Source organism: Lotus japonicus, chromosome 1 (assembly GCF_012489685.1).
Source record: "Lotus japonicus ecotype B-129 chromosome 1, LjGifu_v1.2".
Taxonomy (NCBI): Eukaryota; Viridiplantae; Streptophyta; class Magnoliopsida; order Fabales; family Fabaceae; genus Lotus; species Lotus japonicus.
The window spans coordinates 112,479,742-112,617,672 of NC_080041.1; the positions used below are offsets into that span (position 1 = coordinate 112,479,742).

Here is a 137,931-nt window from a genome sequence, read left to right on the forward strand (position 1 = left end):
TACCATAAGGCATATCTCCTCTCGTAATAGTTGGAACAATTTGTGCCTGCACTGATGTAGATACAGGCATTTCTGCCATTGCAGAGACTGCCACATTCTGGGTTGGCATAGTGATGCCAGGTCCCATCCCAGTAGACACTTCTTCATTGTTATTACCACTACTCCCCCCGGGGCTACCCTGATTGCCCACGTTAGACCCTTGGGGGGAAGTTCTTCCTCGATTGCTTGTCATACTTATAGTCTTACCACTTCTCAGGTGCATATAAATCACAATCAAGGCAAGTAGCAAATACCAAATAGCACGCAATAAACTTAAACACACAAAACGCTTCTGTAAAACTTAGTTTTCACAAAAATGGTCCCACTGGGCGTGCCAATTTGTTTACACGGATGTTTGGTAAACAAATATCCTCTTAGTTCGACTAAAGGAAGTTTAGATTTCAGGGTCCTTTTGAGAAAACGCTTTGCCAAAGTGTTGTGTGTGAATGAATGTGTTTTCGACAACAACGAGCAACTCAGGTGAAACTAGATTTCATTGAACACGAGTCAATTACAAAACAATCAAATAAACTAAAATAACATGAAAACTACATGAACTGCAGATTTCGACAAACGAACTACACAAAAGAACTGGAAATCAACAAGCTGAAATGCAGGGAAACTAAAGTGTTGGTTCTGCAACATACTCCTCCATCATCACGTTTTGCTCCTTGAGTCTCATTGATGCGGACATTAGAGCTTTCTGTTGAATTTTTCAGAGTTTGAGTTGGGAACCCTGTTTCTGAATCGGATTCTCCTATTTATAGAATTTCATGCTCTGCGTGTCCTTGACGGTTTTCTCCTCAGTGGATGGGTTAGTGGGTCTGGTTTCTCCCATGATCTGATGCTTGCTCCGGAAGTTCTGCGCATGGTGGTGGAGATCGTGTGCTTCAACTGCTCCAACCGTTTCCTGGCCACGTTTTCGACCATCGTGGGGAGAATTTGACTTGGTCAATGTGGCACATGTTACATGTGTCTGTGTTTAGCAGTAATTGTTGTTGTCGAGTTTTGCTGCCCCATTAACTTAGTGCATTTCCCTTTTCCTTCCTTTTAGTCAGAATTCGACTACTCTGAGTATTTTGGGCTGAATGCGTTTTTTCTTTCTTGGGCCAAAATATTGGGCCAACAATTTCTCTCATTATTTTGTTATGGGGTGTTTGTTACATGTGCTTATCTAAATGATATTGAAAAGGTTTGGTTGAATGACCTTAGTTCTAGGTAGACAAACAATATTAAAGATAAGTTGAATTTTTAATTCACCATCTTAAATATTATTGGTCCACTTAGAATTATGGTGATTTAACACAACTATAGTCATTTAAACAACTTCGAGATACATAAGTATCTCAAGACATTATTGGGAATGTGAGGTATAACCTCATCTCACTCTTATTCAACTATGCTATTTTTCTTCTTAGGTCTCGGTGGTGTGACATCCTGCATCGACGACCTAGCTATGGAAATTCCTTTTTCTTTATCTTCTCAACCTCTCGTACTCTGTTTCCACCTCTCAATTTCCAGTTGTATTTCTCTTCTTGACTTCCATCTCCATTTGTGGTGGATGAGATAGTGAGTTTGTTGGAGGAAGAATTTTGAGATCTGGAGGAGCAAGTGGAGGGGTGGTGATCCGTGGGGGAGGAAGGAGAAGATCTGGTGTGGTAGTGGAGGTCGTGGTTAAGGGCATAGAGGTTGAGGGGAGAAAATGGTGAAGAAGAATGATTACAATTGTATAATTATAAAAAGGGATATAAGTGAATAAACAAAAGTACATCTCAAGGTCATTCTTAGCATATTGTGATGATTGTGGTCTTATAAATTTTTTTTAATTTATATTTTATTTATCCCACAAAGTCATTATCTTATATCTACACATCACTCTCTTTCGCTTCTTTTACACTCAATAGATGACAAAAAATAAAGTTTGGTTTTTATCCTCTACTAATTCTCTCATTTTGTGTGGTGGTTGGACTTTCAATGTTTCATGGCCATGTCACATTGGTTGGATTGTTAATGTCGGTTGGATTTTCAATGTCTCCTTGAGCAGTCACAGGGGTTGGATTTTCTCCTTGAGCAATCTAGTGGCAGGGCAAGTGACATAGTTTAACCTGCCCCACTTTCACCCAAGACCTATAGGTAAATTACCCTAAAATCCCTTACTCGACCTGTCCAAATAGGGTTTGTTATCTCTAGTGTAAACGCCATAAAACATATCCAAAAAACTTGCAAAGGTTTTTACTGCCTCGGATATGATGATCAACTTGTTGTCGCCCCTTTGACAATGACGAGCTCGTTTGTTGTGGCAAGGATGCTGACGATCCTTCTCCCCTATTTTTTTCTATGTATATACCTATCTTTTCACTGAACTTGACATGAAACTTCCATTTTTATATACCTATCTTTTTGTTTGAACAAGTATTCTTTCTCATGCTTCTCCAGGTACAAACAAGTATTGTTCCACGTGCCTTTCCTGACACACCTAAGTATTCTTTTTCCATGCTTCTTTAGGCTCTTACAAGTATTCTTTTATCATGCCTCTTCAGACACTAAGAATTACAATTTCACACACACACACACACACACACACACAAACACACACACACACACAAACACGCACGCACGCACGCACGCACGCACACATACTCACTCACTCACTCTTAATAGATGCTTTCAAATTTAACAAGGAAAGATTAATCTCTAGCTAGTTGTATAGGATAAAGCTGATAAAATCAAAGTGTTGTCAATCCTTAATCTCTATGACTTGATCAGTTGGAAGGGTAGACATTGAGCCTTGATTCTCTTTCTTTTCTCATCTTGCTCTTCCTCTTTTGGTCTTTAGATATGTAATCTTGCATGAGTAGAATCTGTGAGTAGGTTGGAGTAGATGTTAGAGAGTAGAATGATACGTTCTGACCATAAGTACTATGATAGCACTTGTTCTGAGTTGTGTTATATGGATGAAGACTTATTAAAGCAGAGATATACTTTCAGCTTTTCTTCATTGTCCAGGATAAGTGCGAGTTATACTTTGTTACTGTAAAGTCTACATGAGTTCTCCCTCTAGAGAACATATGATTTAATATATTTTAATGATGAAAAAAAATAGAGAGAAGACCAAAACAATGAAGGCCATAACAAGACAGAGAAGACAAGGCAAAGCAAAGAAGACAAGAACAAAGCATTAAGGATAACAGTAAAAATGGCAAAGCTTCATGACAAAGAGAAGATCAACATGAAGAACATGAATGTAACATCCTGACTTGACGACTGGCCTCACAGTAACATCACAAGTATTTCCAACACGTTTTGCCTTCACCCACATGCTTCCTAGGAAAACTTCTCAGGAGGTCATCCATCCCAATATTATTGCAAGGCAAGCACACTTAACCTTGGAATTTTTATGAGTTGGGCTCCCGAAAAGAAGATGCATCTTGTTGTCATGAGTAGTACCAATCAAATATTTTATGCCCTCCTCCACTGGATAGTCTCATACGTATCCAGTCTCGGAATACCTCTTGTTCGAGTGCGAGATCGGTTCATTAATGTGTCCTTCCGCCTAGAAGCCTGCGGAGAGTCGCTCCTTGTCTGTGTCTTCCTGCACCGGTGACCACTCTACCGCTTCGTCGACCCCGTGTGTCACATTCGCTTCGTCAGCCCCGAGTGTCACCCACCAGCTTCCGCTTGGTTCTTCCTCGAACCACACCATACTAGGACAAGTTGGCTCTAGTATCATTTGTAACATCCCAATTTGACGACTAGCCTCACAGTAACAACACGAGTCTTTCTAACACGTTTTTGTCCTCACCCATCCTAATATTTCTCCAAGTCTAGCACACTTAACCTTGGAGTTTTTTTTAGTTGGGCTCCTGAAAAGAAGATGCATCTTGTTTTTATGAGTAGTACCAATCAAATCTTTTATGCATTCCTCAATTGTATAGTCTCATACATATACAGTCTTGGAATACCTCTTGTTCAGATGCGAGATCGGTTCATTCATGTGTACCTCCCGCTAAAAGTCTGCTAAGAGTCGCTCCTTGTCCGTGTCTCACTGCACTGATGATCACTCTCTACCCTCGTCAACCCCGGGTGTCACATGCTGGAAAATTAAATTTATCCAATAAAAATCATCACATCAGCCACATAATATTTCTCGTCGTTATGACGCGAATAGTAATTCAAACATAAATATTCGATTAAATAGCGTGTTGAGCTAAAATTACAAAAATTAAATAAATAAACCATTTATTTAATTCGGAGTCTCACACAAACCGTCGCGAATAGCAATGAAATGAAGTATACACTTTAGGCAGTTGAAAATGTTGCTATATATCTGCAGTGGTTAATCTAGCGATTAACCAATACCACTGCAGAACGACGCCCCAACGCTTGTAACTGTGACACTATATCAATTGGCGGTTTTAACCGCCGCAAATTGCTCTAAAAACCGCCGCAAAATGATGACTTTTTGTAGTGTCTTATTACAGCTACACATATAAGCCTAATTACATCCTTTACTAATTACAAGTTACAGCAATTTAAAGAAGTTGACTCTAATATGGAAAGAAATCAAATCTGATATCAGATTTAATATGCATGTAATTACAAGCTAATAGCATTTCTGCAAAAATATATATTTTCCAAATATTTGTTGTTATTGATTTCTATTTTGTTTCATTTTCATGACCTTACATGAAGATGAAACTCGTCACCAATAATTACCTAGTTTTTCAGGTTATCGTAAATTCTACAAATTTCAGAAATGAATCAAGAAAGATTAAGCCAATTGTAAATTTTATTTGACATCGTAACTTTTTCACATACAATGAGATGCAATCATTCATTCATTATTATTTGCTATAGGGTGCTTCACTTCCGTTACTTTCGGCTGAACGTTTCCCTGGTAAAAAATCATGATCGTCACAGAGGCCGTGAATAGGTGGCATTTCATTTGGACAAAAACAAATCTCCCTACAGCACATGCAACCTTTTCTACAATCTTCGTCAGTTAGGCAGTGGAAAGTTACAACAATTGCATCTGATTTCTTGCACATATCTGCAGGCACAAATAGTATATATATGAAAATAATAAGCATCATATCTATATAAGAGACATTAATTACTTTAACTAATATATTTAATACGAATTAAAATTAAAACATGACTTATAACCTGAAGAAATCACGACCAAAACTAATAAGGAAATTTTGACAATAGAATTCATTGTGCTATCCATCTCAAGTTCATGTCCATAGAAAAACTTCTAGACGTATAAATTTATACATTAAAAAATTTAGGCTTTGCGTTACCTAAAACAAATGTTTCAACTAGCTTTTTATTTTTCAATAATTATGAAACCATTTATTCATTGTGTTTCAGTTTTATTTGAAATTTTTAATGATTTGTCTCGTTCAAATGTTACCCAAGAATGTATGTTACGTAAATTCCTCTACAAAAACTTATGACCATACACACAAAAATACTATTTAAGTTATTGTTACAAAAGTTTGATTTTTCATTAACCTTTGTTTTTAAAGTTTGACATGATTTTTTTTCTACCATTAGTTTTATATATAGTTTTGACATTTATTTGTTTAAAACTACATTGTTATTCATGTTTTTTTTTTATCTTGGGTTTTAATTATCCCTTTAAATTCAACTCCACTATGTTGTACTCCGAATGTTCTTTATTGTAGGTGACTTTTATTTAATTCTCTACCATTAAGAAAAATAGTTAGTAGCAATAAAAAAGTTAAAAGTGTTATAACTTTCCTAAAATTATTTAAAAACTTAAAAAATCATTAAGATTTTCTCTCTAGTTAATTATGTTCTTAATTTATAATAAACTAGTATTTTTTACCCGTGCGATGCACGGGGGATATTCATTTTTGTTTGTCGTTTGTAATTTTTAAAAACTTGTGTTAATTTTATTTTGTTTATTCAAATAATTATAAAAGTCACTATCAAGTGTGAGTAAGTCTATCAAGTGTGAGTAAGTTTGACAAACTATTATTTTGTTGGATTAGATGAGTATCTTACTGGTTTAGTAGGCATATTAACCTCTGATTTGAGTATTTCTCATTAATGAAAGCTCAAACTTTCTGTCAAAAAAAAGTCTAACATAGAAATAAAATGACAATTTTGAGTTGTTTATAAGTAGATGATTCATACACCTAACGTTTTGAGGTTTTAGGTGAAAGATGAGGTGTTCAACACACTTGTGTTTGTTGTTTACCCCAATGTGATGATGTGATGATCCCTCATAGTTCTAAACATATTTTTCGCCCTAACACCACCATGATATTAATGTTGGCAACTCAAACAGTATTGTGTCCCAATGAGAGTATTTGAAATCAACGAAAAAACATATGAATATTAAGTTGAGTAATATCTCATTTACGATCTGAATATTTGAATGAATTTTATTGTCAAAATGAACCTCATAAATGTAGTAGAAATTAATTTTAAAGAAGAAGAAGAAGAAATTTGGTCATTTATAAGATATGAGGCAAATAAAGTAGGATATAAGTTACAAACCTTAATTGACGATAAAGCAAATAAGTAGGATATAAGTTACAAAGATAACTCTTTAATTAGATATTTATGACTCCATAATCATGATATTGTTTTGATCATAATAATTAAATTGGGGTGATTTACAATATAAAACCATCTTATTTTTCATGTTTTTTATGTCTTTCATACAATAATTAATCCACTTAACGTTTGAAAATGTGAAGAGTTTTAAAAAAGAAAATGTGAAGTGATTAACATTTAAGGAGGTTTAGAGATCGATCCCGAGAAGGTGTAATTTATCTTTCCTATGTACCAAAAAGAAAGGAAAGAATCCGAATAAAAAAGATTGGTGGACATAAAAACAATATAATCCACTATTGGACACCTACATTTGTGATGGTTTTAGAACACTAAAAAGTGTATAGTGAAACGCATACGAATCAATGGACCAACAAATCTATGAAATCATATAAGAAAACCGGTAAAAAAAAGTATGGACAAAGAGGTATGTATACCTATAATTTAAGTTGTACATAAGATTGAAGGTTTAAAAGAACTGAAAAATAATGAAGGTTTAAAAAACTGAAGAATATTGAAGGTCTCTTCAAAGATTCTTAGGACCCCTATGTGAATGCATTGATTTTTAGCTTAGTGAATAGATTAGGGAATGCAAAAGGACAATGAGATTCCTATGAAACGAACGGTCATGATTGAATATGGAAGAATAATTTGCATTTTTACCAAAATAATTATAGTCAAATTTTCAATGTAGTATAAAAATTGTTAAATTATTATTTTACCCTCAAGGTTGCGAAAACTTCTTCTTTATTATATCTACAGAATGACCAAAATTCATTAAAAAATTAATTTAGATCTAATATTAGTTAACGGGTAAAAAATTATTTAATTTGTTAATGTATCAAAACTATTTTGTAGATAAGTTTTTGACCCGTGTCTTTTTGTGTATAGCATGAAATTTTTTAAAATTTATATTATTTTGTTATGATTATTAAAATAGAGTTTCTAAATTAACAAAATAAAATTAATTTTACTTAAGTATAAGAAAATAAAAATTTGATTTTTTTTTAGTTTTGCGATAAATGCGTTTGACTTTTTTAAAAAGCGTAATATTTATATTTCTTTGTGGTTGTTTTCTAAATATTAAATGATTTAATTTAGTTTTTACATAAATATTTACAATTTTTTTTTGTTTTGCGATGTCCTAACAAAACTTAACAACATTCATGAGTTTTAAAATGGAAAAATCAAATGAACACTACATGCTATCCAAAAATCATCAAATTTAAATTTATCATAAAGGTAGAAGAATTAAAAAAAAATAAGAATAAAGAATACTTGGAACTATTCTCAGAAACTGAACCCTTGTCTCTTGTTGTTTTTCCTTCCAAAATTTCAGTGGGGTGCAGAGGAAAGAAGTCCAACGCTTCTTGGTTACTACATTGAATGTTATGATATGAGATCCTCTATTGCAGCCATCATATACCATTTGGCCATTATAGAGACTTGACATGGGTACAACCTTCCCAACATGACTCCTACAACCTACAGGTAGAAGCACCACCGTGTCTGAGGTATACAATATGGGTCATAGAGGGCTGGGGGATAACCTTTCATGAAATTCTATGTTTTTTTAACAGGATGAACAAACAAACCAAAAGAACTCATTATGATTTTATGTGGGGGCATAAATAAAAGAAATGATAAATGAAAAGAAGAACACATGTACCACAACAAACAACATCCATTCAAGGGCTATAGCAAAATATCTAAAGAAAATACTTCATCCGTTCCAAAATGTAAGTTGTTTTAGAATTTGTACTATATTCTAAAATATAAGTTGTTTTGCAAAACCAATGCACTTTTTTTCTATTTCTTCCTTATATACCCTCATTTAATATTATATTTCTTAACTACCACCTTCAATTTTCACCTATCACAACTCTCACTATCCACTTAACCAATAATAACATTTCTCTCTCCTTAATATAACACAACTTTAAATAGGGGTATTTTAATAAAAAAATTATCAATTAATGAACTCTTAAACAATATGCACAACCTAAAACAACCTATATTTTGGAACGGATGGAGTAAGTAGAAGTTGTTGTCATTAAAAAGATCAACCTTATAATTTTTCAATTGAGCAAAGAGAAGTGTCTGCTTTCATTAACACCAATCTTCCTTAGGTTTTGAAATAGAACTTGGAAGATTGGAATGGTCAAAATAACTAACTTAAAAAAAAAGATTTCATTCTGATATAGAATGATTGTATCAATCCAAAATAGTTAGAATAGACACATTCAAAACATGATATTCATAACTGGAACCTATGAGCTAACAGATAAAAACAAAAACTAATGAGGTGATATTTGTTTTAACAAAAAATAATTAAAAGTGTATCTTTCATCATCATCATCATCCTTTTTTGGCACATATTTGCTTGGTTTATAAAACTTAAAAAATACTATATCATGAAATTCTAAATGAGGTAAATTTTTATAGCAACATAATGAGTTATGTTTTTTATTATTATTATTATTAATATTAATATTAATATTATTATTATTATTACTATTATTATTATTATTATTTTTATAAGGGGAGTTTATTAAAAATATGCTATAATTTAATTTTCATGTTGGTGTAAAGTCAAGACACTTGAAGAATCAATATCCTTCCGAGATCTAAAAGATGCATGGAATGTCCCCTGCCCCTTTTTAAACAATGCAATTGAGTTTCATCTTCGCTCATATCATTTTGAGTTAGACCACCTATTGAATTTTTGGATTAAAATAGTGTGGTATGGTTTTAGTCAAATGTTATATTATTTTTTTATTAATAAATATCTAGTAGCAATAATAATAAACATAAATTAAATTAAATGACATATACTTACTTCTTATATCATTGACACGGTTTCTACGAACTTGTGAATTTCGGCTTCGTGCCGAGGCCTTTACACGGGAGATACATATTGTTGTGCTTTGATTTGCTGCATTGTTTTGTTCAAATATTTCCATTTAAAAGAATTTTTAGGGAATATATAAAAGCAATTTAGATAATCAAGCACCGACACAAAATAACTGAATTTTTTTTTGTTTTTTTTTTGTTTTGGAAACATACCATTTGAAATGTTAGGTTGTTGAATGCTTGCAGAAGTTCCTTCATCGTTGACATGGTTTCTCTGAACTGGTGAATTTCTGCTTCGTGCCAAACCCTTTACATGGGAGATTCACAATGTGTTTTGTTATGGTATACAAATATTTACATTGAAAAGATTTTTTTAGAGAATATATAAAAGCAATTTAATTAACAAAACACCGGCACAACATAAATCAAATAAAAGTTGTTTTAGGATTAGAAGTGTTAGATTGTTGAAACCTCGCATAAGTTCCTTAGCTCATTTTATGTTAGAATTAGACATTATATGAAAATGGTGGATTCATGAATGTTAAACTTGTAGAAAAAATTGGATAAAAAAAAAGAAATAATTAAAAAATTGATATGTACGAAACTTACTTGTGTCGTTGGTCGAAGATCCATGATTTGATGAATTATACTTGCGATCTTCATCTTTCAGCCTCATTTAGAGGGCGATAAACAAAGCGAAAGGGTGAGAAATCGTTTCAAAGGTAAAGATGTTTGAGTGAGAAATTGTGTGTTGAGATGAAGATTTTTTTGTTATTTATATAGTAAGCAAATGGGAATGGAGTTATAGAAGTGGAATAGTTTTTTCTCTTGGTTTTAATTATTTATTTTTGTGTCATGATTAGATACTTTGATGTAGGATTTTAAACCAATATTGAAGGTTACAAATTTTTAAACTTCTTCTAAATTAATCTCTTAATTTATATGTAACTTCTAAATTGCATTAATATTTTTATAAAAAAATTTGTGCTTATAAAAATATGTAGCCTATATGCACATTTAAGTCATTTTTTATTTATTTTCTATGCAATAATAGAAAGCATATGAGAATATGATTGTAGAATATGAATGGTTGTTGTAACATCATTAGGTAATTTAAAGTGGGATGTTAAAGGTTTATTTTTTTTAACTTCTTATAAATTAATTTCTTAAATGTATGTAACTCCTAAATTGCCTTAATTTTTTTAACTTCTCATAATTCACTATTAGGCACTTTTTTTGGCAAATCATTATTAGGCACTTTGATAAATCAAATGCTTGTGAATCAACGGTTGAGATTCAATCCAAGAGAAATAAATTATCTTTTTACTAAAATACCCATGCCAAACTTTCACAGTTTTTAAAATTAATTATTGAATGACTGGTTTGCCCCAAGGTTGCACAAACTCTCCCTTTACATAGTTTATAGATTTATTTCTTGAGGTTCACAACTTTACATAATCACAAAATCTCTTTCTTATTAAATGTTAGGATAAATTTAGAAAAAATATTTAATACTCCCTCCGTTCCTATATATAAGTCACAAATAACTAATTCTCTTAGATTAAGAAAAGTAGTTACTAGTAATAAATTTGTAAAAAAAATGATTTACTTTCCTAGATTACCCTTATTTACTTTCCTATGATTTTCTCTCTCCAAGTTAATACTTCTAAAGTTTATCATCTCTTTCATATTAAATATGAGGGTGAACTTGGAAAAAATTATTTAATGCTTCCTAGATATTAGAAAGTGACTTATATTTTGTAACAAAAAATTTTCAAAAAATGTGACTTATAATAGGGAACGGAGGGAGTACTTCATAAATATTAGAATGTGACTTATATTTAGTAAAATAAATAAAAAAGTAACTTATAGGAAATAAAGGGAGTAATATATGGAGTCTATTCTCTTCAATGTGGAACTTGTCGAGGTCGAGGAGGTGGTGCACGTGTGGTTGTTGGAAGCATAGGGGGCGACAATAATGGTGTAGGGTGTCGTGGAGGAAGGAGGAGCCAAGGTGGTGATGGTTATCTGTTAAGTTCAAACGCATCATAACGTTTTTAAAATCTTATTTTGATTATAACAATTTTACAAAAGTCTCATTGAAAATTGAACTCACTATAGCATTTGAATTTCAGGAGAAACTCAAGTAATGTTATATGCTTCAACGTTCTATCATCTCATAAAAGTAAAGCTTCAGAAGTTACAAAACAGTTTGGGAAGCAAACTGACTCTCACTCAAGATTCAAGTCTCTGATCGTCCAATGCCACATCATCAGTCAGATTTATTGAAGACAAATTTTGAGCGCCAAAGTTAAAGTTTGATTGTAACCAGTTGCCCAACGTTCAAATCAAAAGGCAACCAATTGACTTATATTCAAATCAGATCACGTGAAGACTAGTTTACTTCAGCTAAAGGCACGCTGACCAACAAGGGAAAAGTACAAGCCGTCAACATCATATTTTCCAATTGTCTCATGTCTGAAAATTAAGTAGCCCAAGTCTATCACCACCTACTAGCTGACAAACATCATCTTTACGGGTAAAGGATAGACTTACTTCTGAGCTCGCATTAAATGGAGCTACCAACCAAAGTCATTTGAATCAACGGTTTGATCTCATTTCACGACGGCTAGAGCAACGGTTGGATTTTGTCTCACAACGGCTACAACACTAGCAAGCGAGTATATAAGGCACTCTTGAAGATTGAAGACAAACAGAATTAATTCTGAAAGAACAAGAACTCAAGCATTTATTCCGATCTTCTCAAAAGCATTCAAAGCTCAAGCATAAAGTTTCTAAGAGTCAAACACAAGCCTTTACTTCTGCAAGTGAAAGAGAGAACCTCGTACCTTAAAATAGTCAAATATTTTTATTCTCTTCTCACTTAGTTTCAGAACTCTTAAGTGATTCAAAGTCAGATCTAAACCCAACCACTTAGAGTTCCAGTACCATAAATTCTCTACCACTACTCTTGAATGAAGAGAAATTTCGTAGAGTGATTTAATCTTTGTAAGATTATTGGAGAAGTCCTGATTAATACTCGTAGGAGGAGTCCTGTAGAATACTTGGAGAAGTTCGTGATAATACTTGTGGGAGAAGTCTTGTTGAATACTTGTATTGGAGAAGTCTTGATACTTGCTAGTGAAAATCTTGGTGGTGGCCAAGTACTGGACGTAGCCCAATCATTTAGGGTGAATCAGTATAAATCTCTGTGTGCTGATCGTTCTGCTTTACTTACTTATTTCCACTGCACTAAACAGTTTACGAAAAGTCATACTTAACGTTTTCTTAAAAGAACTTATATTCTTTTCATAAAGCAAAGTTTTAAAACGTAAATTTCAAGTACACAATTCAAACCCACCTTTCTTGTGTTACTTATTTGCATCTCAGTTATCAACGCTCGTCGACAGAGGAGGGGGGCCTGTGGTGATGGAGGCTTCCACTGCCATGGGAGGAGTCGAGGAGGAGCTCGTGGTGGTGGTGTGGTCCTCGTGGAAAGAAGATGGTAGAGGAAACATGGTGGAGGTGGCTCTTGATTGAAGGACAAAAAGCAAATGGGGATGATGATAAGGAATTGTGGGTGTGGTTGTTGTTGTTGTTGCTGAGAGAGAATGAGAGTGAGAGCGAAAGAGAGAGAAAAGAGAAGATGTGTGTGGTTGTAAAGAGAAAACAATAGTGAAGGAGAGTGATGAGTGACAGAGCGTGAATGGGATGGGATAAGGAGAGCGAGGTGTGTAGTGGAGGTGAGAGTGTTGAGATAAGGAGGAGGGAGAGTGCACTTAGGTGTCCAGTTCTCATTGGTTGAGGGAGAATCTCCTCAATTCTCTTTGCCTGGAAATCTTGGAGGGATAAGGAGAAGATCATCATAGGTCATCACAGAGGGAGGTCATCTCTTCATGAAAGAGAGAGATTACAAGTTGGTGTGTGTTAACTTAGAAAAATAAAATCCTAAAATAATATAAAATAATAAAATATAAACACTCAATTAATTAATATAAGGCAATTACTCCATAGATCTTTCCCGTCATAGTGGTACGAATAATATTTCAAACACAAATACAAGATAAAATAGCACGCGTTGCTATAAATTATGGAAAATAAGTAAATAAAACTATTTATTTGATTCAAGGTCTTACATAATGAGTTAATACCTTCACACATGGGGGTAGTTCTTATTCTTGCAAAAAAAATTGTTCCTCAGATATGCACTAGCCCACATAGACTTCATCTCATAAAAAAATTTCATCCACTTATCTTCAGAAAGATTATATTTTTCAATAACCTTTGGCCAAAAAGATTCAAACCTTTCCTCATAGAAGTTACCATATACCAAAACTGAAAAGTCATCCAAGAATTCAGGAATCTTAATTTTTTCCAAAGCATTTTGTTGTATATACCAACCACACAGCCTGTGTCTAGAGTTAGGAAACACACACTCCTAATAGCTTCACTCATGGAAACATCCCCATCGGTCACAAATGCTTAAGGATGTTTATCAAACATGCATTCAACAAAGGTTTCCAAAACTCACTTATATGTTTTTATCGTTTCATTTTTCAACCAATGCACAACATAAAATTGTAGTTTGTCCATAATGGTTATATCCACAAAAAAGAACGAGAGGTTTGTTATACCTGTTTTTCTTACAGATGCTATCAAAGCCAACCACATCACTAAACACATGGTAATCAACCCTACTAACTCCATCACACCAAAATAAGTGTTCAAGATATCCTTCACTATTTTTTTTATACTTGTAGAAAAAAAGAGGATCACCCTCAAACTTAGCGTGCAGATATGATAATGCAGCAACGACATCCTCGTTTTGAACCCTAGCCCTCTTCTTCTCAACATAATTGTATACATCATATTTCATAAATGGAGTACTATCATGACCATTTTTTCCACCCCTATCAAGTTCATTTATATTGGAAGTCCTAAAGCCATGAAACATGAAGCCATCAATTTGTGCCTTGTCAGCCTCACTCATTTGTTGATATGCAGATACCAAACGAACTTTATCAGGAGGTTCCAAGTTATGTTTGTGAGACTCCTCAAAACAAACAAATTTCCACAAACCACAATTGCTCACTAAACGCACATGAAATCTAGTTGGACATGATACTCTTGTAATGGGTTTTGCCTCTCTAACCCGATCAATCTGCATATTTATTACGCCTATTTCCATGTTTACTACACACTAATTCACGACAGATAATGCTCTTATTACTATTATGACGAATATCATCCTTCCTGGAAACAAACCCCATATACAGAGCATATTTTTCATAAAACATAACAGCTTCTTCCATAGTTTTAAAATACATCCCTATAATATCATCAGCTGTTAATTGTCATTGATTTCATAAACTCCCTAGCTTCCTCATTTTCATTACTATCTACATTTTCCCCCCCACTGTTGTTATCTGATAACTCATTAACAAACCCATTTTCACCTTCATTGTTGTTATCATGCACTCCATTATCAAACCCATCCTCATCTAAAGTAATACAGTCTTCCTGCCTCATACTACCCATTACCTAAAAGATCACACACTAACAAATTAATTTAAGGATAACAAGTACATAAACAATTGAAACTCAAATACGAAAAATCACAAACCAAACTGTAGCAGCAAATAGGAAAAATAACACTTACACAATAAGTGACGAATTCAAATGGCTTCCGAGATTAGTTAATTGCACGAACAAGAAATGGAATTTTGGTTATAAACCGAACTGCTCAAAGGTCGAAGGCAATGAATGAACCCAGACCACACCGAAAATGGTTCAGACTGGCTTCCAAATCACCTACACCTCAACTTCCACAAGCCACAACAATCGAAGACGAACATAAAAGGGGATTTTTGTCGTTATCCTAACTGCAATTAATTAGAATGAAACCATCACCATAATAAACCTAATATTGAAACATCAGTTAAGAAGAAAGGACACTGAAGGGGATTTTGGTCATAAAGAATCGTAATCAAATGACAAAAGAATTCTCAATTCTCCCTCCAAAATCACTAATTACCCTAACTCAAAGGCTCACCATTGTTTCCTTTAAGGTATATTTAAATTCATCCCTAAATTTTACATCCTTTTTAACTGGTCCCTCCAAAAATACATTTAGTTTTTTCTGATCCCTCAGAGTTTAATTTAAAACCATTGACAACAAAATAATAAACGAGACACATGTCGTATTACCATTAGTCGGTGGCTGAACGGTCACACTCGAAAAACCGGGGTTGTGGTAAAAAACGCCTAAGAGCATCTACATCCATCATACTCACTAAAATATCTACACTTCATTTTTTACAATTCCCCATAAGCCACATCATCTATAACATTTTACTAACTTTTTACTTCAACCCAACAACTCTTAAAAGTTTCTATAGTGGATCTCACCATTAACTTCACATTTATATATTTTATTATTTATATCCATTTTAATTAATTATATTTGCAACTTAAATATGATGGAGGTAGATGCTCTTAATGGTAAGTGCTTGTAATAAATACAAGCTCACTTTTCAAGTCTAGTGTGGAGTATCTATTCCCACATACTCATCTTTGCCATGTTGGAATTGAATATGTACTCCAATGGTAATAGATACTCATATGAGTATGTATTAACATTAGATACTATTATTGGAGATGCTCTAATATAATATGGCACATTGTTGATTTTTGATCCTTTCACTTTGTTTTTCGCATTTTTTTTTTCTATTCAAATTTGACAGTGTCAATCAAATAAACAAATTTATAATGTCATACTATATATACAACAATATTAAATGTACTAAGGGTCTCTATGTTGTAAGCGATTCAATATGAATGAGAACACTCATTCACCACAGTTGAACCCACGACACACTGAAAGAACAACTACAAGAATGAAGCAAAATAAGATGCCAAAAACTATTAGCTTCATCTTCATGTTCTGAAACCACATCTTTCTCCTTAGTTGGTCTCCCTGCCCCCTAAAAACTTGTGCCTGCAAAGCAATTGAGATTAATACCATATTACCAATTACAGCCCAAATAGATTTTTTTTGTGAGAGAATGCTATTGAAAGTTGTAATTATTGGTAGTAAAAGACGAAAATTTGAAGCAATGATAAATCCGTTTAGATAAAATTTATTGAAAAAGACTTCAGCTACCATTTAATTCCTCATTGGTAAAATTTGGGTACAACTTAAACCTAGCAGGCAAACAATCTTAATGATCTTAGCGCACTGCGCACGGGCACATCATGTAACACATATATAATGTTCAGAAGTTCAGAACATGAAATTGCTAAATCAATTTTGTATGCAGGTTCCCATAAACTTGTTTATTAAGTTTATGTGATAACAATTAAAAGCACCTGATCGTGAAGGTCCTCAGTTTTATCCACCAAAACATCAATCTTCACCTGACGATTAAGAACCTGCATACAAAATAAAGTACAATTGTTGGCCACATATAATCAATCGAGATGAAATTTACAAGAAGTCTATAATCAATTAGATGATGAATCAACAATGGTGCTATACCTGATCAATATTTGCCATCATAACTTGCTGGACTTCGGAAACCTCAGCTTTTACTGTCGCAAGTTTGCAAACCTCTTCTGGATGTTCCACACAATATTGCATATGCTCCTTCAACTTGGGTCTACACCATACAAAACAAAAAGTTCATATTACTGCAATTGAAAACAGAGAAGCGCATTTGCGTGACTTAGTTTGGTAAACATAAATACGTACCCGAATTCTTTGTTTAGGCCTTTAGGTGCTGCTGTTGCAGCTTTGCCTCCATCATATCTCTTTGTAAAATCTTCCTTGATGCGTTCAAGAAAGGCCATTGCAATCTGGCGACCAGTAGACTCCACTGCCACAACACAATAAGCTAAAAATAAAAGATTATGTGAGTACAATGTAATTATTGTACACATTCAGAAAATATAAATAAAAGCAAATTTTTTAACAGAGGTTTAAATTGGTGGGCTGCGAGAGATCCATAAAACTTTCGGAGATCATCACATTGGGCTAAAGTGAAAATTACAAGTGGACTGGACACATCTTTACCCAAAATAGAGAAAATCACAAGTGGACTAGACACATCTTTTACCAAAAACATTACGGCATTTTGTGTATGAGTAATCTTATAAAGAGCTCACCCCCTAATCACAAAATGTAAGACTTCTTACTTGCATTGCCGCCTATGAACCATTGCCAAAAGGACTTCTTACACAAGGAGCCTTTACATGATCACACTAACTATCGACTCTAATACAACATTGTACCACGAAAGATGCATAAAACTCTGGGGGTTTATCACATTGGGTTAAATAGCAAACTACAAGTAGAATGAAGATAACATCTTTAACCCAAAACCTTAAGACATTGGGTGTAAGTCATCTCACTTATAAAGCGTTCATCACTCCCCTAATCATGTAATGTGAGACTTCTTACTCACACTTGAATTCCCACATAAACATATGTCACTAACCATAATCTGTAAAAATCACTTTCAGTTGATCATTGCACGATAAGTGAACGATTGAGTTATTTACCCAAGGCATAAATTACTGTTTCGATTCTTACTGTATTATAAAAAAACCGATTTGAGATCATTTATCTAGGAAAAGGAAAGGCAACATCTATCGCAAACCTTAAACTCGTGATTGAACTAGATCTAAATAAAGGAGGCCATGAAGAATGTTTTTCTCACAACACTAAGAAGTTCCCTGCCGTCTACTCGATTTCTATTGAGAAAGGCAGATTTCGTCTGCCACTCTGTCGAGCTAACTAGAGCAGATGAGCATCTCTTTTAAGATAGGATTGAACAAGTGATTAAACATCTGGTGGGGGAATCAACCCACTTTTTCAGATGATTTGTGAATGGATAGCCAATAGCCAATGCAGTTACCAATTCAACCGAATGAAAGAGAGAGAGAGGCTCATGCTTTCCTTAGTTTGGATTTCGAGAGCTTGGTCTGTTTACCTTGAAAGCTATACATTGGCAGGTTATGAAATACATTCAAATGGATGAATGTGAACGAGATTGATATCCCGATGTAATTCCCTTTTTTGATGTGATGCTTCTTATTTAGAGTTATTCAGAGATTAAGTTCTCCTTCGTATTTCTGATTCTTTGAACTTGGCTTCTTACTATTGAAAAGAGGCCAGACGAAGTCCTTCACTCCCACTCCTTATCCAGAACTATAGAAAGAAAGCGATTAATAGACAAAAGAACAATTGATTTGATTGGACATATCATATTATAGCGGGTTGGATCGATCAAGATCGACCAATTGTGGCAGTTGACAAATTAACGTTAGCAGAAGTAGGATAGATCTATAATTACATATTGAGATAGAAAGAAAAGAAGGTCGGTTATAAGCAAGAGAGAATAAGGAGAAGTTGGATGGAATGGAGGCTCGTTGGTCTTGGTTTCGATTCCAGATATCGAGATTCATTCGAATTAGCTTTTTTTAAACTAAAAAGAAAGTGAGGTGAGCGAGATGAGGAGGGAAGAGATTCGGGCTAGCCAAGTACCATCCATTTAGCTATTGAGCGATGTGATCATCCGCCCATTTTTTATTCTTCACCCCGCTTCCGGTAGTAAGAACACTAAGAACCGTCATATACACTTTTTTTACTTATCTCTCTTCTTATATCACATCACAAATATTTACACCAAAATGAGTGGTTCACCAAAAACACAGTGTGTAGGGGTGTTATTATAGTTTTGTAGCACACCAATCACATAACTTTACATAATCAAATTTATAAACCATATGTAAATTATAAATTAAAAAGAAAGGCTAAAGTAAGTTGATGAACAGAGGAGATAGGAAAATTACTGAATCCATTGTGGACGAGGTAGTTGAAGGTGTGGCCGTCGGTGTTGTATGTGAACTTGGTATTGGATGATGGAAGCTTCTGCAAGAACTGTAACGCCACGTCCCCGAAGTTTCCGACGAAGTCGGTGTGCTCTGCCAGGATCACAGTCCCACGCGCCACGAAGCTGTATATCAGCGATTGTTCCCCCATGTGGAGCAAGCAAGCAACACAGATTTCGGTGGGAGAGTGAGAAGAAAGGAAACAGAGACAGAGAGAGGGAAAAAATGAGAGAGTTTGCAGAGAAGGGATTGATAGTTGAGCAAAAAGTTTTCAGATGAGGGAGGGAACGAAGCAAAAACGTGTTTGATTTTGACATGCTTATCGATTTGCTTCGTGTGGGACTTCAAACTTGGAAAAATCTTGCAAGTGACGAGGTCAGAGCAGACGGGTAAGAAGAAGAGTCGTCATACCACTTCTAGAATGAGAGCTAGGATACATAAGGGTGGGGAAAGGAAAGTCAGGGTTCGAATCCTGGAAGGGAACTTTGAAGGGAATTTTTAACTTACTAACAACTAACCACTGACATTTGCCTATAAAAAAAAACTTCTAGAATGAGAAATGTTACTATATGAATAGGGTCTCCATACTTGGACACAATTTAAATAGAATCCAGATCCAAAAATTTAATGTTATGAGGCAATATATATATATATATAAATTCGTATAAAATTTTTTAATACACACAATTAAAAGTGAGTGCATTTTTCACCAAAGAGGATACAAGTGAGGACACTTTTTTACCAAAAAATCATTAAGTAAGGGCATTTAATAATATGAAATACAAGTGAGAGCCTTTGACAATGTGGAACACAAGTGGTGATATTTTGTACCAAAAGAGCCATAAAAACTACATACTTTTACTATTCAATTTTTTTTCTAATGATTGTTTTCAAAATCAAGTGAGGGCACATGCCCTCATGGTGTTGTACTTAGATCCGTCATTGGGATCCATATAATTTTGTTGTTAGAAATAATAATATAAAGTCGTTCATATAATAATTATTTTTCTAATTGTCATTCCTAAGCATGTTTCTAGGTGACTTAAGACATTTTTTTCTCTTTTCTTTTCACCCAAGCTCTCGGTTTTGGCTTCCAAATCAGTTTTTCTTTTTCCAAACCTCTTAAGTTACAAACTCATTTTCATACTCACTTAAGGCTATTCATGGGCTGCGCCTAGCGTGTGTCAGTTTCAAACTGACCCACGGTGGTTCAGTTTTACTATTCCTATGAAAAGACAAAAATAACCTTCATTCTTCAATTTTTTCCTTGTTTATCCTCCGCTCAAATTCTTTCTTCTTCATCTTTTACCACCGACAGCACCAAGCCTCGCCGCTGCAGCACCACCGTAGCCTCGCCGCTCCACCCAGTTCTTTCTCCTTCAACGAGTTTGAGCTTTTCTTCACCTTAGATTTGAGCTTTTCCCACGGTGGCAGTGGTGAGTTTCTTCATCATGACAATTCTTAAAAAATTGAAGGTATTAAGTATTAACAACGATTTTGCACCCATTTGTTTTTTGAAGAAGACAAAATTATGATTTTGGTTGCAAAAGCAAAGTCCAAGCGAGTGATTGACAGTATCAATAAACACCTACATTTTTGGATCTGGGTTTTTGCTGGGGGAGATTTTCGATCGAGCTTGAATTGTTTTGCGTTTTTTGATATGGGTATTTGGTAGAGTGGCTTTGGGTGTAGATGAAGGGTTAGCATGTTGCTGGATTTCCAGATCTGGGTTTTTGGGTGGAAGCTGTGTGTTATCGGACTTGGTTTTTTATGGGGGTGGTTTCTGGTGAGGAATGGCTTTGGGTGGAAGCTGATGTGTCTTTGGATCTGGTCGATGGTGAGGTGGGTGGCGCAACGTCCCGATCTCGAGTCATGGTGACGGTGGTGCCATCGCCCTTTCTCCTCTCTCACACCCTCTATTAATAGGGTTTTTCTTTTTCCTCAAGTCATGGTGACGGTGGTGCCATCGCCCTTTCTCCTCTCTCACACCCTCTATTAATAGGGTTTTTCTTTTTCCTCAATATTTCTGCAGAAATTAACAGATTTGAGTGCCACCGTCAAAGAAGTCCTCTACGGAAGAACCTTGGTGAAGAAATGGACAGATCTGAGTGCCAAGCTTCAACATACACATATCTGGATTTTTGGAAACACATGAATGCTTGGGGACTCAGATCTGGAAACTTTTGTGGTTAAGGATTTGTGAAGGAGTAGTTCTGGCCCTGCGCTGGTGGTGGCTGAACGAAGGTGGGGGAGAGGGGTGGAGGTGAGCTGTTGAGGATGGTAGTGGCTGGTGGCGGTGCTGGTAGGCTGAGGGAGATTGGCGGTGGCAACATAGTGGTTCAGAGACGGTAGTGGGTTGAAGGAAGCATTGGAAGAGACAATGGTCTTTTAGTAAATTTATATATATTTAATTAATGAATTATTATTATTATGAGCTTATCTGGACCGTTCAAATAAAAACATTAAATTCAATGGTGAAAAGTTGAACTGATCTAGCGTGTGACCCATGCTGGGCAAAACCCTATTCATGCAACTTAACTTAGTATTTTCTTCAATTACTTAAAAAGTAAAAAACATGCAACACTTAGCAATTTTCTAATCCAACTTAAACCCAATCTTCCCGAATTGAAAACCTAAGTGTCATGCATCATTTATAAGCTTAAAAAAAAGATTTTTACCCCCAAAACTTAGAGTAACCTCTCTATCATAGCATGTTCTCATGCACCCAAATTTTTTCTTCCAAAACATTTAATTCTAGGCATTTTCATGGCATTTCTATGACTAATCCATTAACCAAACTTCCATACATGTTGTAACTTGAATTACGAAAATTCTCAAGTTCAAAATTATGCATCAATATTAGTGTTTTTAGAAAGCTAAAGGCATGTACATTCCACTTTCACGAGGTTTAAAGCATAGGGACTAAAATTTGACAAAACCCTAAAACTCAGGGCCCGTTTGGTGCGACGTATAGTATAAGGCCTGATAGTATAAGACCTGATAGTATTAGGCCTGATAGTATAAGCCCCGATAACTTTCTTATACTATCCAGCGTTTGGTCATACTCTGTATAATTTACCATATCGTTTAAATTAATGCAATTTTATGTTTAATGAAGTATTGAATAATGATATATAATAAAAATCAAATATGGAGGTGATTATAACGGTGGTGGCGGTGGTGATGGAAGTGGTGGTAGGTTGGTGGTGGTGGTGGCAATGGTGGTAGGTTGGTGTTGGTGGCGGTGGTGGTGACATTGGAGATAGGTTGGTGGTGATGGTGGCAGCGATGGTGGTTGTGGTGGTGGCGATGATAGGGTGGTGGTGGTGGTGGTAAGGCGGTGGCGGCTACGGTGGAGGGAGATGAAAGATTTTTTACCACTCTACGTTTGAATCTCTCAAGACTCAATTGTAGTATAGTAAAGGGTTTTATCGTATCCACAGGGAGGTGTAATACTTATGCCGTTCAAAAGCTAACAAACTCAAATAATGGTTTACAAAGAGATTGATTGTTTGTTTAAGAACATAAAAACATAAATCAAGAAGATAAAAAGAGTTGGATTCACCAAGGTAGATAGTTTTGCTAGGATTAGAGTTTCGTTGTTCGACCTCTATGTATTCTATTGATTCACATACAAATATCGTTATATGCAATTGATTCCTCCCACCATTTCTTATCTTACTACCCAGTTCCCCGGTGTTGAAGATTATCAACTCCCTATATTAACCTTCAATCCCTTGACGATTAACAATGGTGAGTAGCATTAAACATGGATGTTTGAATAGACTAATGATCTAACCCTATCCCTAGACCTTAGAATCATTAGATGATTTTACCTAATTCAGATTTAAATAGTTAGTTCCCACCGTCCTATTAAATCTAAATTCATGTTTTAGGTGATCAATCCAAAACAAGCATGAAGCACAAGGTAAAAATCATTGAATCATGGAAAAGAAACATATGATTAACTCTAGTTCGGACTCAAGAACGTGCGAGTTCCCTACACAAGTTTGAATCAATCAAAATACCCAAGGGGATCAAACCTCAGATATAGCATGAAGGAAAAGAGAAAACCATTGATTCTTTAACATAGAAACATGAAATTTGCATGAAAGGAAGTCAAGTAGATTACATGAGCATCAAAACAACTAGTTCTAATCCCAACAAATGAGAAATTAGCTATCCATTTCCATGGATAGCTTTACAATCATAAAAGAGAAGAAGAAAGATGAAAAACCAAATCCGTGACGGTTCCCCGACGATGGAATCGGCTCCAAAGCCTTCTCTCTAGCCTCCTAGACCTCCCTTGATGATCTCCTTTGAGTTCTCTATGTTTGGGTCTGGTTATGATCAAGTTTTTGGTCCCAGTGGTGACGGTAGGGCGGCGACGGCGGTGATCGGGTGGTGGCAGCAACACCGCTGGCGGTGGTGGTGCCAATGGTGGTGTAAGTTGGCAGCAATGGAGGGTGGTGGTGATGGTGACTTATATGTCACAACCTTATCATGCCTTATCCATCACTAACATGATGGATTAAATAATACGTCATTTTAACGTATAAGGGGACTTTGATGGATAAGTTTATACAATACAATGTCATCACCAAACAATGGATAAACTCATAATGTATTGTATAAGCTTATACTATCATGCCTAATACGGCGTGCCAAACGAGCCCTCAAAGTTTGTGGTTTTTTAAAATTGATTCCGTACAACTTAAATTAAAGCTCATATATATAGTTAATGTGAAAGCCTTTAGCCTAAATCATGGCACAACACTAAAACCCCAACAAGGTTTCCTAAAAATGTGTATTTTTCCATTTTCATGCATTAATCAACAAGACAACAAAAGTTTATGGCTCAAAAGCTTAAATAACCTCAAGCCCATCAACTCAAAGCTTGGGGGGACAACTAACCTCTATAAAAACAAAGAAATTCAAGGAAAAGAGATGGAGAAGGATGGTAGTGGTGGTTTTGAAGTCCCAACAAGCATCCAAGACAAGGTTCTCCACTCAAGCTCCAAGAATCACCAAAAAGGCTTCAATAATCCAAGAAGAACAAGATGAACACAAGATCTCACTTCTCTCTTCTTTCTCTCCCAAAGCTACTGTTGTGTGTGTGGGTGGGTGGGTTTTTTCTAATAGTTAAATGATTCTTTAAATGATATTTTATCTTGATTTTTAAATAAAAAACCCCTTAACAAAGTTTTAATTCATATCACTCACTATAAACTCATGAAACTTGGCTTGGTGGTAGCCCACATGGCCCACCTTGCGTCACTGATACCAGCTTGTTTTCGATCCCAAAAATTTTCCCTTTCAGAAATTTTTTCTTTTTGGAAAATGATTCATTGAGGAAAAAGAATCATTTTGGAAAAAATGAAATTTTGAAACGGAGTCCCAAGTATTTTTATTCGTGGCCCGGAAGTTGACTACAAAACCTCTACAGAGGTTGAGAAAAACTTCCTCGGACTAAGGAACTAAATGTTATCAATATTACTGTCAAAAGTTCCAAAATCACACAGACATTCACAAACAAACAATGAGAAGTTCTTATTCCTTTTCTAATTAGAAATCAGAGCTCATTAGGTGTTTTTAACGGCGATGAATCACCCTTTGAATATCCCGAATTGTAACTAGTCCGAGGGTACAATTTAGGATTGACTCTCTCTCTATCTATCTATATATATATATATATATATATATATATATTTATGTGCAAACTTTATACAAGCATTCTTACGCTGACGGAAGACCTAAGGCGCAAATTGGAATTTAATTAATTAATCCCTCAAAATTCTAAGCCTTACACCTAACACTCGGATCACTTTTTGAAAGATCTTCTTAGAGGCAAGTACAACAACGGGAAAAAACATTTAATGGTAGACAAATGAACGTTGTACTCTGCATAGGTATGGACGATCAAGCTTCGAGGTTCATCAACGTTCAAAAGCATTCACTTGAAGCTATATAAAAGGAAGACTACACAACTAGAAAGGTCAAGAACTTCATCTATCTTCTAAGCATCAAAGCCAAAAACTCAAGCAAGTTCTTCACACAGGTTCAGAGCACTTAAGCGTCAAAAACACTCTTGAGCCTATAAGAGTCAAATTCATACACTTATACAAGAAATACCTGAGCTCAAATCTCTCTACATTAATGTTATGATAAACTAGTTTTAATATTATTTTAATTTTAATTTAATGTTTTTAAGAATATGAATATTATTAAATGAATTTATAAGATTAACTTAAATTGCTTTTGTTTAAAGTCAATATCATTTCTGAATGGTTTAAATTTTTTCAACAACAAAAGAATTTATTGATAAGAAATCTTGAGTAAAAACATGCTCAAGAAAATCAAAATCAAACAAGATTGAAAATCAACTTGCTTATAAAAATTAAGTACTAGCCCACCCAAAACCCTTCTTAAACCCTCCAAGACACAAATGAAAACAAGACCCGTAAGAAGAAGCCCAAAAGAAATCCAATCTGATTTAATATTAAAATATATTATTTCAATTTTTTCTGTTAAGTTATTATTGATGATTATTACTATGATAAGAGTATTTTTCAATATAATGTTTTTCTCTTCCGCTGTACCGAAAAAATATAATGTTTTAATAATGATATATTTATATATAGAACATTTCTGAATTAATTTAATTTTTTAACTTGAATGATAATTAATTCTCTCATTAATAATTCCCCATGTAAGTTATACACTTTTACTAGTTGTCTTTTTTTTATTCAACCTTTTCTTTCTTTTCATTTTGTTTAAATGTTTTCTATTTCTTTGTATCATATTTTATTTGTAAAACACAAGAATGTTATTTAGTATTGAATTTTTCTTTGACCAATACTTCAAATATTTTATGTATTCAACGCTTAATTCTAAGTAATGTATTTTTATTATTGTTATATATTACGTATTTCTAATTCTTTCCATTATTTTATTTTCCTATATATATATATATATATATATGTTAGTATGGTGTGTTATCCCTCTATATTGCAAGAAAGAAAATATAAGGTGAAATCTCTTAAAATGAATTTTCGCATCCAACGATCTCTTCTTTTAGTGGTTTTCTCCATTGCTTTGGCTTTGGTTTCGTTCTCAGGTAAGATCGCTAAATTGTTAATTTTATCTCTTAATTTTCAGTTTCAATATACAATTTACTAACTTGGAGAGGAAATTGACTCAATTTATAATATTTGTGTTGATAGTCTATCGATTGAAAAGAATAAAAATAAGAGCTGTATTATTATATAGGCTTAAAAGCATTTTTGGCCCTTGATGTTTTAAGTTTGTGTAAATTATGCCCCTACTCTATTTTTGTCGACGTTTCTACCCCTCATGTTTTCAAACAGTGCACCGTCTACCCCTCTGTCAGTCAGGCTTTCTCATGAGAGGTTCCTGAGTGGATTTGAGAGATGAAGATGAGTATATGAAGTTGATGATGATTAAGGAAATGATATAAATTAAATTTGTTTGATGTATATATTAATTATGTATGTAAGTGAACTGATTAAATGCATGTTTTGCTACTTACGGGTCTTGATTTTGAATCTCCCTTGGCTATTTTTTAAAATTTCACTTGTAATTATCACGTGGCAGGTCCAAAAAATATATAAAAAAAAGTTACATCAGCTCATTTCGTTAGTTTTTTAAAGTCTGACTGACGGAGGGGTAGACAGTGCACTGTTCGAAAACATGAGGGGTAGAAACATCGACAAAAATAGAATAATGACAGAATTTGCACAAGCTTGAAACATCAGGGGCCAAAAGTGATTTTTAGCCTATTATATAAGTATGACTTACAATTTTTTTTTACAAACCTCTATTTTTAAAAATTCTAATGGTTTATCTCTATTAGCTCCCTATATCAATAATAATTTTATTCCTGCTGAAGTCACATTGTTCATAAAATTTTAAATTTGTTGTGGTTGTAGGACAAACAAATGGAATTCATCTTCCGCCATTACACTGCACACCGGGATGTTATAATCCACAGGCATGCAATGCAAAATGTTTGAGTACTGGCTTTCCGAAAGGGGGCTTTTGTCAAGGATTTAACCCTCCAGGGTCATGTTGTTGTATAACGAGCTGAGTTATGTTGTGCTCTTTAATGCATGACGATAAATAAAATACGTTTTAAACTTTTTAAGAGCCAAAAATAATTTTTGTAGAAGTAATTGATTACAAATGCACTAATTATAAAATCATATAGTTCAATCTCATACTCCCCTATTAAAACCATATAGAAAAGTTGAAATACATGTCAGTGACTCATAAAGCGTGCTAATTAAAATTGTGCCACACGTATTAATTAATTAAAGGCAAATTCTCTGGTACAGGAAACTTTTGATTGGTATTTTACATGAATGGCATGTAACAATCACATAGTTACACCTGCAAATACTCTTTTGTTTGGTAATTAAGGTTGTAAACTTATTGTATAACATAAAAAAAAAGTTGTAAACTTATTGTAACTAATAATTATAAATCAACCTTATGAAATTATTAAAGTTTCCATTTTAGTCCCCTTTTGAGGTGAAAAGGTTTGAGTCTGACGCTTCGATTGAGAATCAATGAACATCAAATTAGGGTTCTAGTTAAAAGGGAAAAGAAGGGGGAGCACTCGACAGTACGAAACAAGGGATTGAAACGTGAAACGCCGAGATAAAATTGATTGAGACGTAAAAAAATCCACCGCCACATTTGGTGGAGGCTATAACGTCTTATAAATTAATAATAAGTCCCACCTTATTCAGACCCAACCATGGACAATAACGATCCCAGAAAATGGTGGCAAAGGATTTTGTTCATATGAATTTTGGTATTCGAATTCTGCAATGTCTTTTATTCTCACTAATATTCATATTGTCACAGCCCTACAATTTGTTACTACCTGCTGCTCCAAATTTTGATTTCTATTTGTGTTTCCAAATTCTGCTATACAACGGGATCATTGAGAAAGAAGAGAAGTTCATTTGTGAGGTTGGAAGTTTATTTTTCTCACCATAGAGATATTCAGAAACGAAACAGAGGGATTGTTGTATTCTGTTTTTTTGGGTGAAAGATTTTGGATTTGAGTGGGGTTTTTAGTTGAAGGGATTTTTGGATTTTGAGTTTATGGTTTTCTTTTGGGTGAGATTGATAGAAGAAGATTGAGAAAATGGAAATGAGGTGAGATTGAGTGTGTTGGGTTTTGATATATAATGATTTGTTTGGAGAAGAAAAACATGAAAAACATGGAGATGAAAAAAAATGAAGAACACAAATAAAGTGGGATCATTACTGAGTTAACTAAATAAAAGTGGGGTCATTAAGCAAATACTTAATTAATAAGTATAAATTAGAAAATAGTGTTATGTCATCACTAATTTATCCATGTCATCTTAGGGCCCGTTTGGTGGCTAGGATAGGATATGATATGATAGGAAAACAGGATATCAACAAGATATGATAAGAGTAGGATAGATTGTTATCCTATCAAGCGTTTGGTGTGCGCCAGATAGGATATACCCATATCCTATACTGTGTTTGAGGTGTACTGGATAACAATAGGATATGATAAATATTATACTCAAATGACATAATTACCCTTTAATGTAAATTAAATGTATATTTTTCCAAAATTATATTTTTCTCAGTATTTAAAATTAATATCTAAAATTAAATCTATAAAAATAGTTTTTGATTAGTTGTATGATATAAATAATTTTTTTATTTTTTAATTATTTTCATAAAGGGCACTTTTGTTTTATTTTTTTTGAAAACAAAAGATATGTTTGATTAAATAGTAGCATAGGCAAAAAAACTCTCTCAAGTGACTAACAAAGATTATAACCAACATACAAAAACAAGAGCCACAAATATTATAAACTAGTCCTAATGAAATTTCTCACTAATAATAAAGACTAAAATAGATAAGTTCAAACAATAATTTGAGACAACATTATTAGCACCCCAATGCACATCCAAAAATCATGGGTATTAAAAAAGGATACCACAAATAGTGAAAATATAATAGATAAGTTGAATCATGTGCTTCTTATAAATAACATAAACATCATAAACATCCTCCATCAAAATAAAGTAACATAGCATAAACATCGTCCAACAAAATGGTGTACTATCCAAATGAAGTAGATGAGCAATGTCATCTCCACCCTATAAATAGCATAACAAAGCCAAATAACATAAACATCCAACAAAATGGTGAACTATCCGAATGTAGTAGAGAAGCCAACATAAACAAAGCAAAATAACATAAACATCGTCCAACAATATGTCATTCTCCAAAGCAATTACTCAAAGCAATTATATCAATGACTTCACAAACTTGAGACGATCATCTCCATGACAAGCCCAAAACATGTGCACACGATGAAGCATATACATTATTTTATCTCCAGCTGCATAACGCTCTTGATCTGTTAAACCCATTTTCAGCAGCTCATCCATGACGCCCCTGGAATCATCAAACATGTCTTTATACTCTTTGAGGCTATTACTAGCCTCAGCCAATCTTTCAGCACTTAATTCAAGCCATTTCCCAAGAGTATTTCCTAATTCAGATATACTGTTAGCAATCAGATTTGCTTTTCTGTTTTTTTTCCTTGATTGACTTTCCATAAGGTCATCTTTTCTGCATTGTGATTTATTAACAGATGATGTCGGGGTCATCTCCACTCTAACATCATCATGATCAGCTTGTTCTTCCTCTTCTTTATCTAATTCCTCAACAACATCTGCAGGTGAATAAGCTAATTTTCCAGTAGCACGGTCTTTTCCAAAGGCATAAGCAAGCTTTTCAAGGAGTGCAATCCATGCATTCCTATAATCTTTTGCATTCGGATGACTCTAAAACAACACAAAATGAAAATCATTTAATTTATCACAAATATATTGTCAAAGAAAATAATTCATTAGTGAGGAAAAGTTATAAACACTAACCTTTATATACTCATTCCACACATCTTCACTATCCACCTTAATCATCTTCTTTTCATCATCCCAACCAAATCCACTTTGATTCAGCATATCATAAACAACATTATAAACTCCCTTGAGCCTCTTCATTGCAGATTCAATATGTGGTTTCACCTTAATACCAAATCCAGGAAACTTCTTCTATAATTTAACCTCAGCCGCTTTCAAAGGATTTCCTTTGAATTGTCCATTTTCATATTTTTGACCTTGGTTAACAACTTCAATCAATATATCTAATAATGCTTCATCCTCATCATTAGACCATTGTCTACGATCTCTCTTTCTCTTGTTGTTTTGCTAGATGCTGCTTTTAGAGTCCATTCCTATGAGATACTCAAACTTTTATTCAACATATTTCAAAAAAATAATTAAGACTTAATGCATGAGTATGTCATAGGGCAGCAAAAAAAAAATCCATAATGTAGTGCAATAAATACAAACAAACAAACAGATGTCATAGTACATTATCAAAGTACACAAACCAAATACATAACCAAATTTCCAAAAAAATAACAGACAAAAGTACACCATAAACCAGCAAAGTAACTCAAATTCCAAAATTTATGACAAAAAATACATGTCATAATTCATATTTCTAGTAGCAACTCATTCATTCCACATTTGTGTAGCTAAATTTTCTCTCCAGTGTATTTATTTTACTGATACACATCACTAGTGTATGGTACGCTCATTTGTATTTGAGGGTACCAGAGCAAAGACTCAAAATGAGTTGAAGAAATATTCATCTCTATGGTTCAAAAATATTCACATAAGACTGTTCTTGTACTTTGAGGGGTAAAGACTCTTTTTTAACTTGAACAAATAAAATTCTCGGCGATCGTCCGGTAGAGGTTCTAGGATTCTAGTCACAATTGTGAGTTGAGTTTCTACTCGGAGACTTGAATAATTATTGAATTAATTTTTTGTAATCAATGAAGATTTGCGCACTTGACTATTAATCTATTATAACCTAAAGACCAACACTTTACTCATATGATAATCCAATATTTTATTTCAGTGCTTGACAATCAATCGACCAACTCCCTTTACTTTACTTGCTTTCATCTCTATAATCAGTAATTCACTTGAGCCTTGGAGAGAACGATCATGGAGTTACACCTCGCAATGCACTAATTAGTTTTATTGCAAGATTACTTGGACACACACCCGCGACAATGCATTTTTCAAATTGACGCCCGAAGTTCAGGTTGGGGCTTGAATCAAGGGTACTCTAGTCATTTCATCATTTTTGTGTTTTGAATCTGGATCATTGGATACTTTAATTAATATTATCTCCAACGGTTCTGATTAAAGTGAGTCATGGTTCACTTTTACACTATCGCAGAGTAGAAATTACCCAGTTTGGTAGGAGCCCTAATTCCATTCTTCCGTTAGTTAGCAAGAGCATCACAGTCACACAGTGACCTGGAAGAAAGCAATCAGGTACGCACAAATCCAATCCAATCCTCATCTCATCTCATCTCATCACATTACATCAATCTCTGTTCTTGCTTTCCCCGCCAAACCTTCAATTTCATCGCTCCCTTCATCTTCGCATTTGGGTTTTCTTCGATTTTCCACCTCTGCTCTGGTACGCACCACTGTTTCTTCTTCAAATCTGCATTTCTGCTTTTGTTCATTTTGGTGACAAAATTCTTACAATACTGATGTGATGTGTAATTCTTTACTTCAAATAATGACATTTATGTTCAAATTGTTTAATTTTCCAATTTCTTTCAATTTTTTCAAATATAAAAGATTAAGCTATCAAAATAACTGAGTCTTCAGTACTCAGAGTCTAGGAATTTGTCTCACATTTGGAGGGTCTACCTAAAAACAATGTTAAGAGAATAACTTGTGAGTGTATTATGAGGGATTCTTTCAATGCAGTTTGATGGTTGATGATTGTAGTTGTTGTCGCGGTCGCAGGTGATCAAAGACAGACTTGGGAGTAGCACAATGTGTTGAACGTGGAGCAACAAGTTTTATCAATGGCAGAATGCGTGGCCTCCCCTTTCGGCATTAAGCTGAATATACAGAGAAATCCTGTTAGAGAGAGAGGCTTCTCGCGTCATTCTGCAAATTTCAGCACAGTTGGAAGGTTTGTTCCTTCTGAATACGAAAGTTTTTCCTTTTTTTTCTACATTTAATTTATTTATTTTGCATTTGTATCTCTTTCCCCTTGTATGCAGTGACGGATACAGATTTTTTTTGTCGTGGGGGGAAAATATACGTATGAATTTGTGGCACTGAAAACATAATATATTACCATCATTTTTAAATATTTATTATAGTTGTATTCTACAAGTTTCGGAACATATTTACACGGTAAAACATCACGAAGGAAGAAGCAACTTCTCTTAACAATTTCACCTTAATAAAATAAGCTTGCCCCCATAATAGTCTAATAACACTACTATTCATATCATTACAAACAAAAGAATTAGCTTGCCCCCACAATAGTGTATGTGAGTCTGTCATTGGAGTTTGACTGTGTGGAGCTGTGGGGGCATTTTCAATCTGTAGGAGCAACATAATAGGAAATAGCTTACTAATATAAGATCATTGGTTAAGTATATGATTTTTTGTTAATTTTTCGTGGGGGCAAGTGCCCCCAAACCCAATAACGTGTATCCGTCCTTGCTTGTATGATTGAGCCAGTGCGAGACAAGCTTTAAATCTTCTTTTTCCTCCCTCCAGCGCTCTAAGGAGACACGCGAAAGGGAATTGTGGAGAATGAACATATAGTAATACATACAGAATAGTAAAAACTGCTGGAATATATAACTATTAAACCTTTTGTGAATTATCCTTGTTCTTGCCAAAATAAATATACCTAAATTTTGCATAACTATGTTAAATGGAGTGGACTAAGTCTTGTGTTTAGAACATACAGTTTAGTTCTTTATTCTAGAAAAGTCAGAGAAATTGGAAATTCAATTTTTTTTAGGTTATGGAAATTTTCATTTTTAATCATTTCATTAAACAATGTAAGTTAATAATTAAAAAATATATAGGGAGAAATCTGCAAAGTATTTAATCGTAAGAGAAGGAAACTCAACAAACTGCACTGCTTGGTGGCGGTTGAACTTGAAACTACTGTGTGTCATGTTTCTTAGCTTTGCAAAAGTACCCCCATTATTTTTTATTGGTAAATATTGACTAGCAGTTGTTTAGGCATTTAAAAGTGAACTTAAAAAATTGAAATCTCCTTTAGTAATATGTGAAAGCAAAAGACAGTCAAGTGAGTTCTCAGAATTGGAGTATTATATATCTCCTTTAGTAATATATAAATAGAATAAATAGAATTAGAGTATTTTCAGTGTCCAGAGAAACCAAGATTTCATTGCCTTGCATGGTTTAGGCCATCACTAAGATTCTAAAATTCCAATCAACATTGATGGTTCTTGTTGTTCACCTTGTTTTATTCATACATTTCCTGTTTTCATACAATTAACAGTGGTCTTATGAATTTGGTAGTCTGACCTTTCAATATTTACTTCTTATTGCAGAAAGTATTCCAGAAATGGATGTCAATTTCTTCACTTCTCTTCATGGAAAACATGTGAGCTCAGTGTATTTAGGGCCATAGATTTGAAAATTACTCCTTGTATGCGGACAATCCCTTTGAAGTGCACTGGCTTAGGGGCTTTGGTTGACTTCAATGGCGCGGCATCCTCTGGTTTGGTGCCGGTTGTTGATCAGGTTCTTTTGATGGGCAGTATATTTCTCACTTATATGGCTGGAGTAATCCCTGTTGAGAAATCTTATACCAATTATCAAAAGATCGATTCTGATAAAAATGTGTTTCCTGAGAGCTCAGACAATTCTGGTAGGTAAGGGTAAGCATGTCAAGATATCTTGGTTGAATTATTTTTATATTTTTACATAGAAGGATTTTTTTTTCCGGTTTTTGGTAATGGAATGATAGTTTATTTCTCTAATTACTTGAGAAATTCTTTCTTTTGCAGTTCAGATAAGCAAAATTATAACTTTGAGTCAAAGTATGTATTAGATGGAGTGAGGGGAAAACTTTTGAATTCTCTTAATGCTTTAGAGCATGAGGCTTATTCAGGAGATATCATCCTGAAATCTGGAAAGCGACCCTTGAGTTTAAATGCTGTTGCAGAGGGTCCGAAGTTAAGGTTACTTTGGACTGCTTTTCAGCAAGTTGAGGAAGAGGCAGGGATTATACTTATTTTCTCTTTTTATGATTGTAATATGCATATATTATATTAATTTAGTATATTCTGGTATTTTGACAAGTTGGAATGCGTATTGGATCTGTTCTAATAAATGCTTGAAATATGGTTATTTTTTACGAAATATATGTCAGATACCATTCCTTGAGCAAGTGTTAAACACTGTGATCAAGTATGAAGTGAGAGATATAGTTTTTCTTTACAAAGTTTATTAAAAAGAAATTTTAACGAATGCTGCTTATCTATTTTTTGATATCCCTGCAGCTGATTTACTACATTATTTACTTCTAGTAGATAGATGGATCAGCAATTTTGAGTAACAAGACTTTGTAATTTAAATGTTTTCTTGAAATTAAAAACAGTCCCAGTTTTGATTCGCCTATACTTTTAGAACAAAAAAAAAGAAATCCATGCCAATGTGGTTAAGTAGGTGTAAGCTATGTTAAAATTATATTACAACTGTTATCAATTATTTTAGTCTTTTTTATCCAGGTTAATAATATCTCAAGCATTTCCAGATCTGTTGGTATGGATGATCTGTCCAGAATGTTTTCTGATGTCATTCAAAGATCTTGTCATTCTATCTGTGCTACATGGCTGGAAAAGGAATGTTTCCTTCTAAAAGGAAAAACTGACAAGGTATTTTGCAGAAAACACTAAATGTATGCCCTTACTGGTACTGCTAGTACATCTGAAAAAATGATTGATCTAGGTTGCATGTTTTTGGGGAGAACAAAATTTCTAAAAAGCAGGGCATGGGTAATTATGTAGAAATATGAAACCCTAAACAATTACTTGTCATTCTATCTGTGCTACATGACTGGAAAAGGAATGTTTCCTTTAAAAAGGCAAAACTGGCAAGTGACAAGGTATTTCTAGAAAGTACATGTATCACTCAATACTTGTCAAACAACCACTTATCCCAAAAGCTTAAGCTGTTGGGTAAGGGTCACTTTAATGGTTTTACATTATATTCTAACATGCCCCCTCACGCAAGAGCCCTTTGGGCTTGAAGCGTGGATAAATGCACAGGCCCACCTACCATGTGCTTAATTAAATTCCACTTTTTTAATTAGAAAGTGAGGGGAGCAAGGATCGAACTCTAGACCTTTTGGCCATAGAGGCTTTGATACCATGTCAAACAACCACTTATCCCAAAAGCTTAAGCTGTTGGGTAAGGGTCACTTTAATGGTTTTATATTATATTCTAACAATACTCAATGCATGCCCTTACTGGTACTACTAGTACATTTGTAAAAACTTATGGATCTAGGTTGCATGGTTTTGGGTATATTGAAATTTGAAAGCCTGAACAAATACCTGTCCTTAATTTATAATGTATGTGCCATTTTCATAATATTTTAATTTCAGGTTTTAAAAATATTCCATTAGTATATATCAACTAAGCAGATTTAGTTCCTCAAAATGGAGGACTGTCCTTCAGAGGAAAAATGTAGAGTTAGAATATTTATTGGAAAATCAATGGATATGATTGCAATAGCATACATGCACATGTACAACAAATATCAAGTTGTTCAAACTCACTTTTCTAATCAAAAGTCATCTCAAGTACAATTCTTACTTGTGCCAACTATTATATGACAATCATTTAGGAGTACTCCTTCAGAGATACTGATTTGACTTCTTTGACATATTATTAGGATCTTACTACTATGATACTTCAAAAAGTGAAAGGTGATAGCACAATTGTACAGAACATTACAAAATCGGGCAAGAAAGATCTGTACTCGGAGTTACTTTGGTATCTTACTTTTGGTTTGCTCAGGTAAAATCAGCATAGTTTTCTGTTACTTTTTTCTTTACTCATTTGATCTTTCTTTCACTCTTTTTTGGTTTGTTCTGGGTTCCATTTTTTATGTAATTTCATTCCATGCAATGAGCATAGGTGTTCCAAATGATTTGAGCAGACAACCTTGATCTTGGTATTTAGTTTGCTCTTCATAATCTTTACATTCTACTCAACATTTAGTTGCTAATGTATCTGGTCAACGGCTTAATACTTCTCAACTAAGTGACATGAATGCTACTTTGGGTGAGTTGTCAATAGGCACTAAAGCTGTAGGTCAATTTTCTTACTAGCAAACCTGTTCTGTTGTCATAAGGGAATTTTTCTGTTGTTTCTTCCCGTATTGAAACATATAAAAAAAAGATTTTAGTTTCATGTGCTCTTTGTTTGATTGTAGCATATTTTTTAAATCCATGACTATATCATACTTTTCTTTTAATCCATCATAACTTTTGAAATTCATATTTTATGTAATCAATTGATTTAGGACACTCACCAGTCATCCATCATCTTCAGGGAGGATTGCTATTATGATTCCTGTGTATTTGCTTTGCATGGGATTTCCATATTGGAAGATTTAATAATAGCTCTAGCGGATGGTGTTGCAAGCCTATATCTGGAGTTTATATCAGTTGATAGCGATGTGTCAAGTAAAACAAATGGCTTGGACGTGTCATTCTGTGCTTTGTCCACCAGAGAACTTCAAAAATTGCGAAATGAGGTACTGCAATTGTGTAATTTTTAAATTTCAGCCTGTTTATCTTGTTTCTGTTGTTTACTCTCATTGGTCATTTCCCCTCTCTTCAAACTGCGAATAAGAGTGCTACAAATTCCTTATCGTGTAAAGATTCTTCTGTAGTTCCTCAAAGTGTTGTTTTTTTTTCTCAATAAAATGTAATTCCTTATCTTTTTTTTTTCCCACATATTATGGTAAGGAGCTAAAACATAAATTTTTTCTCAAAGTCAACTGTACTGTAATTTTTTCCGTTATGATTCTATTCATCACATTTGTTCCCATAGGAGTAGGAGCTAGTATATAACTATATATTGGTATGGGGAGAGGGCAGGTGATTGACTGTTTGGACATGCTCATTCTAAATGGTCAACTGTAAATAAACAGTTTTTTTCGGTCTACCTTACCAAGTAAAATGATTCATCTTGGAATCACTAATTTGTAGCATGGATTTAGGGTTAAATATGATTTTAATCCCTGTGAAATAGGGCCAAACCAGTATTGTTCACAGCAAATTTTTTTTATTGGTTTTGTTCCTTTAGTTTTTTTTATGTGAAATAGTCTCTCATGACGTCATAATTATGAGTTGGACATTTTTTGGGCCAGTCCTCCACCCTACATGTACATTTCATTAGTCCTTGTCAGTTTAAAGGTATCCTGTCAGCAACCCGCGTGGACATGTCTTCCTTCTCTTTCCCTTCTTCCTCTTCCCCAAACCCAAACAACCACGAGCCACCAATCACAGCTTCTATGAAGGTTACTGTAACAAACTAAACACTTAGCATCGAAGCACAAGCAGGAATCTCAATTATCTCATATTATGGGGCTCATGTCCCATCTATGATTGTCTATCGGACTATCGCTATACATATCCTTGTCACAGTGCCCACCTTCTGTGTCATTAACCCGTCTTCAGAGTTCTCTCCTTTTTGAATGCTACATCACTCCAACCTGCATTTTGATTGTCTCACACGTACCACATTGGCATATTACATCATTGTTCAAATTTTCTTGCTATAGCTCGGAGTGAAATGCTAACAAATACCAATGTTTCCCATGAGACCCCCCTCCGCAGAAGATTCAAGTTCAACTAGTCCCATAACCTGTCTCTGATAAGTTGCTGCAGAAGTTCTATGATGAGCATTCGACTTCGATTATGAGCAAAGTGGGTAGTTGTCTTCACCAGTTCCTCGCTTAGTGTTATTGTGCTCACCAGGAAGGATATTAACTGATGAAGAAATGCTTGAAAGACATAGAAGCAGAACTACACGAATCATGGATGAGGCATACCCACAACTAGAAGCTGCGAGTGGCGGTTCATGGTGATGTTAGGGTTTGGGGATTGGGGAAAACAAAGAGGAAGAAGGGTTGAGAAGGAAGACAAGTCCACGTACACTGATTACTGGATATCCTCAAACTGATTAGGATTAAAGAAATATGCACGTAGGGCTGATGACTGGGCCAAAAACAGCCCAACTCATAATTATGATGTCATGTCTATTTCATTTTTTTTCTGAAAGGACCAAACCCAATGAATTTTTTTTGCAAGGACCAATGCTGATCTGACCCTATTTTACAGGGACTAAAAACATATTTAACCACTGGGTTTATTATGGATAATGTATGTACTAATGTAGATCATGCATATTAAATTAAGCAACCTGTTTGCCGAACAAAAAAAAAATTATGCAACATGTTTTTTTCAAGTTCCTTTAGACATCAAACGTCTGTTTTGTGTGCATTATATTAACAAGTTAATATGACAACACATGATGTATGTTGATTAGCCTGGTCTGTTGTGCTCCATTTATTAATTTTAAACTCTTTCAGGGCCATACTGTTTGTTATTTTAGTGTGCCTTTGCTCATATTTGCTGCATCCACAAAATATTATCAATATTTGGTTCCTTTTACCACTGTCACTTGTGCTGTTTCTCATCAGAATGTTATTATTGGTCCTAATATCTTTGTTGGTCCTAATCTGTGTTCAACTCACATAGATTACTCCCACATTGTTGGGTGATAAGTCTTCTCCTTCATATAAATCTCCAATTGTCAAGGTTTATGAGAGGAAGAGGAATAAGAAAGCTGACTAGGACAGCTTCTGCTAGCTGTCAGTTACTAGTTAACTGGCATAACTAACTTCAGTTAGTTATGACAGCTGTAGTTAGTTACTTAGTAGTATAAATACACTTGTAATTGTTAGTTGGTTCAGTTTTTGGGAAGTTAGGAATAACTTTGGGTTCTGGTTAGTGGTAACCAGTTTTGGTCAGTGGTGACCAAGTTCCATTTCTTCTCTAGCTTCTTGCATACGTTTGGGTTTTTCCCCAATTCTCTGTAATCCTCTGTTTCTACAATAAATCTATGAACTAGAATCACAATTGATTCTAGGGTTTTCAGTTGATTGTGCAATTCCCAGATTTGAATTTGGTACCAGTTTTATCATTGGGTTAGGGCTTTAAAAGAACCTGTATATAGGAACTCAATGCTAGGTAAAGTGAGTGTATTTTAGGTTCCTTTCTGGCACCCTGGGAAAGGAGAGTTGAATGGACTGTTTCATGCTTTGTGAGACTTACCTTTTTCAGATCTTTTATTTTTTATATTTTTTATTATACTATTAATTTTAATTTTGGATGAAAGTTTACCAAGACTGTTATACTTTTTATCAGGTGGCTTTGAACCAGTGGTTGCACCACTACATGGATACAGTTGTATCAATGTATGAGGATCGCTTTGACCTTTGTATACTTGATAGCCAACCCATCGAACTGGAAAATAGTCAGACTGAAAAACAAAGTTGGTGGAAAAGGCTTACCCAGCAAAATTCAAAAACTATGTCGCCTGAATTGCACTGTATTGTTATAAGCCTTTTCTCAATGCCCATCAAACGGACCAAGGAATTAAGAGCCCTCACAGGATGGTATGTTTTCTCTGTATGGTATCTATCTAGGCTTAATTACCCTGCATTTTATGTTATGATCATTAAGTGACTGCTGGTTCAATTTTTTCAATTGAGTTCCATAAGGCCTGATAGTACACCCAGTAGAAAATAGGATTCAGTTATACAAATTTACAGTAATTAAAGAAATTTCTTGATGTCCCAGAGCTCAATCACTCTTATAGAGATTATCTTGGTCTCTATAACTACCAAAAACAGCCTGTAACTGTCTTCTAACACGCACCAATTTAAAATGACAATATGTAACTTCCATAAACTGCCACTCCGCATAGCTGTAATTAAAACTAAATCCTAAAGGGAAATTATTCGAACTATGTCCTATGTATCCAAGAATAGACTTTCTGGATGATGGATATTTTCTGTGGGCCTGCGTTTGAAACTTATCACCCCCTTCCTCTGGAACACTTGCCTTGCAGGTGAGGGTAGTGGTATGGATGTCTCCTTACTGGTCCAGTCCTAGAGTGCACTAAATTCCTGTTTGTTGAAGCCCTTCCTACTCTTTGTAAACCCCCCAAGAAAAAGGCTCTAACAACTCAGTCAACTCTCTGTTTTGATCTTAGTTATGTGACTGGATGTGCCTCATTTGACTGAACCTCAGTTCATAAAAAATTCAAATTTTCCTTGTAGGACATCCCACAATGCTGTTAAAAGCTGCAGGTTCTGCCTTTTAATTCCTTTGTTTTCCAAATTGTTTCTGCGCCCTCACTTGCCCTTGTAAATGGATTTCTCGAGTACCCTGGTGAAATATCACTGACATTTCCTTCCAATCAACTAACATTTTTTTACCAATGTCTCTAACCCTGGAACTTTTAAAATCACACCCACTGCTTCCAGTTCCAGCACATATGCATCCATCATAACATCCATACTGCCTAATTTCATCAACAATCTCACGAGCTTTCCTTTTTTCTCAACTCATGGCCTTCTCCTATCAACTTGAAACACCACTATCGATCACCAACCTCAAATTTTTGATCAGAATATTGGTGTAAGGGATGAAAATTTTCTCCAAACTTCAACTTCTCCCATGTCAACCCATCTTGTTTCCCTCAATAAATTAATCCAATAGATAGTAGAACCCTCCATATGCTTAGCTTGGCTAAATTAATCTTTACTTCTTCGCTAATGATTAGTACGTAGAATATAAGTTTCTGCTCTTGATCCTCCCAATAGCGGTTATCTCCGTTGAAGGATGGTAGATTCACCTTTTCAACTGCCCTACGGTACTGGTCCATGTCCTGACTGCTTGAATCTAACCCATTCGCTTCCTCTCTATGTGAACTTCCTTGCTTATCTTCTGCATGCTTGCCCATTTATTTTCTCATCTCAAATAAAATCTTCTCAGAATTTGCTCCATCCACCCTATATGCTCTTCCATTTTCGCCAAGTTTTTTTAATCACAACGACCCTCAATTCTGGTTTCCACCCCTTCTAGTTTCTCTTCCGAATCATCCACTTACTCTTTGCTGTTTACAATATTTTCCTCCTTTCGATCTGACAGGTTGGACCAGAATAAGATTAAATCACACCAAATTACAGAAATTACAGCAATCTCTTGCTGTCATAGTTTAGTACAGAGATTATCTGCCCATAAAATTTCCACACACAATCCATTATTGTCTCCGAACACTACCACACCAATGAAAATGAAAATGAAAACCTATAAACTGCCATATAGCAGTTTTTAAAACTTTATCTATATGTTTCCTACAATAAGCTTTCCAGATAATGGGTCTTTGTTGTGAGCCTGGGTCTGAAGCATTATTAACACAACTTTTTTTTTTCATTTTGATTAGCAAAGAGCCAAAGAGTAGCACAAGGGGTGCTCAACCCATATACAAAGCACATAGCTTATTTGATTTGAAAAAATAGTTTTCATCTGTTGATTTCAGTTTTAACTACAAAAATACCATCTTGTTTTCATAGTATTTTAAATAAAAGTGAGATAGAAAATGTTTTTTCATACCTGAGACTTATTTTTCCATTATATATAAGGTATTCCTTATTGCCAATTGAAATTTGATATGTTATGTTAAACTTGGCAAATATTGGTTTCCACCGCAACTGTTGGGTCTGAATTAGACTTCTAAATGCGTTTAATAATACTAACTTACAGATTTTAGCTTCTGTCAGCTGGAATTGCGAGTTTCTGAGTTAAAATAGTGAAAAGTCATCAGCATATTGAACACAAGCACTTTAGTGTCAAATTTGAATGGCAGTTGATTGTAGGAACTGCATCAAATGCAGTTGATTAATTCAGGGTCTATACTTTAGAAAGTTAAGGACTAAAATGAGTATAGCCCGAAGGTATAGTTTGGAATGCATGATTGGATTAACTTATACTGTATTTAACACAGCTTGAAAATCAAAATCTTAGCGAAAAGAGCTTTTTGACAAATATAAAAATCTTCCCTTCAAGAAACATGCAACCCACACATGCTCAGAGACTAAAAACTTGCCTGAGCGTTTCATATATGTTTCTTTCAAACATGACTTCTAATAGCTAACAAAGTTTCATTCTATCAGACAGTAACCTTATAGAAAACTCCCCGAAATTCACTTTTACGCTTAGGAATTCTGCTGCTGGAAACTCAGCAAAATGCCTTTATACTTCGAATTAAATAAACAGTGAATTACATCTTTGATCACTTTAGAACCAGTCTCACTAGAGATTCCTTTCCTATTAATCTAATCGTTGTTAATTTATGTATTGCAGGAGGTATTACTTCAGCCTTTTCCTTGAGTTGTCTGACATCACCATGCCCCTTATTAGAGCAGTTGTTGATAAAGCGAGCGAAGCTATCTCATTCTTTTTAGTTAGCTTAATTGGCAGGTCTTTAGGACTCATTTATACAGGGATTAGGCAGTCCCTCAAGTGGAAGTGAGATAGATGGTACAGTTTTATGAGGTGCAGTTGTTTTTTTCATACTTTCATTTCCTTTTCTTCATAATATGGTGCCATCTATGAAAAAATTATGGATTAGATTCAATCAAATTGGTAATATAGCATTGTTTTCCTTTGGTCATGTGAGCCTTCTGTGGTTTGTAAATTTGAAAGCTCATTCATCTTGAGATCGATCAAGCCAATTCTAGTATTGGTGTTTCTTTATTTGAACAGCACAATGATAGAATAGAGAGAATCTGAGCCGCATCTTCATTTCATTCTAAACTAAAATAAGACTGCGAAGAGGAATACTAGTAATATATTTGAGAAATCAGACTCTGGACTATACTTTGTTCTAATTTCATGTGAGTTCCACCATCCAGGGAGTGAGACCAGCTTGATTTTTTAGCTTTCACTTGAATTTCACTCAATAATTGAATATCTAATGAATATGTTCTTATTTATACAAAATAGAAGTCATTTAAATGCATGCCGTGCATTTACAATATTAAGCTTTATAAGAATTTCCTATATTTTATGCTTATAATGTTTTATATGAATATTTTTGTGAAATGTGTGAAATTAATTATAAATTTTATTAAGTGTAAATTTTAGGCTTTTGCGAGAAATTGTAATTTAGTCCTTAAAGTTTGGAAAATTGCAATTTAACTCCTATAAACTATATACCCTTTTCTTTAATCAGATTTCACATAAGATATCTTGCGTAGATTCGACGCGTATCTCTGTGATCTGAGATGTGTGATTGTCAAATCGTTGCTTGGCCATTTAAAACAACAGCTTAAGATTTTGCTTATCTAGCTTTTGCCATAATTACGCCACAAAAAATTCAATAAACCCCACGGTACAGATTATGTATTAGAAAACGACACAAGTCAAAAGGTACAGCTTTACAAAAAGGAAATATTGAATGCCAACCAAACACGCTTTTTTTCTTTCTTCTTTAAATTTTAAATGTGAAAAGAAGCCCACTAATTTAAATTGCATATTGAAATATATTGATACTCACTTTTTCTTTCATTCCATTTTCATTTTTTTTTCTTGTCATCTTTTTTTTCTCTCAAGTCTCTTACAACTCTCTTCTATTCCTATATATTTGCATGAGTGAATTGAGTGTAAACTCACTATTTTCCATATATAATATCTGGCTATCTGCCATGCCATGTGTGTTCTTACTATTCCTTGTCTTGCAAGGACTACAACACTATAGATGACATGACTACATCAGGTTGGTCAAAATGGTTAATTGTCTGATTGCACTCTGAAGAAATTAGGGGATTAATATAAATTATAAAAAACTTGAGGCAATTTTATAACGGGCTTTGATTACTTCAATTTCATCTTTAATTTCTCTTCCATCTTTTTCACTCATTTTTTCACTTATTTTTTCATTTTTTGAAAGACCTAAATTAAATTGTATTGATGAGAAGTACCAGGAGTACTAAACTTTCTATCATATCTCTCATTTCTTCTTTTCTCTCCCTTGATGTTGGTGAGAATGAGGTATGAAGATAAATTTATTGTTTTACAATAAACTATATTAAATTTAATTTATGTACGAATCATATTTTTATTTGTCGTAAAAGGTAACATACAATATTATACTTTTTAAATTATCTTATAGAAGAAGTTGTTTTAATTGTGAACCGATTTTTTATAATTAATTTAAAAACAAAACCACAAAACTAATGTTCAAAGACAAGAAAAACAAGAGAGTGTGTGGTAAATCAATTTGTGTACATTATAACCGTATCAATATTTAGGTAGACATTTTTTCTCTCAATCTCTTTTTTTCATGTGACATTATTCATATATAATACATCTATTATTTTTCTCACTTTTCTTCATATGTTTAGGTGTTTATTAAAAAAGTAGTACACGACATTATTGTATGTTAAAGTGTATGATTGGAATAGAAGGTGATTGATCGATAGGAAATGATACAGCTATAATTATCAAATCATGGGTTCACTCGTAAACTTTGGTTGGTTTCAGCTTTCTTGATAAACGTGTTTGATAAGACAAAAGAAAAGTCCAAGCAAGATCAAATAATTTAGCTCAAGCAAAACAAAAGGTACCAAGTCCTCTCACTATATTTGTGTCACGGATCTGACACCATTACTTGGCTTGCTGTGTGTTTGCCTCAGATTCCGTTCTTATCTGCACCTTCCCTTCCTCCTCCTCTTAGATCTTGAGACCAATTGAACGCAGTGAAAGACATGCAAACCTAACACACATGACACAACTGCTTCTTTGTTTCTTCTTTCGGATCCTTCTTTCAATTCTAATATTGTGTTTTGAAAAGTCTAGCATGTTCTCAATTCTAATAATAGTGATTTCTAGCATGAGTTTCTTGGTAAAACACTAAAACCAAAATACTTAATTTGCTTAACAAAGAAATTAGTTACCTTTCATATCATCTAAATCACTAGTCACAAATTTTTTTTGAAAGCAAAAGAGCTTCAAGAAGAGCAGATACAAGCAAGGAAGGCAAACACCAAAAGTTCAAGCCAACCTTGCAAAAATCCCCAAGATACAACTAGCAAAAAACCCTCACGAGCCAAACCTCCATAAACACCCCACCACACAAAGAAGACCAATCCACAAATCCCATTAAATATTGTTCATTAAACTTCATATACGGAATTAATTCCCAAGGTGGACTCATTAAATCCTAATTTTGCTCCATGAAAGATAGGACTTAATTAGTTTAATACAGGATGAAAATCCAAACGGTGTACATAAGCAATATTTTCTTAATTTTTGTGGTTGTTCATCGTGATTTTGTCTTTATCATAGTTTTTCATCATATATTAAAATGAAGATTACTTAGACATAATTCAAACGGTGCAAACATCATATCCCGCTGACTACTAACAATACAAACATCCTCAAACACTTAATTTTTCTCTATCTCTAACTTTTTCTCGTATTCATTCTATATCACTTTTCCTTATATCCCTCTTCTCTTCATTTTCTCACTCTTGGGGCCTCTTAGATGTATGTACTGTGAATATTGTCCAATAAAGAAGATGCAGGACTAAAGAAAAGAGAAAAATCAAATTGTCCAGAAATTAAGGGAAAGAGAAGGACAGGATCTAAAGTAAAAATGAAAAATAAAGAATATATATCTTAAACAACTCAATCCAATAATTTTAACTCTCTTTGTTCTGTGATACAAACATGACAAAAAAACAAGAAAGTAGAAAAAGATAGCACATAAAAGTAGATGGATTTAAATGCTTATACCACCAACACCATTTCATCACACCATCTATAAGAAAGAAATAGGTACATACATACATCGGGAAAAATAGTGTCTCTTCCTATACATTTCCAGCCAAAATGAAAAAGAGAGAAATTTAGTTTGCTAATGATGATGACGAGATCGAACATGTCTAACAAACCTCTCATAGGACAAACAATAATATTAATGGTGATGAACTAAAATAAGAACTATGAAGATGACCATTACACAGTAATTAACCATATACCGTTACACCTCCCTTTCATCTTCAATTAGCTATATAGCTAGCTATATATATGGTATGCCTCTTGAGTAGTTTCTTACTTACCGGTTTGAAATAGGGTTTGGACCACTTGGAACTTCATGAGCATCAGCACCAAATTCTCTTCCAGCATCATCCTTAGATGAACTTTGGGAGTTCTTTGTCTTCTGAGGGTGCAAGTTTGTGGTAGAAGTGGTTGATTCCGATGATTTGGCTGAAGCCATAGCGGTAGAAGGGTTTGGTTGGTAAGATAAATTGATGAGGAGGAGGAGAATGAAGAAAAGTGTGAGGAAGTGCAAGAAAGTAGGCGATTTTGAGAAAGTTTCTGAGATTGGTGATGATGATGTTTTAGGTTGTGCCATGCAAGTAGAAAGAAGAAACCACCCCCCAAGAGACCACAAGGGTTCAATATCCATCAACCAGAAGCACCAAGGCTAAGAAGGGAGACGAGGAAGAGCAATAGAAAAAATCAGAGAGAGAGAAAGAGAGAGAAAGAAAATCAGATTGGTTTAGAGAGAGAGGAAGAGGAAAGAAAGAAAGAAAGAAAGGAAAAGAAGCTTCAGCAAAAGTGATTTGATTGGAGGTATTGAAATTTGAGGAGCATTTGTGCGAGAACCAAGAACAACTTAATATGGAAGTTCTATATGAAAGGTGTTGGCCATAGATGACGGAATTTACCAAAATGACCTGCCATGTATTATATACTGAGGCCAGCCCTAATTTTTGTTAAAGGAAGGGTAACCTTGATTTGTGAGAAAATTGGGATTTCCCTAATAAGATCAAGTATTTTCTGAATTATTCTTTTTTTTTTACATCAAAAAGATAAATTGCATCCGCTAGAAATTGATCATTGGACCTCCCCCTACCCAATTCATATGTCCCGAGCTCCTATCAAATATATTAAATATTAATTTCTTCGGTTTATGATTAATTAAATAATTTTTATGTGGACCAAAATAAGGTATTGTTTGAGTGGAAGAGACTCGTATCTTTTAAGTACGTAGTCATGCATTTGGTCTTTAGATTCATATATGTATGAAAAAACAATGTTGAAATAAGTCTTTATTTTGATGTCTGACAGGATAGTAGCCTCCAATAAATTGGATGGGAGTTGTTTCGTCATTGGAAATAACATGAGGTCAGAAATATTGACGAAGGTCGAGCCTCACGTCTCAACATGACTAGCCGGAGATTCACTTCTTGATTCTAATGAACGTTACATGTCATACCTTCATGAAGATGATTCTTTTGGTGAGAATTCACCACCTCTTCTTCGGTGAATAGTTGAGAGTTCTAGAAGTATGTGTGTGCTGATAGTGGGAAGAAAATGACTGGGCCAAAGGTCGGGGCGTGCCTTGTCTTGACAATTTCAAATTATCTAGAGCGTTAGTGCAACCGCAACATACCGAACTAGCTGTTGGACCAGTCATTGCAACATACCAATTAGTTGGATCAGGCCTTCACTCCATATGATCGTGGCTTCTGGTAGCCCTAATATGGTAATTGTTGGTAACTTTTCGACAATGCCAAAGTGGTTTGTGCCGAAGAACTTACTTTTCAATATGCTTCCTTAGGTTGAAAATTCCTAAGTGTTTCTACAAAGCCACTAGTCAATGCTAGCCATACTTTGAGTATCAGCAATGGCTGTTTCAGCGGTAACGCTTAATGACTTCGTGAAACCTGTTCAAAAAGCACCGAATTGACGTTGTTAGATACCTCTTTTTCTTTTCTTTGCACCGAATTGCTTCTTGGCTTAGATTCTTTATACTAGTGTAAACATTTTTGGCACCAACACATAGCTTAATTTAACTCACTTCCATATGTTGGCGCTGAGGCTATTTCGCCTGTCGTATCCTTGCAAATTATGTCCTTTCGAGGCAGTTTGTGGAACAGTTTGTACTTTGTAATCAGTTTTATGTGGATTTATTATGTGCAGAGTGTTTCATGCAAACTCGATACAAATTGAACATACAAATTGGAGGAGATGGAGCCCTTGAACACTCAGAACATCGATCATGGGGTAAGAATGGTCAAAGATGATTACCAATTTTCATTCCGGGAGGAGGTTGCAATTATGTGCGAATTCAAAGCTGCTAATTTTGGGAAGAATAGTGGTCACGTGAGGGTAAAAGATATTATAATCACAACAGTTAACTCTTAAGAAAATGAAGGGATGAGATTAGGAGTAACTTTAGAGAGTTACCCTTAGAGTAAATGGAGCTCTCCTCTAAATATATGAAATAATAATTTTAGGTGGGGTTAAACCAACTTGATTTTAGTCATGTCTAGAGTAGAAAATTCAACTTTTATTTTTATTTTTTCAGCTTGATTTCGTAAAATCAGTAAAGTTAAATTTTGTATACCTATCCTAACATCAAATTATACTCCACCTAGATTATCTACACCTTTCGGAGATAAATTAGATTATGGCCAAAGTTAAACTCTTACTTTTTTTAATTTAGAATCTGCATGTGGCCCCGTGCTTACATTCAAACTCAGGAATCCTGAACTTGTTTAATTAATTATTTTAGGGTTAATTATGTGAAATATAGCAAATCATCGGTATTAGTTTGTAAATTAATTTTTCATTGAAATGAATCCCTTTACTTGTGGGCATGTAAGGTTTTGGTCTCTTGAGCCATTTTACTGATTATGTGGTATGGGGACATGTAAGTCCACATGACTAAAAGCGTATATATCGCCATATTGTCAGTCAAATGGCTTGAAGGACCAAAATGAGTTAAAGAAAAATAAGTTAAGAGATGTATTTCATCGAAAATGGCCACATCACTAAAAGCGTATATATCGTCACATTGTCAGTCAAATGGTTTGAAGGACCAAAATGGGTTTAAAAAAAAACAAGTAAAGAGATGTATTTCATCGAAAAATTTAATTTAAAAATTAATACCAATAATTCACATAGTTAATGGAAAAAAAAATTAACCATAGTAAGCTCCTCTGCAAATTAAAATATTAATGAACAATTTTATGAGGGGCCATCAAGTAAAATGAAAATGAATTATCGCATAAAGAATCTGGAAAGGTAAAGCTAGGCATTGGCACAGGATGAAAAGAAGGAGCAGGTGATAAAAGGATGTGTACTGGCTTTTTTTTGGCCGCTTGCTCAAGAAATCTTTCTTTGACTTGGAGACGCTAAGAAAAGGAAAATATTGATTCTATTCCTCCATGAATGCTTCTACCCAAGGTTTCAAATTAAAACCCTCTTTTTTGGCGCGTGAGAGTCACAAGATTTGCCATATACTAGTACTCCCTCCGTTCCCTATTATAAGTCACATTTTTTGAAAAAAATTTGTTATAAAATATAAGTCACTTTCTAATATCTAGGAAGCATTAAATAATTTTTTCCATGTTCACCCTCATATTTAATATGAAAGAGATGATAAACTTTAGAAGTATTAACTTGGAGAGAGAAAATCATATGAAAGTAAATAAGGGTAATCTAGGAAAGTAAATCATTTTTTTTACAAATTTATTACTAGTAACTACTTTTCTTATTCTAAGAGAATTAGTTATTTGTGACTTATATATAGGAACGGAGGGAGTATTATATTAGAGCTTTGTAAGTGCAAGTTCTTTAACAATCGTCAAAGAATTCAGACATGGTTTTGGGTTTCAGCTCCAATTGGTTTTCAATATCAAAGAATTGGGAATTCTTTATATTTTATGAAAAAGTTTAAATAGAGATACTTGCAACACTAATCATAAGATTCATAACATTCTCTTAACAACCCGGACTCTTTTTATTATTGGTTAAAATTAATATAAATCTCACTAAATTCAAAGTGAGACCCATGTAATTTTATAGACCTACATTGATTTCAAACAATTAAAAAAATGTTAAAAATAGAGTGTCAAAATAAATATTGATAGCACTCATCATATTTAAAAGCAAAGAATCTTTTGCACACATTAGACACAGAAAAGATGGTTTGAAAACATTCAATATAATTAGAAAAAATAATTTATCTATAATAGATAAAAAAATCCGGTTCATAAATTAAAGAGCATTTTTGTAAATTAATCTTAATATTAATTTATGAAACATCTTCTAAATAATATGTATTAAATATTATCTTTTATAACACATAAAAATATGGTTAATGTAGGCCTTTGGCCCTCCAAATTATAAAAAAGAAAATTATGGTTAATGGGTAGATTAATTTTTAACATGATGTAATATTATAGAGTATTCACATGAATGAATTGTAAGTTGCTTTATGATATTCGAAAGAAATATATTCTTCCAAAATCAAAACATATATCACCCATGTTCTTTTTGTTTCTTTTTCACGTGTAAAGGAAGGATAAGAAATAAATATTCCTTTATGTTGGCTTGTTTTTCAAAAGATAGAAGAAATTTCTTCTATTAGGCGATCAACATCGTATCATACGGGCAAACTGTATCAAAAAAGAGGTCATATTCCATAAATTAGTATGCATTTGAGAGCCAAAGAAAATATATTGTTCTTACAAAAGTCATAAGGTTTTATCCTCCTATATAGAGTTAGGATACAATCATACACATAAGTTCTCGAAAAAATCCTAGCTACCAGAAGAAAACTATTACAACCTTGTATTTTTAGGAGCTTATCTTAATTTCTTTGGAAGGTTCTTTCTCTTGGATACAAGTGTCCTGGTTTGGGACTCGGGGTGTTGTGTTGTGATCTTAACTTTTGCAATGCTCGTGCTTTGATACGTTGGAGACGAGGTTGTTTGAATCTTTTTTATTGGGTTGTTTTGTTTTTCTGGTTTATCCGGGGAGGTTAGGATCTTTTAATTAGAGCTTTTTCAATTGTTATAGTGAGTTGCTTTTGCTTCTTTTAGTTTTATCATTTTTTTTTTGTGGGGCTTGTGGGTGTGATATGCTCTGAGGTGTAGTTTTCAAGTTTGTTGTTACTTCTTTCGGTTGTTTTGAGTCTTAAATTGTTGGGGGTGACTTGTGTTTTGGGTGTTTTCTGCTTGGCCTTTTGTTTCCGAGGATTGTTAAATCTAGTGAGAATGGTTGTTTCTCATGATATTATCTATTTTTGAAAAAAAAATATTTGCTTTAAAAAATGACCGCGCAACAACATTATTGTAAAGGGATTTGACCCATATTTTAGGCCTACAAGTTAGCGACGGTGTGGCTGATGCTAACCTTGAATGGTTTCTTAGCTCAATCGTCCTTATAATCTCACCTGAAATCCTCACACTCACATCTGCGTCGCCGTCTTTACTTCTTCCTCTGTCTCCCCTACACCGAGCATCCACGGCCCCGCACGATGGTTCACCCTGCTCCCCCACCTCTTCCCTCCATGTCATTCCACCACCACCTTGGCCTTGCCGCTGCCACAGCTCGTGCCATCCCAACGTCAAGCCCATCCCCCACGCCTCCAGCGTCTATACAGTCCCATCATCATCGGTGTATGCATGTTGCCCTCCTTTCTTGCCTCATTCCTATACGCCCCATCTCGTGTATAAAGCATAGGGGGTGAGAACTAAGCAAGGGAGGAAGAAAAATTGTTTTTTCAACTTGTTTAAGTGTCCTAAGTTGATGGAGACTTGTGAAAAATTAGCTTGCTTGAGTTGTATAAGTGTTTTTGAAGTCTTGAGGCTTTTAGAAATGAAAATGAATCTTTATATGACTTATGGTAAAAAAGTGTTTTTAGAAAATTGATTAAGTTGTTTTCCAATGTGTTTTAATTCTTGTACATGATGGAAGCCTTAGGAGCATACCTATACCCTAGCTTAGTGATGAAAGTTTTAGGTCGATATATGAAGGAATTAAGTTAAGGTATGTGCTTGTGAAGGAACCGAGGGTGAGCACGTGCTAGAGTCCAGTATTAATTGAACGCGGGAAGGAAAGCGGCAAAGGTGAGGCCACTTTGATGCATTCTAGTTGATAAATTGCAATGTGTTGTATGTGGGTTTAGGTTCTTTAGATAATCGACTACTAGTTGTGATGATGTCTGAAATATATGATGATATATTGGCTTGTTGCATTGTGATGATGTTGTATGCTTTTGATTGTTGTGTTAATGTACTTTTTCTTATAATTGTTGTGTTAATTGTACTTTTACTGCGATACGGACTGCCTATTAACTGTATATTGATTGTGAAAGCATAGGGTTTTGTGAGTATCAGCTAGAGGAGATTCTAACGATGCTTTGCAACTACCATTATTTTGAAAAGAGAGGAATTCTCAAAAGGAGTTACAAAGGGGTGGGGACTTTATTTAACTTACCAAGGTTTTCGAAAAAGAATAAACTTGTTCATGATTTCCTTATAAACTTGATCTAATGGAAATAATGAAAGTGTATACATTTTTGGTAAATTAAAAGGGAGTTTACTAGCAACACAAGAATTTTAAAGAATGAAAAAGAGATTTCTAGAGGGGACTTCATTCAATTTTTTTTGAGAATAGAAATTTCATAGGGGATCTTTTATTTGAAGATTTTTTATGAAAGAAAGACGAGACTCGATAACTCGGTCTCTTGGAGCGGAGTAAGCTATCGTGGTATAAAGTTCGGTCACTTAGGGGAGAGTGCAACCGTTGGTATTGTGGCAGTTAGACCCAGATTGGTGTTCCATTGTGACCATTTTTCTTAGCAAGATACGCAAACACTGGAGATGATATTCTCGTTTGTTTGGCTAACCATGATTCATATCATGCATGCATAAATTTTGTCAGGATGGTGGAGCATTCATGCTTGTTTTTTGAGCACGATGTAGTGGTCATGCCTTCATATGTTGATAATTGAGCGGTTATCAATTAACTGGCATTCACTAGTTAGAGGTTGACATTGGAGTGGGTTTCATACTAACTGAGTGTTGTCCTGCCTACCCTGTATGGAGTTGGCGTTTATATCCAGATGATTTGAGGAGTATTAGAGGCTCATGGGCATATAGACTAACCTTTGTATTGACGATTGATTTAGGCTTTGGGTTGTTCTTGGTTGCTTTGCTGGTTTTGGTTGGTGCTTTGAGCGGGTTGGGTTGTTGCTGGCTTGACTATTTTTTGATCCCTTTTGAGGAGGGTTGTAAATCCTTGACATTTCCTCATCAATCAATTTATATTTTGCTTTCGAAAAAAAAAATTACGCGATATGTGCTATGAGAATTGATCTGCTTGAGATAAATTTGATGATGATGTGAGTGTTATGTTTTATTGAACCTGTGTTTCGTAGACTGGATTGTTTGTGATAATCCATGTATTGATCTTTTCATCTTTTCTATACATCATGTGATATATTTTTTTTTTCTAGAAGTTGACCCCGCATGTGTGTTTGTTTGTTGCTTGGGGCGTCCCCGACAGAAGAACAACAATAGCGCGCCAAGTATGTGAGAGTGTAAATTTGAAAGAAGTGAAGAAGAAAAGAAAGTAAAACCCTAAATAAGAAGCAAAGATCCGTTAAACAAATTGATTTTTAAGTAAAAAGAAAAAATGTGTTCGTCTAGCGGGCTAACCTGCCTTGTCCTACCATAACTCATTTAAAAAGTGAGTTTTTTTTTTTTTTGGTCAATAAAAAAAAAAAAAAGTGAGTTTGAAAATCGAGTTCCAAGTAAGTATTTGGGCTGAACTTCCCGTCTCACCCCTGCAAAAAAGACCAGTCAAATGAACGGACCTAACGGTCCAAACCCATATTACCACTCTTAGTAGGCATGCATTATTTGCCACATCATGCGTGCACCAACCAAAACAATAATAATAAAGACATGATTTGCATTATTTAAAAGATTTACTAAAATGTCAACCTATCATATATATACACGTGATTGATGATATGTGGTAAACCATCTCTTATTCTTGGGCTATGTCAGAAAATAATTTGTTGTGAGAGATTAATTCACATAACATAATTTTAGAGTCTTAATAAATTATTCTTATATCTATCAACTATCAAGATATCTTAAAAAACAAAAAGAAATGGCTTACTTGGTTTGATTTTTTATCAAATGCAAAATAAATGGCTGTTACTCTTTTCCTTTATATTTTGGGATTGGGTACCCTTTTAACATAATTGCTTTGCTGATAAAAAGAAAATGCAAAATATTTCATTCATACCTTCATAGTTCATTCCACTACACACGTAGCATGAGTAGAAAATAGAAAAATAAAAATTATAAATAATAAGTGATATGATAATAAAAAAAAGGAAAAAAGTGTGTAAAAGATGGAGGAGAATATAAGTAGAGATTAATGGATATGCACTGTCAGTGTAAAGAAGTTTTACACTAACATCCAATCACATTATGCCACATAAGACTAAGTAGTTACAAATCTTTTTAATTTTAATTAGTAAATTAATAAATTGCTGATGTGGCGGAAATCAATTGGGTGCATGTGTAAAACAAGTTTACACTGTCAGTGCATCTCCTATTTTCTCATATAAGTATTAATATATTAAAAATATAAAATTCAATGCAGAAAATTCAGTCACTACGAGGACAAAAAAGTGGCCGACAAGACAAAAAAAAATCTTTAAAAGGTACGATAGTTTTATTCCAGGTAATGGTTACAGTGAGGAAAAAAATAAGGAAAGTAGTTGAAATGTGAACCACCTGATAAATTATAAATACATCCTAAATTTAGTCGTAGTCTCGTAGATGATAAAATATAATTTTTTATTTCTTCGCCGTAACTCAGTAGATTCATCTCAGTTATTAAACGACACAAGCACGAGGAGATGAGAATCGTAGATTAACACTTTCTTGTTATGGAAGAGATAGTGAAGAGAGATAGAGGGGATATATGACATTTATAATTATCTGGTGAGTACTGGAAGAAGGGAGGTAGAGGAGAGCCAAGTGTGGATCGATCCTAACACTTTTTGCGGTATTTTCAAATTTGAGAGAAATGGAATGCTGATATTTTTTAATTAAAACTCGTTAAATAGTAGATGAAAGTTGACGGAAAACTAAAACTGCAACAATTAGTAAATGTAAGAGATGTTATAGGCTAATAAATTTCACGAGGAACCAGAATTGTCAAATCATGATAATTGGGGGACCAAAAATGCTATTAAGCCTAAAATTAATTATGTAAGTAGTGAAGAGCAACAGCTGAGCCCACCTCCCTCTCCTCCTGCGGTCCTGCCTTTGACGAAGGACATAATGATCTAATTACTTTTTTAGTTCAAAAAACCATGCATAATTAAAGTATTACAAACAAAACCTTTACTTGAAAAGCTTTTTCAGTTTAAAAAATTCAAAAAACTAATTAATTATAACAAGTCACTGAAGAAAATTCTTCCTCTCAATTTGCAGCATTATTGGCCTAAAATCAAGCCACCTCACTCCTCTGAAATTATTTTCTTCTTTAGCTTGAAAAGCAAGCACCATGTGCAGCTTTTGTAAGCTTCATTCCAAATTGATTTGTGTTTAAAGTCAAGAGAGTGGACCGAGACACACTTTATATTAGTTGCAGATTGCTCACCTCACTCACCTTAAAGAGGGGACACAGCCCCTACTTATATTAGATGTGAATGCAGTTTTGCCTACCAAGTCGTGCATGGATGCTTATTTGTGTCATATACAAAAAGAAAAGTCACCATATTGACGCAATCATTCATCTTACTTATCAACAATCTTTTCTGGTTTGGTTTTATATAGCAATTTGTTAATTAGGAGCTTTCGGCGATATGATGAAGTAATTATTGGAGGCTATTAATTCATTTTCAACAACATGTGGGCAATTATATATGGGAAATACATCAGAATGAAAAATCAATGTCACAAAGGATTTTCATATCTTTTTTTGGTTACATTTGAAAGTAAAGGGTTTTCATGTCTACATGACATAACAACTACCGAAACACAACAAAAATATCCTTGGTTTTTTGTATTTGTAGAAAGTTTGAAGAAGTGTATCAATGTCAAAGAAAACTCCGCAACAATTAATAAAGCTGATCCAGCACAGCTCACTAAACATACATGGCTCGGCCCATAAAGCAACAAACAGCAGGCCCAGCAAAAAACATGAGAAACAAGCCTCAAGTTTCAAGAGTTAGAGTCTACCTTATCTTCTCCTACGAAGAGTCAAACAAGTTTGGAAAGTAACTAGTTACTTTGTTCATGTTAGGCCGGAAGCTAGGTACGACGAGAGTGTTTGGTTGTAGTTGTGGGTGTGATCTACTACAAAAATCTTAAGGTAAATGACTAAATGAAGTTTTAACACATAGGGGTTGTCTAAATGACCCATGATGATATTTGGGTTAAATAATCCATGATCTAGGTGGACCAATCACATTCAAAATAATTAGTTGAAATTTTTATATTTTATTAATTAATTAATTTAGGGTTTAATATGTTTTTGGTCCCTAACTTATGCACATAAATATAAAATGGTACCTGAAAAAAAAATATAAAGATTTTAGTCTTCAAAATTTTATTTTTGATCTAAAATGGTTCCATGTGAATTTTTTTACATCTATTTCAGTCCCTTAAATATTTCTTCCATCAAATTAAGTCTTCTTCTCCCCTCATAATTATTTCAAAACCCAAAAATTCATATCTCCATCTCAACTCAGAAAGTCATCTCATAAACCCTTCAATCTTCTTCATCTTCCAAACCCATAAATTTCCTTCATCTTCTTCCTCTGCCTTCTTTGTCTCCCTCCCAAAACCACCATGACAAAATTACGGGTCCAGAAGATGACTGTGATCGAGTGCGGCTTCTAAAAATAAATCAAATGAGAACCAAACCTGTCCGATATATAAAAAAACTTTTCATGTGACTTCCATCAAACCATGTCTCTGCCACTTACTGGAACTCGTAAACCACTAGCATAGCTATCATATCCCTACCACTTTACATGATGATACTCCCTCAATAGTCTTTTCGTTTTTATTGTTTTCAATGCAATCAAAAGTGAAGTAATTCTACAATGAAATTTTTTCAAAGGAATATATGTGGTTGGTTTATTTGGATCATCACAAACACTCAAAAAAATCCTATATTGTGTTCAACTATCCTAATTCTTAAGAGACAAACTATACAAAATTCATAATACAAATCATATTTAGCTAGGGTGACTATCAATATCTGTTGCCCAGAGAAACAAAATACAAATCTTCCAATCAAGACTTCACGGAATCATTCTCCAAAGACCACCAAAGGCACTGCTAATCTTCAATATATTATCACTGTGCCAATTGACATCACACAATTCAGCGATGTCTTCGAAGACAAAGGTTGGTGGTGGTGTTGGGTGAGGGGGAGGGAGGTGTTTTTTTTAATCAGCAAATTATATATATAAATAAAACAATGGGGAATACTACCAATCATATGTACAGAAGAACAAAAACAGACCAGGAGACGCACAGAAGCAGGGGAAAACAACACCCTGCAACTGACGAAACCAGATCAACCAAACACCCAAACCACCCAATACAACTCAAGAAATCAGTTCTGGGCAAGACCTGCTAAAGACCTATAAAAACCCAACCCCACTATCGAGAGGGAGAGAAAAAACACACCCATCCAGACCAGGGGAGGGAGGTGTGTTCGGTGGTGGTGGTTCTGGGTGGGGGTTTGGGTGGTGACGGTGGTTTTGGTGGGAGAGGAAGGAGGAGGAGGAAGATGAAGGAAATTTCTGGGTTTTGAAGATGAAGAAGTTGGAAGGGTTTTGGAGATGAAGATATGGATATCTAGGTTTTGAAATAATTATGAGGGAAGAAGGATGTAACTTGATGGAGGAAATTTTATGGGACCGAAATAGATGTAAAAAAATTCACATGGAACCACTTTAGATCAAAAATAAAATTTCAAAGGACTAAAATCTTTATATTTTTTTCAGGTACTAGTTTATATTTGTGTATAAGTTAGGGACAAAAACATATTTAACCCTAAATAAATTTATTAATAAAATATAAAAATTTGAACCAATTATCTTGAATGTGATTGGTCCGCCTAAATTATGGGTTATTTAACCCAAATATTACCATGGGTCATTTAGACAACCCCTTTAACATATTGTCACTTATAAACTATTATTTACTTCTTTATTCCACTTATGTGGAACTTCTTTTAACGCTCCTCTCAACTACCAACTAGACTCATCTTGCTGGACTTACTCAGCATGAGCTTGTAATCAAATAGTACCCGAGAGAGTAGCAAGATATTGGGCCTGTTAAAATTAATATTTAATGAGTGAGAGTAGAAAAATACAATAGACTACAAATAGATGAAGAGATAAGTGATAAATGTGACGTATTTGGAAGAAAGAGATAGAGAGAAAAAAAAAAGGGTGTTCAGAGGTGTCTGTACTATTTGGGTGTACACCAATAATTACTCATTTCGATTTTCACTAAGTCATGCTCATGAAATTGGATTGGTAAATGAAGATCGATTATTTGCACTGGAAATCACCCTTTTAAATAAATAGAAGGTAGCAGATGCTTACAATAAGCATGTCAAGAGTAAGGTATTTGGCCAAGAAGGCCTGGTTTGGGAAACCATTTTTTTCGATTGGGGGTTGATGACCCTATTTTAGTAGTGTTTTTAGGGTCATTTCTTTGCTTATTTTGAGTCTTTTTGTGGAGTCTCATGTAGTGTTTCATGCATTCTCATGCATTTTTATCTTTCTTTGTGTCTTTGCTTTGTTTTAGTAATTTTGTGGTTTTATAGGGACTTTTCTTGCATTATAAGTAACTTTAGGACTTGCATGTGTTCCCTTTGATAATTGAGGCCCCTCTTTGCTAACAAAGCTCTTTGAGCTTCTGGATTTTCCTTGCCTTGTGCTTCAAGTTTTCAGATCAATAACTGAAGGAGAAGGAAGGTCAAGAGGCTTGGGATTAATGGAAGACTTGATGGAGCTTGAAGAGAAGTTAAGAAAGAAGTCAAAAAGCCTTTTCCAGCGAGTACGAGCGCCTAGGCGCTTGGAATGGGCGCCTAGGCGCCAGGCATAATATATGGGGCATCTGGGGAGAGCGCCTAGGCGCTTATAACGAGCGCCTAGGCACCAATTGCCTTCCAGAGGCATGTTTTTTGCATGGAATTGGCGCTCAGGCGCTCTGAATTGGCGCCTGAGCGCCCAGACTCGTTTGTTTTGCCTATAAATTGGTTTTTAGGCATTTCTCTTGGAACCTTTTGTCATTTTATCATATTTTCATAAGTTAGAAGAGAGGGTTTGAGTTCTGGAGCTTGAGGAGCTTTCCCTAAGCCCTATGTTTCAGGTTTCATCTTTATCTTCTTGTATGGATTCTATAGCCATGCTTGGCTAAAACCCCTTTTGCTTTGGGTTCTTTGTAAGACTTTGAATGTTTTAGCTATCAATCCTTTTCTATTCATGATGTTCTGAGTAAACCCTTGAATCTCACTTCTATGCTTTATCTTTCAAGCTTGAATGCATGCTAGCTTCTTACTTTTCTATAATCATAACGATAGTTTGTTATAGAATTGGGACTTGTTGTGAGATTACTCCTTCTATACTTGCTACTAGGAATAGAGGAAGGGTTGGGGTTTGTTGGCCTGATTTGTATGCTTAGTGCTTCTAGCAAATGTTTAGGTTATCAAGGAATTGAACCTATCTTTTGATTAGGAAGGGTTTTCTTTGCGAGGCATCGAAAGATAACTAACTAGGCTAGAACATCAAGGAGAGACTCGGGATTAATTGAATAGGAAGGTTTGCTAAAACTGAAATAGTTGAACAAGAACCCAAGGCAATCTCATCTCTGAATTTCAATCGCTTTTTTACTTGATCACTTGTCTTTTTACAAACTCAAGAAACAACCAATCATTAAAACTGAATTTTATTTGCTTTCCAACCTTGAACTTGATTCTTAAACTGAATTGCCACACCAATTCCCTGTGGTTCGATAAATTAAAACCCGGAGGTATTCGTACACTTGCGAATTGACCAACAAGTTTTTGGCGCCGTTTCCGGGGAATTGTTTGTGGTTTTTGGTTTAAGTTTTTGGTTTGTGGTTTTATTTTCTGTTTTGAACTTTGCCTAGAATCGGTGCTACTAACCTTTCTCTATTTGAGTGCCACAAATTTCAGGTCATGGGTGGCTTTATGACAGAGGAGGAGATGCAAGCCCACATAGAGGCACGAATCCAAGAGGGGATCACCCTCCGGTTACGTGCACAAGGAGTTATGAATGCCAACCGGTCTCTTCGGGAACTCACTTCGGCTCCTATGAGTTATGACTATCCCGGGAGCATTGTCTTTCCCAAAGGAGTGGGAAACTTTGAGTTGAGACCGGCATTCATCAACTTGGTGAGCCAAAACCAATATGGTGGAGGTGCTATGGAAGATCCTCATTCTCACATGGAGAGGTTCATCCGGAATTGCAACACTTACCGGGTCAACAATGTTCCATCCGATGCAATCCGGTTGAGCTTGTTTCCATTCTCTTTGAAGGATGTAGCTGAGGAATGGCTGAATTCACAACCTCAAGGGAGTATCACTACTTGGGAGGACTTTGCAGAAAAGTTCACAACAAGGTTCTTCCCAAGAGCCCTTTTGAGGAAATTGAAAAAGGACATCATGAATTTTGTGCAATCCGCTGAAGAAAATCTCTATGAAGCTTGGGAGCGCTTCAAGAAGCTCTTGAGGAAATGCCCTCAACATAATCTCACCCAAGCTGAATTGGTTGCAACATTCTATGATGGTCTAGAATACTCTTGGAGGTTTGGCCTAGACACAACTTCAAGTGGAGAGTTCGATGCTCTTCCCCCACAAGCGGGGTATGACTTAATAGAAAAGATGGCAGCGAGAGCCATGAACTCTGAAAATGATCGCCAAACCCGAAGGAGAATGTTTGAATTTGAAGCTTATGACAAGCTCTTGGCCTCCAACAAGCAAATCTCTGAAAAAGTGGCGGAGATTCAAAATCACATAAAAGTGACCAAGCTGGTCGGTGCTAGTGTAGCCAAAGTGGAGTGTGTAACTCGTGGAGGGCCTAATGTTAGTAATTCTTGTACCATGACTAATCAAGGTTTCCAAGGTCAAAGCTCTGGACTATTTCAACAAGTCCAAGAGAAAGTTGATGTAAAGGATGGTGGCAAGAAGAGCTTAGAGGAGCTATTGGAGAGCTTCATCAACCGCATGGAGAGCAACTATAAAATCCAAGATGCGGCTATCAAGAACTTGGAAAGTCAATTTGGCCAGCTAGCCAAGCAAATGGTCAAGATACCTCAAGGTAAGTTTTCTCCTAATGCTTTAATTTTGTCTAAACATGAAAATGCTGATGTTGTTACCACTAGGAGTGGGAGAGTGTTACATGAGTCTAAAAAACAAGTTGAGGGAGAGAAAAATGACAAAGTGGAGGAAAAAGATGAAGGTGTTATAAAGAAGAGGGTGAGTGAACCTGTGAAAGCTAGAGTTTTGAGCACTCCTTCTCCTGAACTTAGCAAGATTCCATTCCCCAAGGCTTTGGCTAATAAAAATCTGGATAAACAGTTTTCTAAGTTTTTGGAGGTTTTTAAGAAACTCCACATCAATATACCTTTTTCTGAAGCCTTGGAGCAAATGCCAATCTATGCTAAGTTCATGAGGGATATCCTAAGTAAAAAGAGGAAGTTGAGTGAGGTTGATGAGACGGTCATGTTGACTGAGGAGTGTAGTGCAATCTTGCAAAGGAAGATACCTAGGAAGAGGAGAGATCCCGGAAGCTTTACTATTCCGGTGGAGATTGAGGGGTTGTCGAAAGTGGATGCATTGTGTGACTTAGGAGCGAGCATCAACTTGATGCCGCTTAGCATGTTTAGGAGGTTGAACTTAGGTGAGGTTACCCCAACTATGCTCTCCTTACAAATGGCGGACCGATCCCTAAAGACACCTTATGGGATCATTGAGGATGTTATGGTGAAGGTGGATAAGTATGTGTTCCCCGTTGATTTTGTGGTGCTGGACATGGAGGAAGATGCAAAGATTCCTCTTATTCTAGGCCGACCCTTTTTAGCCACTGCTAGGGCTAAGATTGATGTTGATAAGGGTCAGCTCATTCTCCGAGTTGGTAAGGACAAGGTAAGATTTTCAGTTTTCAATCCTAATTTGCAAGCTAACCTTAATGATGGTTTTGTTTGTGATATGATTCAAAGCTTGTCCAGGTCTTCAAAGGAGACCCCAAGGTAAGTGAAAAAGATGTTGAGCTTAGCCAAGCTCTCATCAAGCTTGTTAGTAAAAACAAGTATGGGGGGTCTAAAGATGAGAGTTTCAAAGACCACATGACCCGATTCATTGAAGCTAGTCACCTTGGAAAGATGGAAGGTGTGACTAGTGATGAGCTCAAGGTTAAGCTCTTCCCTCACTCCTTGAAGGGGGGAGCAAGGATTTGGTACGATGGTTTAGATGATACCCTCTCTTGGGAGGAATTGTTCCAAAGTTTTTGTGCGAGGTTTCTACCTTGCACATGTGGAAGGAAGCTTGATGGTAAGGAATTTCCTTCCTAACCCCAAAGGAAGGAGAGTCCACCTAGGACTATAACTTAGGGCTTCTTGGGAGACAACCCAAGTCATGTTTTATTTCGCTTGTTTGTTTGTTGCATTTTGCAGGGAATGAGAGCCTGAATTTTGGAGAAGGAGCTATGCTTGAGCCTCCGTGGTAATTGGTAAATGAGGTCAACTCTTTCCCGTAGTGTAGTTCATGCATGTTTAGCATATTTTTCCTTTGTAGTTTTTTATCTTCTTTTTGGCATGCATTGTTTTGTTAGAGTCATTTTGGGTCTTTACTACCCTATACTCACATGCTTTTGCCCGAATTTGTGTTCTCTAACTTGTGCTGGTTTTTGGAAAATGTTTTCATGAATACTTGTGTCTTTTGGGGATGAGTGATTGCATGCTTTGGGGAAGAGAGGAGGAGACTTCGGTCTTCCGATTGTTTCTTGAGAATGGAGTTGATGTGAGTCCATTAAGGGTCCATTCTTGACCCTTCACTATAAAATTTCCCTGGAGGATCCTGACTCACTTGCACTTCTTGGTTCTGTGTTGATTTCACTCATAGCATGCTTGTGATACTTGCCTTATTCTTGAGACTTTTAGGTTTTGTTTGAGCTTCAGAGTCTGTTAACTTGTACATTTGTCCCTAGTTGTCCCACTTGAGCCTTATTGAAGATTTTCTTTGTTAGCCACATGGATGGGATGAAGGATAGGTTGGAACTTGGGAAGTGTTGGTCCTTGCAATGTTATGGAGCTGAAATAATATTGGAATTGTCTCTTGCCCAAAGTAAAAGAAAAAAAAAGAGAAAAAAAACTCCTAATCAAAGTTGGAGTGCAAAAAAAAAAAAAGAAAAAAAAACTTGAAAAATGGGTCAAGAGACATGTGCTAATGATGTTTGACGTTGAAGCTCCTTGTTTACTAGTTGGACCACACTCAATGTGCTTTGAAGCCTTAGCTTTCCTTAGGAACCAACCACCTTGTACTTTACCAAGCCAACATTACAACCCTTTTTGAAGTCTCTTTGAATTTATGCATGCTTGATCTCTGCTGCTCTTGAGTGAATGATATTCAGAACCTAAGAACTTGCTTGTGTGCTCAGTGCACTAAATATATATCTCATCCTAGGATTTTAGATCTATATGCTTCTCATGGATGGACTCTTCAATCTTCTTTGTTTTCGGAAGCATGAAGTAGGTTGTTGGATCTTTCTCTTGAAACCAGCTGTAGTTTCTCTTTCCCCCGGTTTTGTGTTAAGTATTCCTTGTTGAGCACTTGTTTTGGGAGCATTTCTTGCGCTTGAGGGCAAGCGAGTGTTATTTACGCTCGAGGGCGAGCTGCCGTTGAGTATAGTGGTGTGATGACCCTATTTTAGTAGTGTTTTTAGGGTCATTTCTTTGCTTATTTTGAGTCTTTTTGTGGAGTCTCATGTAGTGTTTCATGCATTCTCATGCATTTTTATCTTTCTTTGTGTCTTTGCTTTGTTTTAGTAATTTTGTGGTTTTATAGGGACTTTTCTTGCATTATAAGTAACTTTAGGACTTGCATGTGTTCCCTTTGATAATTGAGGCCCCTCTTTGCTAACAAAGCTCTTTGAGCTTCTGGATTTTCCTTGCCTTGTGCTTCAAGTTTTCAGATCAATAACTGAAGGAGAAGGAAGGTCAAGAGGCTTGGGATTAATGGAAGACTTGATGGAACTTGAAGAGAAGTTAAGAAAGAAGTCAAAAAGTCTTTTCCAGCGAGTACGAGCGCCTAGGCGCTTGGAATGGGCGCCTAGGCGCCAGGCATAATATATGGGGCATCTGGGGAGAGCGCCTAGGCGCTTATAACGAGCGCCTAGGCACCAATAGCCTTCCAGAGGCATGTTTTTTGCATGGAATTGGCGCTCAGGCGCTCTGAATTGGCGCCTGAGCGCCCAGACTCGTTTGTTTTGCCTATAAATTGGTTTTTAGGCATTTCTCTTGGAACCTTTTGTCATTTTATCATATTTTCATAAGTTAGAAGAGAGGGTTTGAGTTCTGGAGCTTGAGGAGCTTTCCCTAAGCCCTATGTTTCAGGTTTCATCTTTATCTTCTTGTATGGATTCTATAGCCATGCTTGGCTAAAACCCCTTTTGCTTTGGGTTCTTTGTAAGACTTTGAATGTTTTAGCTATCAATCCTTTTCTATTCATGATGTTCTGAGTAAACCCTTGAATCTCACTTCTATGCTTTATCTTTCAAGCTTGAATGCATGCTAGCTTCTTACTTTTCTATAATCATAACGACAGTTTGTTATAGAATTGGGACTTGTTGTGAGATTACTCCTTCTATACTTGCTACTAGGAATAGAGGAAGGGTTGGGGTTTGTTGGCCTGATTTGTATGCTTAGTGCTTCTAGCAAATGTTTAGGTTATCAAGGAATTGAACCTATCTTTTGATTAGGAAGGGTTTTCTTTGCGAGGCATCGAAAGATAACTAACTAGGCTAGAACATCAAGGAGAGACTCAGGATTAATTGAATAGGAAGGTTTGCTAAAACTGAAATAGTTGAACAAGAACCCAAGGCAATCTCATCTCTGAATTTCAATCGCTTTTTTACTTGATCACTTGTCTTTTTACAAACTCAAGAAACAACCAATCATTAAAACTGAATTTTATTTGCTTTCCAACCTTAAACTTGATTCTTAAACTGAATTGCCACATCAATTCCTTGTGGTTCGATAAATTAAAACCCGGAGGTATTCGTACACTTGCGAATTGACCAACAGGGGTAAAGACCTTAAGTATGGCATCGGCCACAAAATCATAGTCTGATCCTTCTAGTCCAAGATGTCATTGCTTATAGTGTGGATCGTCCAGAAGCTTCATCGTCTTTCACCTACAATGATCCAAGAATGTCTTCATTTAATCTATACACCTATGCGAAAGGATTCCATCATCAGGAGAAGTACAACTATGAAGATTGAACTAAGCAAAAGATAGGTGGATCGTCCACTGAAGAAACTGAAGCAAAGGACTAAAATGTGTTTACATGTGACCTACCCAACCTGACAAGAGTACAATTTTCAGAATAAAAAGTGCAAAGCTATCGATTCTTGAGAAAGCTATGAAGCATGTATATATGCCAAAAGGAGAAAAGTATTATTTAGCACTTAGCTTCAACTGTCAAGAAGCTCGCTAAGGTCAACACAAGTCTGAACACTCACGGTCGAAAAAAGTAACAAAGTACAAGTCACAACTTTCATGGGCGATGAAGACAAACTGAAAGTATATCTCTGCATTACTAAGTCTTCATCCATGTGACACAAATTCGAACAACTGCTATCACAGTACTTGTGGTAAGGACATCTCTTTTCTACTCTCTAAAGTAACATCGACTAAAATCCACTCAGTGAGTCACACACCTTGCAACAGTCATATGTTCAAGACTGAGTATAAATAAAATGAGTAAAAGAAAGTGAAAACTGGCGAAAAAGGTTGTTGAGAGTGTGATAGAGAGGAAAATAGAGAAAAGAATGAAAGAAGAGAAAATGAGATAGAAAGTGTAAACGCAATAGAGCAAAAAGAAAAGAGAAAGTGGGATAGAAAAAGAGAAGATGATTTGAAAAATAAATTGAGATTATAAGAACATGTGAAAGATCATATCTGAAGCAGAATGAAGAAAAGAAGATGAAGATAAAGAAGTGAAAGAAACCTCGTGAACAAATCGAGGGGGAGCATACTCAATGGATCATGAAGTGCATCATCCACATGAGTTCACACATGCTGAAATAGAGCATCCACATATGAAGCATGTAGCAAGAGAATGTGGCTCTTTGAAGTAGAGGTTCTATTAACGCAAGCTCATGTATTTGAAGACCTCTAGTGTAAGAGTAACAGTGAAGAAAAAGACAAGCAAGGTTGAACTGAATTCGACACATCATCTATGCCAATGCTTAGAAAAGCAAGAGTGAATAGAAAATAAAAAGACTCAAATGAAAAGATACAAGTTCTAAGCCTTGGGGAGAAAATGGTGTGTGACATTGATTATAAGTCTACAACGTCTACCCTGCCAATTGGTCAAGTCATGAAGGTCAAGGATTGAGATCACTTTGATTTAATGAGCTCTATCCTATACAACTAAAGGTGAATATTTCCTTGCTGAACTTGTAAACATCTCTCAAGTCTGAATGAATCGAACTCCATATGCGAATTTGAAATCCCTTGTGCTTGAAGAGGCATGGAAAAAGAATACTTGTTAGTGCCTAAAAAGGCATGGAAAAATAATACTTGTTAGTGCCTGAAGAGGCATGGAAAAATATTACTTGTTAGTGCCTGAAGAGGTACGGGAAAGGAAAACTTTGTTGTGCCTGGAGAAGCATGGGAAAAGAATACTCGGTTGTGCTTGAAAAGGCATGGTAAAAAAAATAATTGTAAGGAGAAGTTCTGAGAACACTTGTAAGGAGAATTCCTTACACTTGATAGTGAAAATCTTGATAGTTTCCAAGGATTGGATGTAGCCCTCTGACTCTGGATGAACCAGAATAAAATCTTGTGCGTACATTGTTCACTACCTTCTAAACTACTTCTACCGTATGCACTCTACTCCTATACAATACATTGATCTAAAGCTATTGGTAGACGCCATGAATAATCTTGTCAATCGCGATCGAATCTCATAGACACAATCCAACCCTCTTGTTGTGTCCTTGTGGCTTTCCCCTCATGTGTGCCCAGTTGATGTTGAGTTCCAACGACGATACACAAGAATCTGTGAAGTGAAGTGCTCGAGAGAAGTAAAGAGAAAATAAATAAAAGAAAGAAAGAAAGAATAAAAAAGACTAGGCCTTCCACGCAAGGCGAACCTTTGGATAATCAATTAAGGTTTTCTACTTCCTTCATTCATTAGCATCTTCGTCCCCAAAAATGAGATTCATGCCCTGTATGCCCCTTTTTTCAGAGACAAAGACATGTGTCGGTCTATATATGCCATCATGCCGCAGAACGAGAGCTCGCATGTCAGCGTGATTCTAGATCATGGTATTTGACTTTAGACACTTAGGTTTCTGAGTGTTGTTGCCTTGGTGCTTCTTTTTTATTTTTTGGCTCTAAGATTCCCATGTAAGCATAAATTGGAATCCATACATGATTACAGAACACAGAATAGAATGAGATGGATTGCGTACCTGACAAATCATGAACGGAATAAGGACTCTTGTTTTCATCACTGGATCTTGTGACAGTCAAGTGACTGAAAATGACTAGGGCTTCCTCTGTATCTCACACTCCCTCTCACAGCCATCAATGGGGCAAGCTGTGAAGCCAGATTAGATTAGTGATTACAGAGGGGACCTAGCCAACATATATTTAACCCTAGTCCCTTCCCATCACGGGCCTATAGGTTAAGGCCTACACTGTAGTCCACACTAATCAATACAGATATCCAAGCCTAAATAAATATATCACTTAACTGATTAAGTTGGCTTACATATGCACTTCTCTGGATCATGAATTAACCCGTTTTTATTAAAAATAAAAACTGCAATTGATTGAAGCCCACAAGAATTAATAATTCTTACATCCCAATTTGTTTTACCCTCGTGTTACACTCCTTCTACTAAGATCTTTCGGTGCCCTTCGTTGGCATGGAAACATTTCTAAAGCTAGAGGAGTTGAATGAGGATATGTTGAGCAGCCAGTTATCAGAGAGTTCTAGGACCACTGAAAGATTACACAAGAAGGATCAAGTCAATTAGACTTGAAAGTGTAAGAAATAGAAAGATGAAAAAAAAAGTAGATTCACACTTGAAGGGGAGTGTTGGAGTACGAGTGTGAATGATTCACTCAACTATTGTCTTGAGGTTTTGTGTTGAATGTATGTGGATGATGTTCACAGTCAGAGTTTCATGTTCCCCTGCTCCACTCCAACTCCAATAGACAACCCCTCACACATTAAAAACTTAATAATAAGTTTTATTGATTTATTATTTAAAAAACTCGCAACTTCATGAAAAATAGAAAATTGTACATGCTTGATTCCCCTTAAGTAAAGTCTCGGGTTCGAGTATTGTGGACGGAAAAAACTCCGCTGGAATAGTTAGTCCCACCATGATGTGGATGTTTCCGGCTTAAACATGATTGCTTCTGAAAGATAACACCTGCCTTAAAAAAAATGCTTGACATCAGAATTAAAGTCAAAATTAGTTTAAGATTGTGTGCCGGTAATGAGTCAGCAGATTAGCATATTATCTTGTTGCAATAAAGTCATTATTTATCTTCTCTAAGAGCATCTCCAATGCTAGTTCTTATTTCTTAGTTCTTAGCACTATTTATGTGGGCCTGTATTGCCACATGTGTTTAAGCAACTCAAGCAATTTTGCTCCAACCATGAGTTCTTAGTTCTTAATTCTTAGTTCTTACCACTATTCATTTGGTCCCACCAACGACATTATTTATATTTTTTATTTTCATAAAGTAATAAAACAAAACTCATAAAGTAATAAAGTAATTTGGATGAGAGAAAAATAATTAATATTTTAAGTTAAGAACTCAAAAAGCAAAACTCCTTATATAAGAACTGAGTTCTTATTTTTAAGAACTAAGGAGTCCATGTCAGCACCTCCAATGATAAAGTTCTTAGTTCTTAGTTCTTAGTTCTTAGTTCTTAACTCCAAAATAAGAACTAAGAACATTTCATTTGAGATAATGCTCTCTCTATTTGACATGGATTGAATTTGTATCTATCTTCATGTCAAAAAAAAAATTGTATCTATCTTTATCATTTACCATTCAATAATGGATTGTAAATGTCTTGTTTAACGGCATCATAAGCTCTACTCCACACGTTGATATCGGTCATAAGGTGTCAAAGTTTATTTTTCTCTCTCTTTCACTTTGGGAACACGTTCAAAAAAATTCACCATTTTACTCGCCATTTCATACGGAAAAACAAAACAAAAAAAAACAAAAAAGGATGTCGTCAACCATGTTTGTTCCCTAACACACTCGCTGGTTTGTTAGGCCCCGTTGGTTGGTTGCATGGCATTTGGGTTTTGTGGGGTTTTGCATCATCAATAGGGTTGTCCTTGGAACTCTGTTCCCATTATTTCTATCAAGTTTTGAACCCATTAGCTTCTTTCTTTTTTTCAGAATTTGTCCATAACGCACAAGTTGGAGAGCTTAGAGGTCAATGTTATATCGCTCCCATTGTTTTGTTTTCACTTTTCAGGATTCATTAGACCAGTAAATTAAGCTCTCCAGATCTTCCTTTGAAATTATAAAATCATTCTGAGTATATTTTTGTGACTTTTTTTTTATGATCATGGCAAACATATAGGTGTGGAAGCTTTTGTTAGATTCAAAAGTTGGGGTGTCTAGGATTTTAAATACATTTAAACGAATAATTTTCATCATCAGAAAATATTAAGATTCTCATTTTGAGTATCTGAATCTAAAAGGTGTGAAGAAATGAGCTGCTTTTCATGTTTTTCTTCCCACGATAAAAAGGTAGCAAAGAGGCCTAATAATAACAATGGAAGGAGGATACAACCTCCTGCTGTTCAATCTCCTAAGGGAGCAGCCCCACCTCAGCCAGGTAAATAAATTCATTTTTAAGAATTGTAAAAGGTTCATTAATTAGCATTTTCTTTTTGTGTTTCTAGTTTTTAATAATGAATATCAACTTTGAGGAAATTGAGTTCTTTGTAAATTCTATAACACATCTGCATATTTTTCCTCTGAGATGTTCCGCCTAAATTCTACACAAATTATTCTTGTCATATTTCATCAATTTCGTCATGTTTGTATATAGTATATACCACATATTGTATTTAGTTAAATTAACTTTCAGAAGCATATTTCTACCATTTCTTGGGTTATGAATAAAATTAATTAACGTTGCCTTGGGCAATGCCTGTAATATGCTCATATTTTGAAACGCACTGCTTACCATTTGGACTTGCGAAATTCCAAAAGCTTTGTTTTTGCCCATGTTGATGACTTTATATGCTCATATTTTCCAAAGTCATATTTTGAAGCTTTTGGAATTACGCACATCCAACTGGTGCGCAAGGGTTCCAAAGAGTCACAATATATGACTTTGGTAAATATGCGCAAATAATAGTTTTCGACATGAACATAAACAGAGAGCCAGGATAAGTTCTAAGATGAAATTGTCTCCTGTGAGGGTTGCTTGATGCATAACTTCGTTCTTCTGAACAGAGAATCATTATCACAAGGCAAGGGCAAAGCCACCAACAGATCCAAAAATAAACAGAGAGGCCAATAAAGATACTGGGAACAATAACAACAACATTGCTGCCCAAACGTTCACCTTCAGGGAATTGGCTGTTACTACAAAGAACTTCAGGCAGGAGAATCTAATAGGTGAAGGTGGATTTGGGAGGGTTTATAGAGGAAAACTTGAAAAAACAAACCAGGTAGGACAATGTCACTTAATTTTGCATTTACCATTAAGCTTTTTGCTTCTGCTGATATATTTATGCAACATTTTGTAGGACTTGGCATTGACATTTGGTGATTTAACTGTATAGGAAGTAGCTGTGAAGCAACTTGACAGGAATGGATTGCAAGGGAACAGAGAATTTCTTGTTGAAGTGTTAATGCTGAGCCTCTTGCACAATCAAAATCTAGTGAATTTAATTGGATATTGTGCTGATGGAGATCAGAGGTTGTTGGTTTATGAGTACATGCCTTTGGGATCTCTTGAGGACCACCTACTTGGTAATTAAGATCCTCCTTTCCGGTGCAATTTGTTATCAAATTTTTAATGTTGATATTTATCATTGACAATAATAGGGAAGTTGCAAAAAAAGATCTTCAGATACCTCAACAAAATATATCTAAGACAAAAAGAAGGAAAAGAGAACATCTATAAGCTCTATGGATATCACTTCTTTTATTTTTCTTCCCTTCTCACTTTTCCTTTCCAAAAATCTAAATTATATACCTTAATGTGGTGTGTGTCTTGAAATTCTAAATCTGCTTGCACACACAACTTAATGGAGAGGCCAAGAACAAAGTGATGATCAATAACACCCCATATAGTAACTTAAGATAACCATATTCCCCCAGAAATTGGGTGTGTGAGTAGATTTTTAGATCAGAAATTGAAAGAAATATGATGATAAACCAATATCTTCACCTAACACCTTAAGTTTTTGAAATAGTTAATTCATAACATGACATGAGAGTCTTTGTGACAAAATGGTCTAGAGTTTAATCTTTGTTGCCTCCATTATTCAAATAAAAATAAGTTGAGTTTAGTCACAAAGTTGTTTGACCTATGTATTATTCACGCTACAAGCCTAATGGACTTTTATGAGAGGGGTTGTATCATAAATATGATATAAAACAATCCACGTATCTTTAGCTAAATCTCTTTTGGGATAGTGGGTTTACCTTAGAAGTTCAATACATTGATTCTTTATTATCAATATTACTTTGAACTATTTTGCAGATCTTCATCCACAACAAAAGCCTCTAGATTGGTTCACGAGAATGAAAATAGCTTTGGATGCTGCAAAAGGTCTAGAATATTTGCATGACAAGGCGAATCCCCCGGTGATCTACCGCGACTTAAAGTCTTCCAACATCTTGCTGGACAATGATTTCAATGCAAAGCTCTCTGATTTTGGACTAGCGAAGCTGGGACCAACAGGGGACAAGTCTCATGTGTCTTCAAGAGTAATGGGAACTTATGGATATTGTGCCCCTGAGTATCAAAGAACTGGACAGCTCACTGTGAAATCAGATGTGTACAGCTTTGGAGTAGTTTTGCTCGAATTGATCACAGGAAGGAGAGCCATTGACAACACAAGATCAGCAAGGGAACAGAACCTAGTTTCTTGGGTGAGTTTCTCTCCTCATATTCTATGTTATGACTATGAAGTAAAACCAATTTCCAACAGCAAAATAAACAAAAACATATTCAACACCTTTTAAAAGCACATTATAGTAGTTCCTTTTGAAAATAGCACACTAGAGCAATATCAATTTTATCAATTTATTCATTTAGTAATGAAAATTTCATCTGCTCTCATTCATGTCAAACAAAACAGGCATATCCAGTATTCAGGGACCCTCATAGATACCCAGAATTAGCAGATCCCATTCTTGAAGGAAACTTTCCAATGAGATCACTACACCAAGCAGTGGCAGTAGCAGCCATGTGCCTGAATGAGGAGCCCTCAGTGAGGCCCTTGATCAGCGACATCGTGACTGCTCTTAGCTTCCTTGGGAGAACTCCAGGGAGCCAAGACCCTGTAAGAATCGCACCTGTTGATATGCCCTCCCCAAAACATGAGCCAGAGCAACTACAAGACGACACTACTAGTGCCACATTGAATCTTCTTGACAATGATAGTGCCATGGAACGCCAAAAAGCAGTTGATGAAGCCATTGAATGGGGTTCAAATTCTAGGAACAATAAACCAGCGCGTCGTGACAGTTCTTCCTCTTTGTAAATCAACACTACAATTACATGAATGACACATACGCTTTCATTCTAATAATGTACGTATATATTTGAGAGAATACGAGGGATATCAGGATTCAAGACAGGGAAAACTCTAGAGCTTTTCTTTATGAACTTCAATTCTATTATCTTCATTATGGTGAAAAGCTTTTCATGGATTCTGCAATTTTTAGGTGCGGCATGCACATTCCAGAAATATATACTCAAGAGTGAAGCACTTAACCTGTTTATGGTGGTAATTATATAAGGTTTACCTGCATATTTATATTTAAGCACTATATATGTATAATAGCATATAACTCACAATGTACGGATGAAACATATTAAAAATTGAAAGTAATATTAATTTGTCTGTAAATATTGAATGTATTCTTGATGAGAATCATAAGCGGCACTTGAAGATTGAAGTCCAAAGAAGCACATCAGAATTTTTCTATTTTATTAGCTTTTTTCGCTATTGCATTGAGCATTCGGTGCGCCTTAAGGAGAGAATAGTTAGGGAAGCAGTCATAGATTTGGAGGCGGGCAAGACTAGGATGGAGGAGTGGGTGGACATGATGGAGGTCACAGGCCTAGAGGAGGAGGTGATCACGATAAAGGATACCAACGACGAGTCAGACTTCTGGAGCGACGAGGAGATGTTGTTATAGAGGTGGTGTAGCGTGTATGTAGGAGGGTAGTGCCTACCGCGGTTGTAAGGCGTCGTTAGTGCTAACCAGCACGTGTATGTATTTTGGGGCAGGGTAGGTCCCCGACATATTGCTTTTTATGTGGTTCTCCTGCGAGGGAATCAAAGGGAGTCGTCGAACTTAGAATTATAGGCTGGAGGCCTTTTTAGGCTGACTATTCCTTTTGAGCATTGTAATAATGTACTATGTTGCTGATGAATTGACTACTTTCGGGCTTGTACATATACTTGTGGTGGTTTAGTATGTATGTATGGTCTTATTATGCATAACATGTTTGGAAATATCTTTTGGAAAATAAACAAAAAAAATACCCGCATTTACGAACTACTTATGAAAACTCTTGCATATTTATTTTGTGAAAGGTTACTATTGTGACCCCCGAAAGTTGGGGCCTTACAAATCTCCTCTACTTTCTACTACCACACATTCAAGGATTGCATGTCTGATTTGGGGGTGAGAGTGGTTGTCAGCTTGAAATACCGAACTGCAATTCTGATTTTTTTCTTTTGATTCTGGTTGTGAGATTGGGGTGAGAGCCTTTACTTGTTCTAGTTCTAGTTTATTGGTATTTCTTGAAAGGATGATGCTCTGGTTGTGGTAACCTCTAGTTCGAGGTTGAGAAGGTTGAAATGGAGGTGTGGTGGCTTTCACGAAGAGGTAAACAATGATTTTGCAGCATTTGTTGTAGTTGTGTGGTGACAACAAGGGAATATGACGTTTTGGTTGGAACTTTGAGGTTTTGGTCATGAGAATATTTTTTGACTCGGTAGATGATGGTGGGGGTTGAGGTTTGGGAAAGGGGTGGGGGGAAGGGGGAGAGGCAGCGCAGGGGGAGGAGGTGGATGTGGGAGAAGGTGGTGAGTGGAGGAGAGAAGAGGTGGGGGGAAAGAAGAGTTTCTACCTTGATGGCTCATAGTAGATAATCCCTAGAATTGACCTTAAAAAATAAAATTTGCAAGGACTAAAGTTAATTAGTATTATAACTTTATTTTGAAAATTTACTTTAAAATTTGACATTTATTTAAAAGTGAGATATAAGTTATTTGTGAAATTTTATATACAAAGGTAAATTAGAGGTATTTATATACTATAATACTCATTTTCATTACTCCCATCTTTTCTTATTATATATTATTTTTCCCTCAAACCAAACAACTTAAAAATCACCTCAATTTCTTTCTATATTCCTTCACGTATATTCTTTCCTCTTGTATTCCTTCAGCTCATGTTGACTCCTCCTACATTCAAACAAAGTATTTGTGTAAAAATGGCAATTTTTTTCGCAACCCTAGTAACAAATTATTTGGTGGGTCCATAATGATTTTGCAACTTTCCTCTTGTTTTCCTTTCTCATCCAAACACATAAAGTATGCATTTTCTAGTCAAAATCCTTCAAACCTACAACCTATAAAATTATATCAATTGCCTATCTAATTAAGTCTGCATTAGGGTCTACAAAATGCTGAGAGCCGCCGCTGCTTCCGCTCTCCGTCACGTTCGGATGCCTTGGCTCGGCGGCGGCAGCAGCGTCCGTCGTTTGTGTTCCTCCTCCGATAATCCGAATCCATATGGCTGCTATTTGTATTCTGAAACGGAAGCCAGAGAACTGTTCAAAACCTGGTGCAAGAAATATGGCAAAACATACTCTTCGGAAGAGGAGAAACTCTTCAGGGAAACTCTTGAATGGTGCACCTGCGAAAACCAGAAGCATGATCTCGGCCTCAACCCCTACAGTCATGCTGATCAAACCAAGGAGGAATTTCTGAGACGTACCAATCCGCGGAGGTAGGAAATTTTACTATGATACCCGTGTATTAGTTAACGTAGCAGCATGTTCTAAACTAACTGTTTTGGAAGTCGTGTGAGGGGTATGGATTTATTTTCTAATTATACAACAGCCTTCTACCTTTTCAAGTGTTAATTACTTGGTGTGGCTATGATCCTTTCTAATTCACGACCATTTTAAAATGGAATAGTTTGGAAAAGAAGAACTCAATTTTAATGCGAAAAGAAAAAGCTGATATTCTTCAATGTAGGCTTAATAGATTTGGAAATGGGATGCATTCATCATGTTGCAATTGAGCACATATTCACAGCACCAATTAGCCTAGCTATATAAACAGGTAAAGACAGATCGATCGGTGGCTTTGCTGTATATAATGGTATATGCATTCATCATGTTTTACTACTTCTATTTGCTATTTGGAGGACGGGTTCCTGTTAGGACAAAGGATATTGCAAGGGCCTTCTTTTGATGTTTGTATTGATCAGAATATACTAGACTCATGGATTAATAAGGGTCCGAGAAGTTCTAAGAAATACACCTTTAGTGCAAGCTTTGAATCACATTGGATTCATCAGTTTAGTAGCCAAAATAAATTACACTGATTCGAGCATATTGTTTTCCATAGAAAAATTTGGAGTAGATTACATTGATTCATTTTTTTTTATAAGCCAAAAGTTTGCATTAAAAATGAGTACAAGGGTATTCCAACACTTAATACAATAGGTATACTATAATTACAAAGAAAGAAGAAAGAAATACAGAAAAACAGGACAAAATAACCTCTGTGCAAAAACCATAAGGACTACAAATTCCTCAAAAGCCAAGTTGTCAGCAGCAAAAACGCAATGCAAAAAGAGAAAGCATCCAGCATGGCCCAAAAGCAAAGCCAAAATCCATCAGAGGCAAGGCAAAACAAATTATCAACGAAGCCAAAGATAATGCAGAGTCTATAGTTGGGAGCACAATTGATAGGCAGCAGCATTTCACAAGACCAGGAACTCACAGATATGATTAGAGGGTTCCCAAACACCAAAGGGGATTTACAGACCATTCATATAACGAAAATGTGACGCCTTTATTCTTTGATTTGAGCCAAATCCACGACCGATGTTGAATCACATCCAGCGCAGAAGAAGCATCAATCTGTCCTTCCTTAAAGATCACCTTATTACGGAAGGACCATATGTATCCTATTGCAGCCAGCCAAACAATACTCACTCCCTGCATTCTATCTCTGCCATAACAGCCAGCTTGGCTTTGAAGAAAATGTGACTTGCCCTCACTTGGTAGAACCGTGTGAATGCAAGCCACCTGTAAATCTGAGACCAGATTTTCCAAGAGATAGCACAGGTAAAGAAAAGATGGGATGCTGATTCCTCAGCCAAAGAGCAAAGAGAACAAGATGCTTCAGAGGCATTGTTTAAGAGGCCTCTTGTCGTTTGATTGAATGCGATTGTGGAGAAGTTTCCAAGCGAGTGAAATGGTATTTGAAGGGGCCCTCAAGGCCCATAACTGATGAAAAACTCTCTGTTGAATCCCCTAATTCCCCATGAGCTTGAACTACTTCTTTCACGGTACTCATTTTTTATCAAGTAGTTTATGAAAACTAAGATAATAGAATCATTCACTTCAAAAAAAATTTCTTTGAAATTGCAGAACTGCCCGAAGTTCGGTGGGTACTTCCTGATTCATATTTGAATGTTAAAGAAAAAGATTATGGAGGTAATCTCTATTATGTGGTCTGGTTTTATTTATATCCATTCAGTATCTGGGGTATGAATATTCTTGACTGTTTCTTTAGCAATGTGTTGGTATGTGAAATAACATTCTCAAGACTCCTTAAATATTATGAGATAGCTTGGGCATAATGCAAACACTTGTTGTGTAGCATGTAATATTTCACCCTTTGGAAGCGCCACAACTGCATGTTTGTGAAATTTTCTATTTCCTTTACCAGGTGAGCCGTTTATTAATGGGGAAGCAGTTCCTTATGATCCCAAGTATCATGAAGAATGGGTTAGAAACAATGCTAGAGCAAATGATAGGAACAATCACAATAACACGCCAAGAAGGAAGGAGAATGTGGGGAACAAGGATTATCAGACTAGGCCTTTAATGCCAAATGCTGGTGGACCTCCAACTGATCAAGGAGGGTTCCCTCCCAACAATGTACGTGGATTCCCTCCTAACAATGCAGGTGGACATGCTTATCCCCGTCCAGGCAACATGGGAGCCCCCTCCCAGCAACCCCGGTGGATACCCTCCTAACAACCAAGCAGGTCCATACCCTCCTAACAACCAAGGAGGTGCTTACTCTCCTAACAACCGGGGAGGCACTTACCCTCCTAATAACACTGGAGGTGCTCCTCCTAACAATGCTTATGGTTCAAATGCAGGGTATCCTCCAAACCAGAATAACTATGCTGGCAACATGGGAGGGGTGCCACCAAACCAGAAAACATGGGAGGGTATCCCCAAAATGCAGGTTGGTCAAACAATGCTCCCACTAGGGACACTTTAAGCAGGGATTTTGGAGTATCAGTTGGTGGTAACACATATAAGACCACTTTGTTTGTCACTTGTCAAACTTAGCCGTCTAATATGTTATATGATTGATGTTGCCTTGCAATCGTATTTAATTTATTATAATAAACTTTAAGTGTCATAGGAATCCAGATCTCTCCCACAGACTTTTATCTCCAGCTCCCTGTAGCACAAATCTGGACCTTTTGATATATCTCACGGCATCCAGAATTAACGCACAAAAACAACACACTACACCAAATCTTTTCATCTATTCATTTAAGCTGTCGCATCATCTATTGTCACAAAGACACACACTCACGCCTAATACTACGATTTTTTATGCAGCAATTACTTTAAGAATTTTTAGATACATTCTTTTCTACTTTCCATTTTCTTTAAATATTAAAATTGAACAATTAATATATCACGAATATTTTTTTTTTTGAAGGTAAACTGAATAAAAATTAAGGGCCAACCGGCAATTGAGTCATTACATCAGAAATAACCAAATGGGAAACGGCTACCGGAACCTCCTCCACCCATACTAAATTAGCATAGGTCTCAGAGTTTCTAGCCAAAAAATCCGCAACAGTATTGCCTGTGCGTCTAACAAAAGAAAGCGAAACAAAATCAAAAGCATTAATTAAAACATGGCAATCCTGCAGAATCGAACTCAGATAAGACCTCCCAGCTTCCTTTGATTTCCAACTAGTGAATAATTGGAGACAATCTGTTTCCAAGCATATCCGGCGAAATCCTAGATCAATAGCCAGCTGTAGTGCCCATCTCATACTCATGGCCTCCGCCACAAGTGGGGAAGTACATAAGATAGGAAAAGAACATGCTGCCGCCATGGCCTCACCTTGGCAATCGCGGGCCACCATCCCCATGCCACCCGTTCCATCAGCACGAAGAGAAGCATCAAAGTTGCATTTGATGATATCCATCGCCGGCTTGCTCCATTTTGCTGGCAAAGAAACCGAGGGTGCACGAGCAAGGTCACGGACCTGAGCTGCCTCCAACATACTAGCCACACGACGGAGAACCGTAGCCACCACCAGCTCTCCCTGCTGAAAACAGACCTTGTTCCTTGCCTCCCAAATCGCATATACCACCGTCTGAGCCATAGCCAGGACCTCATCATCATCCATCGCTATCACTGCTGTCCAGAACGCCTGAAACGAGGTAAAAGAATCCACTCTGATGGCTAATTGAGACGCAAACCAGATGTGTTTGGCAGCTGGGCACTGGAGGAAAAGATGGTCTTCATTCTCCCTCTCCGAAGCACAGAAACCGCAACCTGGATCAACATCAATGTGGCGCCGGAACAAGCTCTCCTTCAGCGGCAACAAACCACAAATTGCCCTCCAACAGGTTTCTTTGCAACGAGGCAAAGCTCGAGATGCCCAAAAGAACTTCCAGCTCCTTGGATCAAGCTTAGCCGTAGAGGAAGAGGACGCAGCATCACGGTGTAACAACAACCGCATGAAGTCATATCCCTCTTTTGATGTATATTGTCCATCACTTGTACCTGGCCAATGAAACAAGTCAACACCCCCATGCACTCCCAAAGGAATGGAAAAAATGTTTGCCGCAGTGCTTGGGCTAAAAACCAGCTCAATCAAATCTCTCTTCCAACAGTGCAAATCCTGGTCAATGAGCATTGCAACCTTGGTGAGATTAAATTCTTCAACTAAATCTTGTCGGTAAATGAGAGGTGCATCTCCCGGCACCCATTTATCCCTACAAATATCAACCTGAGTTCCATCACCAATTCTCCAAGAGCCCCCTCTCTCAAAAATCCAACTCGTTTTCAGGATACTAGTCCATGCATAGCTTGGACGATACCCTTTCTTGGCCTCACGCATGGTGCAATTGTGAAAATAAACCGCTTTAAAAACTCGTGATAGCAAACACTCAGGACGAGTGAAAATGCGCCACCAATTCTTTCCCACTAGGGCCATATTGAAAGACTTGAAGTCACGAAAGCCAAGGCCACCATCTTCCTTCCTCTTACAAAGATTTTCCCATTTTGTCCAATGAAGACCACGTTTGTTTGGGTCACCTCCCTAGTAAAATCTGGATATCATATGATCAATATCTGCACACAAACTGTAGGATCACGCGCTTACCACTACGCCAAAACCAATTGGTGTTAGTGAGGGCGCAACGTTATTTCTTATAGCGTAGCAGACAGCGCCCCGTTTCGAATGCTACCTGCAGGCAGGATGCTGGCCCACCTGGACCCAACAATCCCCCCCCCAGCACCTGCCAGCCAAACTAGCTGCACAGCATGCCTTCCGTGGGATTCGAACACGGGACCTGGCTCTGATACCACTTGTAGGATCACGCGCTTACCACTACGCCAAAACCAATTGGTGTTAGTGAGGGCGCAACGTTATTTCTTATAGCATAGCAGACAGCGCCCCGTTTCGAATGCTACCTGCAGGCAGGATGCTGGCCCACCTGGACCCAACAATTGAAGGTGTGAAAAACGACTAGAAGGGGGGGTTGAAAGGAGTTTTGAATATAAAAACTTTCCCCTTAAGATTTAAAGTAAATCTTTTCAGTTTCTCTGAGATAGATGGTGCAGCGGATAAAGATAGAGAGAAGAGAAAAGCACACAAGTATTTTATCCTGGTTCACTTGATAAATCCCTCAAGCTAATCCAGTCCAGCCGTTAAGGTGATTTCTTCCTTCTTAGAATGAAGGCAATCCACTAATCAGATAATTGTTACAACTGCACTTGAAACCTACAAGTGACTAACAATACACTGACTTAGCTCACACTAAGATTCACTCTCTTAGTCTTCTCTAGGATCCGATCAACCTTGATCTCCTAAAGGAATCACCACTAAGATTCACTCTCTTAGTCTTCTTAAGGATACTGACCTACCCGGTCCCTTAAGGAAAATCAAACAACTGTTTGAGGTTGGTGTTTACAAAGGTTTTGCTTCTAAATAAGCTGAGTGTAAACTAAATAAGAACAGATGAAGAAAGTAGAGGCTTGAATCTTTTCTTGTATTGCAGCTCTTTGTTTTCTCTCACACTTCTTTCTTCTTTTCTTCCGCCTTTTATAGTCCAAGGTGCAAAGGATATTTCTGTTGAGAGAATATGACCGTTGGAGGGCATTTCTGGAACTTCCAGAACCTGCTGTGGCTGAACCTTGGTAGGTAGGCTTTTCAGAATAGTACACTGCTCTTGTACTTCTTGATAGAGACATTTGCCTTTAACCAATGACTTCTGATCAGAGGAATGCTTCGTGTTGGAACTTGTGAAGCTTGGTGATCAGAGTCAGAGGGATGCTTGGATCCTCTGACCTTCGTAACTTCTGCTTCTGGACCTTCAGAGCTTCTGAACCTTCAGAGCCTCTGGTCCCTCAGAGCTTCTGGTCTTCAGATCTTCTGATCCTCAGATCTTCTGATCCTCTGATCTTCTGATCCTCTGATCCTCAGATCCTCTGATCTTCAGATCCTCTGATCTTCAGATCTTCTGATCTTCAGATCCTCTGATCTTCTGATCCTCTGATCTTCTGACGAATATATCTTCTGGTGTCAGAATCAGAACCTGTTTGTCAAAACACTCAAGACAAACATTAGAATATCATAGTTGTTCATCCACAAATAAATACTTGTTATCATCAAAACATAGAGTTGTACCACATGACCAAATCTTGATCTTACACAAACCATCTGGTAAAATAAAACAAGACATGACATAGGAGGGTATGGCCTGAACCACAGATTTAATAAGAACCTCCCTGCCTGCCCTCGACAGGAATTTTTCTTTCCACCCTTTAAGCTTTTTCCAGACTCGATCTTTGACAAAATTGAAAACTTGAGTTTTAGACTTACCAATGATAGTCGGTAAACCCAAGTATCTGTCATAGCTTTCAACCGCCTTTACTTGCAATAGCTGCTTAAGTTCATTGAAACGAATATCGGGCACATTTCGGCTCACCGAAAGCATAGACTTGTCAAAATTGATTCGTTGACCTGAAGCTCGCTCAAAGGTTGCTAGGATGTTCTTCAAACACTGGGCCTCTTCCACTGTCGCTCTTGCGAATAGCACACTATCATCTGCAAAAAGCAAATGTGATATGACAGGCGCATGCCGACTAATTTTAATACCACTAATCTCAGAAGCAATCATAGCTTTTTCAATCATGGCTGAAAAGACTTCCCCACATAAAATAAATAAATATGGTGACAACGGTTCACCCTATCTAAGCCCACGTTGGGGAACAAAACTTGGTTGAGGATTACCGTTCAGTAAAATTGAAAAGGACACCGATGTCACACAACTCATAATTAGACTTACCCAAAGAGCAGGGAAACCCATCTTTTGTAACACAGATTCAAGAAAGGACCATTCAATTCGGTCATAAGCTTTGGACATGTCCAATTTAAGTGCCATAGTGCCATTCCGGCCATTTATTCTCTTCTTCATATAGTGAAAACATTCATACGCAATCAAAGCATTATCAGTTATCAAACGTCCAGGAACAAAAGCACTTTGGCTCTCACAAATTAAATCAGGCAAAATCAATTTAAGCCTATTTGCTATTGTCTTAGTAATAATCTTGAAAATGACATTACACAAACTGATTGGTCTAAAATGTGTCGCATGCTCAGCCTTTTTAATCTTAGGAATAAGGACCAATAGCGTGTGGTTTATCATACCTGGAGATGAAGCTCCACTCAGAACTTGTAGACAAAATTCTGCTACATCATCACCAATGACATGCCAAAATTTCTGGTAAAAGAGAGCCGGCAGTCCATCCGCTCCTGGTGCTTTTGTTGTGTGCATCTGGAAAAGGGCTTCCTTGACCTCCTCTTTTGAAAAAGGCTCCGCTAGGGTCTCCAGATGCGATGGTGTAATCCGACCTGAAACAAGAGAAGTAGCATCCTCCACCCCCGAAGGGTGTGAAGTTGCAAAAAGAGTAGTGAAATAGTCCATAAGGACACTCGAAATATCTCTATCGTCCTCAAATTTTTTGCCTCTGTCATCTTTTATAAGTTCTATCATATTCCTCTTCCTTCTTTGGGACGCTTTCTGATGGAAAAAACGCGAGTTCCGATCCCCATGCTTGAGCCAAGTAGCTCTAGACTGTTGTCCCCACCAAATTTCCTCCTGCTCAAGCAGAGAATCAAGCTCCTTCCCTGCTTCTATAGAGGCCGCTCTAACCTGCTCTGTTTGGGTTTTTTGCTGTAGGTTTTCCAACAGAGCTCGTTGACCTGAAATTTTCTTCGGTAAATCCCCAAATTTTGCTTTACCCCAACCGTCAAGCGCACTGCTCACCTCTGACAATCTGGAAAGGACATTATTATCCCCACGACACCAAGTCTCTGTAACCACTTCCGCACACTCAGCTCCTTCCCTGAGCCACATCTCCTCAAATCGGAACATCCGGGTTCTTTTTAGCTCCCGACGTTCTCTACGGGCACCACACGTTAGAAGAATAGGGCTATGATCGGATTGGTGACGCTCAAAGTGTGCTACTAAGGTTCTCGGCCACATATCATCCCATGCATCATTAACCAAAGCAAAATCAATCCTCTCACGAATAGTCCCCGGATCTGTTCTGTTATTCGACCAAGTGAAACGGTCCCCTGAAAAATCCACCCCATGGAGACCTATGCCCGTGCACCAACTGGAAATCCACTGCATATGCCTGAGATCAGGGGGGTCCCCTCCCAGTTTATCAGCCGGGGAGAGGATATCATTGAAGTCACCAATACACAAACAAGCTGTGGTGCCAACTGGCAAGAGATTGCTGACAAGGTTCCATGTGTCTCTTTTACGCTGTACCTCCGGGTAACCATACACCCCAATCAAAGTCATGGGAGTCTGGTCCACTGGATGCAAAATAGAACATAAGATATGATGTAAAGATGCATTTATTACCTCTAACTGTAAATCACTACGCCACCAAAGGCAAAGACCACCTGCTCTAGAATTCCCACGTCCTGCACACTGCACCGGGAAAATATTATAAAGACCACCAACTCCTCTATGCTGAAGAGCCTCAAACGTATACAACTTTGTCTCCATATGAAAGACAACATCGGGATCTTTCGAGTGGATGAGCTTTTTAAGAGCCCGTACTGTCTGTAGGTTCCCAAGCCCACGACAGTTCCACGCAAGGATCTTCATTGAGGTGGGCGGGACTGCTCCTTTGCAGCCTCCGCCAATCCCAATCCATTATCAGAGTTGTGTTTTTTGAAAGGAGGTGAAACACCTGTGCTCCCGGGCCCTAGAATAGATGAAGATACGCTTGACCTTTTCATGGGTGTAACACCACCATGTTTGCTCCCTGCTCCCTGTCCATCTCTAATAATAACACCTTTTGCTGGGTTTCTAGCAGATTTCCCTGTCTGTTTGTTGAGATGAGCTGGACTTTTAAAAGCGAAATCAATATTCTTTCCTTCCCCACTTGTAGCCATTTTCTTAGCTCCATTGGAGGCCTCGGGCATAGTCCCCTTTCCACGAGAGTCCAGCGACTTGTTCTTGTCCCCATCTTGAATTTCTCTTGGCATCATGCCACGATCCTTCAAAAAGCTCTTGTCTGTGTCCACCTGCTCATGTTGTGTTATGGTCGCCCCACCAACTTTCTTGTTCTCAGCGTGTTCTACACCCAAATTTTCGTCTTTCTCTGATATCTCGGGCTGCTCTATCTGTTCTTCTTCCCCATCGTGCTGAGCTTCTTCCCTACGACCCCCGTGCCGGCGTTCTCCTTCGCCCTCAGCCCTCATCCAACTACCAAATTTGTTTACAGCACCATCCCCTGGGGCCTCGCAATCTTTAATTCCATGGTCAATCTTGCCACATCTGTAGCAGAAGTTGATCAACTTCTCATATTTGAAGACCACCTTCAACGATGGCTTCCCTCTCACCGCTATCATTTGGCCCCGTCGAAGAGGAGCGTCAATATTCAGCCAAGCTCTTACTCGCAGGCACACCCCATAGCGGTTAGCTTCATATTTGTCCCAGTCTATGAAGCCGCCAAAAGAATCACCAATAGCTCTAGCCATGTTCTCTGTTCTATGTGTGTAGGGCAATCCATGAGCCTGGATCCAGAAGGGAACCCTTGTGATCGGTATTGTTGCTGGATTCAGAGTGATATCAAAGGTAGTCAAGGCAATTAGTTGCCTGTTGAAGAACCAAGGTCCTCCCCTCAAGACAAGTTCCCGATCACGTGCTGTCCCAAATTTTATGGAGAAAAGGTTCAAGCCTACATTGCAGATCTCCTGAACATTCCTTGATTCCCAGTAGCGTTTCATCACGCTGCGAAACACTCGCGGTTCCACCTTGTGCGGTGCTAGAACCCTTGCCAAAAGCCAGACGTCAACCCCCAGGTTTGGGTCGAGCACAGTCTCCTCAACATCCAGAGCCACGGCCTCATCTCCTTCAAGGTCGAAATCTGGAATCAACTCGTCAAATGCCATATCGGCCATGTTACAGTAGCAGAAACAATGCAGAAGTGAATGGTGTTGCCTAAAAAAGAAGCCCGACGTAAACAGAAAAACCTTGAAGAGAAAAAACCACCCTTGACCGACCAGCCGCCAAGATTAATAGGCGGCGATCCCCGTAACTATGCAGAAGAATGGCAGCTCTTGTCGGTCTATTGTGCGGTGTGACGGCGTGCCCTTGCTTTCCGTGTAAACCCTAGCAGACCCATTAGGTTTCAATAAACTTGGTTCTTAGCTTTTGCAGTTTCACGAATATATTAATTGACATGAATATTTTTATATCACGAATACTTAGTAGTAAAATGAAAATAATTTTAAATTAAAAATAAGATATCCAGTAAATTGACATGAATATTTTAATTTTTTAAATGTTAAATTAAATTAGGGGTACTCGTGGATGATTGAGATGGTTAAGTTTGTTATAAAAATAAAATAGAATTTGAATGATTAATTTAATTTGTGTTACTTGATTTAATTGTTTCAATATTTTTTTCCAACAAATCTGAACGAAATTGATGTCGAGTTGGCTTGGTTTTTTTTTTACATCGGAAAGGTCGAGTTGGCTTGGTTTAAGTCATCAAGTCAGAATACAAAAATAAATCATTAATTCAATAGTTAAATCAACTCATGACTATTAATTAATATTATTTTCTAATTATAACTATATGTATTTCATTAGATTTTTATCCAAAGTATAATCAAAGAAGAGTTATAAATATAAAATTTGAAATGTGTAATGTAAATACTTAAATATCTTGAATAAATGATTTGGTTTGTTTATTTTTTAAAGACAAACAACATCATAATATAAATGAATGAGGTTTCTTATTTTACTGTTGCGGTCTTTTTTTAATGTAACTCCTCGAAGCTATTATTAAATAATTTATGTATAAATTACAAACGAACATGTGTCCCGAATCAAGTGACTCGAAAACCGCTATGGTAAGGGGTGACACCCTGTGTAGTGGCGTGTAATTCATTTTTTTCCGACAATTAACCACATCATAATTTAGATAACCACAACTAAATTCAATTTTTTCAAACAAACCTCCTGTAAGAGTATATCAGCCTCAAACCCACTTCACTTGTTAAAAAGTTGTGAATCTTAATAAAGTCTTGTTTGCTAGCCTTCACTTTGTCTAAATGATTGATAGGCTGCCAAAGTTGTTGACCCGTGCATAAAGTGAATACACCTTCTACCATCGAATGTTTTTCGATATGTTTATGTTTGAGAGCAAAACCAAGCGACGCTTTAACATCGAGACTTCCAAATTTACAGTGGTTACACTCGGCTATGTTTGATTCTGTTGGAATTAATTTTCCAGCTTCAAGATTCTTTATTGCGGATATGATGTACTTGATGGACGTCTTTTCCCGAACCCTTTTTCGAATCGGGGTTAGATATGACGGAACATTAAAATTACAAAAAGATCGTGATAAGAAGGATATATATTCATGATACACATGAAAATATTAAAATATATTTTCAATTTAAATATTTAAAGAAAAGATAGAAAATAGAAAATAATGTATGGCTACTTAAATTTTTTCTTCAGTGCATAAAAAAAAATACTTCGTAATCCGTGTGAGTATGTGATAACGTAAATGTGAGCATATGACAATGGTAAATTTGTGCTGCAGGAGCTGGAAACAAAAGCCTGCTGGAGAGGATCCGGATTTAATGTCATAGTCGATTGTTTGTTAGGATCATTGAGGTTTTCCTTAATAATACGGACAATGACTGAAGCACTAACTTCTGTCATACATGGAAAAACATAGAGTTTGTGGGTTTAATGGGTTTGGACATTCGTTAGTTTTAGCAATTCATCATTTTGTTGATTTGAGAATTTAAAAAGGCCAAAACTAAATGTAAACTTGCGCAATGCACAAACATTATTAATATATTTTTTAGTGAGATAATATTTAATTTAAATTAGAAAATGCAAACTTTATTGTAGTACAACTCTTAGTAGTAGGAGAAATTATTGTGATGATGTTTATGCACATAATTTTAGAGCTTATTAATTGATGTAGAGTTTGACTAAAATGTCATATTTAAAGTAATGTTAAATTAAAGAAAGGGAATGATATCTATTGATAAATAATCGAGGAAAATTGTGATGAATGAAAATAACTGGTGATATGTGAGAGATGTAATATTAAATGAGATATAGATGAAAGAAAATAGAATAAATAATCTCGGGTTTGTAGAACAACTAAAGTTTTGAAAATATGACAAAACTAAAAAATTAGGAAAGAAAATAGTAATGTTTTTTTATGGCGCCATCTTGAATTTTTATTTTTACTATCAAACTTCTACATTATGTCTATTTATATTTTTTTTTCATCACATTTTGTGCACTCATGATATATTAGTTGTTCAATAAAATACAATTATTATTTCTATCATGATAGTATCATGTTTGTTAAGTATTGGCTTCGGTTAGTCATGATAAAAGAAATATAATAATAATGATATTCAAATGTGTTACCATAAAATGAAATAAAAATGATAAAAAAAAATCTTCCGTTAGAGTCTACAGTACAAAAACTGACATAATTTAAAATTTAAAATTCATCTACAATGATGATGAATAAATTAATAAAAAATAAATATGAGAATGCGAAAAAAACACATGAATTTAGTGTTTAACTTTTAATTAATTGTATTGAATTTAGAAATATAAAAGGACAAAGATTGAAGCTAAATAATAGGTTGAATTGGAGATGACACATAATAGAACTTCTAAGGTGGAAAAATTAGACAAATGAATGAGTTAACGTGTTAGCTCAATATCTCGTGTCTCGCCTATTATATATTACTAAATTTAAACTCGTCTCTACAAGTTAATTTAATTATAAACAAAATAATTTAACTTTCATTTATCTTAATTTGATATATAATAGATTGTTTTAAAAGAAACTGATAAGTCAATGTGATATTAATTTGGTACCTTCCTATACAATTATTTGTTAAATAGTTTAGTTTTACCACAATTTCCACCATGTAACAAAAATTGTTGAAGTTAATCTAAATTATTATTTGTGTTTCTCAATATATATTCTTCAATCTTCATCTAGCATGTCTAATCACAAATTATTCATTGTCTAACTCTAACAGTACATAGTGTTTAAATTCAACCAAACATATATTGGTTGTGGATGTATGATGTGAGAAAAAAGTTCTTATATGTAAACATGAGAATAAATTGTGACGGTTAGATGTAATCATGGATGATCAAGATTAAAACAACTTAATGGTCACATGACCACTTAAAAATGTCATGTGACTTTCTTAAAAATTCACAAGACTTCATGTTTAAATATTAATCATTCATCATAAGATCCAACAATCATGATTTATTATTATATTCTCAGTTCTCACATAAGAACACTTTTCTCATAGGATACATCATCTATATTGGTTAATCATATAGTGACCAAAATAGTCTTTCAAAAAAAATTGTGATAAGAAGATACTACATAAATACATATAATATGGTGAATGATTGCTATATAGAAAGTACAGAGTATAGTATGCATGTTTTTTTTTTTCGACAGCAAAAGATATATATTATTGGATTAGATATATATCATCCTAGTGTTGCTGATGATGGGCTTGGTTTTCTTCCTCTTAGGCTTGAATGCATGGTTCCGTTTGAAGATGGTGGGGTAGCTCAACATCAGCTCGTTGATATGGCAGTTGGTTTGGATGAGTCATTTTCGGATGTCTTTGTCCTTGATGTTCTTCCATGTAGGCGAGGGCGTCCAAAAAAGTCAAGAGAGGTCGTAAGCCTCGTCAGGTGCCCCTGACGACTTATGTGGATTCGGTTGCGGTTGATGTAGGAGGTCCCTCCTCGAGTGCGATCATGCGCCTAGTTCGTCATACTCCGGTGGATTCAGGAAACGCTCCAGGTGGTCATTACTGGACGCGAGCTAAGAAGGCATGGACGGTTGACAAGCTTCTGGGGTGCACTTTTGACGGTAGGGACGAGGCGGCTATCTGCGACCTACCAGAGGAAATAGAGGAGTGGTGGCCGCCTTGAGTGTTGATTTGGTTTTAATTTGTCTTTGGTTCTGGTTTAGGTCTTCGTTTATCTTTTGGTTCTTTTGGTTTTTTCTCTTTTGTTCAGGGAGGTTCTTGTTTTTCATACCTTTTAGGGTGGTTAAGTGATGGCTGTGTATATCTGTGGATGATTGATGATTTTTATTTTTGTATCCTCATTGTCATATTCCTGAGTTTAGCCTCTTCCATTTTTATGATATTTAATATATTTGGATTTCCAAAAAGAATATATTATTGGATAAGATTTCATGAGAACAACCCTCTTACAAATATGACAAACCAACCAAATAAAATCACCCCAAAGACCACACCTAGGAAGCGTGCCTCGTTACAACCTTCATAGGAAAAAGCCATTGGGATAAAAAACTAGGGAAGAAAAAAGAGTACAACATCCCCTAGAGGTGCCTTTAAATCTCTTTAAGCAAAATGGAATAGTTTGGTTATATAATTATTTAAAATTTGCATTATGATATGAATAATATGTATATAATTATTTAACATATATATTCATATATCAAAATCATTAGTTATGTGATTTCTTAACCTATGGGGAAGTTGTGCTTGGAATTATAGTGCTAAGCAATGGTGGATGAGTGAGATTGAGAAATAGAATGAAGATATAATAAGAAGGAATGAATGGTATATTATCCCAACATACAGTTTTTTTGAAAGATAAAGAAATATATATTGATTTCCACCCAAAAAAAAAAAACCCTAAAAACAGCACCTTAGGGGCAAAGATAACCCATCTAAAAATGAGGCAACTCGACGATCAAAAGAAAAACCCGCTAATCCGAAAAGGACCCTAAACGGGAATAGAAACAAGAAAAACAAAAGCGCTAACAAACAAACTGGCCTCCAAGGGCACGAGCCAAAAAGAACACCCTAAAATTTCACAGACAAAAACCAGGATATACAAACAAGACTCAAGTCTTAAAATGTTTCTCATAGATCTTCTCCAAACCACGAATAGCCTCTATGTCGCTACCTCAAACTTTAACCCCAAGATTTTGCCAAGCAGTCACGTCTTTTTCGAGCGCATGAAGTAAGGTCCACCACTACTAGGAGAGGCGCCAACTTCCTCAAAATTAACCCGCAGCTTCTCACAAGCCAAGGTCTGAAAGGATTAAATTAAATATAATTTAAGTCTTATATAGAGTAAATTAATTAAGAATGACAGAAGTACTATGAAGGGATAAATCTTTTCAGCGATATAAATAAAAGTCATTTATCTATTAGGTAGTAAAAAGACTAATAGATTATTGAAACTTCAAAAAAATGGGATACTGACAGCGTTAAACTACCACAAAATTCACAGATAAATTTCCTATATGCAGTTGATGCTTCACACTCTAGTAACACATTTTTCTTCTTTTTTTAAGCTTCGCAGCTTTTAATTATTTGGAAACCGATGTCGATTGGATCTATATGGTACTAGAGGTCCAACAATCTTTTTCAATTTTTTTACGGTCAAGGAAACTTTCATTAAAAAATATTCGGCAAAATGTCCGATAACATACGAAATTGGATCCTCTCCATCCTCTCTTCATCCAAATCTGAGCTATTGATTTTGAAATTTAAAGGCTTGGATCACCATGTTGGATACACAAAGGAACTGACTCACTTAGTCCAAATATGATCCTCATGAGCCAATGAAAAGTTTAGCTAGACTACGAGCTACATTATTAGTCTTCCTATTCACATGAAAGACACAAACCCTGAAACAAAAACTACCAATATCCCTCACCACCAAACCATCAATCTTTTATCGTTTTTATGAAAGTTTTTTTGGTACATCGAAAAGATAAATTGCACCCGCCAGGAATTGATTCCTAGACCTCCCCATACCCAACCCATATATTCCTCAGCTCCTATCACTTGAACTATCATACGAGACGAGGACTTTTTTTGAACTCATCCTACGGGGACTTAAAGCTATGCTTAGTAGATAATTTACTTAGGGTGATAAAAGTAGTACTGTTTTTTTATACCATTTTATCTTTTTCACTTTTTATAAAAACATTATTTAATTACCATGGTTCAATCACGACTCAACAACTATGGTTTCATTCATGTGGGATTTTCAAATCCCATATCATAACATAGCGACTACCTACCTTCTCTGATTCATCTTCGCCGAGTTTCACACGCCATCGAAAGATTCCAGGTTTTCACACAAATTCAAATTCATTCTTGCTTCCCCATCATCAGATCCTGAATTTTGATGGTTTTTCCATTAGAAAGGGTTTTGTTTTTGCTTTCTTTGTACTCTAGATTTGGAGTTCCACAATGATTATTAGTCTGTGGAATTTTGAGATCAGTGATAATATATAGATATGGTTTCCAAAGATGGGAAAACTAAAGCTCACAAATGGGTTCTGGGTTTGGTGTATATAATTGCTGTGGCAACAATTTGGATAGCTGCTAGCTTTGTAGTGCAGTCTGTTGTAGATGCTGGTGTTTCTCCATTCCTTGTTACTTACATCTGCAATTCATTGTTTGTGGTCTTGATTCCAATTGTTGAAATTGGGAGGTATTTGGAGGATTCTCATAGGGGTATATTGTTTTGGAGGACTCAAAAGGGTGCTAACTTGCATTCCGAACAAGGCTGGATTGGGGAGTCAGAACAGGCTATCCTTCTCAAACCTAATGATGCAGATGCAGATGCAGGCAATGAAGCTAATGAATCCACTCAAGATAGGGACAATTATTCTGAAATAGTGGTTGGGGAATTTGTTGATCGAGTTGATGATGTGATTGAAAATGTTGATAATCAGGTTGATCCGAATGGTCAATGGACGCGGTGCAGAGTGGCAAAAGTTAGTCTATTGATATGCCCATTCTGGTTTTTTGCTCAGCTCACTTTTAACTTGTCATTGAAGTATACAACAGTTACAGTAAGTAAACTTGGATTAAGTTAGTTCCTTTCAGTTTTGAGCTCTGGTTGGTTCACTTCGTTGTTTCGCTTATATTTAGTTTCTTTTATATGTTATGTGCAGTCGAATACGATCTTAAGCAGTTCATCAAGTCTTTTTACCTTCCTGGTCTCCCTGGCATTCTTGGGGGAGAGGTTCACTTGGTTAAAGCTCTTCAGTGTTCTTCTTTGCATGGGAGGGACAGTAATTGTGAGTCTTGGTGATTCGCGGTCTGGTTTAAAAACAATTGCATCAAATCCTCTTCTTGGAGACTTTTTCGCACTTCTTTCAGCTGGATTATATGCAGTTTATATAACCCTTATTCGCAAGAAATTAACCAATGATAATGAAAAGAGTGGTGAAGCCAGTATGGCTCAGTTTCTTGGATTTCTGGGGCTTTTCAATGTGATCATTTTTCTTCCAGTTGCCCTCATACTCAATTTCACCAGCATCGAGCCTTTTCACCTACTTACCTGGAAGCAACTTGGTCTGATTATTGGTAAAGGTCAGTTCTTTCTTTTTTTAACCTTTGCTTTCAAATTGACAATATGGCTAAGTTATTTTCTTTTCTACAAGCCCGAAATTGGCATTTTCTCTTCAAAAAGAGTAGATCACATGGAGGGTAGTTCAACAGTTAGAAGTTAGAACTTAAAAGTACAGAGAAACTAAGAAAAATTATAGGTCAAACCATCAGGAAGGATAGGTTTGAATATTTTGTCATTAGATATGATCCAAAATAACACATGTGATTGTTGTTTATTTAAGGATGGACATACCTATGTACTTCCTTTTCCTCTCAGTGCATGCACTTTTCATTTTGTGTTCTGCAAATAGCAAACATTGGCACCGTTAAAGTGAGAAGTTTTCTTTAAAGGGAAAAATGATGAATTATAATTATTGATGAGAATATTAAGGTAATGGATTGAAACAGTTACGTAATTCATTATCATGCACATATATTTTATTAGAATGTCAATCAGTTAGTTTCAAATCACTGGATATAAACCATTCAATTTCCCTTTGAATTGAATTCCTAACTTTAGCGAAGTTAAATCTCTTTTAGACATAGCCATTGGCTAGTTACCTACCTATGCATAGTTGCTTGTTCTGTTCAAACTTTACTTTTATATCAATAGAATGTTTTTATTCCTTTCTTCTCTGAGTTTGCTATCACTTTTGTGTTATTTCTGTCTATCAACTTCTTTCACTATTGGCATAGAATATCATTTTATTTTGTTATTACCTAGAAATCGCCATCACTTTTAAGGCTTCATCTTGTTATTACATCAACAAGTTTTTCTTGAAGGAATTTGTTAATGAACCAAGCTTTTTTCCCTCTATCTTCCCAAGCTAATGAACTCTAGGAAGTAAAACAGTTTCAACCAGGGTCAATCAATTTGCTCTAAGATTAATTTTCATGCTTGTATGAAGCAATGTCAACCTTATATTGGCTTATTCTATAATAAACCTTGTATTCACAGTACTTGATCTGGGGATTGAGAGTTCTTCTAGAGAAATAATTGTTACTAGAAAGCAGAAGTTCTTCTGCCAAGGGTAAATTGCAGTTTCCCATCATGTGCTCTGTTCCAAATTCAGTTTGCTTACCTTCTATTACAATGAAATTAACACCTTGCTGGCTCTGTTATCACATTTTTTGAATGTGATCTCACTTTAAACAAGTTCCTTCTAGCTTATTGTCTATGTGAATGTATAACAGTAAATCACTGGCTTGCAATGTATCAATTTTGTTTTATTGGAGGCAAAATAAATTCATTTCAAACCACAGGGTGGGAAACTATAATAATTTAGAGTGAGTTCATATGTCCCTCACATGTAACTTCCTGTTAAAACATTGATGGAAAAAAATGACTATATGATGATGGAGAAAACCATGAAAGGCAAAGTGTCAATTATTGTGGGCAAATTGAATCCAGGTCAAAGCATAGGCTGGAAAACTTTAATTTATCATCTTACTGAATAACTTGGAGATACCACTTTTTTAGTGTTTTTATTGAGTTACAAATGAACTAATGTCAATATCAGCTTAACTAATGATAACTATATATGGGAAGAATTGTTTTGTTCGAAATCTTGATGTGTAAAACCATTTCTCATTTTTTGCATTTTTCGAGAGTTGCAAATAAACTATATGAACATCGAATGGTTTGTTAGAAACATTGAAGTTTAAAACTATAGTGTCATAACCTAATAGATCAAACTTTTGGCATGATTGGTTCTTTATGCAGCATAAAAGCTTCCATAATCAAATGGGTTAGAGTTCAATCCGTGCCACACTCCATTCTTCCAATCAAGTGTTAAATTTCAGCACAAGGTCATGTTGGCCTTTGCATAGTCAATGCTTGCCTAATGGACTCTTGTATTAGGGGCGTGTTAGAAATGTGAAAGTATAAAACCATTCATTTACTGTCATCTAAAACTTTTATCCATTGCGATAGGTAGTTCATGATAGGTTTCATAATTTATGTATCAAATTCATGCCACAACCAAACACACTAATTCAATCATAAGAATAGTTTCATGTTAAATTATCATGCTTTTTTATACTAAGAGCTAGTATCTGCTAGTTAGAAGTTTTCATAGCGCCTAGAATTTAAGAAACAGTTAAGGGTGGCCAGTGTCATAGTCCATGAGGTTCCTTTGAGAAGGAAAAAAGTAGTTCTTGACTTTCTATCGTCTATTATTTTTATTTATATTCCTACTTTGATCTTCTCAAAAAATGCTTTTCATTTGTATGTGTTGGGTTACGTGATATATTGTAAATCTGAAACATTTTGTCAAGAGCACCACTATCAGCTTACAGAAAGTTGCTATAGGGATTGAGTGAAATTTCCTTAAAATGCTATTCACCTTGCATTGGATTTGTTAAACTTACAACGCAGAAATAAGTTGGGCTAGGTTGAGCTTTCTGAGACCTGAACTTGGTCTGTTAACCTGTGTAGGTCATTTTTCAATGCCTAAAATGGCCTTTTAAGATGTGTCTGTCCTGAAAGCTTATTTAAAATCCTACTTTACAATAAGATATTTAAATAGGTCACAAGTTTATCTCTAAATAGACTTTAATCTTCACATAGATTAACATGTTTAAATCTTTAAATATGTCAATAAGTATATAATTTAAAACTATTATAATAAAATATAATATTATAATAAGAGCCATAATAAAATATTATTTATGACTACCTATATAAGGCAACCTGTTAGGCCAAAAGACTTTTTGTATGACCTGAAAGAAGACTTTTTTTCTTTTCTTTTCTATCTAAAAAAAAAAGAATATAGGCTTTTAAGAAAGCATTGACATGGTTTATTTAATAAATATGTCCGGCATGACTTGGACATGGTATAGGCTATGTTATAGCCCCCATGAGCAGCCTGATAGATTTTTATCGCTACGCAGAACTAAACTATGCATTACTTCACTTTTTACATTCATAATAAAGAGTTGAGAGACCAGAAAGCCATCTGTATCACTTTTGAGAGTCCCTATCATGTTGTATGGATGTTATTGTTGCTGAACACTATTCTTCTTCTTCTTTTTTGGGTAATTACTATTCTTCTTTCTTATTATAGGAGTTTTTTAGTAAACCAACCATTAAGAGTTTACAGTGGGAAGAGGAAAAGTGGTAATAGAAAATTAAATCCACAAGGAGTTGTTAATAATAGTAACTGCCCAATTGACAGAAATTTGTTATAAAGATGAACATGAATGAATAGGGATAAGGAGGAGTTTGTAACTGCCAAGGAAGGAGGACTGGAATCAACAGGAAAGAGGGACAGGTAGTGAGCAACTTCAAAATTGGGTGAGAATTTCAGCGTTGGAGAGTTCAACTCTCTCGAATAGTCGAGAGCTATTTCTCTTGTATTCTATCTCTCCCTCTTTCTCCTTTATTCCAAGGACAGAACTTACCTACATACTATAGATATTGTTCAGCCACCCACTTTTTTAATATTTTGTTAGTTTTATTAATGTGATATAACTCTTCCTTTTTCAATCCACGTATCATGATGTAATCGGACAACATAAAAAACAATCTAATTTTGTCCTTATTTCAATCCCCCTTTATTACAAATTATTGTCTACTGAACAGTTGCAAACTCTTCCAATATCCCTATTTTATTCCTGCCCCTCATTACAAAATACTGTCAACTGGACAGTTATTATCGTTAATGACTCCCAGTGGATTTAATTTTCCATTATCCCTTAATTTTCTGTTGCCAATTTGTTGTGGAAAATGTGTTTGCATTTGCATCTCCAGCTTAAAGAGTTACAGCAGCTGATAAACTAATAATTTCATTGTTTCAACAATTCCCCTTTACCCATGGATATTTTCTTGGTATCTTAATGGATGGCTTTTCCCATTTTACTTTATTTGATTTGTGCATCTAATAATGTTTGAATTCTTCTGTTTTATCTAACCTAGGATTGCTGGATAATGTCCTGAGTGATTACTTGTGGGCAAAGGCTGTTCTTCTTACATCAACCACAGTAGCTACAGCTGGACTCACAATTCAGGTCCCATTGGCTGCCATTGTGGATACGGTGACCGGCCATTCACCTCCCCTTATGAATTACCTTGGAGCGGTAGCTGTCATGATTGGCTTCGCCGGAATTAACATTCCTCCTGATACTTTTAGCAAATCAGGTGAATCTGCTGTGGAATTGAAGAATGAGAACGTGAGTGAAGAAAATGCTCTGCCAAGAAGCCAAGATTCAACAGCCACATCAGGGTTTTAATAGCGCTCTTGGTTTCAGTTTCAGCTATGTTGCGGAATTGCAGACGAATGCAGGTCGACACTTTAAAACCAGTTATGTTACGGCTGCAATTGCAGTTGCAGGCCACAATTTAGAACCCTGCATATCATAGCATGTTTGTTGTATATTGCATTTATTTCAAGTGTTTGTTGAAGGTTCATCCTTTTATCAGTTTTTACAGTTAGTTGCAATAAGTGAAATGTGCCAGTGCTACCATACCAGACACGAAACAGAAGAACGTGAAAAAGAGAAGATCGTGTTTGCTCCTGGAGAGACATGTAAATTGGGGGCGTTGTATATTGCTAGTTGGACAATTTTTGTAGTAATAGCTGGGGATGATGGAGAGCGCTTAGGAATGTTTGGAAAATTTAAAGTGGGGTTGAATTTTCATTTCATGTCAATATTTTGTAATTTAATATTTTTTCTGAATAAAATTAAAATGATAGATTATCATGAATTTAGTGTCAAATTCATGTTACTTATATAAATATAGTATAACTCTTAACTTTTTTTTACCTATTACCAAAAAAAAATGTTTTTTTTACCTTCATGTCTCCCTTTAAGAATTCGTATATACATAATAGGCATCAGTGTCAATGGTTGGTCAAACGGTTTTTGGGGTCGGAGCAAGTTATGTACAGTACAAGTTATGAATTGTATGTTTATTTATATTGACTTCAAATTAGATTTTATCATTGCATCATATTATAATTTAATTAATAATAGACAAAATAGATAGCCGGATAAAATGTCTACTTATCCGGCTCCTTTAAGGTAGCAACCTAATGTGGAAGACTGTCTATTGTTGAGAAGAAAACATTTATTAAGCAAGAGGAAAGCCACCTTAGAGGAGAAAAATGAACTCCAAAGAGGAGGTGGATGGATTAATACGTTCTCTATTTTTTGCTCTTAAACTTATAGTGACATTCACTAATTATATGTTTTTTAGAGTTCTTATATTTTTATAAAAACCAAACCACTATTTCACACCACTTAAGACATGTAGTTAAAATAGTTGGTATCATGAAGTTTGTTCCAAAATATGTTAACTTTGAAAAAGTAATCCAACATTTTTTTCTTAACTTCTAATCATTATTAAGGAGTCTCATTGTGAAAAGAGAAAAAAAAAACCTTAACCGTATGGGTATTGTTGTCAAACTATAAATAATGCACCATAAAATTTAAGCTGGTTCTTATAAAAAGATCAACTATCATCTCTCATTTGATTATTAAAAAAAATAAGGTAGAATAAAGAAGAGAATTCAATTTGTAGCCTCATTAATCTTATACATTTTTATATTTATACGCCTTATAAATTTTCATTATAACAATTCAAAACCGTTCATCTCATTATAATCTAACTAATCTTTATATTATTGTCTTTGTTCCTTTTTATAATAATCAAACCACCATTACGCCCCCGTAAGAAATGTAGTTAAAGTAGTTGATAGCATCAAATTCGATATAAGATTTATATTAATTTTTCAAAATTACACCAACCTACTTTTCTTAATTTTTATCTATCATTTATGAGTTACATAATGAAAAAAGAGAGGAAACCCAATTAATTAAGAATATTATTGCCAAAAATAATTACTGCACCATAAAATTTAAATTAGCTTTTATAAAAGAGAACAAACTTCACCCCTCAAGTTCTTGTAAAGGAGTGACGTGAGTATTACATTTTGCTTATGGGAAAATCCCAAAGGATGTTGGAAATTGGAATATCAAACAACATAGTGCCCTTCAAATAAAAAAACTAACTATATACTACAGTGATACCCATGAAATCATGTCATTTTCCCGCTCTGGACAGCTGATTAACGTTAAATTCACATGAATGTGATCGCCTTTGATCCCAATGTTGAACACCATTTAGAAATTTAATTCTGGCAGCATGGATCCATTTTTTCAAAACCTATTGCTTCTCTAAATGTGGATCACAAAACACACGCTTTAAGGACTCGGGGCCATCAACTCAAACAATTGTTACTAGGTCTTATTCCACCGACAAAGAATATGGCCTACATTTAAGGACGACATTATTGTTGTTTATTGGTCAAGTTTTAGGACACTAATTTTATCACCTTTCCACTAGACTAGTACTCGAGTTCATTCAAGAGGCGCTTCCACTAAAATTTCATGGCCAAAAGGCTAAATCCACAAAACAGATACCAACATAAGTGATTCAAATGATTCCCCCCAATTTAATCATAATCAATGTGATAAATTCACCACAAATAGTTGCAGCGAGTGTATAACAAAGGTTTTTAGTCTTTTAGACCCATAATTGTTATGACAAAATAAACATTAGTGTTGCTAACTCTGTGACACAGAAATCTGACCATATCTCTGCATGACTCTTCTGGTTGCAAGTGTTGCAGCCTCACTAGCACGCATTGTCCCAGTTGCCATAATCGCAGCAAACTCTTTGATAATCTCATCTTGAACCTTGTTGCGAGCATCTCCAAGAGGATCTGCTGCTGTAACAGCATTATCAGAGGATGGCTTTGCAGAAGGAGAAGGAGACACTGCAGTTGCTGTCTTCTGAGGGCTAATATCTTCTTTGCCTCTCACTTCCTTAGTGGTGGATGTGTTGGGAACACTAGGGTTCTTGGGAGTGTTAGCTGAGGCAGAAAGTGAAGGATTCACGGTCGAAGGCCTAAACTGTGGTACTTGTGGCACTCCACCAGATTTCAATGTTGTCTCCAAATTCTGTATCATGGGCACTGCAAAAAAATAAAATGAGTTATCAATATCTGAACGAAGATTATGGCAAACCAAGCGCACATCAACAAAACAGAGAAAAGGCTTCTTAAATAGTTTTTTTTCTTCTTAATGAAACATTCTGTAATTCCAATATTGTGCTTAAAACAATTAAGTGTAGACAGATAAATTCATTCAAAAGATAACTGTAAATATAATTTAAGTGCATATTCAGAAATTTTTCTTCTGTTAGTTCTTTAGCCAAAATCAATTCTAACAAGTCATTTCTGAGAGTCACAATTGATTCTGAAGAAAAAGAAGTAAATACACACTATAAAAGTGATTATCAGACATATGAAAGAAAATGATACAAGAAGATAACTGACATGGAGATGCTAAGCTAAAATTGAACGGTTAAATATGAAGATGACATCCCAGGCAGAACCATATTCAGTAGTTCTTTACATGCCATAAACAATTAGATAAATCCCTGAGTTATTTCATTCTATCATAACATTATATCATACTAGATAATTTTCATATATCTACCGGAAGTACACAGCCCAGCACAAATTCTAAATGTAAGTATTGTAGGAGATGACTTACATATAAGAGCCCCCATTGGGCTGCTCATAACTTCATTAGGGAGCTGTAGGATATACTCAGGAATGGTTGAACCAACCAAAAATTGAGCAATTTCATTGGAGAAGTTGTTGCAATTGTGGGTAAGCAAACTGTATGTTTCAGGCAAGTACCGCGGACTGATCTCCTGCAAATACATTTCAAAGACATCCTTTGGCACATGTGTAACACCTAATTCTACCACTCTAAGTGGAGCTCCATATGGTGTTGATCCAGCAGGAGAATGTTGTATGCCACCTCCAAAGTAATACTCGTTACCATAAACCACAACTCCTGTGTGCCTGCAGTACAAACAAATAACATTTCAATTGCCAACAAAATACAAATCGTGCACTAAACAGTTTACTTAAACAACCAAAAATACAAGGGGAAAAGGCATGTGTAAGGTATTATAGTTTAGAGCCTGTTTGATTACGATTTAGTTACAAAACTTGTTTGGTATGAACCCTTTTTGAAAAAGCAAGTCTTATTTCCATGTTTTAAAACTAAAATCCCAAAAGATACATGTTTATGCTTAAGTTTTTAGTTTCCAAACAACCCCTAAAAAAATTATGGTAGCTAGACGGTGCAGCACCTTCAGTTTCACTGATGACAATTATAGGAAAAAGTAAAAGAGAAAAGCAATTAAAGAAACAATGAGAGCCATCCTGCACAAACAGAAGAGTCTAGAGAAAACAAGCAGTAGGGAGAGTTCACATTTGTGAGCAAGCTTAAAGAAAGGGCAGATGAGAAAGATGAGGAGAATGGTTCCTAGAACTGGTTTTATGTAAAGAATGAACTTGACCTAGAGAATTTGTATTGAGCTACTCACAAACAGAATTTCATTTAGAGAAGGATTACACGTCTGTGAGCTTAAAGGAAGGGTTAATGAGAAGGTTAAGGAAGATGGTTCTCAAAGAATAAACATGACAGTGGACCGGTTTTGAGAGTGCTACTCACAAACACAAATCTATTTTCACAAGTTGTAGCTATCTTCCATCCACACATTGACTCGTGATTTTCTCAATACTATGTGAAAAACTCATGAGAAAATGAGCGTGTGGGGATAGCTACGGCCTGTGTGGGAAAAAAAAACTTTCTGTTTGTTATTAGCAATCTCAAAATAAAATTCTCTACCGAGTCTTTTCCTTTAAAAACCACCCTCTCTTCCTCATTCACCCTTCCGTCTCAAAACAAAATTCTGTTTATATGTTTCTGTCTAAACACAAATTTTTCATGTCTTGGAATCCAATTCTAAGAATCATCCTCCTCATCATTCACATTCATCGTCTTTCCTTCACCCTCACAAATGTGAAATTTTCCTAAAAAGGCACTATTTGTCTTCTCTAGAATTGTCATAGCGATACTAAATGCTGTGCACCGTTTTCTTTTGAAGATTAGTTTTCCTACATGATCTCCTTCAAACTGTTATTTTCGCTTGTTCTTTGTTTATTTTCTCTTCTTCTAAATAAAAACGCTTAAAAAATTGTTAATGAATATAGTTTCAAAATTTAGAAAACTTTGTCCTGCTCAACAGTTCTTGTAAACTACACATGTAAAAATCCCCACGTTATAATTTCAGCAACACATACATTACACAACTCCCAAATCAATTTGTGTAGGATACACCAACTAACTATGATATTAAATCAAGATCATTATACACAAGACCAACAGCAAAGACAAGCACTCACCATATGCCTTCAATAGCTTTCCCCAAAAAGGACGTTGAAAGCTGTCGAGCGAGACCTTGGCTTAGGTCATAAACATTAAGAGTAACCCTGTGACCCTCCTGCAATCAAATGCGGTGATAGATGCACAAATTAGCCGTGAAGCACTAGAAGTATGTCGAATATAAAACAACTAAAATTAGGCACAGTACATCAGTATCACATACCTCAGCCATCTAACGCAGTTTAGTGTAAAAATTATTCAGCTGCTAAAACACTTGAAAAGGAGTTTTGTAGATACTCCAATGGAAGAACCTATCACAATAACCTGATAGAATCAGTAATGAAGCTTAATCAAAAACAACCATAGAAGACACAATTTCATAAACTCAACAACATGTGAAAAAAAATAAAAATATTATATATATATATATATATATATATATATATCAAATTCACAAAAACTGTCATCAATAAAAGCACATGATCCAACCCTAATTTCTGACCCACAAAACCCTAGCATCAAAATTAGCCATAATTGACAGAAACCCATCAATGAAAAGGGGGAATTACATCCCAACAACAATGTCCCCCTAGCCAAGGAACATAAAGAAAGAAACAAACAACAAATCAAATCTAAAACCCACATGAAAATTTCCACAATTGGGATTCAAACCCTAAAAAAAACCAGACACTGTTCCAAATGGGACATGACCAAATTGAGAACACAAATACAAAATTCGAACTCCAAAACAACAGGAATAACATCCAAATTCACGAATAAACAATGAACTCACAATGGAAAGGAAAGAAGTTGAGAAGATAGCGCGAGCGAATGCAAGAAGAAAACAAAGCGCACCGTGTGAGAGAGGATGTCATTAAATAGAGAGTGGTATTGCCGTATTGGTATGGTGTTGGAGATCTGGTTGGTTCCATAACGACCGTTTCCTAGTCTCTATCACCTTCTAGAACCTACTCACCACAAGTTCAACTCCACGTGTTATTCTTCATTTTATTAATTCAAAGTTTCAATTCTCACTTTTTTTCTCTTTTTTTTTTTTGGTTAACATGTCACTTTTTCTTTTTCTTTTTTGACAGGACATGTCACTTTTTCTTATTCTAGTGTAAAGATTTTTATTTGATATTTGAAAATTCTAACCTAAGTTAAACGCGCTCATACGAAAATAATTTCAAGTCAAATAGCATAAAAAAATAGCATGAAATAGTATTATTGAAGTTTTTTTTTCTTTTCAGAAAGCTAATGAAACCAAACAAACAGACAAACTATGGGATAGAAATAAAATCGTTCAACATGATTAACTCCAAGTCTAGATCTAAGGAAAAATAAATAAAAAATTATTATATATCTGGGTATTGAGTTGGTTCGAATGAATGCACTCAAGAACTCGATATCCGAACCAAACCTGGACGGATTACATGCAAATTCATTCAATTGGGCTCATTTGCTCAATTCACACTTTCACTGTCGAGTTGTGTTGGGTTGGGTGGGGTGATTGGATTTATCTGGCACTGTATGCCCCCTACTGTCATGTGTTTGAAGTTGACAATATAATGAAAACATTTGATATAACAATTAAAGTACATAATATTTTTTTTCCAACAAAAACTTTATCAAATGAGAGAAATACATGAGAACAACCCTTGATATGAAGTAGGGGAATAACCACATCAAATCCAAATAAACAAAACAATACATCCCCTTGATATGTCAAACGTGAAAAATGTATCTCATTAAAACCTTACTAGAAAAAACCAAAACCTAGTGAAGTAGCATCTACGTGATCTTTGGATCGAGGCAACAACTACTGCATGTTACTTGGTCAATCATTCTCCACATTCGGCACTTGACTTCAAAGTTTCAGAAGAAATATGGTCAGGCAATCCTATTGATCATTCTAAATTTGACCATCTTTGTCCACTCCCTATTTTCTTCTTATTTATTGTACACCCTTCGTTAACTTCGGGTGTAGTAGCGGATGGAGCAGGATGAATGGACCATCCACAAGGGGCAACATCCACTTAGACCTTCTAGGTATGTTGGCTTTACGGTTGCGCCAGTAGCCAAAGTCCCAGAATGGCTAATGGGATTGTGGCTCTCGGCAATTTCTTCATTCTGAGATAACCATAATGGATCAGCACTTGAGATAACCAAAGCTATGAATGATTGTCACTTTCAACAAATCCTTCTTTTCTTTGCGCTCTCTTTTGATGTATTATGGGTTGAGTACCCCTTGTACTCCCATTAATGCATTTCTTTACTTATAAAAAAAACTTTCAACACATCCTTTGGTATAAAAGATTAATAATTATACATTGATAATGAAAAAAAAATTACAAATACATCTAATTAAATTTCACTATTTTATCAAATCATTATTAAATTACAATTTAATGTACAAATAAAAATTACACGGACATCCCATTAGATTTCACTATCTTGTTTCAAGATAATGAAATATGATGGACATATGTAACTGTGTATACTAACTAGATCCTTAGAGTTTACTGTTTTAAAATGAATGGTAATCCCCAAACACTCCCGTGGCATTAAAAAGCCAACCAAATGTTGAAAACCATGTTTAGTTAATCGGACACAAAACTGTATCGAGCCTGCTCTTGTTTTGACAATAAAATGCTCTTCACCACCCACCCCACTCCCAGCATTTGTTCAATCAAATTAGACATATCCCTTTCTGCAAACCTCTTGCAATCCTCAACAATTACATGCCAATCCTCAAGTGCTGAGTTTGATGCATTGTTATCCTCTACACTAATCTTCCACCTATTATTGTTCATAAGAGCTCTTCTGATGTAGCAAGACTAGAAAATGAATTTAAAAATAAAAATGTCACATAAAATGATCATTAAAATAAGCAAAATAGCTTTCAGGCTAGAGGGCTCTTCCCCCTCCCATAGTGAATGGAGATTACTCCATTCCAACTAAACAATTTAGCTAGTTCCATTTGGATCATTATCTCATGTTCCTTCTCTCATGATATGAGAGAGAAACACACAATCAAGTTCAAGGGACCGGTCACAAATAATTGTCGAGAAATGCTACCAGCACTCATTTTAACATTCTCTTCACAATCACAAGAGTCTCTTATTTAGTGGGACCTACATAGATTCTCATTTATTTGTTGATATCAATTTGAGATCCACTAAACTATGAGTCTCCTCCAAATTTAGTGGGACCTACATAGATTCTCATTTATTAGTTGAAATCAATTTGACATTCACTCCAAATTTAGTGGGGCCCACATAGCTTCAGCTAATAAAAGACTGTTGGAAAAAGTGTTCAGGTGAGTGTTGGTAGCACCCGAAATTTTATGTCTTTTTTTCTCATAGTAATGAGAAAAGGAACATGAGATATCCAAATCAAAGTAGTTTCTCATTAAAATGACACTGATGTTTTAAAAAACATTAAAAATGGTCTTATTACCTGCAACAAACCCATAACTATATGTACAGCTTCAGCCCCTTCACGTATGGAAAGAAGGATGCGATGCTAGAAGGTTATCAACAGCAAAATAAGAACAGTTAGAATAAAAACTACTGCATCGGAAGTGATAAGGAAGAATATGATCCCATTTGGATACGGACTAAAGAGCACTTAAAGGAGCTTATCTACTAGAAAATGAACTGGATAAGGTCCAATAAATGCTCTTTGGTCAGCATCCAAGAGGCTCTAGGTCCACCAGGATATTCTCATTATTATTCTCACCTTCCCAGTTCTTTTCAATCCTTTGAAGATCTCAATGCATACAAAGTAATAATCCTCATCAGTTATGCCCTGTACTGTCTTCATTGACCACTTGGGTATTTGGTCCTTGGGATTTATGCACCCTATTCTAACTGGCCACAAACTTTTACCTGAATCATACCTCATTACTGTAAGCTCATCACCGAAGCACAAGTTGGAAAGTATTAAACACAAATGGAAGAGTCAGTAGCATATATCACCTTTAACTCCCAGAAAGTTAACTCCTTCTTTCTCGCTCACCTCTGCAGGGGATGGCACATATCCACACTCAATCCATGTGTTCAGAATAATTTCAAGCCTATCCTAAAATAATAACACACCAAGAACACAGTAAACTACATACTCCCAACAGAAGTCCTATGCCACAAAACCCAAGCCAAAGACTTAAAAAAGGAACACGAATTGTGGTCCGGTTTCTATAAAACAAAATAGACATGTGGACTGTTTTTGACTAAGGTTAGATCCAACTTAGAAGAGCCAAAAAGCAATAGCAGTTTCCCGAAAAAAAATCAACCCAGGATCAGTAATACAAGAAATGCAACTAACTTTTACCTTGTTAATGAGCACATAAGAAGGAAATACCCGAAACTTCTGGACAATACTGAGAAACAATAGTCATTCATAGAATTTGGCTTAGGCCTAACTCTACCCCAAAAGCTAGCTTAGGGGTGAGGGGTTGCTCTACCTTATAAAAGACTATTTTGGTCATATCTCTAGTCGATGTGAGACTTCTTAACAGTAATAAATATTTCCACTTTACTCTGCCAATATTAATAGCAAATGTGATGCTTGGTTCTTTGGACTAGTAAGAAAGTGAAATATCTTAAATCCCACCACAACTGCAGTTTACATGTTTAGAGTCAAATGAAGAAAAAATATCTTGTTTCCTTCAAATCATTTGTCTCTCATTTTCACTTATTCAGTTCCCATATTTTAAAATTATGAAATTAGAATTTTTTTCATCTGTACACAACTTCATTATTCAAGCCATCAGAAAACCTACCTTAGTCAAGGTTTGCAGATGGACGTGCTTTAGTCCTTGATAAATCCCAAAAAGGTCCATAGCAGCAAAAAATGGATAAATAAAGAAATGGAGACCTGCTTGTTGTCTAGCAAGCCAGGAGATAATTAAGTTAGTAAACATGCAATTTCTTTGTGCAATAAAAGCTAGAAAAATATATCATCCACCAATACAAATCCACAAGACATCAGTTGAAGCACGCACTATCAAACGTAAACAATATGGACAGGTAATATCATGTAAAGATTTTTCCTTTTTATTCAGAAAGATAAGGTCATTAAGTTCTGCAGTACACTACTTTCAGCTCTCAGTTCCATAGCTCAAACAACTTTGACATCGAACAGAAAAAAAAATTCATAATGGATGTAAATAACAACCTTCGATGGTTCTCAGTTAACTGATTAACAAGTGCAGCAAGCATAAGACCAAGGATGTCAAAGCACACTGTTTGAATCTGCAACATATCAAAATTTAGAATATAATCCATGCAGGATACATTTTGGAAAAAGAATGAAAGAAAGAAAAAAATGAAAAGTCCATGCTAACCTGTGCCTTAGCACCAATTTCACCAAGGTTGTCTGCTATTGCAAAACTTTGATGTACAGCTGACTGCAAATAGGATGGTGGTGAAAATTCAAAATCCACAAGGAAAAACAAAAGTGTATCAATCCACAATCATTATATATACATGAAAAAAGGTGGTGAAACTTGGCAAGGCATCCTCTATAGATGAATTTATATGTAAAGTTGGGTAGAAGGTAAACTCATACAACCATAAAATAAAGAACAAACGGGCAGTGAGCAAAGTAGAAGGGATAAAGAAAGTAACATGAGGAAAATAGCAAGAAATTTTAAACTTGAAAGCCAAAAGCTAAAATGTACTAATGTAAGTCTCTGCAAAATCTTTTAGGTACATGAACTAACATTTTGTCAAAAAGTATTTTATGCATTATTGAATAAGGATATTAGTTGGTTCGGTAAAATTTATGCAGGCACGTTAAACAATGAGCCACGCAAAACAATGATTTTGTATTACTGAGTGAGAGATGAGCCACGTAAAACAATGATATAGTCAAACATATAACAAGAAGAATATGCAAACAGAATACAGGTTATATTATATTACTGAGTGAGAGATTAACTTATATTACACACAGCAACCAAATCACTGAATTTCAATTACATTGGACACTCGATAGGACTTACAGGTGTTGCTACTTGCTATCACAATGAACAATAAGTCACGAACATTATATTCGCAGTATGAGAAATGGATACTTCAACCTATAATCACATTTTCTGTTCTTCCTTTCTAACCCATCATACACATATTGTTGCATCATTTCATATGACATTAGGAATTAGGATATCTAACAATTCATTTCATAAGTTCTCTGCTTCTCCATCACACAGCGAATATTCTTATCTGAAGACCATTATACAGACTACCTTGTTATCTCAGAAGCACTATGTATTGAAGATATATAGAAAGAAACTCCATGAAAATAATAATATCATAGACTGAATGGCTTTGCAAAAGAAAGAAGTTAAAAAAAAAAAGGAAAAACTTAAGAGAACTTAATATATTGCAAGTTGCAACGTTTGATCCTTACCCGAGTTGCTATGTAACATGCCAAGCTTATTTGTTTAGCAATATTAGCAATAGTTGCAAGCAGCAGGAAGCATCGAGGAAATGCAGGAGTAAGTAACTCAAGTCCAATGCTAGCAACAAAAAGAACAGCTGTGCAGAACCTGACCCTCTTTGTAAAGAAGGTACAAAAAAAGAGAGAGATGAAAAAGAAAAATTTATCAGATTTCTTTATATGTGATTAGCAGCACACATTAAACAGCAGTTTCAATTTTCGGCACTTCATATCACTGCATCAATAAGTTAAATTACCTTTAAGCTTGTATCAAAAGCAGACGCTAGACTAGCAGTGTATATGCATCTGCTGAGTCGTCCAAGACCGTCTTTTAAGACCCAGTTAAGGGCAGCAGCTGATGGAAGAGAACTGGAGTATCCAACTCCTATGGCCGTAAACATTGCCTGAGATTAGTCCACTGTGACATAGTAAGTTCTTATGCAATACAAACCACTCCAGTAAGACCTAAAAACACTTTCTTCATAGCCTAATTGAGGGTAAAAGTGCAAAACATGGATACAAAGTGTAAGAACCATAGTTAGCTCACTCTTCCTCTCTCTCCCCTCCTAACAACAAGCAAAGCACATGACAATAGATTGATACACCAACTTAAAATTTTTTCCTCATGACTTGATGCATTGACTATCAATTTCCAAAAGCAAGAAAATCCATTACAGAACATGACACAAAACAATCTCTCCTAGTGTCATAACATATGTCTATAGACTATTCCCAGAGGGTTAGCTCAAGTGGTAAGAGCTAGGGGACATAAGGGTTGGGTGGAATGAAAGGTGAAGGCTCCAGGGTTCGAACCCTGAGGAGGGACTAATTTACTAACATTACTAACCACTACGCGATTTTCAAAAGCGAACCAATCCATCATAGAATATGAAACAAAACAATCATACAAAATCCGAAACCGCCAACACCTTTAATTTAAACAAAACAATAACCCTAGAGCCAAAACCTAACAATCTGCAAAGTACCTGAGTGGCAAGAACTTGAAGTGCAGAGCTGAAAACACGATGCAAGAGCTTCCACTTGACATAATCAATATAATTCGCCTTAACCTGCCTCGGAATGAAGAAGTCCCTGACAACAGAACCACACATCCTGAACCATCTATCATCAAAAGCAGCCACATCAGAAGACGAAGCGCCACCACCGTCAACAGTGACCAACTGCAAGCAGCTCCCATTCCAGAAGAACTTAGAGACCTTGTTTGGGGTCTTAACCACAAAGGGAAGCCGAATGGGCGAAGTGGGTTGTCGTGAACCATTCTCAGACCCTCCATCAGATACACAGTCAAGTGAGGTTCTGAGAGAAGAAAATGCTAAAACTCTTCTCAGAATCAAATTTTGATTAGTGGGTATGGGTTGTTTGAGAAGGTTCCATGATGTGGGGTGGGGATTATTAGTGGCGGTGTGAAGAGAGAATGGCATGAGAATTTGAGCTTAGTGGCGGTGTGAAGAAGAAGAAGTGAGCGTGGATTTCACGCCAGGTTTTGTGTTGTATGGTTTGAAGAAGAAGAAGGGGAACAAGTTCCACAGAATCTTGAGTTTGAGTGGCAATAGTGAGTTTCAAAGTTGGGATGGCTTTAGGTCGAAGTGTTATTTATACTAGAAAATTGAATTGTAGATTTAATATTTTAAAAATAAACGGTTTTAAAAATTGTTTTGGAAGCTAAGTGATATACGAAGAAAAGAGAGATAAGAGTAATCTAATAAGTAATGAGATAGAAAAATAAAAGAGAGATAAAAAGAAAAAGAGAGTATTTCCCGATGTGTCAAAAAAAATTAGTGAAATTGAGATGAGAAAGAAAATAAGATGTGTATGTATCAAAACTCTTTCTCCTCATCTACAACGTGCAAGTGAGGTGCTTTCACTGCATCCATCTAAGGCTACAAACATGTACATAGTTAGTAACTTGTGGTGGAGCGGTTCACTACGTTCACCTATATTGTGAACCGTTCGATTAATCCTCGATTGTCATGCCTCAATCATCAAAGTTGCTTATGCAAAACCTAAAAAATTACAAGCTTATCAAAATACACAAATTTTTCAAAATGAAATTCTGAGTAACACATTGAACCTGAGAACGATGACCATGATTTTGTCTTGCTATTCATCATTCACATTCTATGTCTCTTCATTCTGTTTGAAGAAAGGCAGGGCTCACTCAAATTCTTAAAAAAGAAAGTGTATTCTTGGTGAGTTCTTTCTAATTACAAATTTTTTCTTCGTATAACACGAGTCAACTTTTTCAGCTTTTTATCCCAACTCTTCTCTTTTATTTACTTGGTTGCTTTTAATTACTGAATTGATTGTTTTTCTTTTTACCTTAGTTACTTCTCAACTACCCTTACTCTCGTCTTTCAGTAGCAATATCTAAGAGTTCTTTAGAATATTTTAAGAACATAAACTCATGAAATAAGGATATAGACCATTCATCGAGTAATGACTTGTTTGATAGCTTGTAGAATCTCCAAACCTTATTTTAAAGCTCTTTGGGTGCCATTTAAACTTCCTTCAATGAGTAGAAAAGCAAAGTTTGGTTTCTTAATGATAAGAAACTCCTAAGTTACTATCATTAAAAATACTCTAAGGGCTCGTTTGCTACGTCGTATTATGTTTGATTGTACAAGCTTATATAATATATTATTAGTTTATCAATTGTTTGAGGCTAACATTGTATTTATAGACTTTTCTATCAATTCAACATTATACATTTAAATGATAGATTATTTAATCCAGCATACAGAGATGAGATAAGACCATGAGCAATGGTTCAACAAAAAATGTTTTGTTTACCTATTTTCAACCCCACTTTTTCTCTTCCCAACACTCCACATCATCTTCTCTCTCCAATTCAACAAACTCTCAACAATTACCCACTCCAATGGTTTTCTCTCTCAACACCCTACCCCACCATTTTTTATTTCATATTTTTATTTAATTTTATATTTTTGTTTTTATTATTTACATAAAATTACAATTATTGTTTTAAATTAAATTAAATAATAAATACTTAACAATTTTTATTTTTTTTAAATATAGACAATAATTTATTTTATTTCCTTAACTTAAAAATGGAAGACAACAAACTAATCAATAATATGGTGAGAAACTTGGTTAAAAAAGATAATAAGATGATAAGAGAGATAATAATATGGTGAGAAACTTGATTTTTTTTTCTGTGTCCAAATCAAACAAACCTAGTCTCTATTTATAGAGGGAAAAAAGTTATGAATTTTGGTTAAAAAAAAATTTAAAATTGTTTTTTTTCGACCAGATAATTCAGTTTAAAAAATTTTATCAAAACAAAATCCGCCGGACCAATAAACTCGCGCCACGCGTCCCACACATTATCCCAGCAGTTTCTCTCTCTTCTCTCCCCTGCCACTCACGCCCCCTGTCCGTGCGTGAGTTACACGCGCCTATCTGAGGCCACTCACGCGTTGACACGTGGCACCGGGGACCTCTCTCAACATTGTTGACAATCCTCAACATTTTTCCCCTCCCTCTCTCCTCCACATCACTCTAAACAAGTTTCAACAACCATTGCACCATCTAAATAACTCTCAACAAAAAGTTTCAACATCCATTGCACTTGGTCTAAGACTTGATAAGATTGTAATGTATACACTACTTGAAAATATTTGAAGCAGCACCGCCACCGCCAACACTACCACTACCACCACCACCCCTCCACAACTATCACCATCCTTGTTGTCGCCATGACCACTGCTACTACCAACACCCTACACTACCACCACCAAAAACACCGCTGAAATCACCACCTCCACCACTGCACTACAATACTTCCATCACACCCTTACCACTCTCCACCACCACCATTGCCGCTACCGCCACTATCTATTATTATTTAATATATGAACACAAATATGTATTTCATATAAGTTATACCGTATTCAAAATACATAGTATAAAATTTTAATAAGATCTTATCTTATGAGAACTAATACTATCATACTTATACAATAAGACTTTATATTATACAGGATACGAAATGAGCCCTATGGAATTAACTAAGAAGATTTGAGTTTTCTAAAGTGAATATCAATATCAATAAAATAACTCAATCAATGATCAATTGTTATAGGGTGTGCTTACTTTATCCTCACTTTAAAAAAAAAAAACTTTATCCTCTAAAATTAGTTGAGAGGAAGTAGAGGATAGCTAAGGTGTTTAGCCGAGCTTACGTGTCTAACTACCTTAACATCAGGAAAAAAAAAACAAAAGACAGTGCGACTTTTTTGTGATTACTGTTCCCTTTAAATAAGTTTTCCGTGACTTCACTCGCCTCGTCTTTAGTGCAGCTGTTGCAGTTCAGTGCCACTTCCACCCTTTCTCTCGCGACAACATTTCCAGATTGTCTCTGCTATTGTAAGTTTCATGCTTTCTTCTCTTTTCCCTAACTGTAACTACCTCAAGATTGATAAAATTTTGTGTTGTTCAATTTGAATTGGATTGAATTTTGCTCATTGATTTTGCTTAATTCTGTTTTTTCTTGTCTTGTGTTAGGTTCTTATGTGGTGGGTGTCTTGTTGTAAGCTTTGATCCAACAGACTGACTGGTATGGTTTTCTTTTGAGAATTTTATAGTTGTGTGTTGGTTATGATTTTTTCTTTCTTTCTACTGTCATAATTCTGAGAATTTGAGGGAATCAGAAGGGAATTAAAAAATTTTGAAGTGTAAAAATTTCCAATAGTTGTGGAAGTTCAATTGACCATAGTCTTTAAAAGGTTTAATTCAACAAGGAAAGACAAAAGTTTAATTACTTGTATCATGGGGTGATTCTTACTTGATTCTTAATAGTTGTGTGTTGGTTATGGCTTTCTCTTTCTTTCTAGTGTCCCAATTCTGAGAATTTGAGGGGATCAGAAGGTAAAGAAAAGTTTTTATTTTTTCTGTTTTTTTGAAAGTGTAAAAGTTGCCAACAATTGTGAAAGTTCAATTCAATTCAACAAGGAAAGACAAAATTGCTTGGTGTTTAATTACTTGTATTTTGGGGTGATTCTTGCTTGAATTTTCCTTGCAGAGAAGAGCATAATTCTCGGAAATTGGATTTGACGATATGAAGCCCACTTTGGCTCAGGCTCAGAGTAATTGGGAAGCTGATAAAATGTGAGCGACTTGCTTAATGATTGGCTTTTTTTTCCTTCTCTGAATGCTTTACTTTTTTCTATGTTTGATCCTGATTTAGTAGATTGAGATCTTGAGAAGCATGTTATATTGATGTTTATCTGAATTTATTTTTGTCTGTTTTGCTTCAGGCTTGACGTTTATATTCATGACTATTTTGTGAAAAGAAAATTACATAATGCTGCTAAAGCATTTATGACAGAAGGAAAAGTTTCCACAGACCCAGTAGGTAAGATTGTTGATCATTATCCACTATGTTGTGCTGTAGCTCGCCTCACCATCATGAATTTGGTTAAAATGCTTGTTTATTATTAGCATCACTAGTTTAGATCGTTGTTTTTGACAGGGATGTTTCTTTGTTAAACATGCAAAGAATCGGTTCTCTTAACACAGTTTCTTCTACTGAGGTTAACTGGTTAACTTATCCATTGGGCTTGTGCTTCTTTCTTTCTCTTTTCTAACTAAATCTATTTAAAAATTATAGTTAAGAAATTCAAATTAAATGGGCATTAATTATAAGTTTATTCTGGTGAAGTGGTGATATGTGGTGATTGGTGAAGTAGCGAAACAATTGAGTATATACCTGAGTTGTTTGTTTGTCTTTGACATGACAGCAATTGATGCACCTGGAGGATTTCTTTATGAGTGGTGGTCTGTCTTTTGGGACATATTCATCTCGAGGACAAATGAGAAACATTCGGAGGCTGCCGCATCTTACATTGAGGTGATCTTATTGTGTAACACCTGTGCCTTTTTTCCTTCCTTAGTTCTTTCAAATATCGGAAGCAAACTGAGTTCTATATGGATTTGCCTGTTAGCAGACCCAGCAAATAAAGGCCAGAGAACAACTTCAAATGCAGCAATTGCAACTAATGCAGCAGCGCAATGCACAGTTACAGCGAAGAGATCCTAATCATCCCGCACTTGGTGGATCCTTGAATGCCATGAACTCTGAAGGAATGTTGGGCCAGCCGCCAGCAAGTGTGTTAGCCATGAAAATGTATGAAGAACGAATGAAACATCCCCAATCAATGGATTCAGACCCATCTCCAACTCTTAGTGATGCGAATAGGATGGCCCTTCTCAAATCAGCTACAAGTCATCAAGGGTAAACAAGTTTGCTTAGCTTTATAGTTACTGTGGGCTAGAATAATACTATTAACTTGATCTTAGTATCAATCATGATTGGACTGCTAATATTTCGGGTCTTTGTGCTGTCTCAGCCAGTTGGTTCATGGTAATTCAGGGAATATATCCACTGCCTTGCAGCAAATTCAGGCACGGGCTCCTTTGACTTCTGTAACTACTTTACCCATATGCTGAGTTAGCCATTTTGTGTGTTTTGTATTATTTTTAGTTTGTGCTTTCTTTCTCTATTTTCACCTCTACCATGATAAGAAACTTGATACATTAAGTTAATAGGACATCAAAGGAGAAGTTAACTTAGGTTCCAGTCCGAAGAGTTTGGCTATGGATACATCAGTTTATCGACAAGCAATTTTACAATCAAAATCCGGGTTAGGCAGTGCAGGTATTATAGCTGTGCCCATGTTCATGCTGTTACATTAAATTCCTTCTTTTCATGGTCTATGGATAGCATATCCTATTTAATGATGAACGAAACTCCTCATGGAAATTGCAACCTTGTGCTGGTTCTCTCATGCATTTGTAGTTGCGGTTTTTATTTGTAAGTTCAATATTGATCTCTTGCAGAGATCTGGCTTTGAAATGATATTGCTACTTAAGTTTGTCTACAATATTTGGTGCAGAATATCAGACGTGGGAGACCCATTCTTATGATTTTATTTTTGATTTTTGATTCTTCAGGATTAAATCAAGGAGTTACAAGTCTTCCATTAAAAGGCTGGCCTCTAACTGTAAGTTGAATGTTATCTTCATCAGTGTTCTTTCTCTACAGTCAGTTAAACTCCTTTAGAGTGGAATATGACCTATCCTCTTTTTATAGGGAATTGATCAACTAAGACCAAATATGGGTATACAAGTTCAGAAACCTAATTTGACAACCCAAAATCAATTCATTTTGTCATCACAACAACAACAGGGCTTGGCACAAGCTCAGGCACAAAACAACCTTGGAAGTTCCAATTATTTGGATATGGATCCGCGTAGACTTTCTGCTCCTCCACGAGGTAGCGTAAATGCAAAGGATGGTCACTCTACCCGGAATGATGGATCCATGAGTTCCCAAATGCAATCAGGTTCACCTAAGGTTGGACTAGCTCTTCTAATAGTAAAAACATATTATCGAGATTAATGTTGGGTTAACATGTTTAATATCTTTAAATTCAACGAGCATCATAATATTTGTAATTACTAAAGAAACTTCAAGAATAGACTTATATAATTAGGCAGAAGTTCTGTGAATTGCTTTAGTTACAGCTATAAGCATCCATTGTACGGTTACACATAAAAATAAATACATTTTAGATTTACAAGAACAACTAATCCACCCACTAATTAACCAACCCTCACTAATTGAGTGTGTCTAACAAACAATAGTGGAGAATTAAACTATTTTCTATGGCTCTAAGTCTAACCTTTTCAATGATACATTTAACCCCCATGATTCCCGATGAGATATTAATCATTATGCCTATTTCCAATCAATGCTTTATTTATCTCTTCAATGATACATTAACCCCCATGATTAAAAATGTGCCTCTCTTGTAAATTTATCAGCTTTGTTCTGTAATGGGTTAGTAATTCATAAACATCAATTATAATCTAAGTTGGTAAATGTCTACATTATACTTTCCTTTCCGGTTAATACAGATTGCATGAGTACAATCTCAAAGGTCAATTTTGTTTTTACTTTTTTCCTTTAATGTGTCTAGCAGATGAAGATGGCCCAATCACAACATTCATTATCTCAACAGCAGGAGCAGCTGCAGCAGGTTGTGCTTAATTAATGTCATGCTGTTTTTTGCCTATTTTTCTTTTTCCTTGTATGGAATGTAACCAGATGGACATGGTATATAGTGTTTATCCTACCCTCTTACATAATTTTTTTCCTCGTGGAGAATGGAAGAGGGGAGAGAACTGAGAAGCATTACTATGTTAATATTTACTACCTTTATAAATTAGTATGGAATGTAACCAGATGGACATGGTATATAGTGTTTATCCTACCTTTTTTTCCAGTACCAGTGCTGCCTGCTGTCATTATATTCATTTGCTATTGTTTTAGTTTTGTATTCTCTATCTTTCTTTACCCCATCCCTGAATTTATTTCAAAGCTAATTAACATACTATCTCCACTTTTTCATCAGAATAACAGGAAAAGAAAACAGCCTTCTTCTTCTGGAGCTGCCAATAGCACTGGTACTGGAAACACGGCTGGTCCTTCGCCTAGTTCACCAGCATCAACACACACACCTGGTGATGGATTAAATACAGCAAGCAGCATGCAGCATGTTAACAGTGTGCAAAAGAGCATGATGATGTATGGTACAGAGGCAACAGGAGGCCTTGCATCATCTTCAAATTTGCTGGTATGTTAATAATTTTATTCTGAGTATGTGTCTGTGTGAATAGATCATGTTCCAAGCACATTTGATTACAGCTATTGTGTTTGTTAACTTTGTTGAAACAGAAATGAAAAGGTATTGAGTAAATCCACGTGTCTCAATTACATAGTGGAGAATGAAACAAGCATCAATAGTTTCCTGAATTAATATTATTAATAGTACATAACATAAGATTAGCTTAAAATTATCCTACTTACAGCATTTCTAATGCTCCCACTCAAGCCGGAGTATATAAATTATATGTACAAAGCTTGTTACATTACATGCATAAATGATTTGAGGATCTGACGTAGACTTAGTAAAGAGTAAAGACATTTTTCAGTTGATCATGTCCGTGGTGGCGCGGTTGCGAAACGATAAATATTGATGAAAAAATTTGAGCATCCATGTTTTTTGCAGGCTTGTTAATAGCGGCGCAATAGCCTATAGCGTAGCGCCCTAGGGGTTCACCGCTACTCCACTATTCACCGCTATTTTCCGCTATAGCGCCGCAATAGCGCTCGAAATAGCGTTTTTTGGGCTTGCCGCTACACTACGCTATACGCCATTAACAACCCTGGTTTTTTGTGATGCTTAATTTATTAGCTGAACAAAATATATTGTGTTTCCGGTACTAATATCATAAACCAGGATGACATTGAGCGACTTGGAGATGTTGGTGCTTTAGAAGATAATGTGGAATCCTTTCTATCCAATGATGGAGGAGATGGTGGCAATCTTTATGGAACAATAAAACCAAGTCCTGCTGAGCAACAAAAAGAGTCTTCAAAAGGTAATCTTTATATATATGTATGTCTCTGTTCTGTATTTGCATAGTATTATGGGAAAGTATCATTAGCCATATTTTTATTTCAGGTTTCACCTTTGCTGAATTTGGTTGCATAAGAACAAGAAATAGCACAGTTACTTGCTGTCACTTTTCATCAGACGGAAAGATGCTCGCTAGTGCTGGGGATGACAAGAAGGTAATTTGCTTGTGTAATTAGAATACTGTGCCACATTCAAGGAACACTGGCTGTGAACATCATAATTTTTTGTTTAATCTGAAAAGTAACATTCTAAGGAAATTTCTACTCTTTATAATGTCTTTCTCTTTGTTTGAAATTAGTATATTTTGATCCCAAGGCATCTCCCTTTGGCAACATTTTGATCCCAAGAAGTATCTCCCTTTGGCACCTGTATTTTCATGGACTCATAACATTCTAGAGTTTTGCTATTCTGTTATACATTTATATTATTGGCCTGCTTGTTTAAGCTTTTTAAACATATTGAATCTATGATGCACATTTTCTCAGACCGTTTTCTCAGAAGATACTATTATTTAACCTGAGAAAAGCACTATTTATTTTTGAGGTTTTTGGAAAAACTTGCAAAATTATTATTAATTTTCGAACATATCTTTCAATTGAAAAAGCTTTTTTTTCTTTTACAGAAGTGCAAATAGTGGGCCTTAGGATTATCGTGATTGATTTGATCGTGCACATAAATGTTTTTAATTTTTGTGTGGCTGGGACACTGATCTCTAATCTAAGTTTTAATTTTCTATGAATTACTGTGACCAAATGTTCATTCGATTTATGGATTCTAATTGTTGTATATGTTTCTTTCTTGTGGGAGCATGTATTAGGTTGTCCTCTGGAACATGGACACTTTACAGACAGAGAGCACTCCTGAACAACACAAATCAGTTATTTCTGATGTCCGTTTTAGACCAAATTCCTCTCAGTTGGCGACCGCCTCAATTGATAAATCTGTGCGGTTATGGGACGCAGCCAACGTAACAGACTTTTCTCTGTTTGCCTATGAATTATGTGTAACTTGTATACCTGATGTTTAAAACTTGCAACCTATGCTCAAGCTTCTTCAGGCTTTGTTCCCTGTGTTAGACAATCATTTATCTTTTGTAATCTATCATACAGATTAAGATTAATTCTTTTCTCTTTTCTTTCATTCGATGCAGCCAACCTATTGTGTACAAGAATATAATGGGCACAGTTCAGCTATTATGTCCCTTGATTTCCACCCGAAGAAGACTGATATCTTCTGCTTCTGTGATAGTGCAAATGAAATTCGGTATTGGAACATTACTTCATCCTCCTGCACCCGTGTATCTAAGGTTTGCTAAGTTAATGCATTCCATCATTTCCGTTTTTGAACATTTTCATGCGCACTAATATATATTAAATTTGATTATTTCAGGGAGGTAGTTCACAAGTGAGATTTCAGCCTAGAATTGGACAAGTACTAGCAGCAGCTTCTGATAAAGTAGTGTCGATATTTGATGTCGAAAGTGACAGACAAATTTATACACTCCAGGTAAAATCTGTATGGACACTTGCTTATCTACAATGTAATTATCTCCTATAACAACGATCAATGATATTTTCTGATTACATTGATAAATTTGAATGTTTTTCTTGAAATAAGGAACTAGCATTTGCTGGTGGAACTGAAGATGGATTACCTTATCCAACAATATTATGTTTTCTTGAAATTGAAAATTTGCATCTTTGATATCATTTGTCTTTGCAGGGTCATCCTGAACCAGTAAACTCTATTTGCTGGGATGTGAATGGAGATTTCTTGGCATCTGTGAGTCCAAATTTGGTGAAGATTTGGAGTTTGACCTCAGGAGAATGCATTCAGGAGCTCAGCTCCAGTGGCAACCAGTTTTATTCCTGTGTTTTTCACCCGAGTTATTCGACTTTGCTAGTGATTGGAGGTTTTTCGGTAAGTTTTTTATTCACTATCTGCTGTAGTGAGCAGATGAGTTCAAAACCTAACTTTTAGATTTGATGCATCAGATCAGATAGTTAAGGCAAAACTGCATCCACTCACTCTTAACACATCAAAAACATCCAGAACAAATCCTTCCCTTTAATGGCATTCTGACCATCACCCTATGTTAGTTTGACCATGGCTCAAGTGAAACAGTTAGGCTCCATAAGAAAACCAAATTTCAACGACATTATTTCCAATTTTCCATACATCACCCTATGTCTTCTTTAAACCCACACTCAAACCCTCTCCGCTCTTGAACTCTCCCCACCCCGTTTCCATTATTACTCTCCTCTATTGGTTTAGTGGGATATAAGATTATAATTCAGGATTTTCTACATTCCAAATTATATAAGGGGCAAACTAGTGCTTTGAATCTTCCGTCATCATAGGGTCCAAGGAGTCGGACACATTGTGTGTTGTGGGTCTAACGTAGGCAGCCTTTATATTTTGCAAGATTCTGATTTCACGACTCAAAATTATGACCTTGCAATTGCAAGGGAGCAGCTTTCTCCGTTGCACCAAGATTCAACTTATTTACTGTGGCAAAAAAAATATTGGTTTTTCAATCTAATAAGCATTATAGTTTGTTGATTAGATTTTTTTTTTGTTGCGGTCTGCAGTCCTTGGAGCTGTGGAACATGGCTGATAACAAAAGCATGACAATATCCGCGCACGAGAGTGTAATATCTGCTTTGGCTCAGTCTCCAGTAACTGGAATGGTTGCCTCTGCAAGTCATGACAACTCTGTAAAATTGTGGAAATAAATCAGATTTTAGGTCCTAATATATATATGTCTTATATTCTTTTAGCAGTCAACCTTGATTTCGAAAGAATTCAAGAGATCTATATTGAAAGCAAAAAGGTGTCTTTGAACTTAGTTTGCAATAAGTCTTACAACTAGCATACAAAACAATTTTGCATTATGTATAAAATCCTAATTACTGCAACTTAGGTATGCAATTAATCTGGATTGCAGTTTTTTTAAGACTCTTATGCCTAATATTTTTATTTGGCTTTATGGAAGTTAATATCTTATAGCTAGTAGTATTACTTGGTACTGTTAACTTCCTTAATGCCATCTAGAGATAATGGATTTCATTGGCTTTGTATAACTCATTTGATCAACAGTACCTAACGATTACACCAACAACACCATGGAATAATTTCTCAGAATACCCCGGTTTAAATTGTGTTACAAAAATTAAAATCTGGAACACATTTTCATATTTTGGAACTCGGTAGTGTAAATTCTTTAATCATGAAATCGCTTCCAGATTCTTATTTTTGGCACACATTTTTGGTATCATATTATGCAAACTGAAGTCTTCAGAACTAGAGACAAATAGCCGCCGGAGTTTCCAAAATTCGGTATTCCAAATCAAGATACCGGATTTTAGAATCTGGTAGTGTTTGGACATTAAATTTTCACTCTGTAAAATGTAGAATAAACGTATCGGAAATTTCAAAATTCAGTACCTATCGGATTATTGGGCTTTTGGTATGATATTTTTAACATTGCAAGATTTTTGAATCCGAAACGATTTTTTTTTGTCAGAATCCGAAACGATTAATAAGCTTCATGGTTTTAATTTTTTATTTATTTTAATTCAATACGGGCTAAATATCCAAACTAAGGATTGTCATCCCGGAATTAGTCAAACATAAGAGGAACAAAAAAGGCAGAAGGAGCAAACTCATAAATCATAAAATGAATTAAAATGCTCATTCCATTCTTAACAAAGGAATTTGCAACTGAGTTCGCCTCTCTAAACACATGTTGCAACTGAACCTGCTCATAACTAGCAAATTGCCTTTTAATATCTCAAACCATGGGTCAAAAGGTTTAGAACCAAGGCATCCTTTATCAATATTTCTCACTGCAAAATCAGAATCGATTTCAACTATGACTTTAGTGAAGCATCTTGCAAGTGCTAACTTTGCTCCATGATAAATGCCCCGTAAAAGAGTGTTGAAAAGAAAGTGTTGCTAGCACTCTTCAAATTTTTTTATCACTAGTATCAATTGAGTTTTGCAGCACAAATTAAGGTAAATGATTTATATTATCCATAAAAGACCATGAGAACAAAACCCCCTAGGAATGAACGAAAGCGAGGATTACACCAGCAAAACGAGGCTAATCAATGAGACACTCAAAGGAAAACCCCCCTAGAAAAAACTCCCAACAAGGTTCCTAAGAAAAGACCAACACATGGCCTCACAAAAGAGATAAACAAAACCACGAACCAAGGAACAAAACCAAAAGCTAAAAAAGAAAGCCATACAGAGCTAAAGCAGCCAAACAAGAGCTTACAAAGCTATGCAAAAAAAAAGGAAGGCCCTACCGAAACCCCGAAAACAGGCATCCAGTAATTCTACCAAGAGGTTAAGGAGGGAATAACACACTTATCTCTTGCTCCAACTCGCGAATAGCTTCTTAGTCGCTGACAAGGTGAACAAGACCCGAAACTTTTTCAAGGAGTCATGCCTTCTTCGCTCTGGTGAAATACCTTCCAGAAGAACCCACCTCAGAGGGGGGAGAGACCCCCTAGTCATAACATAGAGTGGCTCCAAAAACTTTGTTGGTAAGATCATCAACTGGTTTCTTTCAAAAGCTTTTACCGTACCTGTGTAATCCGCTAACAGAGAGTTGTTGGCTGCCTCCACAAGAACCTTGTTTTTCCATACTCTTCGATCAATATTTATGGGATCTACCCTAGGCCTCGGACTCACAAGTCCACATGGTTGAGAAGCAGATGGAAAATAAGCATCACAATGGGTGGGTAGAGAATCCCCTATCTAAAGATGAAACCATTGTCACAAGAGACATCCTTTGGAGGTGAAACAACAAACCCATCCACAACTCCACCAGCATGAGAGACCCCAAAAGAAAGAGGGGAAGAACCCACAACCAACAACATCTCAAACACAACGACTAGGGGAACCTCGATGATGATTGGGCGCTTAGAACCCAAGGATCTAAACAAACACCAAAAGCTAGAGAAATCACCTAAAAAGAGACTCCGAACAAAATTGAAACAAATCACCATTTCCTTCCCAAAACCACGCACCTGCCGAAGTGAGGAGATAACTGTGCCAACACAAGCCAAGGAACTCACGTCCAAACAACATGCCTCATCTTTCCCCTCTACAAGCTCCCACTTGTCCCTCACCCAACCACCATCCGATAATCTCAGGAAGAGAACCTCATCATTCCCCTCTCCAAACTCTCACTCACCCCTCACCTGATCAACATTCGAAATAATCTTTGGGAACAGATACTCGATCGAGACTCTTAAAATCGTAGTAGAAAACCTCACATCACCATTGCACATCCTCATCTCATCTAGCCTTCCGTTTTCCCTGAATACCTGTGAGTCATGTTTGTATAGTATTTAACTATTTATGTATAATATATACATATGAGAATGAATTTTTTTTTTTTGAGATACACATGAGAATGATTAAGTTACATCAATATATTGATAAATGATAAAGATAACCGTTAAAACCATTACATATGTAAATTGCTGAATTCGATTTTTTTTTATGAAATCATAAACCTCACTCATAAATTGCATAATTCATTTTAGCAAATCATTGAATCAATCACCCTTCTATTCATCGTCATGGCTTATAAAAAAAAAACCCTCCGCGCATCGCATGTTTCAATCATAGTAATATAAAAATAAAAATGAGAGGCCCAAAATGTAAAGATTCGCGATTTTATGAAAAAAAATAAAATAACGCAACATTTTGCTTCCCCACCGTCATATAAAATCGATTTTTTTTTTTTATGTGAATAACTAAAATTAAAAATTATGTTATGACATCTTATACTTTTATCCAACAAAAAAAAAAAACATCTTATACTTTTTTCTGGTGCAATCTTGAATCCCATTTGATACCGCCGCGAATTCAAAGATCAGAAAATGGAGAACAGCGAATTCAAAGATGAGATAATGGACATTGACCATGGAGAAACCCCTGATTCCTTTTGTTGCTCCGTTTGCCTGTAAGTCTCTTCAATTCATTGCTGTTGTTTCATTATCTGCTTCTTTTGCCAATCAAGAACAAAGGAAAAGGGAAATACCCTTTTCTTTGTTATTCATCAAGGTTCAATTTTGTTCTTGAATTCTTATTCATATTTCAAAAGGGTCACAGGAAAAAAAATTATTTGGGAATTTAGTTGAGTTCATGGGCACAATTCGAATTTTTGTTTTTTCTTTGTGCCTTTCATGATCTTATGTTGGTCTGCATACATCATATATCTTGAATTTTATTGAATACCAATTCATTGAATTATTTTAAGTTAGAGTGAAATTTGATCAATTATCTTAAATTATTTTTTGTGAAGCTGGTTTTGGTTACTGCATCATTCTAAGTTGGTCTATGAGGTGCCTTATTTTCTTTATCAAATTGTACTCACTGATTTTGAATCTGCTATAATTCTGCAGGGATCTATTATACAAGCCCATTGTACTATGTAAGGCATCATTATTTTCTAGAAATTCATGTGAATTTGTTAGTAGTGTGATAATAATCAATCTTTCTCCCCTATTTTCAGCTTGTGGTCACATGTGCTGTTTCTGGTGTGTCTATAAATCAATGAATTGTCTACGAGAGTCTCAGTGTCCAATATGTAGGCACCAATACTATCACTTTCCAACAGTCTGCCAAATGCTTCACTTTTTGCTTCTTAAGGTCTATCCTGTTGCGTACACCAGAAGGATAAATCAAACTCTTGGTATGTCTCTTTCTCTAATGGCTTATATACGAGCATATTAAAATATACATGTGCAATGTTTCTTATTCAGTTACTTTTTGTAAAATCATTTTATTTTATGTGATACTTCTGTTCAAAAAAGCTTTAGAGAGAGGTGTGCTGTTTAATTGTTATTTTTAGTATTGTGAGACTTCTCTACTGGCTTATTGTTATATTTTGTTGATATTTTTTTCTTGAGAAGTGACAATGCTAAAGAATATTTTTCTGTTTGTTTTTAGTCATTCATGAATCATGATCATGGGTGGAATTTTACACAACTAGTCTAGTTATGCTCATACACCACAACAAAATAAAATGAGTTGCTGGCACACTCTTGTTGAATGCCATTGCTCCTTTGACGTTTTGGGGGAATGTTATTCTTACTGCTGGATATTTAATAAATAGGATGTCGTTTTCTGTGTTAGGAAATCAAATTCCCCATTCCTTGATGTTTCCTGAATGCTCTTTATTATGGCCCTCCTTGTTTTTTAAGGTACTTTTTTTGTTCATGATCTCCACAACATGATAAGCCGTCTACTCACTATCCAGTGTTCTTTTCTTGGATACTCTCATGTTCAAAAAGATTATTGATGTCACTCTTCTACCACTCATCGGTTCTACACATCAGCAAATATCACTTTTTTTGAAGATACACCATACTTAGCTACTCTAGGTTTCCCTTGCTTAGGTAATGCATGTTCCTCAGTTAGACTATGTTTTGTCTGCTACTACTCTCGAGGCACTAAATACTTCATTACCACCAAAACCGGATCCTGACTTGCACTGTTTTAGCATCACTTTCAAGTGTTTGCCACGTTCCACTGTCCCGGACACCACTCTTGCTACTTAGCCAAGTGATTTAACTCCTGCTCCAATCACTTCTCATGCTCCAGCTCCACCTGCTTCCACTAATGTTTCCATTTTCCTCCATAAAGGTAAATGTTCTGCCATTAATCCTCATCATGTTTACAATTTTCTCTCTTATCTTCGTTTGTCTCCTACGGTCCTACCTACTATATGCCTTTGTCTCTGCTATTTCATCAGTTACCATTCCTAAGACAGTACAGGAAGCTCTATCCCATCCAGAATGGCGACAGGAAATGATTGAGAAGATGGAGGCTTTAGAATCTAACCACATAAGGATACTTGTCCCACCTCCTCGTATGACCTCACCTCGTCACCTTGTCTCTTTAGCTATTGCTGACATGAAGCACCCATCCTTCCTTATTTCAATCAGATATTAAAGTTCTTTCTTGTATGTTGACTTGAAGGCTGAGATCTATATGGAGTAACCTCCTGGGTTTTTGCCTCCGGGGTATGTCTTGTGTGTAAGTTTCAGAAGTACCTATATGGCTTAAAACAGTTGTCTTGAGCTTGGTTTGGTCATTCAGCAAAGTTTTACAGCAGTTTGGGATGATTCTCTGCGATGCATTCCTTTTTTCTTCCTTAAATTCTTATCATAAATGAATATATCTATCTTGAAGTCTGTGTTATGTTGATGATATTGTGATTATAGTTATTATCAAGAAGGCATCAAGGCCCGTAAGCAACACTTATTTCAGTACTTTTAGACTAAGGTCTTAGGTCCTTTGCATTATTTTCTTAGGATTGAGTCGACTCAGTCAAAGTCAAGCATTGCTATCTTATTGAGAAAGTATGGTCTAGATATTTGGAGGGGACTAGTCTTCTATATCAAAAACCAGTTAGGACCCCATAGATCCTAATGTCAAGCTTCTGCCCAATCAGGGGGAGCCCTTTACTGGCCCAGGAAAATACTGGAGACTAGTGGGAAGTTAAATTATCTCGCAATTGTCAGGCTTGATATATCATTCATAGTTAGTGTTGTAACCAAAGTATCAATTCTCCCCCTAATAGTCATTGGTAGGTCGTTTTTCGTATCAGGTTACAGTGGTATTGTTGGATACTCAGATGTGGATAAGACTGGTGATGCGAGTGATTGGCAGTGTACTACAGGTTAATTCTGATTTGATGTTTCCCCTTTTCTCTGGAAAAAGTAAGAAGCAAAGTGCCGTTGCTAGATCAAGTAGGTTCACACAACTTGTGAACTCCTGTGGTTGAAGCATTTAACTTAAGAGTTGCAGTTCTGTGGCATTGGCCCTATGGATAGAAATGTGTGATAACTAGTCAGCTTTTCATTTCTCCTTTCAATCCAGTCTTTTATGAGAGAATAAAACATATAGAAGTTGGTTGTCATTTCATTAGAGAAGAAAGTCCTTTCTGGCGTCAACGAAACCTCATCTGTTTGCTCCAAGGATCAATTTGTAACTACCTTCACCAATTCTTTAAGGGGTCTGAGGATATATTCTACATATGTTCCAAGCCGGATGCATATGATCTATAACCTCCAGCTTGAGGGGGAATATTGAGATATATGTTATATATGTTGAGATATTATGTAATTAAATTGTTCTCCTATTTCGATGAATAGATCATTGATTGATTAAGATCAGATTTCCTTTGTAATCTCATTATTATCGTTTCCTAATATATTTGATTCTGCAATCCCTGAACTTCAGAGACTGACTAGGAAACCTTGTATATAGATATTGTACATCTCAACCGTGGAATACATATCAAATATTCAGAATATTTTCTGTCTCTAGTATCTGATAGCAAATTATTTTAAAAAATTATCTAAATGTATCCTCCATTTGGTTCCCATGATTACCGCCGCCATATATACTTGATATAGGCATGTAGGATTTTCTATGTGTAATAGCATGTATAAATATTTGCATCTCTGTTTTGAATTCTATTTTCTAATGTTCTGTGGATATTGTAAACTTTATTATATGATTTTCTTTCTATCCTTGTTACCATATCCTGATCCTTGGTATTTCTTGTATGCTTTTTGATGATGCAGTTCTTGACATGACTTTCCATTAAATGTGTAATTATCATAGAAGATTACTTTTGGACTTCTTATCGGGCTTAGTTACAATAATTCTTCATTCATCTCTTGTTTTAGAGGAAGAAAAGAAATCGGGCTTCTATTCCCCTGAATTTGATCCTGATACATGTGAATCCCAAGCTAAATTTGGTCATTCTGGTAGCCCTTCTTCCTCCTCTATTACACATCTCGTGCCCAGCTTATGCAACGTGGGAACTTCTGAAGGTATGGAACAATCAAAGTCCACCAACCATGAAGGAGACGATGGCACCATCCATTCTAAACGCTCTTCCATTGGAGAAGCTGAAATTATTGGGACTCCTATTAAAGGACAAAAATCGTCTCAGGATGAGCTTTGCCCACCACAGAAATTGTCAGTTGCAGATGTGATGTGTATAATGTGCAAGCAACTTCTCTGTCAACCTGTAGTCCTTAATTGTGGCCATGGTACTCAATCCATTTATGTTTTCTTTTATTTTAAATTGATTAAGACCATCAATAACAGAACACTTAGTTGGCATTTTTTTGTTTTTCTACTTTCCCTCATTTTCTATAGTATACTGTGAAACTTGTGTCATCAAGTTAGCTGATGAGATGCTTAGATGCCAAGTTTGCCAAAGTCCGCATCCAAGAGGATTTCCAAAAGTGTGTTTGGAGTTTGATCAGTTTCTGGAAGAACAATTTCCTGAAGAATATAAATGGCGAAGAGATGCTATTGAACTAAGGCAGATCAAAGTGAAACCAGAGACCCCTTCTTCTTGTATGTATATTTGACTACATTTTTTTATGCATGTTTGATATCTTGAAACATATATTTTTTTTATACATGCTTATATTCCAGCTTTCCTTTGAGATATTTGAATTTTATGTACAGTTTGGCCTGCTTGAGTACCGAGAGTTAACCTTGCAAGCACCTGCACTAATGAGAAATAGTTGAAATTAATAGAATCTAAGGATATTTCACTGAATTTCTATAAGGATTAGAATCCAAAGTTGAAAGTTAGTGGTGGTAAGTTGTTCATATTTCATTTTGGCCACCGAAATTTATTTTAAAAAACTGAATAATTCAGCTTATAGAGTAAATTAATTGACTTTCATTAAGGTTTACCTAACTTCCACATAGTCACTGTTGTGCTTGATTTGGGTGTCAGTCTTAAGTTGTGAAGATGAAATATAACGAGCTGTATAGTGAAATCTGTCTTAGATGTGCAGGTCCTAATGTTAGTGTACATGTATATCAACTTATAGTCTTCTAGCCTTGCTTTTGGTTTCCTTTGTGCTTCATTTTTTGTCTGAAAACTGTAGCCACTTAGCTGGACATTTTTCAACCTTTTAAGGCTTATATTATTTAAAATAATTGCCTCAAACCCTTTAGCTTTCATCCATTTGTAAACAGCCACCACAAATTATCCCCAATCGTAACCTTTCGTACTTATAAGAAATACTGATAAATATTGTCTGGCACACACCTTATTTTAATTCCTAAGTCCATTTTTTATTTAGTGAAACCCACATGAAGTTCACCCAATAATAGTATGTGGAACAATGTCGATAGCTAGCATTTATCCATATTAGTTTTTTCATTCAATTTGTAATTGCACCTATTTAATTTAATTATTTCACATATCTTTTTACAAATAAAAAAAAGAAACAGACCTTTCTTTCTCACTAGAACCTTTCATTGCTCTTAGAATTTGGACTATGCCTAACTTTACCCCAAAAGTTAACTTAGATAAGACCTTATAATAAAGGGTAGATTTATGCTATTTTACAGTGTTCTTCCAGTGACTATGTATTTTCTTTCAGGTTCATCAAACAACCATAACAAAGGAGAAAAAATCGAATTTTGGTCTGATCCTGAGTCAAAAGTTCATATTGGAGTTGGTTGTGATTTTTGCGGGGTAAAAGCTCTAGTCCATCATAATCATATGTTGCGTTTTTGTTGATGTTGTACTTAACTTATTGTTTTTGTTGTTGTTATTCATTATTTGTCATTACTCATTACTATTTTTATGGGGGGGGTGGTGGGAGAGGGTGGTCTAGTCTAGGTTGGTGAGAGTATGAATGCATGTGAATATTTCTATGGTAGTGTATAGATTTTTCTGTTCCGTTCATTGACCTAAGATAGGTACTCATCAATTTATGTGGTTGCTTGCCTTTGATTACTGGCAGTTAGTTGACTTGCAGTTCACATTTGAGTTCTCGCATTTGCTCAAAAGGGAGCAACACATACCCTGTTTTAACTGCAAACCTGAAACGGTTTGGCTTATTTGCACCAGTGCTAATTAAATGATACTTCCACAGATATTCACCTCATCATTATTATTATTGTTTTCAAATTGATCGATAAGGTCTCACTTGGCAATTTCATTCTTTTAAAGCCATATTTTGTATGTGTTTCCAAGGTGGTAATTTATCTAATCTTCCCTCAAGTTCCCCCTCTTTTATAAGGGAGCATGTTGATATAGCATTGTGGCATTGACGTTGAAATCCATGTGATCAATTCTTGATAAAAGGTGAAAAGGCTTGGTCGTTGTTATTGTTTTCATTTTTGTCCTGTCATCTAGCTTTTAAAATTCGGTGATGCCTAACTCTGTCCCAAAAGCTAGCTTAGGTGTGAGGGTTGCTCTATCCTTTATACACACTTTTTTGGCCATATCTCTAGTCAATGGGAGACTTCTCAACAAACTATAAATTGTAGGTTACATGCCTAGCTTTTTTCCATTATGCTAGTTTTATATCTTTCAATGTTCCAATGTCTATACTACTGTGCTTATAGTTATCTGCACTCTGCAGTGTGCTAACTGTGTAGCTTGTTTTTGCAGATGTATCCTATCATTGGAGATAGATATAAATGCGAGGACTGTAAGGAGAAGATGGGTTTTGATCTTTGTGGTGATTGCTATGACACCCGTTCCAAGCTTCCAGGCCGATTTAATCAACAACACACCTCAGAGCACAGATTCAAGCTTGTACAACCCAATGTTATTCGTAACATAATGTTGAGGCTGGTCACGGGACAGTTAGGGGACAGTTCCATTGTCAATGAGTCTTTAGAAAATCTGGAATTTCCATCTGAAGCCTCCGGTTTGTTTGATGATGGAGAAGATAACCAGAATGATCCTGAAGCTACCAGTTGAAAAACTGAACTCACAAAATGTCCATAGAATCTTCTGTTGGTGTGTGGGGGTTTTAGTTATCTTTCTGATCTAACAGGTTCTGATGATGCAAGGCTTCAAGCAAGTTTGCAAATCAATTGGTTGGCAATTCTCAGTTGCTCGTGATTTTCCTACTTCATGCCAACTTCTAGTTCTTGGCTTTATTTTTACTACGCTATTGAAGGATCTGGATTCTCTCATGTGGAAACTTTCACATGTTGAAATCCTGCATTTCTTTCTCTCTTCATAAAGTGAAACCCTTTGAACTTTTATGAAGCGAGAGATAGATACAATGTTTCACTTAACATCCTAATCCCCAATTGAATATGTCTCCAGCATGTGGCAATGCTTGACCTATTTCATCAATGTCATTAGATGCAGACAATTTTGTTAGACCTTCATGGACCTGGCAATTTGAAGATATTCAGGGGAATGTAAGGATTTTTCATTGTAATAATTCTTATATCATTCTGAATTATAATCCAAGGAACATGTTTTACTTTTACTTTTGTTTAAGTGCTAATTTCAATCCACCAAAATGCATGTATGGTAATGACTTCTATTTGTATTGAATGATTAGTAGGACAGATGTTGATAGAAACTTTTGTCTCTTTTTCTTTCCCTCGTTTTCAAAGTCGTTTTTCTAAATATAGTTGTTGTTTTTCTGTCCAAATATGGTTTATGTTGAGGGATTATAACTGCTCTTCAAATCAGACAGCGAATTCCATAGAGCCCGCTTTCCTGCTCTATCGCATGGTGCGTATACATTAAGGAAAACACACACCGAATCATCAGCTACATTCTTGCCAGCAATGCAGATGAAGTTATGTCCCTTGTCGCAACTTGTAATTTGAATGAAGCCTTTCCTCCATAAACACAAAAGTCTCCCCTCCTCTATTAATCGCCAGAATGAATTCCCACTCGAAGGCTGCATTGCCCCAAATCCTTCTACAACAACCTGAATCCACCTCCTGAAGCTTTGTCTCTTGCAAACAAACCAAATCAACTTTATACTGCAGAATGAGCCTTTTCACTGCCTTCTGCTTAAGGGCACTACCCAGGCCCCTCGAATTCAAACTGAGTACAATCATTACAAACCATCTTGGTCACCCCCAACCACTTCTCTGTCGAACAAAACCACTTCAGTTTCATCCCTTTTTTCCATTGATACCAGCCTTCTGATTATCTCCCTGTCATCCCCTGAAAATGTCAAACCCAACATCTTTCCAACATCCCATATATTCTTTGCGCATCTTCCCCGTTTCGGATCCAAAATCCTCTATTACAGTTTGCAATCTCAGAATCAGACAGTGAAAGCACATTCTGACGTACCTGTTTCCTTGCTTATGGGCAAGAAGAAACAAGCCTTGTGCTTGAGCCTCACCAAGACTTGATTCGACTCCTCTCTCTGCACTTCGTGGGTTTGATCTCGGCTTCACCACCGCCTTTCATTCACTGTTCACCATGATCGAGCTCTCCTCATCACCTGCCAAGGGAGCCTCGTTGATTTGTTCTGAATGTGCAATCCCTAAATGCCCTGGAAAATTGGGGGCAGGGACCCCCCCAATTTACCTATCTTCATTTCTTGGCCCGAGTTTTGGCTAAATGAGCACTGGGCCACACAACCAGATGGCCCATCAGCCACGGAATTACTCACGTGAGTAGTCTCCAACCGTAATTTATCCATGCACGCATCCAACTTATTATTCCCAACTTCATCAGACTTCTGACTTTCTATATTCATGGTCCTACCCCCACTTTCAGGCTTTGATCCCTCATTATGGGCAATTAATTCATTTACCTCGTTGACACAACCATCTGTTATTCCCAAGAATGTCATTAAATTCTCTGGCGGCTGACCCTGGAATTCGGCACCCTCGACGTCGCTGTCATGTTGGTCATCTTCGCCGCCATCACCTCTGCCACCTCCGTCTGACTCTGATTGCTCCTCCTCACATTATCTACTCCAAACATACGAATCTTCATCAGTTTCTACACACCGCTCACGACTTCTGATCTTCAAAGCCTCCCAAACACCGATTTCCTCTACAAGTCACACTCCCACCACTTGATCGCCAATCTTTATTTTCATGTTAACAAAGATAGGATCATGGGAGGTTGTTTTGATCCGAATCCTGGAAAATCAAAGGCATGAGAACGATAGCATTTCAACATCCACTCCAATTAGACTTCCTGCTAGCCTCACCACCCTTTCAAAATTCTTTTCATTTCAAAATTGCAGCGACAACCCCTCACATCTTATCCACGGAATCCTGCAGTCAGCTGTCATCGAGGGATTCCATGTAAATAGTTCCTCAAAAACTTCTTTCCAGCCTTCCCCAGAGTCCTTTATCACATCCATAAGATCCACCCTTTTCTCCCCCGTAAGAAGAACCGACAATCCTCCCATGTACCGGACTTTCACCGAATGAAGGTCTGCCATGACAAAGTAGTCATAGGCTGATTGAATCAGCTCAGGAGACCTTAACTTCCCCACGATGCTCCTCTCCATCCAGGTCTATATATTTCCTTCCAATTGAAGATCCTCAGCCTTCCACACGTCACTCAAAGCGGGTTCTCCTCTCCCCGCACTTCCATCACCACCGGTTTCCTAGCCATTCTTTAGGGCTTGTTTATATGTCATTCCATTCTCCACAATGTTTTCCTTTTTAGTTCCATTCATCATGATTTCCCAGCATTTCCTTTGGACATTTTTGGATAACCCTCTCTATCTTGGAAGCCACTTCTTCGCTAGGCAAATCTACCCTCATTCTCCCTTCTTTCCCTCCGGCTTTCCTTCCCAAATCTCGGTACATTTACATATAGCTTCATGCTTCTAATATATATTTGGTCAATCTTCCTGGCCAAGCTAACTAGTTCGTTCACTCCTACCATTTTCACGAAACCAAACCTCCACCCCTCCTTGGGATGAATATGTTTATCACTCTACCCCATCTTTGAAACACTCCCACATGCTTTTTTCATCATAGTTATCTGGGAAATGAGTAAAGAAAAAATAAGCAATGGACTCCTTTTGGTTTCTCTTCCGTCCTACCACATGCTGCCATTCTCCCTCCTCACCTTTAGTCTCCCTCTCTCTATCTCTCTCTCATTTCTCTCTCTTCTCTCTTTTCTATACCTAGCTTAGATTTCACTGAGGTTAATTCGTATCTATGCTTTTCTATATCTTTTTCTATGTTTTTTTATATCTTTTCTAAAAGTAATGAAGTATGTTTCTTTTTTACAGAGCTTGTTCAACAAGAAATGGATACTAGTTCTGAAAGTAACCTTTATAATGACAATGACAATCTTTGAAAGAATGGTCTTCCAAGTTTTGGTATGAATCTTGTTTTGATATTGGGTGTTGGATTAACTTATTTAACTAACTTGTGTTATTTTGTCATTCTCTTGAACGAATGTGTTGTTTTGATATTGAGCTCCATTCTTACAATAAGAATGTGTTGTTTTGCCATCCTTATATGAACTGATTATTATGTTTGTAATAATTAATGTATTTTGTGTGACACTAGGTGGGTTCCATAACCTTGATTTCTTATTTGACTTTTATTTCAGAAATTAAAGAATCCCTTTGATGCATTGATGGAGCTAGACATTAATTAACATTGATGGAGGCATGGAGCTATCAAGCCATAGTTGATTTTAGTATTTAGCAAGAGTCTTTTGGTCTGACTTGAAATTAAAAACACCAGCAGTCAACCTTTAAAAAAAATTCACTTTTGACTAATCAAAGTCAATTTGGTGAATTCCTTCTAATTATTTTTCGGGCTATCAATCATTTCTTTTCTGAGTACATTTTTACTTTCAGATTCAGTTCTCCAAATCAAAATTATTAAATTATCCATGTCTTTTATCACCTGGGATCGATTGGGAACTTTAAATCATCCCGATAAGGAGAAGAATAGGCGGAATCGGTTTCGGCCGGATCCAACCAGAAGGAGAAGGAGAATCCACGATGTGTTCTTGAGTTTCAGGGGGAAGACACGCGAGCTTCCTTCACGTCACATCTCTATACTGCTCTTCAAAACGCCGGGATAACCGTTTACAGGCAGGGGCGGAGGCACAGTGGGGGTTACTCCCTGCTGTAGCCACCCTGGAATTTTGATTTTTTATTAACAAAAAAAATTTGAGTCTCATATATTATACTTTTTTAACTGAATAGCACCCACGGACCCACCATTACCTACACTCTCTTTTACTCTTTCAGTCTTTCTTATTATGTGTGAGACCTTTGCATTTTTTTAATATATTATCACTTACTAGATAGCTTGTTACATACGAGTGTACAAGTACTGATTACCTTTTTTTTTGTAAAAGCAACAACACTACAAAAAAATTGATCTATCTTCAATCTTGCCTCTGTTACCTTCTTCAAGCGTTCAATAGGGTTTTTCTCTGGCTGCTGCTTCAAGAATTTAATCAACAAAATCTTGATTTATCTTCCTCAATTGGTACGTTGCTGCCACTGCCACAATTTTTTTATGGGTGCTGTTTGTTTTAAGCCCTCTTATGGGTGCCGGTTAGTATCGCTCTTGTACTGAAACTAATTTTATATTGATTATGTTTATAACAAATTGTTAGATATTTATAATTTTTTTCACATTCTTTATATGATAAAAAATTAAATTTTCTTATAAATTATATTCCTTTAGATCTTAGCACCCCCCTTATAAAATTTCTGCCTCCGCCCCTGTTTACAGGGACGACGATTCCCTTCAAAGGGGAGATGACATTTCAAATTCACTGCTCGGAGCAATCGAAGAGTCTGAAATTTCAGTAAAAAATTATGCAGATTCGCGGTGGTGTCTGGAAGAGTTGGAGAAAATAATGGAGTGTCACAGAACCATAGGCCTAGCGGTTCTGCCGGTGTTCTACGACGTAGATCCGTCAGAAGTGCGGCGGCAAACTGGTGAGTTCGGGGAAAATTTTAACAGTCTTATGGACATAACTATGTTGCAACTAGATAATCCGGTACCCCTTGCATATTAGTTATACATAGGACTTACAAATAATGAAAACATTGGCCAACTGAACACCTTACTAGTAGGTATATCTTCTTTGTAGAAAATTAATATTACTCCATCAATCTTTCCTCTAAGAAAAAGAAATCTATGAATCTGATTTTTTGCTTTCGCTAGTATGTAGAGCAGTGACATTATTCATGTGTACTTTGTGTTATGAAAAACTGTTAAAACCTTCAAGGTGCATGTTGATTTTAGTGAGTAGCACAACTTGTTAAAATCACTGTTTAAACTTTAAATATCAAAAGGAATTAGGTAACTCTATTTTTGGTTTGAATGGTATTTTAAGCTGGACTGACAGTCTCTGTTTGAAGAATCCAAGCAATAATTTCTATGCTAACTTCAGAAAGTCTTGAAGACTTTTTTTTCTTTATTAAGTTATCATGACTTTATAATTTGTGTCTTAATCAGAAGATCAGAAATTTTATGTACAAGAAAATGATTAGTTATCTTTTCGAGGATAACTACATTTTTGACTGTTGAATAAATTATGAACGGTGGCATTTAATTATTGTTCAATAATTTTTTTAGCATATTTTCATTTTTACAGAATAAGACTGTCAGAGAGTCTGATGTTAGTTTGCTCCCCGGCAATAATTATCCAAATTGGTTAACCTTCAATTGTGAAAGTTCTTCTGTAATTTTTGAAGTCCCGGAAGTGAATGGCCGTAGTTTGAAGACAATGATGTGCGCTGTCCATTCTGCTACCCAGGGCGTAGCCAGGATTCTCACACCGAGGGACTATTGATCAAACAAAATATTTATATGTGCATGTTTGATAATACTTTAAAATTATATTATGGATGTGAAGTTACTTTTATCGACTTTAATTTTGGTTTGGCATTATTTTTATTGTGTATTCAAACACTAACTATTATTAAAAAGGAAAAATAATATTTTTCGTCATGAACACAAGAGTATTTTTATATATCAATCACATTTTTCGTTAAGTATGTGAAGGGAAAAAATGCATATTTGTGCTTTTTATCTTGTTTGAAAAAATAATGTGAACGTAATAAGTATGTTATGAGTGTGAAAACGTAATTAATGACAATGTAGAAATGTGATACTTTTTTTATTTCACTTTTGTGTTGAAACACATGAATTACCAAAATTTATATCTCATATTTATCTCTTATTTTCCTTAAAAAAACTATTTATCCCTTATTTAGCAATGAACTTTTTAGTAATTTTATATCTAACAGTTTTACTTTATTTTATTCAAACAACATTCAGTTTTTAAACTTACTTTTGAGTATAATTTCCACATACAAATTCAATTTTTTATACTTCATTTTATCAAATTTCATTATATCAAACATCATTTTACTAAATAGTGATTTTTTTTGAAAAGTATTAAATAGTGATTCAAAAGGACTCTATATGAAAAATCAATTGATATTTTTTATAAATAAAATAAATATATAAATAGTTTGAATATAAGAGATACCAATTAAAAATTGTGTTTATTATCTAAAAAATTAACAGAAAATAACAGATGATAATTCTACTAACATATATAATAATGTAAAACTATCATTTAATATACAATAGTTAGATCAAGTATAGTGGTAATTGGTTCCCA

At 35.8% G+C, this 137,931-nt stretch overlaps 11 protein-coding genes, 1 long non-coding RNA gene, 1 other non-coding gene and 1 pseudogene across 22 annotated transcripts; 6 read left to right on the forward strand and 8 right to left on the reverse strand.

The window, feature by feature from the left end:
• Positions 1–11,458: 11,458 nt before the first annotated feature.
• LOC130729330 (uncharacterized) lies at positions 11,459–15,508 on the reverse strand. Its single transcript, XR_009015965.1, has 3 exons — positions 15,140–15,508; positions 12,842–15,021; positions 11,459–12,732 (listed from the first exon to the last, which is right to left on the reverse strand). It is a non-coding gene; the product is annotated as an uncharacterized LOC130729330 (long non-coding RNA).
• A 637-nt stretch (positions 15,509–16,145) lies between these two features.
• Positions 16,146–19,738, reverse strand: LOC130729331 (vesicle-associated membrane protein 722-like). Its single transcript, XM_057581048.1, has 5 exons — positions 19,333–19,738; positions 17,231–17,372; positions 17,018–17,138; positions 16,849–16,911; positions 16,146–16,477 (listed from the first exon to the last, which is right to left on the reverse strand). Exons 1-5 carry the CDS (start codon positions 19,520–19,522, stop codon positions 16,328–16,330), a joined length of 666 nt encoding a protein of 221 aa, XP_057437031.1. The 5' UTR covers positions 19,523–19,738; the 3' UTR covers positions 16,146–16,327.
• Positions 19,739–29,426: 9,688 nt separating this feature from the next.
• On the reverse strand, positions 29,427–30,687 carry LOC130732454 (uncharacterized protein At2g29880-like; annotated as a pseudogene).
• A 1,012-nt stretch (positions 30,688–31,699) lies between these two features.
• LOC130729332 (uncharacterized) lies at positions 31,700–43,092 on the forward strand. Of its 2 annotated transcripts, none has more exons than XM_057581050.1 (9): positions 31,700–31,809; positions 32,296–32,467; positions 33,879–34,202; positions 34,338–34,548; positions 35,061–35,207; positions 36,230–36,354; positions 36,892–37,096; positions 39,777–40,027; positions 42,783–43,092. In XM_057581050.1, the coding sequence occupies exons 2-9, from the start codon at positions 32,358–32,360 to the stop codon at positions 42,949–42,951; spliced, it is 1,542 nt and encodes a 513-aa protein (XP_057437033.1). In that variant the 5' UTR covers positions 31,700–31,809; positions 32,296–32,357; the 3' UTR covers positions 42,952–43,092. The 2 variants fall into 2 exon arrangements, with proteins under 2 accessions (XP_057437033.1, XP_057437032.1); XM_057581049.1 differs by having other exon boundaries at positions 31,736–31,957.
• A 3,006-nt stretch (positions 43,093–46,098) lies between these two features.
• LOC130729334 (CLAVATA3/ESR (CLE)-related protein TDIF-like) lies at positions 46,099–47,090 on the reverse strand. Its single transcript, XM_057581051.1, has one exon. It carries the CDS (start codon positions 46,891–46,893, stop codon positions 46,540–46,542), a length of 354 nt encoding a protein of 117 aa, XP_057437034.1. The 5' UTR covers positions 46,894–47,090; the 3' UTR covers positions 46,099–46,539.
• A 13,860-nt stretch (positions 47,091–60,950) lies between these two features.
• LOC130734740 (small nucleolar RNA R71) lies at positions 60,951–61,057 on the reverse strand. Its single transcript, XR_009018086.1, has one exon. It is a non-coding gene; the product is annotated as a small nucleolar RNA R71 (small nucleolar RNA).
• Positions 61,058–69,731: 8,674 nt separating this feature from the next.
• Positions 69,732–73,469, forward strand: LOC130729335 (probable serine/threonine-protein kinase PBL26). 2 transcript variants are annotated; one of them, XM_057581052.1, is made up of 5 exons: positions 69,732–70,410; positions 71,037–71,254; positions 71,369–71,558; positions 72,295–72,686; positions 72,896–73,469. In XM_057581052.1, exons 1-5 carry the CDS (start codon positions 70,284–70,286, stop codon positions 73,298–73,300), a joined length of 1,332 nt encoding a protein of 443 aa, XP_057437035.1. In that variant the 5' UTR covers positions 69,732–70,283; the 3' UTR covers positions 73,301–73,469. The 2 variants fall into 2 exon arrangements, with proteins under 2 accessions (XP_057437035.1, XP_057437036.1); XM_057581053.1 differs by lacking the exon at positions 69,732–70,410 and having other exon boundaries at positions 71,116–71,254; positions 71,333–71,558.
• Positions 73,470–75,452: 1,983 nt separating this feature from the next.
• Positions 75,453–78,403, forward strand: LOC130732455 (multiple organellar RNA editing factor 8, chloroplastic/mitochondrial-like). Its single transcript, XM_057584500.1, has 3 exons — positions 75,453–77,360; positions 77,443–77,508; positions 77,744–78,403. Exons 1-3 carry the CDS (start codon positions 77,336–77,338, stop codon positions 78,052–78,054), a joined length of 402 nt encoding a protein of 133 aa, XP_057440483.1. The 5' UTR covers positions 75,453–77,335; the 3' UTR covers positions 78,055–78,403.
• A 373-nt stretch (positions 78,404–78,776) lies between these two features.
• Positions 78,777–84,468, reverse strand: LOC130719631 (uncharacterized). The gene is made up of 3 exons (XM_057570251.1): positions 82,578–84,468; positions 82,069–82,391; positions 78,777–80,381 (listed from the first exon to the last, which is right to left on the reverse strand). Exons 1-3 carry the CDS (start codon positions 84,466–84,468, stop codon positions 78,777–78,779), a joined length of 3,819 nt encoding a protein of 1,272 aa, XP_057426234.1.
• A 7,442-nt stretch (positions 84,469–91,910) lies between these two features.
• LOC130729336 (thiamine-repressible mitochondrial transport protein THI74-like) lies at positions 91,911–98,005 on the forward strand. The gene is made up of 3 exons (XM_057581054.1): positions 91,911–92,747; positions 92,850–93,270; positions 97,205–98,005. Exons 1-3 carry the CDS (start codon positions 92,187–92,189, stop codon positions 97,516–97,518), a joined length of 1,296 nt encoding a protein of 431 aa, XP_057437037.1. The 5' UTR covers positions 91,911–92,186; the 3' UTR covers positions 97,519–98,005.
• A 1,715-nt stretch (positions 98,006–99,720) lies between these two features.
• Positions 99,721–103,485, reverse strand: LOC130729337 (uncharacterized). Of its 3 annotated transcripts, none has more exons than XM_057581058.1 (5): positions 103,393–103,485; positions 102,761–102,861; positions 102,558–102,655; positions 100,849–101,165; positions 99,721–100,265 (listed from the first exon to the last, which is right to left on the reverse strand). In XM_057581058.1, the coding sequence occupies exons 2-5, from the start codon at positions 102,767–102,769 to the stop codon at positions 99,856–99,858; spliced, it is 834 nt and encodes a 277-aa protein (XP_057437041.1). In that variant the 5' UTR covers positions 102,770–102,861; positions 103,393–103,485; the 3' UTR covers positions 99,721–99,855. The 3 variants fall into 3 exon arrangements, with proteins under 3 accessions (XP_057437041.1, XP_057437039.1, XP_057437040.1); XM_057581056.1 differs by having other exon boundaries at positions 102,761–102,848; positions 103,331–103,472; XM_057581057.1 differs by having other exon boundaries at positions 103,331–103,421.
• A 1,429-nt stretch (positions 103,486–104,914) lies between these two features.
• LOC130729338 (protein root UVB sensitive 4) lies at positions 104,915–110,551 on the reverse strand. The gene is made up of 10 exons (XM_057581059.1): positions 109,968–110,551; positions 109,239–109,385; positions 108,952–109,098; positions 107,885–107,947; positions 107,716–107,792; positions 107,321–107,426; positions 106,518–106,620; positions 106,279–106,427; positions 105,997–106,062; positions 104,915–105,374 (listed from the first exon to the last, which is right to left on the reverse strand). The coding sequence occupies exons 1-10, from the start codon at positions 110,421–110,423 to the stop codon at positions 105,138–105,140; spliced, it is 1,551 nt and encodes a 516-aa protein (XP_057437042.1). The 5' UTR covers positions 110,424–110,551; the 3' UTR covers positions 104,915–105,137.
• Positions 110,552–113,236: 2,685 nt separating this feature from the next.
• LOC130729339 (transcriptional corepressor LEUNIG_HOMOLOG-like) lies at positions 113,237–121,461 on the forward strand. Of its 6 annotated transcripts, none has more exons than XM_057581060.1 (19): positions 113,237–113,388; positions 113,527–113,578; positions 114,044–114,129; positions 114,279–114,376; positions 114,762–114,871; positions 114,966–115,255; positions 115,371–115,446; positions 115,570–115,678; positions 115,975–116,024; positions 116,114–116,377; positions 117,003–117,062; positions 117,438–117,659; positions 118,326–118,467; positions 118,551–118,660; positions 119,323–119,472; positions 119,656–119,811; positions 119,895–120,011; positions 120,228–120,425; positions 121,097–121,461. In XM_057581060.1, the coding sequence occupies exons 3-19, from the start codon at positions 114,080–114,082 to the stop codon at positions 121,238–121,240; spliced, it is 2,346 nt and encodes a 781-aa protein (XP_057437043.1). In that variant the 5' UTR covers positions 113,237–113,388; positions 113,527–113,578; positions 114,044–114,079; the 3' UTR covers positions 121,241–121,461. The 6 variants fall into 6 exon arrangements, with proteins under 6 accessions (XP_057437043.1, XP_057437045.1, XP_057437047.1 ...); XM_057581062.1 differs by having other exon boundaries at positions 117,006–117,062; XM_057581064.1 differs by having other exon boundaries at positions 115,371–115,425.
• A 2,203-nt stretch (positions 121,462–123,664) lies between these two features.
• On the forward strand, positions 123,665–131,846 carry LOC130729341 (E3 ubiquitin-protein ligase PRT1-like). The gene is made up of 8 exons (XM_057581066.1): positions 123,665–123,846; positions 124,398–124,488; positions 124,931–124,959; positions 125,041–125,220; positions 128,228–128,596; positions 128,706–128,909; positions 129,956–130,050; positions 130,975–131,846. Exons 2-8 carry the CDS (start codon positions 124,406–124,408, stop codon positions 131,287–131,289), a joined length of 1,275 nt encoding a protein of 424 aa, XP_057437049.1. The 5' UTR covers positions 123,665–123,846; positions 124,398–124,405; the 3' UTR covers positions 131,290–131,846.
• The last annotated feature ends 6,085 nt before the right edge of the window (positions 131,847–137,931 follow it).

Coding starts and splice junctions, on each gene's coding strand:
- LOC130719631 (XM_057570251.1), bottom strand. CDS start 84,468: ATGAAGATCCTTGCGTGGAACTGTCGTGGGCTTGGGAACCTACAGACA. Junction 82,392..82,577: donor CTTTTCAATTTTACTGAACG/GTAATCCTCAAC, acceptor TGCTTTTTGCAG/ATGATAGTGTGCTATTCGCA. Junction 80,382..82,068: donor TGTCGAGGGCAGGCAGGGAG/GTTCTTATTAAA, acceptor AGATTTTACTAG/GGAGGTGACCCAAACAAACG.
- LOC130729331 (XM_057581048.1), bottom strand. CDS start 19,522: ATGGGGGAACAATCGCTGATATACAGCTTCGTGGCGCGTGGGACTGTG. Junction 17,373..19,332: donor CCTCGTCCACAATGGATTCA/GTAATTTTCCTA, acceptor TTTTATTTTTAG/CTTATTGTGTTGTGGCAGTG. Junction 16,912..17,017: donor TGATGGCAAATATTGATCAG/GTATAGCACCAT, acceptor TTTTGTATGCAG/GTTCTTAATCGTCAGGTGAA.
- LOC130729338 (XM_057581059.1), bottom strand. CDS start 110,423: ATGCCATTCTCTCTTCACACCGCCACTAATAATCCCCACCCCACATCA. Junction 107,793..107,884: donor AAATTGGTGCTAAGGCACAG/GTTAGCATGGAC, acceptor GATATGTTGCAG/ATTCAAACAGTGTGCTTTGA. Junction 105,375..105,996: donor TAGTTATGGGTTTGTTGCAG/GTAATAAGACCA, acceptor TTCATTTTCTAG/TCTTGCTACATCAGAAGAGC.
- LOC130729339 (XM_057581060.1), top strand. CDS start 114,080: ATGAAGCCCACTTTGGCTCAGGCTCAGAGTAATTGGGAAGCTGATAAA. Junction 115,679..115,974: donor ATCCGGGTTAGGCAGTGCAG/GTATTATAGCTG, acceptor TTGATTCTTCAG/GATTAAATCAAGGAGTTACA. Junction 116,378..117,002: donor TGCAATCAGGTTCACCTAAG/GTTGGACTAGCT, acceptor TAATGTGTCTAG/CAGATGAAGATGGCCCAATC.
- LOC130729336 (XM_057581054.1), top strand. CDS start 92,187: ATGGTTTCCAAAGATGGGAAAACTAAAGCTCACAAATGGGTTCTGGGT. Junction 92,748..92,849: donor TGAAGTATACAACAGTTACA/GTAAGTAAACTT, acceptor TGTTATGTGCAG/TCGAATACGATCTTAAGCAG. Junction 93,271..97,204: donor TGGTCTGATTATTGGTAAAG/GTCAGTTCTTTC, acceptor TATCTAACCTAG/GATTGCTGGATAATGTCCTG.
- LOC130729337 (XM_057581058.1), bottom strand. Junction 101,166..102,557: donor AAAGCTATTGAAGGCATATG/GTGAGTGCTTGT, acceptor TTTGTACTGCAG/GCACACAGGAGTTGTGGTTT. Junction 100,266..100,848: donor CCCAATGGGGGCTCTTATAT/GTAAGTCATCTC, acceptor ATTTTTTTGCAG/TGCCCATGATACAGAATTTG.
- LOC130729341 (XM_057581066.1), top strand. CDS start 124,406: ATGGAGAACAGCGAATTCAAAGATGAGATAATGGACATTGACCATGGA. Junction 124,489..124,930: donor TTTTGTTGCTCCGTTTGCCT/GTAAGTCTCTTC, acceptor ATAATTCTGCAG/GGATCTATTATACAAGCCCA. Junction 128,597..128,705: donor AGTCCTTAATTGTGGCCATG/GTACTCAATCCA, acceptor CATTTTCTATAG/TATACTGTGAAACTTGTGTC.
- LOC130729332 (XM_057581050.1), top strand. CDS start 32,358: ATGGCAGAATGCGTGGCCTCCCCTTTCGGCATTAAGCTGAATATACAG. Junction 34,203..34,337: donor AGCTCAGACAATTCTGGTAG/GTAAGGGTAAGC, acceptor TTTCTTTTGCAG/TTCAGATAAGCAAAATTATA. Junction 40,028..42,782: donor TTAAGAGCCCTCACAGGATG/GTATGTTTTCTC, acceptor TATGTATTGCAG/GAGGTATTACTTCAGCCTTT.
- LOC130729335 (XM_057581052.1), top strand. CDS start 70,284: ATGAGCTGCTTTTCATGTTTTTCTTCCCACGATAAAAAGGTAGCAAAG. Junction 71,255..71,368: donor AACTTGAAAAAACAAACCAG/GTAGGACAATGT, acceptor TTAACTGTATAG/GAAGTAGCTGTGAAGCAACT. Junction 72,687..72,895: donor AACAGAACCTAGTTTCTTGG/GTGAGTTTCTCT, acceptor CAAACAAAACAG/GCATATCCAGTATTCAGGGA.
- LOC130729334 (XM_057581051.1), bottom strand. CDS start 46,893: ATGGATATTGAACCCTTGTGGTCTCTTGGGGGGTGGTTTCTTCTTTCT.
- LOC130732455 (XM_057584500.1), top strand. CDS start 77,336: ATGAGCTTGAACTACTTCTTTCACG. Junction 77,361..77,442: donor CTTGAACTACTTCTTTCACG/GTACTCATTTTT, acceptor TTGAAATTGCAG/AACTGCCCGAAGTTCGGTGG. Junction 77,509..77,743: donor TAAAGAAAAAGATTATGGAG/GTAATCTCTATT, acceptor TTCCTTTACCAG/GTGAGCCGTTTATTAATGGG.